Here is a 121,896-nt window from a genome sequence, read left to right on the forward strand (position 1 = left end):
TTAAAGGGGGCCTCTAGGACCCAGCTACCCTGCCAGCTTCCAGCTGTAAATATTTTTGAGGTTGCTTTCGCTTAGATGCTTAGACTTTAGATTCTCACCTGCCCCGGTCCCTAAAAATGTTGAATCTGCAATAGGCAGGGTACACATAGCTATAGTCCTAGGTACTCTTCCCCATGCAGATAAGAAATAGTTACTATTTCTTCACCGCCTATCGTGTGAACTCACAACAGCCCTGGGCAATGGGTATTTTTCCCGTCTAGTAGTTGCTGTTGGGGCCCCAACCAGGTCTCCATAACCAGGTCTGCAGGCCAGTGTGCCCACACTCTCCAGCTGTGTAAGTGTTGGCTGCTAAGAGCTCTCTGCTGCCCCCTTCTCCAGAGAATTGGCCTCTGTTGACAGGAGCCTTGCCAGTTGGTTACACCCCTCCAAGAGCAGCCCACAATCAATGCTGGCATGGGGGTGCAAAAGGCTGCCCCCCATCCCGTCTGGCATTGGTAACAACTTTGTGGTGAGGTCAATCCCACAGACCCTAGTGGGTCAGGCTAAGGCTGGAACTTACCTGCGGCCACTTCCCTCCTCGCCTCCACCCGCTTCTCTAGCCTCTTTCCTTGGGGTTTTCCTAAGTGCATTTCTTCAATAAATAGCCCTGAGACACTCCCACTCCATTTTACAGAACAGGAAACTGAGGCTTAAATAGGATGCCCCCCCAGCTGGGTCTGTTCCCAAAGTTCAAGCCCTTTCTGCTCCTTCATCCTGCCTGGACAGAATGGACAGCAACAGGTCGGGAACGGAAACCCCAAGTCCCTGCAGGGGTGGGCTGCTTTTCCTCCCCCCGCTGCAGTGCTGGCCTCCTTGGGCAGAGCGGGCGGCTGACATTTGACAGGAGTTTTCTCTGAAGCCTCAGTCCTGCTCTGCTCAGGATCCGTGGTCCCCCCAGGGCAAGAGGAGGAGGTCCAGGAGCTGCTCTGCCCCCAGCTGAGCCTCTCCTAAGGGAGAAACTCTCCAAGGTGTTTCAGGAAGGTGGGGGCAGATGGCGGAGCCCAGATACTAGGAGCTAAGCTGACTCAGCCACTGAAGCTGCAGGGCAGTGACGGGAGACAGACAAGGTCCTAGAACACGAGGCAAAGGCTGAGCCAGACACCCCTTCTCAAACACGTCTCAGGCCCCCAGGGCCCCAGGACATCAGAAGCAAACTCTTTAGCCCCAAATTCCTGCCTTGTCTGTTTTAGCTCCAGACACCTTCCCTCTAGTCACCACTTCTGCTTCTCACCTTTTTAATTTCTTTTAATTGAAGTAAAGTTTGTATACACTGAGAGGCATGGGTTTTGAGTGTACCAATAAATGGATTTTGGTAAATGTATACACCTAGGTAATAGCACAGTTCTCTGCATATAGAACATTTCCGTCATCCCAGGAGGTTTCCACGTGTTCCCTTCCACTTAGCCCCCGTAGGCAATCGCTGTTCTGATCTCTATCACCATGAATTAGATGTGCCTGCTCTTGAACATCATATAAATGGATTCACACAGTATGTACTTTTGGGGTCTGGCTTCTTGCACTCAACATCATGTCTGAAATGTGTCCACGTTGGGCAGGTAGCAGCAGAGACTTCTTTTCCATTACTGAGCGGTATTCCACCTTAGGAGTATGCCGCAGTTTGTTCATCCATTCTTCTGTTGATGGACTTGGGTTGTTTCCACTTTTTGTCTATTATGAATAAGGCTGCTATGAACATGCTTGAATAAGTTTTTCTGTGGACATATGTTTTCATTTCTTGTGGATTAATTCCACTAGGAGTGAAATTGGTGGGTTACAGGGTAGGTGTTGTTTAGCTTTATCAGAAACTAACAAACTGTTCTCCAAAGCGAGTTCACCAATTTATACTTCCGCTGGCAGTGTCTGACATGTTGAGTTGCTTTATAACCTTTGGCTTTTCACTGCTTTTAATTTTAGAAATGGCATTTCCCTGATGATTTATGAAGTTGAGCAATTTTTCAGGCGCTCATTGGTGTATATTATCCTATGAAATATCTGTTCCAGTCTTTTGCCCATTTTAAAAATGCTTTTATTATTTATTTTCATATTTTGTTAACTATTTTTCCATTTACAAATAGGAGAGAAGTACTCTATAAATCATCCTATAAATGCAGTGATTGCCTTATGATGGGCATGTCTTAGAGAGGAATAATTAGAAGTTAATTCATTGATGCTGCTGAGATACACATAATGCAGTTCCGAGTTGGATCCTCCTTGTTCTGTAGCTAAGGTCTCTTCCTAGGGGATGTCCAGTGATTGAAAGATGGAACCTCTCAGGAGAATCTCTGGCAGTGGGGATGGAGGTCATGACGCATCCTTGGTTGGCACTATTACATCTTAAATCTCCTTGGAGAACACCAGATTTCACATCGTCCGTGCACTTCTTTCTAGCCCATTGATTGGATATTAATAATAGGTAATCAAATGTGCGAAAATTGAATCAATCATAGTCTATTGAGATAATTAAGCGATTGGCTTCCTATCCAGCATCCATTTCCCCTTCCTTTCTAATTCGTACTATGTTCAGTATGCACTCCTTCCCCACCCAGCCAATTGCTGCAGGGAAAGTTGACAGCACCCCAAGATCCAGGCTGGGCCTCGGTGATCTGGAAGTAATCCTATTCCTGTTTGCAGTGAGTGCCTTAGGATGGGCACGTGAGCCAGCTCTGGCCACAAGATGTGAGGGCATGTCTGCTGGAGGCTTTTGGGGAAAGTCTCCTCTTTCCTAAGAGAAACCCTTAAGAAGATGAGCTCTCTTTTCTGCCTGAGACATTGTTTTGTCTAGATGTAATGCTTGGAGTCACGTGAGATGTCTTATTACCAGCCTGAAAAACATCTGACACGGAAGACTACAGAGCAGAGAGAGTTTAAAAATCTGGGTCCTTGACACCAACATGCAGCTATTGAATCAACTGATCCTGAAGGCCTCTTCTGCCTCTGCACTGCAAGTTTCGTGAGCCAATAAACTCTTATTGATTAACTAGTGGAAGTTGTATTTCTGTTATCTGCAGCTCAGAGCCTCCTAATACAAATGCTGTGCATGCATGCTATTCTTTTAACTATTTTATTAAACTAAAAAACATTTAAAGTGTACAATTCAATGTTTTTAGTATATTCACAAGGTTGTGCAACCACCTCCACTATTTAATTCCAGAACATTTTCATCATCCAGAGGGAAACCTATACCCATTAGCAGTCACTCCCAATTCAGTCTCCCACAGCTCCCGGCAATCTTTAACTTACTTTCCGACTCTATGGATTTGCTTATTCTGGACGTTTTATATGTATGCAGTCATACAACATGTGGCCTTTTGTGTCTGGCTTCTTTTACTTGGCATAATGTTTTCAAGGTTCATTCATGTTAAGGATGCATCAGGACTTCACTCTTTTTAAGGCTGAATAACATTCCAGTGTATGGATATATCACATTTTGTTTATCCATTCATCAGTTGGTGGACATTTGGGTTGTTCTACTCTTTGGAACAAATATTCATATTCATAACAATATTCATGCTATGAATATTCACATACAAGTTTTTTGCGACCATATGTTTTCAATTCTCTTGGGCATATACCTAGGGGCGGGACTGTTGGGTCATGTGGTAATTCTATGTTTAACTTTTGGAGGAAGTGCCAACCTGTTTTCTACAGCAGCTGCACCATCCTACATTCCCACTAGCAATGTATAAGGGTTCCAGATTCTCCACCAACTTGCCAACACTTCTTATTGCTGCTTTTTCTCTTTTATTATAGTCATCATAGTCGATGGGAAGTGGCATCCCATCCCATTGTGATTTTTATTTTTTTTAAAGAGTTTTTTCCAAGGAGGCTCAAAGCGTCTCTTAGAGAATTTTAATTTTATTTATTTATTTTTCCCCCAAAGCCCCAGTAGATAGTTGTATGTCATAGTTGCACATCCTTCTAGTTGCTGTATGTGGGACGCAGCCTCAGCATGGCCGGAGAAGTGGTGCATCAGTGCGCGCCCGGGGTTCTGAACCCGGGCTGCCAGCAGTAGAGCACGCGCACTTAACCGCTAAGCCACGGGGCCGGCCCCCCATTGTGATTTTGATTTGCATTTCCCTAAGGACAAATAATGCTGAGAATTGTTTCATGTGCTTATTGGCCATTTGTATATCTTCTCTGGAGAAATGTCTATTCAAATCCTTTGTCCATTTTTTTTTTTTTTTGGTGAGGAAGATTAGCCTCGAACTAACATCTGTTGCCAATCTTCCTCTTTTTTTGCTGAGGAAGATTGGCCCTGGGCTAACATCTGTGCCAATCCTCCTCTTTTTGCTGAGGAAGATTGGCCCTGGGCTAACATCCGTGCCCATCTTCCTCTACTTTATATGTGGGATGCCTGCCACACCATGGCTTGTTAAGTGGTGCATAGCTCCATGTCTAGGATCTGAACCTGTGAACCCCGGGCCACTGAAGCAGAGTGTGTGAACCCAACCACTATGCCAGCCTGCCTTTGTCCATTTTTAATTTGGGTTATTTGTCTTCTTATTGTTGAGTTGTGAGGGTTCTTTATGTATTCTGCATATTAGACCCTTATCAGATATATGATTTGCAAATATTTCTCCCCTTTTCACTTCCTTGATGGTATCCTTTGAAGCAAAAAGTGTTTAATTTTGATGAAATCCGATTTTTAAATTTTTTCTTTTGTTGCTTGTGCTATTTGTGTCATTTTTAAGAAACTGTTGTCTAATCTAAGGTCACTAAAATTAACACCTATGTTTCCACAAGAGTTTTATATTTTTAGCTTTTACATTTAGGTCTATGATTCATTTTGACTTAATGTTTACATAGGTATGAGGTAGGATCATTCTTATGCATGTGGATATCCAGTTCTCCTAGTACCTTTTGTTGAAAAGACTATTCTGTTCCTGTTGAATTGTCTTGGCCCCCGTCAGAAATCAGTTGATCATAAATGCAGGGCTTTATTGCTGGACTGTCAATTCCATTCCAGATGCACAGTATACATCTATCCTTACGCCAGCATCACAGTCTTGATTACTGTAGGTTTGAGGTAAGTTTTGAAATTGGGAAGTATGATTCCTCCAACTTTGTCATTCTTGTTCAAGATCATTTTGGCTATTCTGGATCTCTTGCATTTCCATATGAATTTTAGGATCAGCCTGTCAATTTCTGAAAAGAAAAAAAAAGGCAACTATAATTTTGATAGGGAATGCATTGAATCTGTAGATAAATTTGGGCAGTATTGCCATCATAACTATATTAAGTCTTTCAATCCATGAACACAAATGTCCTTCCATTTAGTTAGGTCTTTAGTTGCTTTCAAAGATGCTTTGTAGTTTTTAGTGGAAAAGTCACCTTTTTTGTTGAATTTATTCCTAAGTATCTTAATCTTTTGAGTGTAAGTAGAATTGTTTTCTTAGTTTCATTTTTGGATTGTTCGTTGCTAGTACATAGAAATACAGTTGATTTTTGTGTATTGATCTTGTATCCTGCAACCTTCCTGAACTCAATTATTAGCTCTAATTCTTCCGCTCTGTGTATTCCTTAGGATTTTCATATACATGATTATGTCTTTCTTTCCAATCTGGAGGCTTTTTATTTCTTTTTCTTGCCCAATTTTCCCTGCTAGTACCCACAGTACAATATTGAACAGAAGTGATGAGAGCAGATACCCTTGTCTTGTTCGTGATCTTAGAGGGAAAGCTTTCAGTCTTTTACCAATAAGAATGCTATTAGCTGTGGCTTTTTCATAGGTGCCCTTTATCAGGTTGAGGATGATCATCTCTATTCCTAGCGTGTTGAGTATTTTTTGTCATGAAAGTATGTTGGATCTTGTCAAATGCTTTTTCTGCATCTATTGAGATAATCATGTGATTTTTGTTTTTTGTTCTATTGATGTGATTAATTAATTTTTGGATGTTGAACTAAGCTTGCATTCCTGGGATAAATCCCACTTTGTTGTAGTGTATGATCCTTTTCACAGGTTGCTGGATTTGGTTTACCAATATTTTGTTGAGGATTTTACATTTATATTCACAAGGGATGTTAGTCTGTAGTTTTCTTTTCTTATGATATCTTTTTCTGGTTTTAGGTATTAAGGTAATACTGGTCCTTTATAATAATTTTTATTTCTTTAAGGTCGGTAATAATGCCCCCTCTTTCATTCCTGATTTTAGTAATTTGAGTCTTCTCTCTTTTGCTGGTCATCTAGCCAAAAGTTTGTCAATTTTGTTTATCCTTTCAAAGAAACAACTTTTGGTTGTATTAACTTTATCAATTCTTTAAATACTCTATTTCATTGATTTCCACTGTAATCTTTATTATTTATTTGCTTCTGATTGCTTTTGGTCCAATTTTCTAGTTTCTTAAGATGTAAAGTTAGATTATTGATTTGAGGACTTTCTCCTTTTTTATAGGTATTTCTAGTTATGAGTTCTAATTTTATTTCATTGTGGTGAGAGGATATACTTCATATGATTTCAGTCTTTTAACATTTATCAGGGCTTGTTTTAAGGCCTAATATGATCCAACTATATGCTGTCTTTTGAGATTCAAAGAAAAAAATAGGTTGGGAGTTAAAGGATGGAAAAACATATCATGCAAACAGAGCCTGAGTGGCTACACTAATGTCAGAAAAAATAGACTTTAAGAAAAAAACTGTTAAGAGAGACCAAAAAGGACATTTTATAATGATAAAAGGGTCAATGCATCAAGAAAATATAACAATTATAAACATATATGTACCTAACAATGAAGCCCCAAAATACAAGAAACAAAAACTGATGGAAGGGAAAGGAGAAACAGACAATGCAACAGCAACAGAGACTTCAATACCACAATTTCAATCACTTACATGTACCTAATAACTAATGATATTGAGTATCTTTATTTGCTTATTTACCATTCACATGTCCTTTTAGGTGAAGTGTTTATTCAAATTTTTTCCCATTTTTAAATTGGGTTGTTTCTTTCCCTGCTTTTTTATTGTTAAGTTTTAAGAGTTCTTTATATGTTCTATTTACAAGTCCTTTGCCAGATTTGTGATTTGCAAATATTTTACCCCAGTCTACGGCTTGTCTTTTCATTCTCTTAATAGTGTCTTTCATGGAGCAAAAGATTTTAATTTTGATGCAGTCCAGTTAATTTCTTTCCTTGATTGATCATACTTTTGGTGTCATATCTAAGAACTCTTTACCTTATTCAAGGCCAAATCCATTTTTCTCCTATGTTTTCTTCTAGAAATTTCATGGTTTTATGTTTTCCATTTAGATCTATTTTCTATTTTGATTTAATTTTTGTATAAGGCATGATGTACAGATTGAGGTTCACTTTTTTGCACATGGATGTCCAATTGTTCCTGCACCGTTTGTTGAAAAAAACTATCCTTTCTCCATTGAATTGCCTTTGCACTTTTGCCAAAAATCAGTTAACCACATTTGTGTAGGTTTCTTTCTGGACTCTTCATTATCTTCCATTTATCTATACTTCTATCCTTTTTCAAATACCACACTGTCTTGATTATTGTAGTTTTATAGTAAATCTTGAAATCACATAATATGAGTCTTCCAATTTTGTTCTTTTTCAAAATTGTTTTGGCTGTTCTAGTTTCTTTGCCTTTTAATATAAATTTTAGAACCAACTTGTCAATACCTACAATAAAAAAAGTCCTGCTGCCATTTTGATTGAGATTCCATGGAATTTATATATAAAGTCAGAGAAAATTGACATCTTGAAAATTGAGTCTTAGAATCTATGAACACAGTATACATCTCCACTTTAGACTGTTGATTTTAAACCTTTTTTCTTTCCTAGTATAAACATTTAAACCTATAAATTTCCCTCTAGTTGCTTCCTATAAATTTTGACATGTTGTGTTTTCGTTGTCATTTAGTTCAAAACATGTTCTTAGTTCTTAGTTTGACCATAGCTTACATAGAGATAATTCTGAGATATTTAGGAATTTTTCTAGTTTTTCTTATTGTTAATTATATCTAATTTAATTCCACTGGAGTCAGAGAACATACTCTGTAAGATTTTAATCTTTTGAAATTTATTGAGACTTATTTTATGGCCTGGTTTATGACCTATCCTAGAGAATGTTTCATGTAATTGGAAAAAAGAGTGTTTTGCACTTATTTGGTATAGTGCTCTTAAAATGTCAATCAGATCAAGGTGATTGATAATGTTCAAAGTTTCACTGATTTTTTTCTAGTTTTTCATCAATTACTGAGATAGTTGTTAAATTGCCTAACACAATAGTAGTTTTGTCTATTCTTCTCTTAAGCTATGGAGTTTTGCTTCATTTATCATGAAATTCTGTCATTAGGTGCCTATACATTTAGGATTGAATTGAGTCGCATCCTTTTGAAAAGTCCCTCTTTATCTCTGATAGTATTCCTCGTCTCAAAGTTGGTTTTGTCCAATATTTATACAATAACACCAGCTTTCTTTAGCTTACTGTTTGTGTGGTGTATCTTTTTCCACCTTTTGACTTTTGATCTATCTGTCTTTATATTTTAAATACACTACTTGTAACAGCATATAATTGGGTCTTGCTTTTTCTATGTAGTCTGACAATCTCAACTTTTAACTGGGTGTTTAGTCCACTTATGCATAATACAATTATTGATACAGTTGAGTTTTAGTCTACCAAGTTACTATTTATTTTACGTTTGTCTCTTCTGTTTTTTGTTTTTCTATTCCTCCTTTCGTACCTTCTTTGGAGTTAATAAAATATTTTTCAGTATTCTACTGTAGTTTATCTATTGTCTTCTTTGCTATATGTCTTTGTATTAGTTTTTAGTGTGATTACAAAATGCATCCTTAGTTTATCATGGTCTACTTGAAGAATCAACATTCTATCATTCCATGGAAAAATATAAGACCCTTGCAACAGTGTGTGTGTGTGTGCATACTACCCACTCCTCATAGGATTGGTGTTTCACATTTTACTTTTACATGTATCATAATCTCACATATTGTCTTACTATTTTTGTATTAATCAGTTGTCTTTTAAAGAAAGTAAGACAAGAAAAAGAGATTGTCTTTTATAGTTACCCAGATATTTACCATTTCGTTGGTTCTTCATTTCTTCCCGCAGATCTGAGTTCCCATCTAGTATCATTTCCCTTCAGCCTAAAGCACTTCCTACAGCAATTCCTGTAGTGAAGTTCTGTTTGCAAGAAATTCTCTCAGCTTCTGTTTATGTGAAAATGTCTTTTTTAAGTCTCATTTTTGAGATGTATTTTCACTGTATATATAAAGAGTTGACAGCTTTTCTTTCTTTCAGCACTTTAAATACATTATTCCCTTATCTTCTGGCCTCTATTGATTTTAATGAAAATTTAGCCCTCATTAATATCATTGTTTCCATTTAGACAATGTCTTCATTTCAGATTTTCTCCTATCTTGGTTTTTCAGCAGTTTGACTCTGATAAGCCTAGTGAGACGCTCTGTGCCCTATCCTGCTTAGGGTTCACTGAGCTTCTTGGATTTATAAGTTGAATTTTTCGCCAAATTTTGTTAATTCCAGCCATTACCTCTTGAAATATTTTTTTGCCACCTTCTTTCTCTCTTCTCCTTCTGAAGTTTCAGTAATGTGTATATTAAACCGGTATTTAAACCTCTTCATTTTTTCCTATCTTTCTTCCTCCTTGTTCTTCAGATTGGGTAATTGATCTATCTTCAAGTTTATTGACCCTTTCTTCTGTAGTCACCAATATACTGTTACATCCATGCAGTGAATTTCTCATTTATCACATTATACTTTTAAGTTCTAGAATTTCCATTTAGTTCTCAAATATCTTCCATTTCTCTGAACAGACGAGAAATCTGTTCACCCCAATGCCCATTTTTTCTTTTAAGTTTCTAAACATATATATAGCTATTTTAAGGTCCTTGTCTACTAATTCCAAAATCTGTCTCTGTCACACATTTTAACTTTGATTATGAATCATACTTTCCTGCTTTTTCACGTCTAGTGATTTTTTTTGTTTTATTCTGCACATTATTGATAATATCGTAGGAACTTTAGATTAGGTTTTCTTCCTTTAAAGAGTGTTGAGGAGGGCTGGCCCCATGGTGTAGTGGTTAAGTTCACACTCTCTGCTTCGGTGGCCCAGGTTCACAATTCAGATCCCGGGTGCTGACCTACACCACTCGTCAGCCATGCTGAGGTGGCAACCCGCATACAAAGTAGAGGAAGACTGGCACAGATGTTAGCTCAAGGCTAATCTTCCTCAAGCAAAAAAAAAGAGGAAGACTGGCAACAGATGTTAGCTCAAGGCGAATCTTCCTCACCAAAAAAAAAAATAGTATTGAGTTTTGCGCTGACAGGCAGTTAACAGGTTTGGTTTTGTTCTTCATAATGGCTAGTCTTTTTTGGTTTTGTCCTTAGTCTAGAACATGGCACTAATGCTTGATCCCTACTCCTAAGATGTGGCCTTTCTGAGATCTCAACTGAACGTCCAAGGTTTCAGTGAGGTCTGCCCACTTGTAACTGGGACGGAACTCCATCACGTGACCACCAGTGTCTCCATTCGGCATTTAGCGACAGCACTCACTCTCCGCTGGGATTTGCAGAGTCTTTCCCTGTCCATGTGCACTTCAGCCCTTGACCAAGGACCTACTAGAAACCCCCACACAGATTTCTCCTCCTGCCATCCTCCCCTGCATAACTCCCTCCTCTTCGGTACTCTGCCTTGCAGATGTCACTGATCAGCAAATTCAAACTCCACCCTGTCACCATCCTACACTGTGACCTGAAAGTGCCTCCAGGATGAATGTCAGGGGGAGCGTGAGGCTTCACTCATTTATTTCCCTTCTTTGAAGGATGACTCCTTCATGATGAAAGTGAAATTCCCGTCATTATTTGTTTTAATCTTGTAAATTAAAATGCACACCCTACGGGGCTGGCCCGGTGGCATAGTGGTTAAGTTTGCGCACTCCGCTTTGGTGTTCACAGGTTCAGATCCCGGGCACGGACGTACGCACTACTCATCAAGCCATGCTATGGCGGCATGCCATATACAAAGTAGAGGAAGACTGGCACAGATGTTAGCTCAGGGATCATCTTCCTCAAACAAAAAGAGGAAGATTGGCAATGGATGTTAGCTCAGGGCCAATCTTCCTCAAGAAAGAAAAAAATGCACACAGTAAAAAATGAAAAGTGTACAGAAGGTTACATGGTGAAGAGTAAGTGTCTCAACCATCTTGACTTCAAATATCCCAATTCCCTCCCCAGAGGCAACCAATGTCACCAGCATCTTATCTATCCTTTCAGAGCTATTCTATAGAAGTATATAAAGGGAAGATCCTTTTTAAAAACAGAAACGACAGTACAACATAAACACGGTCCAACAGACCCGTCAACATCCTGCCCAGGCCCCTTCCACTTGCCGTTTCCATGCACACTCACCCTGCTCCAACTCCCAGCACCCGTGTCTCTTTGCCTGCAGGTTTCTCCTGGTCATAGCATCCTCTCAGCCCGCACCACGGCAGGCTGCAGTGCCAGGACATTAACGTCCCCCTTCCTGAGAGCCGACCTCCACCAGTGATGAGCAGGAGTTGGTGTATAAATGCTCCTTTGCTCTCGCCTCTCTATTGGGATCACTGAGGCGCGTTGGACAGTTTCCCAGAGCTCCCCGGAGGGACTGCGTCTCATTTGCTGAAAAAGTAACCTGCTCAATAGCACACCCTTTGTTGGCTTCCTTCCCCTCCCCGTCTTACTTCCCTATGCCCTACCCGCGCTGCCTGGGTAAAGCATTTACATCCTCATCTTTGTCTCAGGGGCTGCTTCTGGGGCAATGTGACCCAAGACATTGTATCTTACATCGTGATTTGTTTGCCTAATAATATATGTCTGAGGTCTTTCCACATCAGTGCCAGTATCCAACCACTTCTCACCACTGCCACCTGGCTCAAGCCACCACCATCTCTCACCGGATTACTGCAGTGGCATCCAAACAGGTGTTTTTGCTTTCACTGTTGCTTCCCACTCCCAGCCTCTCCTCAACAGAGCAGCTGGCGTCCTGCTACCTCCCCCAGTGTCGCTCCTCTGCTCAAAGCCCTCCATGGCTCCCCATCACACTCAGAGTAAAGACTGAAGTCCTTGATGCCCGTTAAGGCCCTCCATGAACTGGCCTCATCCCCCTCACGCTCTCCCTTACTCAGTTCTGGCCACGCTGGCCTCCTTCTTCCCGGAACATGGCAGGCACTCTTCTGTCTTGGGCCTTTGCTCTGGCTGTTGCCTCTGCTTAGAGAACTCTCCCCCAGGTATGTCCACAGCTCGCTCCATCACTTCCTTCAGGACTTCGTTTAGATGAGCCTCCTCTGTGGGGCCTCCTCGAGAAACAATCTAATGCTCAGCACCCTCCCTCACCATTTCTACTTCCTTAAGAGATAAACTTCTGTTATCTCCTCACTAGCCAAACTTGAAAACAATCCCATTACAGTGTGTTATCACCGTCATCATCACCATCACCGTCGCTGTTCACACCTGGTTTATAACCTGGGTGCACCATGCCTGTCTCCTTCATGAGACGGGGTGCTTTTCAGGGGCTGGGTGAGCCTGGGGCTGTTTCAGATAAGTGTCCCCAATGTCCAGGACAGGGTATGACACAGCCAAGGCCCCCTTTAACTTTTCGCTTAATGAAGCCAAGAGGTCCTTTTCTGGCACCCAGTATGGACTAGGAATCAGACAGCTAAACCAAAACCAAACGAGGAGAAAGCTTTCTTTGAACATCTGGAATTGATATGGCTGCCCTCAGGGCAGGGAGAAGAAGGCTCTGACATCCCCAGGCTCACTGGTTAAGTCTGGAGCACAGATGTCAGGACAGCCGGGGAGTGCAGGACAAAGACACAGGGCCTGGGACCCAAGCAGAGCTGGGTTTAAGTCCAGCTCTGACACCATCTGTGTGACTTTGGACAAGTCCCTTCATCTCCGTGAGCCTCGTTGCCTCATCTGTAAAATGGGCACAACAATACTTACTTCAAGGGAATGAGGTACCACTATGGCACCTGACACAAAATAGATGCTGACTACATGACTATAATAATAGACAAAGTTTCCTGAGCACTTCTGGTGTGCCAGACATTACAAACAACACTTTATAAACACCATCTCATTGAATCCTCACAATATACTCCATCTGGGAGGTGCTATCTTCAACCCATTTATAGATGAGGAAACTAAAGCTTGGAGAAGTAACGTGATTTTGCTCAAAGTGACCCAGAAAATTAGTTACAGAGCAGACTTCAAACCCAAACTTGTCCAGTTCAGGATCGGTGCTCTCAGCTGATGCTACACTTCCACGTGAACAGGGTGCTCCTCGCCTTCCTCATTCTCCCCCTTTCCACAGCCTTTTTCAGGGATCCCCTCTCCCCTCCTGCCCCTCGAGGAGCAGGAGGTAAAATTACCTAGAGGTCAGGAAGCTGAGTATTGAAGATAAGCAACTCTGTGTCCACATCCCAGCTCTGTCACCTACTGGCTGTGTGGCGTTGAGCAAGTCACTTGCCCATTCTGAGCCTTGGTTTCCGTATTAGTTTTCCACAGCCGCTGTAATGCATTACCACAAACTCAGTGGCTTGAAACAACACAAAATTATTATCTCAGAGTCTCTAGCTCAGAAGTCCAGGGGGCTCCCCTGGGTGCTCTGCTTAGGGTCTCACAGGCTGAAATAGAGGTGTCAGTCAGCCCAAGCCCTTCCCTGGAGGCTCTGGGAAGGAACTCACTTCCAAGTGGAGCAGGCTGCGGCAGAATCTGATCCTATGGCTGTAGGACTGAGGTCCCTCTCTCCTTGCTCATTGTCGACTGGGAGCCAGTCTCTGCTTCTAGGAGCTGCCCACATTCCTTCTCACGTGGGTCGTTTCTCTCATGCTTCAAATCTCTCCAACTTCTCTTTCTGCTGCTTCTTTTTGACTCCAACTGGGGAAAGTTCTCTGCTTTTAATGGCTCATGTAATTAGATTGAGTCCACCAGGATAATCTCCCTATTTTAGGAACTGTAAATTTAATATCTGCAAAGTCCCTTTGCCATGTGATATAACATATTCACAGGCTCTTGGGATTAGGCCGTTGACATCTTTGGGGGCGGGGCATTCTGCCTACCATGCTTTCCTTTCCTTTGTGCATGCACTCGACAAGTATTGATTAGCTTGTAGCAGACACCATTGACACCCTCAGTACACGTCCAGCCCAGCTCCCGGCTGCCAGCATCTGCATCACCTGTCCGGAGGCTTTCTCCAGCTGCCAGAGCCCACAGAGTAGGGCAGAAGCACTGGGGGACGCACACCCGCCCAGGAGCAACCCTCAACCCACGGCTGACGGTAGCTTGTGGCTAAACACCCCATCTCCATCATCCTTCACGTGGGGTAACTCTGAGGCATGTGTCTACACTCACTCCCAGCAGGCTTCAGCTCCAGCTGTCCCCAGCGCTGACTGAATTAATAAATCACGCTTCCTGGCTGCCTTCCTATCCCTGCCTCACTCCCTCCTCCCTGCCTCAGACCTTCCCCAAACAAACTGCCTCTGCTGGTTTCCTTGTCTCAGGGTCTGCCTCTGGGGTAATGAAGACAAGCACTTGCTACACGACAGGCACTATTCTAGGCATTATTCTAACCTCCATTTTTCAGATGGGGAAACTGAGGCATGGAGAAGAGAATTAATTTGCCCACATGGCTGGCATCTGGCAGAGTCAGGATTTGAACCTAGGCAGTCTGGTTCCAGGGTCCCTGCTCTTATAAACTAGACCATACCAGCTTTTCCCTTAGCCATAAACTGAGAGCAATATTCCCTCTCACAGAGTCACCTTGAGGATTACAAGAGACAGTGCTCGTAAAGGCTTAGCTTGGATATGGCACCCGGTGAGCACTCAAGAAATGGCAGCTTAAAACAACAATAACAGCAATGCCACTACTAATAGTAATAACAATAATTGTTCAAACTCAACTCCGGGGCCAAAGGCTGGGCCAATGGCTTGCCATTTCAAGGGGGCGCGGTCACCGTGCAGGCAGATCCATTGTCTGAGAAGGAATAATAGCTGGCTCAGTGGTGGGAATTGTTATAGCAGCTGACGAGCCTTTCTTGTGTCCTCACAGCCAAGTGGGTGGTGGAACATGGAAGGAAGAAGCTCCTCAAAGGGAGCCAGCAGGAAGCTAAGGTGGGCAGACCGAGGGAAACCCCATCCTGGCCTGGCAGCCGTGACTTCCACGCCCCAGAATGAGACTGGCGGGGGGCCAGGCAGACTGCTTCTCCGCTGGGGCTGGGGCACACAGGTGCTCTGAGGCCAGGTGGAGATGGAAAGCAGGGGAAGCCATAGCCTGCAGGCCCTCAGCTCTGAATAACCACAGACTGTAAGCTTTGTGGACCAAGGAAAGCAGGTCCCTCACCCTCGGTGGAGTGAGTGCTCAGGAAGCACTATTCCAAGAACAGAATCTGGCAGTTCCGCGAAAGGACTTGTCTGACCCTCATGAACCCCTACAGAAGAGCCTGCTAATGGCTAATGGCCATCAGCCACCCAAGTGAAGAAACCGAGTCACCTCTCTCCACTCTCTCCCTCTCTCTGCCTCGTATGATACTGATTCATGTCTATGCATTGTCTTCCTCCATGAATTGTGTGATCCATCCGTCCATCCATCTTTCCATCTCTCCATTCATCCATTCACCCATCCATTCATCCATCCATCCATCCGTCCATCCATCCATCCATCCATGCATATATTGAGCTCTACCATACACCAGGGACCAAGCTAGGCATGCGGGATTCATCTGTAAACAAGAGAATCATGAACCCGACCCTCTCATAGCTCAGGGTCTTATGGGCGAGGCAGATAGACAGGCAGGCAATGACCATACAGAGAGGGAAGTACACCATGTAGGTAGTAGACCAGGGCTTTCAAACTGGGGCCCACGGGATTAATTCATCCCATAGACATATGTTGTTTGTCCTTCAGAGTATTTTAAAAGTAAGAACATTTTACATAAAATTCATAATTTTCAAGTTCTCATGAAAAATCAGATGACCTAGTGACCCCGAGCTTCCTTTCTCACATGGTGACAATCACTGAAACCTAATAGCAGGACCCTCGAGTTCTCCCCAATCCTCACTGCTCCATATTGTCCTACACCTGGCCTGGCTCCTCCAGGCATTTCAATCAGCCTGGCCAGGAGCAGAGTCAGGAGGACTCAATACAGCAAAAAACAAAAATGCCCCCTGACCCTTAGTGGTCTGTCTTCTGAATAGCTAACAAGGTTGAGCTGTGGCGGAAATCACAAGCCCTCATCTGGTGATGTCATAGAGGGGGATATGTAAGCTGGGGAGAGGTGGGAGTGAAGTATTCAGGGAGCACCATCCTAAGCACAGGCTCTGGGGACCCTCAGGCTGAAACCACCAGGTGTGGGGCCCTCAGGAACATGAATCACCCAGCCACGCCTCTAACACAGGTGTCCTGGCTGCCACACCCACTTCTCCAGCTTTGCCTGACTCAGAGCCTTCGCCCAGCTCACCGCACCCCCACGATGGTTCTGGGCTCTCATAGCACTCTGCATTGTCTTATCAGGATTTGGATTAAGTAATTACTTATGCAATTCATTGCTGAAGGTTTGTGCTTCAGTTAGGGTTTTTAGGATGCAAGCAACAGAAGTGGACTCAGGCTAAAGAAAGCCAAAGGGAATTTAGTGGATTCCTATCAGGCACTCAGAACTGAGTGAAAGCTAGGGATCGTGGCTGGGACCGAGGCAGGAACCAAAGCAACGTCAGGGGCTGGATGCAGGGACCTTAGGAGTGGGACCATAGCGAGGGCAGTCTGGTCAGTATGCCACCACCTGATGAGTCAAGTCCAACCACTTTCATCTCTTTGTCCCTCTGTTTGAGTTTCAAATTCCAAAGAGGGATGATCAATGGGCTAGTTGATGGGTCAAGGGCTCACCCTTCAGCTAGAAGAAGGAGAGTCTCTGAGTTCACTCCCTTTGGCTGTAGCCAAAGGGTGGCGGTAAATCTTGCAAGGAAATTGTCAGGGATTGAAGGTGGGCTCCTTTGATTGGGCCTTATTTTGTAGATTTAACCTGAGGAACATTCAAATACTTTACACAATTATGAAACAAAATTAAAGTGTAAAAAAATCACTAAAAATAAAAGATAAAATGAAATAAAGCTAAAAAAAAGTTGGTGATATAGCCTCACAGAAAAGAATTATTTCTTTTTTCTTTTAATTGTATTTATTTATTTACTTTTTTCCCCCAAAGCCCCAGTAGATAGCTGTATGTCATGGTTGCACATCCTCCTAGCTGCTGTATGTGGGATGCGGCCTCAGCATGGCCGGAGAAGCGGTGCGTCAGTGCGCGCCCGGGATCTGAACCCGGGTCGCCAGCAGCAGAGCGCACGTACTTAACCACTAAGCCACAGAGCCGGCCCAAGAATTATTTCTTAAAAGCAGTAATTTGACCACACATCCCTGGTGGGATATGCCCAAAGAGCCCTAAGGACAAAGATAACTGCAAAAAAGGGGGGGAAATATACTCAGTACCTACCACGTGTCATGTCTGTGTGAGATGCCACGAAACACTGATGAATGAGGGAGACATCCCTACCCTCGTGGAATCTGTCGTTCTGTGGCCACGACTATCCATATCCCTTTCCAACATCATCCCAGTTTCCTTAAAAACCAGCTTTACTGTGGAAAATGTCAAACATATACAAAAGTAGATAGAATAGTATAACAAACCCATGCATCCATCACCCAGCATGGCCCATCGCCAATCTTGTTTCATTTGTCCCCACCCCGGTTATTCTCTCCTCTCCCATATTATTCTGAAGCAAAGTCCAGACTGCATATTATTCCAGATGCCTGCATAAACATTTCAGTATGTCTCTCTAAAAGATAATGACTCTTTAAAGAAAATAACCACAAGACCATTGTTAAACCTAGAACAAATAACAACTCTTTAATAGCATCAAATATTCAGTGTTCAGATATTCAATTACTTCATAAAGACTATAAAATGTTTCAGATTGTTTCCACCAGAATCAAACAGGGTTCGGACGCTGTGATTGGTTGATATGCATGCCTTTGAAGATTCTATTAATTTGTCGATTCCCTCTCCATTATTTTTCCCCCTTACAATACATTTCTAAAAAATAAAACCAGGGGCCGGCCCGGTGGCACAAGCAGTTAAGTGTGTGCGCCCCACTGTGGCGGCCCGGGGTTCACTGGTTCGGATCCCGGGTGTGCACCGATGCACTGCTTGTCGAGCCATGCTATGGCGGCGTCCCATATAAAGTAGAGGAAGATGGGCACAGATGTTAGCTCAGGGCCAGTCTTCCTCGGGGGGGAAAAAAAATGAGGAGGCTTGGCATCAGATGTTAGCTCAGGGCTGATCTTCCTCACAAAAATAAAAAAAAAATAAATAAATAAATAAATAATAAACCCAAAGCCTGGTTGCTTTTCCTGTAGAGTTTTCCAGAAAATCAGAGTTGTTGATTGCATCAAGGAGGGGTTGTTTCACACATTCCTCTGTCCTCCGAATTTCCTGGAAACTGGTAGCTGATCTAGAGAGGGGCTATCTAGGACAGTAGCCACCAGCCACACATGGCTACTGAGCACTCAAAATGTGGGCTGTCCAGTTAAGACCTGCTGTATGTGCCAGAGTTCAACAACCAAGTAGGAAAAAAGAATGGACAATATCTCATTAACAATTTTTATATTTATTATATATTGAGATGATAATATTTTAGATATATTGGGTTAAATAGTACACCTTATTAAAATTAATTTCACCTGTTTCTTTTTACTTTTTTTAACGTGCTTTCTAGAAAATTTAAAATTACATACATGACATGTGTGACTCACTTGTGTGTGTATTTCGTTCGATAGTGCTGGGCTAGGGGCTTGATCAGCTTTAGGTTCAGTTTTCCGGCAATTTAGGGGCAATGTTGTGTTCTTCCATCAGGAGGCACTTAGTGTCTGTGGGCTTCCCTTTTTGTGACGTTTGCAGCCACTGATGCCCGAAGGCTGGATCCATTCATCTATTGGGGGTTGCAAAATTATGAGATTCTCATTCTATTATTTCATCTTTATTTATTAGCCGCCATTCTATAAAGAAAAACTCCTTGTCATCTCAGGGAAATTAAGTCAGCTCTTCAGAGAGGTCTTCCCTGATGTCCCTGTATTAGGTGACTGGTGGCAGTCCCTTTAACTGCACTATTTGTCTCCTTCCTGGACCTTTCACCATTTGCCGTTATCAATTTATTTGCTTGCTTGCATGTTGATTGGTGGTGGCAGTGTAAGCCCCAGGAGGGGAGGGGAGGGGCCGCTCTGGTTTAGTCATCCACTATGTCCCAGCGTCCCAGCCTGAGGAGGTGCCAGGGAAGTATCTGTTGAATGGATGGAGGGAATTTGCAATGGACAAAGCCCCAAACCATAGCACAGGAAACCTGAGCTCTAATCCCCGCTCTGCTGCACGCTGAGGATCAGCCCCAACCTCTACGGGCCTCTGTTTCCTCAAATGGCACGAGCAGTAGACAGTCTGGTCCCTGAAGCACGGTTTCAGCTCTGAAGGGCTCTCCCTCTGCAAGACTGGCCTCCCATCAGCTCATGCTTCTAGAGGCCTCTCTCCTGCCAGGGCCGAGCTGGGCCAGATGGCAGATGATTAAAGAGACACCCCACAGCTAAGAAATCCAAAAGCTAATTAACCCCCTAGCCCAGACTCAAGGGAAGCCAGTCTGGCTGCCGCACTGATGGCGGGTGGCATTAATACCTAATGGTTCATTCTAATCGCTGTCTTTTCCCAAGTTCCTCCTGTTTCCCAAAGCACATTCAATCAAGCAAAGAGCATCCGCAGAGCATCTCTGAGCTCCATCCCCTGGGGGAAAGAGGCCATGAAACAGAAAGCCACCCCACCAGGAGCTAACTAGTGAGCTGGCCAGACAAGATTTAACATTCAGAGAAGAGTGAAAGAAAGAGCGAGACAGGGCGGGCTCGGGGAGTTTGCTGCCCTGCCTCTCAAAGTTGTCGGAAAACGCAGGGAGCCGAGGGATGTGACGGCTCCTCGAACTCTGCCTGGTGCGTTCTGAATGCTCCTAACTAGTAGTGGCCCCTCACCGTTCTGCAGGGCTTCTCGGTGGACAGGCTCGTCCCCACCTGGCCGTTTGGGAAAGTGGGGTCGGGATCAGGACCGACTTGGCCACGGTTATGCAGCCAGTGGGTGGCAGAGCTGGGAAGCCACTCCACCCTGATTTATTCATTCACTCAAAATATTTACTGGGCGCCGGCTGTGTGCTGGACAGAATGCCAGGCACAGAGGGTACACAGGTGTCTCAGGGCAGGTTCCCAGGAAGCGGAGCCCGAGCAGGGATGCTTACGCCCAGGTTGGGTGGGAGCTAAGGGAGGATGCCATCTCTGAGGGAGGCTGGCTCCAGCCTCGCCCTGCAGGGGAGCACTGCGGAGTTGGTCCCACCTTGTGGCAAGGGGGCAGGATTTTGTACCCCACGTCAGTCATTGGCCATGGGCTGTCCCGGGTGTGGAAGGCAAGGGGGCTCCCATTTGGCTGAGGGCAATTCTCAGGAGAACTGGGAGGGGCAACTGTAGATAAAGAAAACCAGATGTGGTTCGCACGCTCAGGGCCTTCCGGTCACAGAGTAGAGTATCAGCGGACACCCTCAGAAAACTCCCTAAGACCTCCTGACCCCGCAGTATAAAGAAACTTATACTTTTCATGGGAAGTAAAAGGGATTAACGGTCACTGAAGACAATTTTGTGAGAACTACTATGTGCCAAGCACTGTTCTAAGCACTTGAGATACAGTAGCAGAAAAAAGAAAAAGGCAGAGCTTATATTCCAGTGGGAGGCAGGACTACCCTGTTGCACAACTCCAGGAGGAGATGTTGCCCTATCACATTGTAGTCTATGGAAATAGTGGCCTCTGGAACCATGCAGTGCACAGCCTATGCAACAGGACACAGCTGTCCCAGTTGGGGGAGACAGATAATAAACAACATAGGTAAATACCATATGTACCATGACAGATGGTGAGAAATGCTGAGGAACATAAAGTAGAGAATACAGAGAGGGTGTGGGCATGGGGGAGGGTGCAATTTTAGATTGGGTGGCCAGGGACGAGCTCACTGAGATCACTTCATCAGTCAGCGTCCCAGCACGGAACAGCTGGCACAGTGAAGTGGGTCACTGCAGAAGAGTCAGCAGAGGGACTATTTACAACAATGTGGGCAGGATGGAGGGAAACTGCAAGGATAGTGGGGTGGGGCTGCTATCACCCTGCGGCTGGAAGAGGAGGAGACGCGACAGAAGACAGAGAGAAGGCTGTGTGGAGAGGCCGCCTGACAGGGCCACAGCCAGCCTGCAACAGTACCTGAGAATGGAGCCCAGGAACAAACAACCGACCTTGCTCCTCTCCTACCTCAGTCAACCTTCTCACGGTGCCCTCCCTGGGCCAACCCAGTGGAAGCCAGGGGCTGAAGGAGTCTGTCGATTTAGTCCCTGCATCAGCAGCTGGGGGACAGGGTGGAAATAAGTGTTGAGTGGATCCAGGCATGCAAACAAAAGCTGCTCACACAATGACATCTGAGCAGAGACCTGAAGGAGATGAGGTCAAGTGGACATCTGGACAAGAATATTCCAGGCAGAGGGAAGAGCATGGGCAAAGGCCCTGTGGTGGGAATGTGCCTGGAATGTCTGTGCAACAGCAGACAGGCCTCTGCAGCTGTAGCAGAGGGAGAGAGGAGGGGATGAAATCAGAAGGTAACAGGAATGCCAGGCCAATGGGCTAGGCTCTTGAAGGAGATGAGAAGCCCTGGGGGGGTGCTGAGCAGAGCAGGGCCTGCTCTGGCTTATGTTTTGCCAGGATCGCTCTGGCTCAGCGCAGACACTAGGCAGTAGGGGGCAGAGGTGGAGGTGGGGGCAGAGAGGAGGCTATGCACAGCCCAGGTGAGAGACAGTGGGGCTGGGGCAAGAGTGACAGGAGAAGGTGGTGACAGCTAGTCGGTTGGATGGTGATTCCATTTTGAAGGTGGAGCAACGGTGGTTTTCTGGTGGTTTTCTGACGGATTGGCTGTGGGGTGGGGGAGAAGAACTTGTTAGTCTTGTCTATCATCTTTCAGCAGCTTACTTGCAGCTGACGCCTACCCGTTCTAAGAGGTGGCTTGCATGTCGTTGGTGGGGAAGGAGAATCCATAATATCTGCAGATTCCCTGTGTAGCCCCTTTGGGGACCATTGTTGGCGGGGGGCAGAGGATAGAGCATAATGATAGTGTTATGGTTCTGCTTGAAAGCAATGTCTTTGTCTCTTAGAGTTGACAATCTGAAATACTTGCAGGTGAGATGATAAGAAGGCGGAGATTTACTGCATGATGATACGGGAGTGGGTGAGGCCACAGAGGAAACGACAGCCATAAATTGAGAGTTGTTCAAGCTGGGTGATGGTGCATATGGCTGTTTACTGCACTACACTCTCTACTTTTGTGTAATTTTAATTTTTCCAAAGTAAAAGTTTTTTTTTTTTTTTTTAAATTCCTATCGTGGATCCTTGTGACAGAACTGTTTTGTATCTCGACTGTGGTGGTGGTCACATGAGTCTGCACGTGGGATAAATTTGCAAAAAAATACACACACACATGCACACGCACACGCACACACACGAGTGTGTGTAAAACTGGAGATATCTGCTTCAGGTCAGTGGATTGTGTCAGTGCCAACACCCTGGTTGTGATATTGTGCTGCTGTTATGAAAGATGTGACCATAGCCTCTCCATAGTATTTCTTACAACTGCATGTGAATCTACAAGTGTCTCAAATAAAATCTTTTTAAAGTCCCTGTAAAAGATTAGAGGAGAAAATAACAAGTGTTGGTGAGGATGTGGAGAAATTAGACCTCCTGGGCATTTTTGGTGGGAATGTGAAATGGTACAGACGCTTTGGAAAACGTATGACAGGTTGTCAAAAAACTAAACATAGAATTACCATATGCTCCAGCAATTCCACTTCTGGGTGTATATCCAAATGACTTGAAAGCAGGGACTCCAAGAGATATTTGTACACCCATGTTCATAGCAGCATTACTCACAGTAGCCCAAAGCTGGAAACAGTCCAAGTGTCCATCAACAAATAAATGGATAAACAAAATATGGTAAGTTCATATAATGGAATATTATTCAGCCTTAAAAAGAAAGGAGGGGCCAGCCTGGTGGTGTAGAGGTTAAGTTCGCGCACTCCGCTGTGGCGGCCCGGGGTTCGCAGGTTCGGATCCTGCCCGCAGACCTGTGCACCACTCATCAAGCCATGCTGTGGCGGCGTCCCATATAAAGTAGAGGAAGATGTGCATGGATGTTAGCCCAGGGCCAATCTTCCTCACACACACACAAAAAAAAACCAAGGAAGGAAATTCTGACACATGCTGCAACGAGGATGAACCTTGAAGACATTATGCTAAGTGAATTAAGCCAGTGCAAAAGGGCAAATACAGGGGCCGGCCTGTTGGTGTAGTGGTTAAGTTCATGCACTCTGCTTCGGCGGCCCGGGGTTTGCGCGCCTGGATCCTGGGTGCAGACATACGCACTGCTCACCAAGCCATGTTATGGCAGCGTCCCACATAGAGCAACTAGAAGGATGTGCAACTATGACATACAACTATCTACTGGGGCTTTGGGGAGAAAAAAAGGAGGAAGATTGGCAACAGATGTTAGCTCAGGGCCAATCTTCCTCAAAAAATAAAAATCCATTAAAAAAAAAAGAATGTTCCTCATTTAAAAAAAAAAAGGGGGCAAACACTATATGATTCCACTTATATGATGTTCCTAGAGTAGGCAAAGTCATAAAGACAGAAAGTGGAATGGTGGTTTCCAGGGGCTAAGGGGAAGGAGAAAAGGGGAGTTAATGTTGAATGGGGACAGAATTTCAGTTTGGGAAGATGAAAAATTCTGGAGATGGATGGTGGTGATGGTTGCACAACAATGTGAATATATTTACTGCCACTGAACTGTACACTTAAAAGTGATTAAAGGGCCGGCCCCGTGGCTTAGCGGTTAAGTGATCGTGCTCTGCTACTAGTGGCCTGGGTTCAGATCCCGGGCGCGCACCGACGCACCGCTTCTCCGGCCATGCTGAGGCCGCGTCCCACATACAGCAACTAGAACGATGTGCAACCATGACATAAAACTATCTACTGGGGCTTTGGGGAAAAAAAAAGGAGGAGGATTGGCAATAGATGTTAGCTCAGAGCCGGTCTTCCTCAGCAAAAAGAGGAGGATTGGCATGGATGTTAGCTCAGGGCTGATCTTCCTCACAAAAAAAAAAAAAAAGTGATTGAAATGGTAAATTTTATGTTACGTATATTTACAACAATAAAAAAAAAAAAACGGATTGGGGGAAAGCAGGTCCATTGATGTCTCAACAGAGGTAAAAATCCCATACAATTGGATGTCACCAGTTCCCCTATTTTCTGTCCAGGATGACACAATAAAAAGCAGAGGGAAAGCCATGGACAGACTCTCTCTAGGTGCCCTGCGTTTCTGTTTCAGGGCCATCAAAAGAATCCCAGGTGGTGCTCTTTCAGACAACGGTGACATCCCCAATGTGGGGGTCCCTAAGACAGTGGGAGATCAACCACCAAATGAGCAACCAACAGCCATGATCACAGCCATGCAGGTGGGGTCACAGGCTCTCATAACATATAATGGGGCCCGAGCAACGAGTTAACTCCTACACATCCTTCAGATCCCAGCTCCAACGGCCCTTTCTCAAGGAAGTTTTCCCTGATTCCCCAGATTCCGTCAAGTTTCTCTATTTCAGGATCACCGTCTATCCCAGTTTACCCAGGATAGTCCTGGTTTATGCCAATTGACAGGTATAATTATTAATAGCATCCACTTTCACTCTCAAAAGGGCGCAGGTTTATGGTAAATCATATGGTTACCCCCCCTATTATAGACCCTTCCAGCATCTCTTAATTATGACTAATTCATCCTCTAAGGTCTGTCTCCCCAGCTGTGGTGTAAAGCTCCTGGATGGCAGGGACATGCCTAGCACAGAGCTTTATGTTTCATATGAGCGTAATAAATATTAGTTGAATGAATGAATATTTCTATTATTTTGTAAGTGTCTATGGTAGCCATGGAGTTGCCCCTTTAAGATTCCCTCTTGGGAAGAGTATACTTGGCCCACAGCCTCCTGCTGTGGCCCCAGGCTGCTACCAGACAACACTGATCAAGGGGAGGGTACAAAAGCTGGGCCTTCCCTTCCCAATAGGGATTCTTCTAATGGCCAGTCTTTGTCTGGGGCTCCCCATCGGCCTGGCCAAGACTTTCTCAACAGCGCACTGCAGCCTGAGGTCTCTCCACGCAAGGCTCTTCCCTCCCCCTCTCCTTTCAGGGGTGTCTGACCTGCACTGTGATCTGAGGCTCTCCCCTTTATTCCTCACAAGGAGCTCTCCCAATAAATTCCCTGCACACCTATTGTCTTGGTGTCTGCTCCTTGGGGGACCTGAACTGGCATTCCATTGCGTGGAACTGTGAGGTGGGAACCTGGGTCCAATTGTCTTGTTCCCACCAAGACCCCCCCTTCTGTCTGGCAGGACGCAAGCCCCTGCCCTGCCCACTCCCCCAACACTCGCAGTGGACAGTTGGGGATACAACCTCTGGCCAGTTCTCTTGTACTTTCACAGGTTTTTCTTTGCCATTTCTTCATTTTTCTCTTGCCCAATTAGCTCAGGAAGATATCTTTCAGTCTCTCTCTCCCTCCTTCCCTCTGGGTCTCACCTTTTGAGAGTTTCTCTCCAACTCTTATTTCCTTTAACTCCCCCCTCCAAAAATTCACCTTATGAACATGAGTTTTGCCCATGACATAAGCTAAATCAAAAACAGTAAGGGTAAGATAACAAGAAACATACAGCTTGTGAAGCCCTTGGAAGTGTCCAGACATTGTCAGCAGCATCTTCACAAATGTCTCACCTCCTCTAATTAAATCTGCTTTTCTCCAGCTGCAATATTCAAGATCAATTAAATAGATAAGGGGCATTGATTAAATGGCTCTAGCTCTAGTGGTACACAAGCCAGGCTGCATATTAGAATCCTCTGGAAGCTTCTTAAAAACAGCAATGCCCAGGCCCCACCGCCAAACAATTAAAATGTGGATGCCCAGGCCCCACTCCAAGAGGTTCAGATTTAATTGTTCTGAGGGGGCACCCGGGCATCAGCTTCCCAGGGTACTAGAATGTGCTGCCAGGGTGAAAAACCACTCATACAAGACGTTTCCTCCCTGCATCTGCTAATTCTCTCAGGTGAGTGCTACTATCTCATTTTGCAGATGAGCAAACCGAGGCTCAGGGACGTGGAGGGAAGAAGAACCCAGATGTCCCAGGTCTGTGCCCAGTGGGCAAGGGCAGCCTAAAGTGGAAGCAGAGGAGGAGGGAGCCCAGCAACTTCCCTCTCTCCCTCCCCCAGCCTGCCTCCACCCAGGCAATTCACCAGCTGTCGCTTAAGGTGCCTTTCTTTACATTAAGACCTCAGGCCCTGTTTTGTTTTGTTTTCCCTCAGGAGAACATCCTGGAACAGTTACTTATTCACTTACAACTACCTCCGGGGTCAAAATCTTATCTTCGTGGATTTGACTGTAGAGCCCAGCACAGCACTTTGCCAAAAGTAAATGCTTCAACAATGTTTGTTTGAAGGATTAGCTGGATATATGTTGGATGGGACAAATGCATAGATGGATAGAAAGACAGACAGACATGAATCGATGGTGATAAGCAGATAAATGGATATAGATGAATGGATGGGCAGTCGAGTGGATGGATGGATGGATGGATAGGTGAGTGGTGAAAGCAAAAATGAATTTGTCTACATTCTGCCTTGTGTCACAAAGGATTTGAGATATTTAGGAAGATTCAAGACACTTACAGTAAAATTAAAAAATAAAATTTTAGCACCCTCCCTGTACCTGGGTCCACTCTAGGTATTAGAATACATCTGTGAACAAGAGACAAAGATTCTTACCCTGGTGAACCTTACGTTTTAGCAGCACGAGATAGACAATAAACAATAAACATAATAAATGAGTAAATTATAGAGTAGGTTAGAAGGTTAAGAGCTATTGACGAGAGAAAAGAGCAGGGAAAGGGAAGTTGGAAAAGCCAGAGAGGTGGGGTGGGGTGCAATTCTATGGAAAGATCAGGGAAGGCCTCACGGAGAAGGTAACCTCTGAGCAAAGATTTGAAGGAAGTGAAGGTGGGAGCCCTGCAGAGATCTAGCGGGAGAGCGTTCCAGGTGGGGAAAGGGCCTATGTGAAGACTTTGGGTGGGAGTGTGCCCACTGTGTTTGAGGGATAATATCAGAGGCCGAGCAGCTGGAGCAGAGTGAGTGAAGGGGAGAGAAGAAGGGGTCAGAGGTCACGGAGAGGCCAGCTCAGAGAGGGCCTTATAGGCGATGGTGAGAACTTCCACTTTTTTGCTGAGTGACATGGGAGCCATTGGAGGGTGTTGAGAAGAGGAGGGACATAATCTGGCTTAGATTTTAAAAGGATCCCTCTGGCCACTCTGCCGTAAATCAGTAGGCCATAGGAGGTTAGGGTAGAAGTAGAAAGAACAATAAGAAGTCAGACAGCTACAAGGGGGTGGTGGCTCACACCAGGGGTGAGAGTGTGAGGCTAAGAGGGTGGCAGCAGTTAAAGCGATGAGAGATGGTCAGAGTCTGGATATATTCTGAAGGGAGATCCAACAGGATTTCATGGCGTTTTGTATACGAGTATGAGAGAAAGAGAGGAATCCAGTTTGATGCTAGGGTTTTCGGCCTGAGCAACTGCAAGAAAGGAGTTGCCATCAACCTAAACGGGGAAAGCGTGGGTCAAGTCAAGGTTTTGGGAAGGGGGGCGGGATTAGGAGTTTAGTTTTGGACACAAGGGGTTTGGACATGCCCTGGATATCCAGTGGAGATGTCAATAGGCAGTTGATATTAGCTGGAATTCGGGAGAGATCCAGGCTAGAGATATAAATGTGGAGTCACTTACATATAAATGATATTTAAAGCAATGAGATCGGGTGGGATTACCAAGAGAGTGATACAGATGGATAAGAGAAGAGGATCAAGAACTGAGCCCAGGTCATGCCAACATTAAGAGGTTGGGGAGAGAAGAAAACCAGTGCAGGAGAATGAGAAGGAGAGATGAGTGAGTAGGGTGAAGGCTAAGACAGCACAGGGTCCCAGATATCAAGTGAAGAAGGGAGCAGTCGACTGCCAAGCCAAGGAACACAAGGACTGAGAACTGACCCCGGATTCTGCCTTGTGGAGGACATTGGCGACCTTGGCCAAAGGGGCATCTGTGGAGCAGCAGGCATGAATGCCTGATTGGAATGGTTTTAAGAAAAATGGGAGGGAGGAATTAGAGAGATTGAGGATGGACAGCTCTTTTGAGGAATAGGAAGTGTGGTAGATTTTTGCTCAGTGGCATCCAATGAACGTGCCTCCTGGTATTCAAGTCCTTGCATAGTCCCTTCCCTTGAATCTAGGCTTTCCCTGTGATTGGCTCTAACCAATAGAATGCAGCAGAAGCCACATTGTGCTAGGTCCAGGCTGAAGCCTTAAGAAGGTCCAGCAGCTTCTGCACTCTTGGAAACCAGGCACCATGCTGTAAGAAGCCCAAGCCACATGCAGAGGCTGCATGGAGGAGAGAATGGAGGCCCTCTGCTCAACAGCCCCAACCGAGCGTCAGCCAACAGCCAGCACCAACCACCAGCTTTGGGACATCCTAGCCCAGTGGAGCCGGCAGAAGGATACAGTCCTAACTGATGCCACACGAAGCAGAACAACCACCCAGCTGAGCCCATCAACCCACCCAATTGGAGAGAGAATACAATGGCTGTTTTTTGAAGTGGATTGTTACACAACAATAACTAACCAAAACAGGAAGACACGAACGTGTGGCTAGAGGGGGACGAGGGGTCAAGAAGAGTTTAAAGACAAAATAACGGCATGTTTGTATGCTGAAGAGAATGATCCAGAGGAGGTTAAAAATGACGCTGTGGGAAAAGAGGGAGAGCTGCTGGAGAGATGTCCTTGAGCAGATGAAGAGTGGTGGGGTCCAGTGCACAATACAGACGCGTAAGCGCATGGTCAGCTCACCTGTGGCAAGAGGTAGGAAGGCTGAGTCTGTGGGTGGAGATGCAGCAGGAGGGTCATGCGTGGCGGGGCTGTGGACTTGCTGACTGCTTCAGTCTTCTCACTGAATGGGAAACAGAGAGAGAGCACCGGGGAGGAGGCGATGAGGGTTTAGGGGAGCGGAGGAGTGAGCGAGTCTAGCGGAGCTGGAGAGGGAAGGAGTTGGGAGGTAGAGTTAATTGCCAGCAGCACTGAGGGCTCTCTTCACATCCAAGGTCATGAATTTTAAAGTGCGCACCGTGGGTGGTTGTGAGCTTTTCTCGGGGCGGGGCCCTGCTCAGCTGCAGCTGTGTGGGGGCAGGGGCGGGGCTGGCTGAGAGTGGACAGGACCAGAGTCAGGGCTTTGCCCAGCGAGTGTGGAAAACATAATAATAAATGAAGAAATAAAGACCTGAGGAAATGCAGCTCAGATTCACAGCTCAAAATCAGGCGCAAGATTAAAAAGCAGACCATGGAGGTGGTAGAGGGAGGAAGGAAAGAGAGAGAGAGAAGAAAAGAAAGAAGGAACTATGGTCATGTTTTAGATTGGTATTATTAGGCAAATTGCGCTTAAGTGTGGATGCATTTCAGAACCCCCGGACAGAGAGCAGGTCTTGATGGGAAGAGCGGGCAGGGAGACAGGAGGATGCTGGGAGCCTGCTGCACCTGCCTCCCCCGCCGCCACCACCTCGCCTCTGTTCCTGCCCCACCCAGCAGCTTGGAAATAGTGAGAATATTTCCCAGGCTGAGAAAGCAAGGTGTGCCAGCCACACACAGCCCCGACCTCAGTGACCCTCCCGCCACAGGCACACCTCGGGCTTCTGGGAAGAGAACGAGACCCACACCTTTCTGTGTGTCCTCGGAGCAGTCAGCCGCTCCCCTGGTTCTCAGCAGAATCACATGTACAAATACAGATGACAGGGTCTACCCCAAGCCGGTAGGAGGATCCAGGGATCCTTATTTTCAACCAATTCCTCTGGTGATCCTAAGACACAGTCAAGGCTGGAAACTACTGATTCCTCTTTGGGCCTCAGTTTCCCCATCTGTTAGAAAAGTTAACACCATAGTCCAGATGTGCTTCCCAAGCACAGATTTGCTTTGAGCCCCACGACAGCCTGGAGGGTGTCATCATTCCCATTTTTGAGGTGGAAAGAATGGAGGTTTTAGAGGCCAAGATTGGAGGGGTGAGCCACAGGGCCTCCAGCCCTTGGATTTGAGGACTCTAAGAGGATCCGAGTGGGCCAGCGTACCCTGCCTCCCACTGCTGGGGCTGACTCAGGCTCTCACACGCCCAGGAGACTCTCGGTGACTCAGATGAGTACCAGGCGGGCCTGCGTGTCCAAGCATGTCACCCCCCACACACGTGTGAGCGAGGTCCCCTCCCCTCACATCACCCCTCCCCTTCCCCTTCCTCTTCCCCTTCCCCACACAAACCCCCAGCTCCTCCCTGCCCAGCTGCCACCTAACCTGTGACCTGTTTTGGAAACCCTCGCTGCCATTTCTTTACCAGCCCCTATTTCAGAGTGAATGATTTCTGCACAGTGTGGAGGCGGGGTGAGCCAGGAAACTGGGAGAAGGTGCAGTCTGGCTGAGTCACTTTAAGAAAGATGGTGGAGAGAGCAGTCGAGCCAAAGGCTGCCTTGCGTGTTTTCTCTTGACAAAAGCCATTGAGAAGTTGTCCACAAGGGGAGCCCCACGATGAGATTTCCACTTAAGAAAAGTCACTCTGCTCGTGTGCTGATGGAGGGGAGAATGGACTGGAAGAAGCAAGCTGTAATGTCTGCAGACAATTATGAAGCTGTTGAAATCATTCAGGTAACCACGGCCTAAGCTGGGGGGCAGGCTGTGGGGTGCCGGGAGAGTGGAGAGGTGACGGGCTGTGGTGGCTGATTGGATGGTGGCCTGAGAGGGGAGGGGTCAAGGCCCCGCCTGAGTTTTGGGCTTGAGAGTCTGGGTGATAGTAGGTATCGTTAATGGAAATTCGGAACACGACAGGGAGGGACCACGTTATCTTCAGATTTATATCCCGAGTGCCTGGCACGTGGTGAACCCACTGTAAAGGGACTGAGATGCTACCACATCCTCTTGAGCGAGACCTCTCAGAGACTGTTTCTGTTTTCATGGTGGGAGAGTGTCCGGTGCTCTGGCTGAGGGATTAAGGTCCCTACCAGACCCAAAGAAGCTCTGGTGTGAATTAGAAAAAGGCAACCCCCGAAGAATGGGAGAAAATACTTGCAAATCGTATATCTGATATGGGTCTAGTATCTAGAATACATAAAGAATTCTTACAATCAACAATAAAAAGACAGACAACCCAACTGAAAAATGGGCAAAGGATCTGAATAGACATTTCTCCAAAGAAGATATACAGATGGCCAATAAGCTCACGAAAAGATGCTCAACATCACCAGTTATTAGGGAAATGCAAATAAAAATCACAGTGAGATACCACTTCACATCCACTAGGACAGCTGTAAAAGAAAAAACACCAGGTGTTGGAGAGGATGTGGAGACTCTGGAACCCTCAAACATTGCCGATGGGAATGAAAATTGGTGCTGCTCCTCTGCAAAGCAGTCTGGTGGTTCCTCAAAAAATTAAACATATGATTCAGCGATTCCATTCCCAGGTATATACCCAAGAGAATAAAAGACGTATATTCATACAAAAGCTTGTACAAGAATGTTCATAGCAGCATAACAGCCAAAAAGAGGTGACAACCCAAGTGTCCATCAACTAATGGATGGATAAACCAAACGTGGACTATCCATTCAATGGGATAGGATTCAGCCATAAGAAGGAACGAAGTACTGACACGTGCTACAACATGGATAAACCTTGGAAACATTACGCTAAGTGAAAGAAGCCAGTCACATTAGACAACACATTGTTGATTCCATTTATATGACAGTGTAGAATAGGGACATCTATAGAGACAAAATGTAGATTAGTGGTTGCCAGGAAATGGGGGAAGAGGGGAATTGGGAGATATGGAGTTGTGTTTTTGGAGTGACGGAAATGTTCTGGAAATGGATAGTGGTGATGGTTGTATAAAATTGTGAATATATTAAAACTACCCAAGAGGCAAAATTAGTCCTTCTTCCCCTTTAGGCACAGTGGTTGACTTTGGCTCAAGCTCCAAGATCTCTCACTCTGCACAGCCCTCCAGCTGCAATTCTGCCGAACACTCACATGCCTTAACCCAGGCCTCTTCCACACACCCGGACTTGCTCATTCTTTCCACTCCAGCTATGCTCCCTTTTTGCCCTCATACATCCCTGGGAGCCTCCTGGGGACTCACTCTGCCCCCTCAGACCCTTCCATGCCCCAGCCTCTCCACCAAGCCACCTCCCCATTTCAAGACACTGCTCCCTGCTCCCTTCTTCCCGGAGCCTCCCTCAGAGGAACTCCACTGGCCTCCCGTCATCCCTGTGCACTTGTAAAAACATATCCAATTGCCAGGTTTTAACCTGGGCTCTGACATTTAAAGGCTGCGTGACTCTGCGAGAATTATATAACTTCTCTGGGCCTCAGTGTCTCCATCTGTAAAATGTACAATGTCATGTGTCTTAGTTTGCTTGGGCTGCGATAAAATACTGTAGACTGAGTGGCTTAAACAACAGAAATTTATTTTCTTACAGGTCTGGAGGCTAGAAGTCTGAGATCAGGGTGTAGGCAGGGTTTAGCTCTGGTGAGAGCTCTCTTCCTGGCTTGTAGACAGCTGCCATGGAGTTTTCCCGACAGCCGTGGAAATGCTTGATGCCTTTTCTAGCCAACAGGAATTGACCTTTGGTTGAGTTAACCCAAACTCAACCTGGCATTCAAGGCCCTTCTGGTCTGGCCCCTAACCTTCCTTCCAGACTCATCTCCCACCATTCCCCAGCCCACTCAGGCCAACTCGACCACTCACTCTCCCCTGAATGCAAATTTTACTTGCCTCCCTCCAAGGGTTTGTTTGTACTGTTCCCTCCACCTGAAATCCTTCCCCTTCCACACCAGATCTTGTTCAGTTATCTTTCAAGCTCCATCTCAAAATGCACATCTTCCATGAAGCCATTTTATGTTTCCTTTACCTAAAGCTTGTCTCAGCATATCTATAAGAGCTTTTTTAGAAACATTTTTAAATTGTGGTAAAATATACTAACATAAAATTTACCATTTTAACCATTTTTCAAGGGTTCAATTCGCTGGCATTAAGTACATTCACAATGTTGTGCAACCATCACCACTATCTATTTCCAGAACTTTCTCATCATCCTAAACATATAAAAGCATTTTCGTGGAGCCTATATTCATGAGAACTTTTTCAGTTAGAAGTGACAAAAAGCCCACCTCAAATAGAATTACTCCAAGAAGGGAATCCGTTGGCTCACAAAGATGAAAAGTCCAGGTTAGTCTTCAGGCATGGCTAGATCTAGGGGGCCCCAAGAATTTCATCAGCCATACAGCTGTCTCATTCTTTTGGCTCTCATTCTTCCTCATTCTCAAGTGCTGGCTTCATTCTCAGGCAGCTTTCCCCCTCTTGGTGGCAATGATGGCCATCAGCAGCTCCAGGCTTACATTCCATCAGCTCAACACCCCCAGCAGAAAAGACAGGCTTCTTTTCCAAGAGTTCCAGCAGAATTTCCAGGGCTAACTCTCATTGGATCAATCTGGGTCATGTGCTGATTTCTGAACCAATCACAGTGTTCCACCAGAGAGCTGGAACATGCTGATTGGCCAGGCGAGGGTCATGTGTCCTATAGCTGAGACGCAGGGTCACCTCCACTTTTGGTACATGGCCTGAGGGTAACAAGGAGTAGTTCTCCATAGGAAAAGCAGAGTTCTATCACAAGGAAAAGGGCAGCAGGGGCTGAACAGGCAAAAACAACATCTGGCTAACCACTACCACACTTACAAATGTCACCTCTGATCTTCATCTCAGCAAATGGCTCCACCCTGGATGAAAGGCAAGAACCCAAGAATCTCCTTAACTATTTGCTCTCCCTTGTCCCCTAGTATTGCCAGTTATCAAAGCCTCCCCCCTCAGTATCCCTGGGAGCTTTTCTCCCCACCTCAATCCCCTTCTCCCCTGCCCTAGTTCAAGCCACATACCTCCACCTCCTAGATTATTGCAACACCCTCTGTGCCACCCTCCTCCCTACCTCCCTAGTGAGCTTTTCTAAAGCCCACATCTGACCTCTTCAAGCCTCCCCTCGACCTCCCCTTTGGTTTATGAGGCTCGGTCAGATCTGACTCCTGCTGCCATCTGCAGCCTCACACCCCACCTCTCTCACAAAAGTTCTCCTGGGACTCACCCAGCGCCTTTGCATGCTGTTCCTCGTGCCTGGAATGCCATTAGCCTTCTTCTTTGCTTGACTTTCAGTTCAAGTCCTTCAAAGTTCAGTCTAGCCATCGCTTCCCCTCAGTCCCTACCCAGACCCCACACACAGTGTGGGTATTGCCTCTCCTGGGCTCTCACGGACTGCTGCGTTCCTACCTCTTCATAGCACCGAGGGTAGCGTATTATTTTTGAAACGTTAGCCTCTGTGTTTTTAAAGGAAAATTAGATTTTTTTAATTGAGGTATAATTTATATATAGTAAAATGCGCAAATATTAGGATTTTTACCTATCTATATACCAGTGTTACTATCCCAAAGACCAAAGTATAGAACTTCTCCAGCACTGGCTCCCAGTGCCCCTTCCAGGTCAAGAACAGTCCCTCTCCGTCCCTCCGCCCAGAGGTAACCACACCTAAAACCACAGATTAGTTCTGCCAGCTACTGAACATCACATAAGTAGAATTATACAGTGTTTACTTTTTTTGTGTTTGGTTTCTTTTATTCAAAATAATGATTTTGGCTGTCTTCCATGTTGTTGTGGGTGGCAGTGGTTCATCCACTTGAATTGCTGTATAGTATCCCACAGTATGAATTTACCACAGTTTGTTTATTCAAACTCCTGTTGGTGGATATTTGAGTTGTTTCCAGTTTGGACTATTATCAATAAAGCTGTATGCTTTATGTACAGTCTTTTGTGGACATATGTTTTCATCTACCTTCCAGATATACCTAGGAGTGGAATTTCTGGGTCATAAAGTAGATCTGTGTGTATTAGAGTGGCCAAGCAGTGTTCTGAAGTGCCTACACCATCCTGCCTGCCCCTCAGCGTGTACGAGAGTTGCAGCAGCTCCACGTCCCGGCCCACGCTTGATGCTGTCAGTCTTCCTCATCTCAGCCATGCCAGTGGGGGCACCAAGGGAGCTCTTTGGGTTGTTTTTCCTTCTTGCTAATTTCTGTTAACCAGGAGCCTTACATCCTTCCAGTTTAGGCTATTGTCTCAAGGCTACCGTCCTTTTCTGGCCCTGCAGAAAAACTGAAACCAGAGCCTTCTCCTGGCTTTGGAGTTTCAAAAGCCTAGGTTCTCAAGGGCAACAGGAAAGGCGCTTGTGCATTGATGACATGATTGATATGGGAATGAGCTGAAGTGACTTGCTAAAGATTGTGATGGGATTTAAATCCAGGCTGTTTGACTCCAACACCCCAGTGCCCATTTCCAGCCCATTCCAACACCCATTCCCAGCCCCGTGCCCATGCTCCCTGCATGGTCCACTCTGCCTGAAAACCTCTTCCTTCTTAATCCCTGCCCATCTCACTGGTGAACTCTTCACATCCTTCACACTTACTCTGACTTCTGTGATGCTTAAGAATGGAAATAGTCATTCCTCCTTCCCTTCACTCCTTTGTTCCCCTAGCACTTCGTTTTTAGGATTTGTATAAGTTAGGATTGGGTTTATCTGCGCGTAAGAGAAAATCCAAAATAACAGTGGCATAAGCAAGAAAGAAGTTTATTTATTTCTCATACAAAAGAAGTGTGGAGAGACCGAGGCCGGCCCGGTGGCGTAGCGGTTAAGTTTGCGCATTCCACTTTGGCGACCCAGGGTTTACCGGTTCGGATCTTGGGCGCAGACCCTACTCACTGCTCATCAAGCCACGCTGAGGTGGCGTCCCGTATAAAAGAGCTACAACTTTACAACTACGATACACAACTACGTGTGGGGCTTTGGGGAGAAAAAAGAAAAAAGAGGAAGATTGGCAACAGATGTTAGTGCAGGGCCAATCTTCCTCAAAAAAAAAAAAGAAGTATGGAGATAGACAACCCAGGGCTGATATAGCAGCTCCATGTGAGTGACTGGGGCTATTTTATCTGCCCCATCATCCTAGTATGGGGGTCCCTTCCCAATGTGACATTATGGGTCAGAATGGCTCCTAAAGCTCCAGCCGTTGCATCTACATTCCAAACAGCAGAAAAAAGGAAAGGAGAGTTTGCTTATTCCCTTTAAAAAGACTTCCCAGAAATCCCCACAACATTTCCCCTTATACTTCATTGGCCAAAATTTAGTCACATGACCACAACTTGCTGCAAGGGAGGCTGGGAAATATTATCTTTTAGTTGGATTTTGGAAGAATGGTTATTAAGAGGCAAACCACAGTCTCTGCCACATCATTACTTTAGCATTTGTCACCTGGTTTCTGGGATGTTTATTTGGATATCTTCCTCCCCAGCTAGAGTATCTGGAGGGCAGATTCTTGTTCTCTTCATCTTCATATCCCAAAGTCTAGCACATGTTGGAGACATCTGAGATGGAGGAAGGAGTGACCAGGCGTTATGTTTCTTTGGATGGCCTGAGGCCCCCAGCGTGGTTCTTGGCCTACAGCAAGCATCCGATAGTTATTAAACCGAAATGAACTTAAATGTTCTTGACCTCAGTTTCCCCATTTTTAAAATGGGTGTAAATGACCTCAACAGTCAATCCCAGTTTGGACATTCTCAGTGTCCATTGTATAAAATTGAAAAATATAACTAAACGGTAAAAAATGAAAACCTAGCCAGAGATAAGAGCTGTGTATAGCTTTTGCTCTCTCTCTATTTCTTCTGCATAAGCACATACACGTTTGCATATAAATAGAATCCCATTTAATGACCAGCCACTTTCACTTAGGAACATACGAAGGGACTTCTGCTTCTCCCCATGACAAACTAGCTGGTAGAGATCAATCCTCTCAATAAACAACCAGAAAATCTGGATAAAATTGTTAAAAAGAAAATTCAGATCTGTTAGAGGGCACCAAAGAGCTATCCAGGAAGCCAGGACTTGAAGGATCAAGATCCCAGAGTGAAGAGAAACACAGGAGGTGAGCCCAGCGATCTATGTGCTTTTTCCCATGAATTTGCCGTTTCCTAGGTAGCTAGATGGAGAGACTGCGAAGCTGAGCACACAGCAGATGCTAAGAAGCAGAGACGCTAAGCAGAGCTTCCAGCAGTCTCACAGGGCTTGAGAGACAAAAACAATTTACGTTGAACACGTTTCTGGGCCATTACATGCTCTCCTGGAGCATATATGAACGTTCGTTGGAGCTCACAGAACTTATCCACACACAGAATTTCGGCCTTGGAAAGAACTCCAGAGACAATGTAACCAAACACTTCATTTTATGGATGTAGCAACCGAGGTCCAGAGATGCTGAGTGACTCGTCCAGGGTCACACAGCAAATGGGTACAGTCTCCTGGTGCAACCTTCTTGCACTGCACTGCTCTGCGGTGGTTGCTGTTGCTCGCTCCCCATTCCTCTCCACACATCCTAGCCAGAGGGAGAGGGGGAGGGGGAGGGGGAGGGGGAGGGAGAGGGAGAAATTTAATCTCACTTCTGGTTGTGATCTTTTAATAAATGAAAATGCTTTTCTAAGACGAAACTAAACACAAATCTTTTTATAAAATTATTGGGCATGTCTCCTAATTAACAAAGTAATACAAATTTACTAAAGAAATGTTAGAAAATACAGATAAGTAAAACTAAAAGCACCCACAAATTTTCCTCTCCTTCCCACCTACCCCAGATATAACTACTTAAAGTTTTTTTAATGCATAAATAAGTATATTTTTTCACAAAATGAGTTTATGCATACCTAGTCTCTTATAACTTGCTCTTTTAACTTAACATTCATACCATGATCAGTTTTCACATAATTCTATACTCTCTAATATGATCTTAACATCTGTATAGTAGTCCATTCTATGCCGATGTACCATAATTTATTTAACCAATTCCCTATGGTTAGACATTTGGATTATTTTCAGTCTTTTATGATGATACGCAATCCTGCAATGAACATTTTCATGCATATCTTGGTGATATCCATGATTATTTTCTCAGGAAAAATTCTTGGAGTATGGAATAAGAAACTGAGCATTTTTAAAGTTCTCAACATCTGGCTGCAAATTGCCCTCCGGGAAGGCCGGAGGTAAATTGACACTTCCTCCCACACCCTGCACAGCAAATCTACACGCTTTACCTTAGAGGGATGGAGGGACTGGGTCCTGTCATTCCAGCTTAATGTCTGCCTTTCTTGCTCACATTCCTTTAAACGAAGTAGCTCTAGAGCATGCCAGTCTAACTAAATTTAGACTGGAAAGTCAGACTAGCTGTCCAAGGCCATAAGCTTTGGAATTGAGTCAGGGCAAGCTGGAAGGGTCCATTTTTATAACTCTAAATAACGCGCGTGCTACATGGCCCCCTTTGGCCCTGAAGGATGCACTTCTGCTCTCACACACTGAGCAGGAATTAAGACGAAGGAAGGGCCATCTTGCCTTCTTTGGGCAGCTAAATGAAAAATGACTACTTAGGGCCGGCCCCGTGGCTTAGCGGTTAAGCGCACGCGCTCCGCTGCTGGCAGCCCGGGTTCGGATCCCGGGAGCGCACCGCTTCTCCGGCCATGCTGGGGCCGCGTCCCACGTACAGCAACTGGAAGGATGTGCAGCTATGACATACAACTATCTACTGGGGCTTTGGGGGGAAAAAATAAATAAATAAAATTAAAAAAAAAAAAGAAAAATGACTACTTGGATCTCTTGGCACCCAGAGTGCAGAGTCCCCAGAGGAAACGGCTGCGTTCATAATACCACAGGTAGGGAGCGGGGCTTGGCACTCTGCCCACATCTACCAGTCCATAGCTTGTTGACCAGTCTGGGAGCCCAACATAAGTGGCATTCATTTCCTCTGGGTTTTGCAATTTTCTAGTCCTCCCTTTGTAAATGCAAAGATAACTCCCTTGGTTAGTAGGGGATCTAAAAGTTCTCAGCTAAGACTTTAACAGGAATTTGTTTCAGGCCAGGAGATATGGGTTCTATGACTGATCAGCTGGGTTCTGTGGCTGGTTAGGTGGGTCACCTTAGGCAAGTCCCTTCCCCTCTCTGGACCTTCTTAGTTTCCCCATGTGAACAAGGAAGCAATTGGCCTGAATTTGGTGAATTCTGTTTCCCAGAGGAGAGGAAAGAAGGGAAGGGACTCAGTTCCTGAGCACCCACCAGAGCCAAACACTTTGCACACACGAGCGGATTTAATCCCAACAGCACTTCTGTGAGGAAGCAGACATCTGTGCCTGTCCAGCCCCAGTGCCCATTATTCTGCTAAAAGCACCCTGATTTCCTTTCAAAGAACCATCCTTCACCCACTCCTAGTCCCTGTGACTTAGGAGGGGCTGACCTCATCCCCTGACTCTTGGTGGGGGCATGTGACTCAGGCTTCGCCAATCAGAGCAACCAGGATGGCTTCAGGGTTGGGCATGTGACCCAGGCCAGGCAGTGGGAGCTGGGGCTGGGATTTTTGCTGGAAGTTTTGGGAAGGAAGTAATCGCTTTGACTTGAGGTCCCTTAATTGGCCATTTCTGCCTCCATGTGGAGAGACCCAGCCTGCTAACAAAACTGACAGAAAAGAAAACAGACAAGACACAAAGAGAGACAGATTTATGACAACTTCTCTTGAGATTCTGGCATGGACTGTGCCCGAATTTAGAACTACCTCCTAAATTTTTCAGTTCAAAACCCTTTTTGGCTGAAGCTGGTTATAATCAGGTTTACATTGACTGCAGTCAAAAGAATTGTCATTAAAATCCTGGACGTGACATAGGCATTATTATTCTCAGTTTACAGATGAGGAAACTGAGGCTCAGAGAAGCAAAGTAAGCACAGAGCTAACAAGTGGCAGAGCAGATATTTTTAATCTACTTATTCTTAATCTGTACCTCTAATCTCTACTCAGTGGCTCAAGTGGTTCTCCTTTTCTGACTTTCTTCCACAAATCACAGAAGTAGGAACAGGCTCATGGAGCCAGACTGACCCAATTTCCAGACTTGGTTCAGCTGCTTCCTATCTGTCTGATCTTGGAATGACACACTGCCTGTATACTCTGAACAAGGCTCTTCACCTCTCTGGGCCTCAGTTTTCTCATCTGCAAAATAGGATAACAGTTCCTGCCTCATGGAATTTTTGTGAGGAGTAGATGAATTAGATTACATAACGCTCTTAGAACAGGCCTGGCACACAAGAGGTGTGACATGACGGCTAGCTATTATTTTTCTTCTGCTGCATGTATATCGTTAGTAAGCTGGCTACCCCCTCTTCACCCCACACACTCAGGATATGGTCTGAGTTATCTCATGATACATCAGTTCCAAATGCCACAACAAAACAGCACACCCTGGTCACCAGGGCTTCAAATAATGTCTGACATACTGTTTCCAAAATGCTGATGTTTCTAAAAATGCTGATCACTATGGGCTTAGCAGGCCTAAAAACAGCCCAGAAAGTGAAACTTTGGAATTTCAAATAATCAAGCCTTTGCTGAATTGCAGAAAGGAGAGAGAGAGGGGATGGATGTGGACCTAGACATTTCTGAGGGTTGTTCCCCCTCACTCCTGTCAGCCCTACAGCTGTAGAGAGTGGAAACCCATTTCCTTCAGAGTTTATAACAGTTACTCCCCTGAGTGCTAACTCAGTACCAAGGAGTGTACGGTCTGGTAAGGTGTAGAAGATGGAGGCCCTGGAGAATCACCAAGGAATGGGAGGGAGTGGACTGTGGACTCAGAGTGAGTCCTGGTTGTGGAGTTATGCTAACATACAGGGGGCTGGTCAGGGAAACAAAGGGGGAATCCCTTGCCTCTCTGACTCATTAAGGTCAGAGCTGGCACCTAGGATAGAAACATGGCCATGTTTCTATCATGTCAGCTATCCTGAGTCCGCAGTCTCCTATCTCTGGGCATCACCATCAGCCCTTTAATCTCCACCTTGCAGACAGGCTCAGTGGTCTATGCTACCATTTATGGAGCACTTCCTAAGACCTTTACATGAATGATCTCATGGAACTTTCCAGCGGCCCCAGTGAGAAGAAGATTACAGAACACTACTATGTCTTTGGACTTTGTAGCCAGGCTGCATAGGGTGGATTCCCAGTCCTCCTGTGTGACCTTGAGTAAGTTACTTAACCTCTCTGTACCCCCATTTCCTCCTCTGTAAACTAGGGATAATAATAGTTCCTACTTATTCAGGGTGTTGTCAGGATTAAATGAGTAAGCACCTGTAGCACTTAGAAGAGTACATGGCACGATGACAGCTGTTTTTATGAACGCTCGTTTTACAGATGTGGACCCTGAGGCCAGAAAGAGGGATCACTCACCTACCACACACAGGTGGTGAAGATGGACCTCAAATTAGCTCCACAGGATCCCACAGCCACCGAGTGGAAGTGCCCTCTACTCAGAGGAGGCTAAGACACCCCCATGAAATATCCCCAAACCCACACTCCAGCCATCCTCCCCCCAAGTCCCTTCCTCTCAAACACCTTCCTCTCCCTCTGAGCTTGGGTGTCTCTTTTGAAATGCTGAGATAAGATCTGAAGCCATAATTGTTTAGAGCTTCAAGTGGAGTTTTCCTGGCACTGAGGAGAGAGAGAACACTCTGCCTCTCTCCCCCAGCTCCGGAAACTAAGGCAGCCAGTAAGAATTCTCAGGCTCCCAGAGTCAGGGGGCAGCGGCTCCCGGGGACTTGCAGAAGACCCACATCCCCACCCTCACTCTCGCAACACTGCCCAACTTTCCGCTCAGTCAGTCACAGCATGCTAACTGAAACACATCAGTTGTGAAACTTGAGCTCATCTGGAGGGCGTAGGGAGAAACTGACGAGGGGTGTGGAGTTCTTGACCTTGGGGGTCTCTCTAGTTCCCCACGAAACCTCTAGGACTAGGGTCCCTATCTGTCTGCCTGGCTTTGTCCGTCTGTCTTTGTCTATTTCCGGCTCTCTAGCAGGGATAAGGGGAGGTGGGGTATCACTACATGTCTTTGTCTCTCAGTGGGTCTGTGGTTGACATTGTCTCGTCTCTGACTATTTCTCTCTCTGCTTCTCTGTCCTGACTTGTCTATTAGTCTGTCTGCCCTCAGGTGTGTGTGTGTGTGGCGGGGAGGGGGACGTGGGGCGGTTCTCGCCAAGGTTCTGACCCTTCTTTCACCTCTCTCTCCAAACCCCCGGAGCCGCAGAGAGCCCCCGCGCAGAGCCGGAGGCTGGTTTGCCGGGCGGGAGCCGCTCCGACCCCGGCGCGGGACGCGGGAGAGGGTGTCCGCGCCAGAAGCGCCCCCTCGCGCCCCCTCCCGGCGTGGGGGCGGCCCTAGGAGCGCGAGCCCGGTGCGGGGGCGCTGCAGGCCGGCCGGCCCGGGTGCCCGCCTTCCCTCCCTTCCTCCCCGGGCTGGCCCTCTCCGGCGCGGCTCCTCCTCCGGCGCCCCGCCTCCCAGGTCCGCTCCCCCGGCGCCCCCGCCCCCGCCGCCGCCGCCGCGCACGGAGCAGCCTGGTCGCCGCGGTCGCCGCGCCGCCAAACTTTCCCGGGAGCCGGCTCGGGCGCGGGTGAGTCAGAGCAGGGCGCGGGCAGGCGCCCAGCGGGGCCGCGGCGGCGAGGCGAGGCTGCGCGCCGGCCGGGCGTGGGTGCGGGCGTCCCTGAGCAGCGGCAGAGACCCCCGGAGCCGGCTGGCTTGAGGAGGGCGCGCGGGGGGACCCAGGGACATGCGCGGCTGGGGTAGGGCCCCGTAGCGCGGCTCCCTGGCACCTCCCTGACATTCAGTCTTGGCCCCACGACGCGCAGACACCTGTGGCTTCACGTGGCTTCGCCGGGGTGCACGCCCCGAGCGGCTGCCTCCGGGCGCCGACGCCGAGAGGGCGAGGCTCCAGTTTCGCAGAGCTGGCTCAGGCTCCGAGTTTGATGCTAACCGTAGTCCCAGCCCATCTGTTGAGTGCATTCGTTGTGCCAGGCTCTGGGCATCCATTCTTTCTATTCTCCCTGGAACTCGGTGAACCAGGTGTTATACCTGTTTTACAGAGGAGGAAACTGAGACTCAGAGAGGGAAAGTTGTGCCCAGGAGCACCAGCGAGTCAAGGGGAGAGCCAGGGTTTTGAGGCTGAGTCGGCCTGACCGAAACCGCGTAACCACACGCGGGCGAGCCGCAGGCTCAGCGTCGCCAGGGGTCGGGGGGTGGGAAGCGTCAAGGCCACCGCCCGCGGTCTCCTGCAGCACGGCTGCAAGCCCAGGCGGGGCGACCCTCTCCTCCTCAGTGTACCGCGCCAGGAGCCCTTGAAAAGCTAGTGACCTTTCTGCCAGGGAGTGGATTCTAGTGGCAGAAGCGCATCGGGGCTGCTCTTTCAGGGCAAAAGTGAGAGGATACCACATTCTGGAAGTTGCTCTGGATTCTTCTGGAAGGAGCCAAGGAAGTCAGGAGCTGGAGCGCAGCAGTTCTTCACGGAAGCCACTTTCTCTCTGCGATTACCCCCTTTGCTCCCCGCCCCCTCCCCCCCCCCCCGAAGAAATCCGACCCGAATCCCTTAATCTCTCTGAGGTGTCCACTCTGGAAGCCTGTAGTGTAGAGATACGCCAGGCAGGGTCGCTGACCTCCAGCAGGGGGCTCTCACCTGAGACCCAGAACCCGACAGGAGGGGCACAGCCCTGGGAGTACTGTGTGAGCAAGATCCTAGGTGCTTGGGGAACTCATTCCGTGATGGGGGGGTAGGCCCCTGTGACAGGAGCACAGTGGAGTGTGTCTCCAGAGCTTGAAGGACAGGGGGGTGGGGGCTCTGATGCGGAGGGGCTTGAATGCCCAGTTTTGGCTCTTGGAGGCAGCCAGGAACCAGCAGAGACCGGGACAGGGAGCAAGCGTGGACCAATCAGAGTATCGTTATGCATTATCTCTTTTAGTTCTCGCAGCAGCCTTACAAGGTGGGCGCTATTATTACTAGCCTCATTGAAAGATAGTGTGTTGAGGCTCAGAGAGGTTAAGTAACTTGCCTGAGGTTGCCTGGCTGGTCTGTGGCAGAGTTGGGATTTGAACATAGGTCTTAGTTGATTCCTTCCAGATTTTCAGTTCAACTCGGGCTGCCAAGGGGACCTTGGGTCCCTCCTGCTTGTGGCTTGCAGCAGCAAAGGTGAAGAATAGAGAGATTCCAGGCAGCAGGGTTCCAGGATGCCCCTGCATGGCTCTCCTCTCTCTCTGATAAGTGTCCTGCTGGAGGCCTGTTGCTGAGTGGGTTAGCACTCACAGGAAGCCTTGACAATCCCGTGTAAATACCCTAATATGATTCGGGGCTTGCTGGACCCTCACACGCAAGCCCAAAGCTGCCTGAGGCTGTCTGGCTGTCTGGAGAGGTATTTCCCCTGGTGGAGGGAGAGTCTCTAGGGAAGCTGGGTACCGTTTTCCAGTGTGACAGAGAATCTCTCCAAGGCGAGCACTGCCTGTCCGTGATTTCAGAGCTGGGTGGAGGCTGGAGCTGCCTGCCAAGGACCCCGTAGCCCAGAGGAGTGTGGGCAGTTGTGGGCTAGGCGTGGTCTCTCCTGGCCCTCAGCTGGGTAGGAAGAACTTGCGTCTGAACTTCCTCCCCTTGGACTGGCTCAGAATTCTGGGTTTGTGTTCTCACTTTCCTTTCCAATCAAGGAGTGCCTGGTGGAATTGGTGTGGCCTTTCCATAACAAAGAGGAGGCAGAGCAAAGAGATCGAGCTGGCTCCAATCCCAGCGCTGTCGCTTAGGAGCTCTGTGGCCTTGGGCAAGTTGCTACACCTCTCTGTTCCTCAGTTTCCCCATAGCACCTTCCTCACTGGGTTGGCGAGAGAATTAATTGTGTTCATGTGCATAAAGCACTCAAATGGTGCCATGCGATACATGAAAGAGCAATTCATTTATTTTTTTATTATTTTTTTTGTGAGGAAGATCAGCCCTGAGCTAACATCCATGCCAATCCTCCTCTTTTTTGCTGAGGAAGACTGGCCCTGGGCTAACATCTGTGCCCATCTTCCTCCACTTTATGTGGGACGCCGCCACAGCATGGCCTGACAAGTGGTGCGTCGGTGCGTGCCCGGGATCCGAACCTGTGAACCCTAGGCCGCTGCCGCAGAGGGCGCGCACTTACCCGCTGCGCCACCAGGCCAGCCCCTGAAAGAGCAATTTAAACTTTAGTTGTCATTATTGTTACTATTAAAGTCACACAGGTCCAGCTTTGTATCCTGGCCCTGCTACCTGCAGGCTGCCCAGTCTCTGCGAGCCTCTCGCTTTCTCATCTGTAAAGTGGGAGTAGGTCTCGTGTTGGATATAATCTGTGTCCCAGAGGTCTTAGTGCAGTCTCAAGCTTTAAATAGCCTAAAACCTTTCAATAGTCTCAGTGCGGACCTATTTACAGTGCTGGCGCTCTCCTAGGGACTCAGCAAATGCTGGGCGTTACCACGATTATCACTGTTGTGGCTAACCCCACTCCTTCACCTGTGGCTTGAACTTCATGCTTTGCGTTGGTTCTGAGGGGCATGGATTTGGGCCAGTTTTCTGGCTTGTGGGCAGGAGAGAGGCTCTTCTTATCCTGCTCAGGTTCTCTCTTCATGGTCGTTTCTCAGGTCCCTGAGGGACAGGTGTGGGCCTCTTGGCAGTTGTGGGATGGTGGAGGGTAGGTTTAAGATTCATCTCATAAGTCCGCCCACAGCTGCCCTGTCCTCACCAAGGCAGAGGCGGCAACAGAACGCACCACCCCAGCTGCCTTTCAGATTTCTCTTGTTGGCCGGGGATATTTTGTGCACCTTCCAGGTGGAGAGGACACAGCAGAATTCTTTTTTTTTTTTAAAGATTTTATTTATTTATTTTTCCCTCCAAAGCCCCAGTAGATAGTTGTATGTCATAGCTGCACATCCTTCTAGTTGCTGTATGTGGGACGCGGCCTCAGCATGGCCGGAGAAGCGGTGCGTCGGTGCGCGCCCGGGATCCGAACCCGGGCCGCCAGCAGCGGAGTGCACGCACCCAACCGCTAAGCCACGGGGCCGGCCCGACACAGCAGAATTCTGAATTTTTTTTTCCTTAAAGATGGGATAGTGGAGTAAAAAAAGTTCAGGGTTAGAACCCCAGCCCTGACCCTTTGAGCTGAGTGACTTTGGGCATCAGTTTCCTCATCTGCAAAATGGCCATTTGTTGTACCTGCCAGTGTCTGTTTCTCAGGATTAACGCCCAGATGGAAAAACAGAGAAAAGAAGGAAAAACATCAGATGGTATAAATGGCACAGAATTACACGCAATTGTAAGTAATTCTCATTAGCGTTCAGGCTGGGCATTAGCTGTAATTGCTCCTGATCCAAGACGTTTTATCTGCAAGACGTACCTGGCAGAGGATCATTCAAGCCCCAGTCACCTGCTGCCCTCCCTTTCATAGTGACGCTGAGCATTTCTGAGTCTCGAAATGTAATTATAATAAAGCTCCGTATCTTATTTATAAGTGACTCACTTCTGCCGTTAATGGTGGCAGAGGACTCAGGCGCACACTCGTTGGGAACAATGCCGCTGATGCTCGGGGCTGGGGGCAGGATGCCTCTCTTCTGTTATGCATTCATCTTCCCCGCTGTACTTCTCCAGTGATAATACACAAGGATCACATGGGCCAGGATGGAAGCTGACAGCTCTCAATTCGTGCAGCAGCTTGGATGGCAAGGCCCGTTGAAACTTGGCGCTGCCGGCAGAATGGATGTTAGAAACCATCACATCACAACAGAGAGGATGGAGCAGAGGAGGTTGAGGAAGGCACCCTTAAGGAGTGGTTAAAAGCATGGACTCTGGCGTCCAACCGACCTGAATTTGAATCTTGGTTCTGCCAGCTTGTTAGTTGTTGTATGATTTTTTACTGTCTTCCCAACTAGACTATCAGTTCTAGTAGAGCAGGGACCATTTCTGTCTTGTTCACCAGGGTATTCACAGCTCATGGCACAGGGGAGGGGCTCATGAATGCCTAATGAATGAATGAATAAATGAATGAATGACTGTATGAATGACAAGTTGCCTGATTGAGCCTCAGCTTTCTCTTCTGTAAAATGGGGCTAATGTAGCTCCTTTTAGGTTGCTCTGAGGACTGAATGAGGAAATGCTGTGCACAGAATAAGCACCCAGTTATAAGCATCAAGCAATAAGTGCCCTTGATGACAAATTGATGAACAGAAGCAAGGACACAGCTGGCCTAATCTGGGAAGAGAATTTTTTCCCCACCCTCAGACCAACAAAGGGCAAATCTGCTAGTCATAGAATCCCTGTATTTATACAGCACTCGGCAAAGTGCTTTCATACTCATTGACTCCTGACAACCAGACAGGAGTGGCTATCCCTGTTTTACAGGTGAGGAGACCAGGGTCCAGAGGGGTTGTTGGAATGCCCAGACTCACACGTGTTAGAAGCAACAGGAGGTTGGGCCGGCCCGGTGGCTTAGCGGTTAAGTGCGTGCACTCCGCTGCTGGCGGCCCGGGTTCGGATCCCGGGCGTGCACTGACGCACTGCTTCTCTGGCCACGCTGAGGCCGCGTCCCACATACAGCAAGTAGAAAGGTGTGCAGCTATGACATACAAGTATCTACTGGGGCTTTGGGGGAAAAAATAAATAAATAAAATAAAAAAAAAACAAAAAAGAAGCAACAGGAGGTGGCATGTAAGCCCAGGTTGCTCTGATCTGCCAGTTATTATTGCTGAGTTCTCTATGGCCCCATCGGGGGTGGAGGGGGCAGTATTTAGTTTTCCATGAACATGGTATCTCTCTTTGTTACTTAGGATACAGTTTAGGTCTAGTTTCCTAATTTTGCCTTGGTGGTCTTGCACATCTTTTGTTAGATATATGGTAGTTATTTGATATTTTGTATGCTATTGTAAATGGTGTATCTTTCTATCTAACTACACGTATGTATTTTTTAAATTAACGCTACATTGGTTACTTTTTGGAGAAATATATTTGTATTTTCCATATTGATTTTGTATTCAGAAATCTTGCCAAACTCTCTTACTAATTCAAACAAATGTATTTTTAGATTCTTTTGGAGACACTAGGTACAATTATGGGCCACTTAATGACATTTTGGTCAACAATGACCACACATATGATGGTGGTCCCATAAGATTAGTACCATATAACCTAGGTTTGTAGTAGGCTATACCATCTAGGTCTGTGTAAGTCCTGTAGGGGAGGAAGAAATTTTCCTCTACCCTTCTAGGTTCTTCTGGCTGATCTAAGAATTAAATTGACATGAGACAGATTAACAGGAGAAAAACAAACAAAAGTTTAATACCATTTATATATGGGAAAAACCCAGGAAAACTGAGTAACTCAGAATGGCCAAAGCCCTCACCTTAAATACCATCCTTAGCTAGCTAAAGACAAGAGAAGGTGTTGGGGGTGGGGAGAGTCAGGGACTTCAAAGGGAAGGAAGACAATTCACAGGTAGGTGAAAAGGAGCAAATGTTTGAAAGACACGTTTGGCCACACAGAAACAGAAGACACAGAGGGGGGCCCAACAAACAGGTTCCTCCCCGCCTTAGCACCCAGTGCACGTGATGCTAAGGTGATAGCTCGCTTCCTGAGACAGCTGTTTTTATCTGAATTCTTCTAGGCGGTTAAGGGGGAGGTAACAAGAAAAACTTGCTGAGTCTTTTGTTTCTTAAAAATAATCAGCCTAAAATAATCCTCATGTTAAAGAGACACATTTTTGGGTGGCAAGTTTTGTTCCCCTTCAGTACACTCGATGATGTTTGCACAATGACGAGATCGCCTAAGGAGGCATTTCTCAGAACTCGTCCCTGTCGTTAAGCAACGCATGACTGTATACAATTGTAAGAGGTTCAGATAACAGTTGTTTCTTCCTGTCCAATCCTTTGTTGCTTTTGTTTTCCTCTTTTTTTCTCTGGCCTTACTGCCCTGGCTGAGACCTCAGTACAAGGATGAATTGAAGAAGGAATAGTGGGCATCTTGCCTTTTGCAGCTGTTACTGAGCTGTCCACAGTTGACAATTAGGTATAATGTTTACTCCAGGGTTTTGGTAGATAATCTTTATCAGATTAAAGAAGTTCAGTTTGCTGAGTGTTTTTGGTTTTGTGGGTTTTTTTAAGTGATAAATGGAAGTAGCGTTTTTAATAGATGTTTTTGCTGTATCTGCCCAGATAGTCACATGCTTTTTTTTCTTCAATCTATTAACATGGTGAACTACGTTGATTTTTATATTTCTGGAGTAAACCCAATGTGGATCGTCCTGTAGCATCTCTATTGCTAGATTATTTCTGTTAACCTTTTTGTTTAGGACTTGAACATCCTGAATTCACGAGTGAGATTTGCTGGCAATTTTCCTTTCTGGAGCTTATTTGTCAGACTTGGGTATCACGGTTATGCTGGCCTCATGAAACGGAGCTGGGCAGTGTTCCCACTTCTTTGGTTTTCTAGAAGAGATTGTGCAAACTGGGTGGTGTTCTTGTTGAGAGTTTGGTGGAACTCACCAGTGAGGCCTCAGTGGTTGGAAGCTAAAGTGGAGGGTGGGGAGGACAGCCTGTGTCAGCTCAATCCAAGGAGGCACTTTCCAACAGTGAGAGGCTCAGGCTGCCTCCAGTGGGAGTGGACAGGGACGCGACCTCATCTGTCCTGAGTGCCACGGGGAGAGCCCAGCCTTGGGTGCTGGTAGGCTTCTTACAACCAAGGACCCCGGATGGAGGGAGCTCAGCCCACGTGAAAGCCTGATGCCATGAGCTCTGCTCGAGTCTCCTGCCTGTGAAATTGCTGCGGCTGCAGACAGTGTGCTTGTGAATTATCATTTCTGGTGCCTGTGGAGGGACCTGACTCTGTGGACCATCTCTTCCAGTTGGTAGGAGAGGCTTCCCCTTTCCGTGATATGTGTTTGCCTGGTCCCTAGGACCTGGGAGCCACACCCCTGCCAGTTCCCCTCTCTCCACGCCAGGTAGCTAGATGTGTCAGCCGAAATCTTCCCTCCATCCTCTTTTACTAAAGTGCCAGGTGTGGTACTAACTCTGATCATCTCTCTTAATCCCCATAACAATGCTATGGGGTGGTTACTATTATCCCCATTATTCAGATTAGGAAAGCAAGTTTTCTAGTTGTCATTGTTTTAATAGTTTCATATTTCATACTCAATTATCACTCTCTAACCTGTTTGGGTTTGGGTGTAAGATAAAGGTCTAACTTAATTTTACACATTTACCCAGTTGTCCCCATCCTGTTTACTGCCTCTTTCTTCCTTTCCTCCCCTCTGCCACCCGTATCAGATACTAAATTACTCTGTGTCTCCGATGCAGAGCCGCAGCATTGCACAACTCCGGGGACACCATTCTGTGTTGGGCCTCAGGCGTGCAACCTGGAAACGCTGTCGTTAGCGGCAGGTCTCTGTCCAGGCTGTCTGCTCTGGTATTGAGCTTTCTGCTGATTCTAGAGGCCGACTGTCAGACAGGGCCATGGCAGGAAACAGAGGGCAGATGCCAACTGGGCACAGCATTGGTGGAGGAGAAGGGTGGGGATCTGTGCCACGCGGCTTTGATGAGCGTTTGTATGGCGTATGTTTTAGTAGCTAGCAAAGGCATCTACTTCCCCCTTCTCCTTTCTCTTCCTTTTTTTTTTCTTTCAAACTTTTCTAGGATGTTTTCACTCGGTTTATTCTTTTGGGAGAACTTCATATATTTATTAGCTGGCTTTTCTCCGTTCCTGGAGAGCATCTTCGTTAAGTGAATCCGTCCTGCTGTCCCTCTCCCTGAGCCCACGTGAAGTGCCCTTCCATCGCCAGCCCACACATGTGGTCTGGAGCATCTGCTGAAGTGACTGTTGATCCTGGGCCCACACGGAAGCCCTCATTTTCTGTCCTCTGTCCGCAGCACCTATCTGCCTGTATGGCGGGCCCACCCTGATGGGCCAAACGTAGGTCTCTAGAGCTCACTTTCAGCCTCCTAGAGAAGGACAGTCTGGCTCTACGCAGCGCCTCCCAGGGGCTTCCCAGAGCAACTTTGGGGGAAACTATGAATTCTGCATTTAAATCAGACCATCACCACCCCCTGAAAACAAATTCGTGTGAGGCAGAAAGAGACAAATAGACAAAATGTAATTGTATATGTAAATTCAGTTGTATAAATGGTGCTCATGCATCCAGTTTACGGTTAAGAGCAGAGACTCCAGGGCGCGATGACGTCGGTTTGAATTCTGCCTCTACCACTGTCCAGAGTGTGTCCTGCGTGGGGCATCCAGCCTGTCCTTGCCTGATTCCCTCAGCTGTAAAGTGGGGTTAGTGACCGTGTTAACTTGCAGGATTGTGTTGAGTATTAAATGAGTCATGAAGTTCGAAGGAATTAATACTTGAAAACCATTTACAGCAGAGTCGGCAACTTGTGTTTATTTGATAAATAAATATGTTATACGGATTTCTTTTCCCCCAAGAAATTGGGAGTCATTTTGTCATGTTCCAAAACGAATCCCATTGGGTTTCTAAAGTGTGAAGTTGTCTTAATCCTATACATCCATTTCTCACCTGCCTTGTGTTATCAGTGTTTGCTCTCAAGTTACACGGGAAGTTCCTCGAGGGCTTGCTGCCTGCCACTTTGCTGAAGCTTCCCAAGGTTAAGATTCTTTAAAAGTGCTGGAACCTAGAGGCAAGTGGGTTTGGTGGTAGTAGTTGAGATGTCAGAGTCTTGATCTGGACTCGCATCCTGTTGCCATACTTACCTCTTTGGCCTCAGGAAGCGTTTTAACCTCCCTGACCTCAATTTCCTCATCTGTAAAAGGTGAATAATAATAATAATAATACCCATCTCACAAAATTATTGAAAGCGTCTTCCCCAAAATCTTGCAATGGCTGATGCCTTTTCATCACTGAGGACTCAGATGTCCCCCGAGAGGCCTTCCCAGACCACCCTGTTTCAACACCCACCCCAATCCAGTCACTCTCCACTGACTTTCTTCATAGCCCCCACCAGACTGTCAGCTGCAGGAGTGCAGGGACCATGTGACTGGTTTACTGCTATACCCACAGGGCCTTCAGTAATTAGCACCTGGCACCTAGTAGGTGTGCAGTAAAAACTTACTGGAAGGAGGAAGTAAGGCCACAGCCAGATCCTTGAAGACAAGGGCGTGCCTTGATCATGCGAATGGTAGGGAAGACCGCCGAGGTGGTGAATGTGCCTGGCACGTTGTAGCACTCGCACACCTGAAGATGCTTTTGGCATTTCCAAAGTCGTAAGAAACACTGAGCAAAGGTGAGTGCTGTTCACTGTTGTATCAGGAGCCCCATAAATATTTGTCCGTCGTTTACTGATTGGTTCTCACCGCACCCAGCACCAGGCTTGGCCGAGGGCTAAATATTTGTCCGGCATTTACTGATTGGTTCTCACCTCACCCAGCACCAGGCTTGGCCGAGGGCCTGAGAAGCTCCATTAACAAGGCAGGAATACAGGACAGGGTTTTCTCCTGCTGCTCAATCCTGCTGGGGGGTGGCAGAGGCCAATACATAGCACTCCTTTGCCCGACCTGAGTTCTGGACCAGCTGAGAATTAAGAGAAAAAGCAAGGCAGCTGGAGAACAAAATGTCACTGTTATTACTCATCATGGGAGCGTGTGGGCTGGCTAATGCTGAAGGCCAGAATTGGACAGGTGTCCCCTGCCCGGGTGCAGGCAGTGCTGGGCCCCTGCAGAGGGGCAGCCCCTTCTCCTCCAGAGTAGAGAGCGGAGACGGACTCCTGCTCCCTGCAGGCTGGCTCCTAAGAGAAGCAGAGAAGAGCCTGAGTTATACTTGCCTATTTCATCTCTCAAACTCACTCATAAATAGGGGGCACCATGCACAGACCCCGGGGAGGAGCAAACGAGGAGGTGGAGAGAGGCCAGGGCACAAAGCTAGTGCACCTCTCATTACATGGAAGGCAGTGTGAGGAGGGAAACAGGGCAGGAAGCCCTGTAGGTGGAAGAGTGAGGTCAGGAGAGGCAGGGAGACCCAGAGGTCTCTGATGCCTGCTCATTGTGCATGCTGGCCGAGTATGAAAGCGAGTCCTGACCTTTCTGATTCCTCCTATCCAGCTGGCCGAGGAAAGGACTGTCATCTACTGAGAAAGCATTCTGGGCCAGGGCTTTCCATTCCTGTCGCCCAGTCCTCTCCGCAGCCCTGTGAGATAAGTATTAGGATGCCCATTTAATAGATAAGAACACTGAGGCTAGGGCTGGCCGGGTGGCGCAAGCAAAGTGCGCGCGCTCTGCTGCAGCAGCCCGGGGTTCGCGGGTTTGGATCCCGGGCGTGCACCAACACACCACTTGTCAGGCCATGTTGTGGCCCATATAAAGTGGAGGGAAGATGGGCACAGATGTTAGCCCAGGGCCAGTCTTCCTCAGCAAAAAGAGGAGGATTGGCAGATGTTAGCTCAGGGCTGATCTTCCTCACACATACAAAAAAGAACACTGAGGCTGACTTACACTAGAGTGGAACTGGGGAGACAGTAAGGAGGCTATTGCAGCCGTCCAGAGGAGAGGGGCTGGTGGTGATGGAGAGAGGTGGACAGACTGAGATTATTCAGAGAATGGAGAATTCCACCTGCGCCACATCTGCACATCTCAGGGAACTGAAACTGGTGATTGCCCACTCTCAATTGGAAGTCCTAGCTGAGCGTGCTCCAGAGGGTGGAAACACGCAGGGCTGAGGGAGGGGCTCAAGGGAACAGACGCGGGTCTGTGAGAGGTCTTGCAGGGAGGTCTTGGGACCCCTGCCCCACTTCTTCCCCTTTCACTGTCTCCTGAGGGGTGGCAGTAGCACTCCCCTGCCCTGTCCTGTTCCCGGATCCGGGCCCTCCACCCCTCCGCATCCTCCCTATCCCAGCCCGAGCTTAGGCCTCGTTCCCCCTCCCCAGGACAGGCAACACAGCTTCAGCCCCGAGGCAGCCCCCTGCTGTCCCTCGAGGGCTCTTTCTCTGGGAAGCATCTGATCACGTCACTTCCCGGCTCAAAATCCGGTGACATCCTCTGCAGCTGTTAAATAGAATGAAACTTGAGTTGCACCACTTGGAAAGATGTCTGTGGTAAATGTATCCTTAAGTGAAAAGAGCAAGTGCCAGAATATCACTGACAGCGTAAGACGGCATGTAGTGGTTGAAAGCATGGGCTCTGGGGCCTCACCGCGTTTGAACCCAGCTCTGCCACTTAGTAGCTGTGTGACCAGGAGCAAGTTCTTAATCTCTCTGTGCCTCAAATTCTTCATATGACAGTGGGAATGATAACAGTGCTCACTCCCATAGGGTTGTGAGGACTAAGAGGGGTCAGCATATGAAGTGCTTCGCCCCGTGCTTGGCTCCTAGTAGCACTCAATAAATGTCAGCTGTCATTATGGCTGTAATTGTATCTGTTCACATACATTTATGTGCACCTCCCTCCATTTTCACCTCATTCTTCAGAGCAAAGATTACAAGTCTCCTCCTCCCGGAAGCCTTCCCTGAACAACCCCCCCTCTGCCCAAGGCTGGGCTAGGACCCTTCCCTGGACTCACAGCACCACCTGGACTTACACCTACCACACGTGTCTTCCTCCTTACTGTAGCCATCTGTCTCCCCATGGCTGCAAGCAGCTTGAGGATGCGGGCTGTGGCTGGTTCCCCATGATGTCCCTGGTACCTATCACAGTGCCAGGGACATAGTAAGCCCTCAGAAAATATTTGTTGAATGAATGAATGAATGAGCATGAGGAGGGCTTTGAAACATAAGGTGTCAATGGGTAGAGGAAGGTGGAGGAAGGACATTCCAGGCAGAGGGAACAGCATGAGCAAAGGCACAGAGGTGGGAAGACATATGCTCCAGGAGAAGCAAGTGGCCCTGTCAGGCGATGTCTTAGAGTGTGATCAGGGAGGTTAACAGAAGGTAGTTAAGGTGGGAAGAGGGGTGGGGGCATAGAAATGTTCTGTGTACAGAAAAGGAAAGGAGACGTGATGTGGGTGGGCATGGAGAAGGAAGGGGTCTATCGAGGGGCATCACTCCCTTCTTGCATTTGTACCCTCATCCCCAGACTGGCCTGGGTGCTTCTGTGACACCATGTACTCATCATAATGTAAGACAAATATCTGGTTTACCTGTCTCTTTGCATCACCAGACTATAAACTCCTCGAGAGAGAAATTTATGGTGTTTTTTTCCTCTCTTTTTGCTAAAACTCTTCTTGCCCACAAAGATAAGCTACTTCCCTCACCTGCTTTCCTCTGCCATGTAGGGCTGCAGACACGGCTTGTGTGGTGCATTCTGATACCTGGATCCTAGTAGAAATCACTCCAGTTCTCATGGGAGCAGAGGATTTATAGCTTCTCCGCGTAATTAAACCGTTCACGTGGCTCTGCTTCCTTTATGGAGTTCTTGAGTGGAGCCAGCAACAGGGACCGCCTTGCAGTGCATTACTGGGGCGGATGTAGACGTCGGCCTTTTGACCAGTAGCCTGCAGAAGAAAATGTTCTCGCTTAGGTCTTTGAGGCTGAACAGAATCCTTGCCAAACCCAAATAGGCAGTGCCCGGGCCAGCAGCAGAGGGGAGGGAAGGTAAAGCAGGAGTTAGAGTCTGTTCTTGGGGATCGTGTCCCTACTGTGCGCTGGGGTGCTGCTGCGGGCAGACCGACACAGCCACTGCCTTTGCAGGGTGGTGGAGAAGATGATGCTGGACAAGTAACAACAAAGCGGGAGGTGATGTTCTCAGATGGGGAAACATAGTGCTAAGGGAGGCTCAGAGAGGCTAAGTGACTCACCCAAGGTCACACAGCTAGTTCAGCCAAGCTGGGGTTTGACTGAGATCCTCTGATCCCTTTCCACTGTGCTATGAAGCCCTGAGGTATGATGTTAATTGCCTGAAACATTTTTGGAAATTGCTCAGCATTTGGTAATCCTTCCAGTTCTTTGCTTGGAACCTCAGGTTGCATTCATCCATTCATTCCTTCCATCTATAAATATAAAAAGTGGCTGCGTCTAGGTGCTAGGCGCCGTACCCTTTTTCCAGAGTTCCAGGCTGGGTAGCAAGAGTGAGTCACAAAGCTAAGCCTTGGGTTTCTGATGTTGGGTTCTCACTGATGCCCAGAGATTTCGTTGTTTGCTCTCTGTTGGAAGCAGAAAAAACACGCAGGCAAGTAGGGAAGAAAACTCGGGTGAACATTTGGCTCTGCGGACCGGAGCGGAAAGCTCGTGTGTGGTACAGGGATTTGGACCCCCGAGGTCTGTCGGAGCTGCCGTCGGGCTGGGCTGCCCCGTCAGCGCCGAGTTCCGTGACGGGGAGCACACGGTGCCAGTTCTGGACGCCAAGGGCTTTCTCTGTATTCTTGGTCGCTACGGGAAACCAAGCGTTTTTCTGATGAGTGCCTTTTACTCCCTTTCATCCCGGACACAGCTGTGTGTCTACCCATGCCCTAAATGTGACTGAAAATGCACTTGGGAGTGGATCTCCACTTCTGTGCTCATTATTTGCACTGTTGCCCTCGTGCATCTTACCGGCGTCACCTAACACAGGCAGTGGTGACAAGGCACGTATTGAGCCTCTGCTAGGGGTCGGACATCGTGCTGAGTGCTTCCTGTTTGTTACTTCATCTGACCCTCTAACAGCCTTGCGAGATCGGGACTGTTGTTGTCCCCGTCCTGGAAGTAAGGAGCCCAGAGTCACACGGCTAGAAAGTGGAGGAACCAGGATTCAAAGCCAGTTCTGGCTCCCAGCCTCATGCTCCTCACCACGTTGGTTTAGGGGAGGTAGCTTTAAGAGAGGACAGAGGCAGGCCTCTCCTTCCAGGGAGGAGCATGGGGCCGACAGAGGGAGGGCAACTTGCGCAGGGTCTCCCTCCAGTGGTCCTGGAGCTGGCTCTAGAACCCAGGTCTTCTGACCTCTGCGGGCACCGCCGCTGGCTTTGGGCAGACCACATCAAAGCCAGACTCAGCCAGTTTTGTTCCTGGGCTCTTTGCACGCTGGCCTGGATGCCTTCCTCCCTGCCACACACGTACACTCCACGTGCCCCACCCTTGCTGGACACCTCGCCCTTCCCCGGACACGCCTCGTGCTCACTCATCACCACGTCTGTGCTGCCAGCATACCCTCCTGCCGCCGCTGCCCTCCCAAACCCTAAGAACCCACTGAACTGTACACTGGAAACAAGAGCGTTTTATTCTAGGGTTTTTTTATTGTGATAAAATATAGCAAAATGGGTGAATCTTATGGTATGTAAATTGTATCTCAATAAAACTGTTTACAAAAAGAAAGGAAGGAGAGAGGTCGAGGGAATGTCCATTCCGAGTTCCCCCTTCCGTGCTGCCTCTTCCAGGAAGGCTGCCCTGTTAGCAGGTTGTTTGGGGTTACAGGGACTAGAGATGTGCCCAGTTTAACCTCAGTTAATGTGGTTTATTGTCTGGATACAGAGAGATGTAAGAAAGACGAAAACAGTGTCACCACCATACTGCCAGGCCCCACAGAGAGCTAGAGGGTCGTTCGGCTCCACTGGAGACCCCTTAGGCTGTCGTCCCCCTGCAGCAGTGTCCTCTACTTCCCTCTCTAGTGCTGGGACAACGAGGGGCCTCAGCTCCTTGCTCTCCTGCTTCAGCTGTTCCTGCTTATGCCAACTAACTCATCTTTTTTCTCCCCTCTACCTCTCATTCATTCAACAAACACTGAGCACCTTCTGTGCACCAGACCCTCCTCTAGGCACTTGGGATGCTCTGCCGAACAAAGGAGACAAAGACACCTGCCCAGGTGGGGCCTGTATTCCACCTCCTGGCTTCTGCTGGCCCATGACATCTGTGTTCCCGTGGCTTCTGCTGGCCCATGACATCTGTGTTCCCGTGGCTTCTGCTGGCCCATGACATCTGTGTTCCTGTGGCTTCTGCCGGCCTGTGACATCTGTTGTCTCGTAGTTTCTGTGTACTCATGGCTTCTATAGGCTCATGGCTTTTGATTTCTGCCCCTGATTCCTACCGACTGCTGCTGCTCTGTGTGTTTCACATTCAGCCTTCCCAGAGGGGATCTTATGAGCTCAGTTAGCCGGTATCTAGTTGTCCATAGATTTTGCCCTGGGCCACCCCACAGTAGCCTATGAATGAGTGTCAAAGACTATTCTGGGCGCTGAGATACAGGGATGAACATGATGGCAGTGCCTGCCTTCCTAGAACTTATGCCCGGGGTGGGGGCAGGCGAGAAATAAATCAACAAATGAATGTAAAATGCAGTGTTGACAAGCAGGAAGTGATGGCGGAGTGGGAGAATGAGAGGGGTCCTTTTACGTGGGTTGGGAGGATTCATTTGAATCAAGTGAGGAATTGAAGCATACTCATATCTGAGGGAAAAGCACTCTGGGCAGAGGGAACAGCAAGGCCCTGGGCTGGAGGTGGTTTGGAATGTTCTAGAAAGAGTGAGGAGGCCTGAGTGGCTGGAGTAGAGTGAGCAAGGCGAGTGTAGAGGATGGGGTCATAGAGGGCACTGGGCCAGATGTATAGGGCCTTGTTGGCCATCGTGAGGACCTGGCTTTTGTTCAGAAGACATTGGGAGCCATTGAAGGGTTTCGAGCCTCCAATGACACGATCAAATGTGCAATGAAAAGCATCGCCCTGGCTGCCGTGTGGACGACACACTGAAGGAAGGGAAGAGTCGTGGCACAGTGGCGCCGCGGGAGACTCATGCTGTCATTCATGCAGGGGGCGGTGTGGCCTAGACCCGCGTATTTCGTGATGCTGTCATTCATGCAGGGGGCGGTGTGGCCTAGACCCGCGTGTTTCGTGATGCTGTCATTCATGCAGGGGGCGGTGTGGCCTAGACCCGCGTGTTTCGTGATGCTGTCATTCATGCAGGGGGCGGTGTGGCCTAGACCCGCGTGTTTCGTGATGCTGTCATTCATGCAGGGGGCGGTGTGGCCTAGACCCGCGTGTTTCGTGGACGCGATGAGAAGTGATCAGCTTGCAGGTCTCCTTTGAAGGTGGAACTGAGCATAATGGGCGTCTCTCTGATACCCTCTCCCCCAGTGGCCCAGGTGGACCAAGCGCTGCCTCCGCTCGGCCCCGAGGTGCTCACCTTCGGTGCCGCCAGTGGGTCTCCTGATTTATCACCAGAGGGTGATAACCGTGTCTCCCTCCCAGGGTCCTTGTGAGCGTGCAGGGCCCTAGCGGGGCTGCTGGCACAAGGTGGATGCCCAGCAATGAGAGCTATTATGGTTCAGAACACTGGGGGCGGGGCAGCATCAAGGAAGGCCTTGGGGTCGGACGTCTGCTGGTGGATTTGGGCAGCAGTGGCTCTGGTCTGTCCAGGAACCCTGAGATTGGAGTCTTTCCAGTTGGAAATGGAGGAGCAGACCCCTTTACCAACCTCCAGCCAGGAGCCCAGGGCTTCCTCAACTCATTTCATCCTCACAGCCCCTTGGAGCAGTGGGACTCACCAACCCCGTGGTGCAGAGTCTCAGAGAGGTGAAGGGATTCACCTGGGGCCCACAGCAAGTAGCAGAACTTGGGTCTGAACAGTTGGCCCCCAGTCAAGAGGCAGGGTGATATAGTGATTAACGACCTGGTCTCAGGGCCCGGGGAAATCTGAGTCTGAATCCCGGCTCTGCCTCTCACTGGCTGTATGACCCTGGGCGTGTCCCTTCCCCTCTCTGTGCCTCAGTCTCCTTACCTGTAAAATGAGACAGTAGTGGGTTCCTTGCCCGGCTGGAGTGAGGAGTGAGGGAGGTAATGGATGTGAAGTCTTGGACAGGACCCATACAGACTGGGCACTCAACAGACAAGAGCTCCCTTCCCTCGCCCCCAGGCCTGTGTCTCTGTGCTCCTGCCTGGCATCCCTGCCAGCATTTTGAAGTAGATGCCTCATTGCCAGACGCTGTCATGGAAACCAAGAGATGGGGGAGTAGGAGAGGCTCAGAGGAGGTGGGGTGGGGGGGCATCCTTCCCTCTCTCACCCTCTGGCCCACCTCAGCCAGCTCATTATAGCAGTGATGGCTCAGAGGAAGAGTGGGGGCGGGAAGCAAGGTCGCTGGAGGAGAAAAAGGCCGGCTGGGCGCCACTGGAGGCTTTGTTCCTGCGGGGAGCCCTTGCAGTTGCCTCCCAGGCGCCCTGAGACTGAGGCAGGCTGGAGCTGGGCTGTGACTCATTCTGGAATCCTTTGTCCATCTGCTGTTCTTTCTGCACTCTTCAAGAGGCAATTCATTGTCTTTCCTTCTGAAACAACCTCCCCACCCCATCTCCATCAAGTCAAAGCCGATGACCCTTCTGGCTCTTTCTCTGGCTCAATATCAAAATGAGTTTCTCACTGTCTTGCGGGCAAGGACAGCTCCGTCTGGGGACCTGGTCTCCCTCTCTAGGTATCCTTTAATAATTAGATCCCTTTTTGGCACCTGGTCCCTAGGAAAGGGTCTCCTTCCCCTTTCTTCACACCCCAGCCCTCTGGGACTCCCTCCCACGACTTACAGCTCCTCCTCGCCCAGCACGTGAACAAGGGCAGGCCTCCCTCCCCTATGGAGAAGGCTGACTTCAAGTTGTGCAGCTTTCGGAGCTCAACAGAAGGACCTCTGGGCTTGGAGTCAAGGAAGCTGTGTGGGAAATCCCCACTTGCTCTGCCGATTACGTGCTGTATGACAGGCCAGTGGCCCCTGTGACTCTCAGTTTTCTTCTGTTCAAGGGGGGTTGATAGCAGGAGGTGCCCTGCAGGATTTCAGTGAGTTAGCCCAGCGGAGCTCCTGCAGACCGCATCACTGTTATTAGCACTTCACGCCTTGCTTTAAACCCAGGACAAAGAAGGAAGCAGAGAAACAAACACCAGTTTGTTTATAAAATTAAATCATTTCTCTTTGAGATGGAAGGAATCTGCCGCTCGTTCCTTGGAGGAGGTGTTGCCAGCTTTGGATCAGTTCGCCAAACGTTTCTTGTCACGCCTACTATGTGCCAGGCTCTGTGCTGGGCACTGGGGAGACTAAGGGGACAAGGCATGATCTGTGCTTTTGAATGTGCAGCGTGGTGGGGAACGCAGACCCACGTACAAGCAGTCTCCATGTAATAAGATACGCATCATGGTCTAGATGAACACGAGGGCTATGGCTGCACAGAAGTCAGGGGATCACTTATCTCAGCCAAAGGGTGTGCCCTCAGGGTTTTCAAAGATGAGTAGAACTAAATTCAGCAAAATAAAGGGAGATGGGCTTTCCAGGTAGAAGGTACAGCCTGGGCAGAGCAAAACAGTGTCCAAAATAGTGTGGTGCGTGGAGGAAACTGTGAGGAGTTAGGTTTTGCCAGAGCATAAAGTAAAGCTTAAGGGCGGGGGTGGCGGGAGATGGACACATCTAGAGAGAGAAGCAGGGTCATTAGGGGTCGCTCTCCCCCTCCCCCCGCCCCCTCTTGGTCTAACCTGGAATCTTCTCATCACAATGAGTGAAAGTTTCAGGGTCACCAGGAGACCAAGGGGCGTGGAAGGGTTTTGATTGCCCGTTTATTCTCTGGAAGCATGCTGTTCGTGGCGCGGTCCTAAGACCAGCAGCACCGGCATCACTTGGGAGCTCATTAGAAATGCAGGACTTCAGGCCCCACCCCGGACCTGCAGAATCAGAGTCTGCGTTCTACCAAGGTGACACGTGTGCACCTTACAGATTGAGGTTCACGCAGTGCCAAGAATCATTCGGACATCGCCTGCTCTGCTGCCAGCCCCCCTGGCAAAAGTCGGCTTTTTGCTCCTCAAGCAGTCCAGGACCCTCGAATAGGCAAGCTCCTCAAGCAGTCCAGGACCCTCGAATAGGCATGTGTCACTGGTCTTAGAGAAGGACTAGGTGGGCAGTGCCCCAGCTCTGGGACTGCTGGAAAAGGGGAGATGTCTGAACCTTTTTATTACCTCCCTGGCGTCTCTTGCCTCATCTGAAGCAGGGTGAAATGGGACATCTACACACAACTTTCTTACTTATTAAGTAAAGGGAAAGCTTTTCTCTGTTTCTTGTTAAAAACAGTCTCCAAATAAAAGATATTCAGCCAAGAGATTTGGCAGGTGCTACGTGGCTCCTTCCACGATATGGTTTATGTTCAGGGACAGGGCACCCAGACTTTGTGTGTGTCACTTGCTTAACAGCCCCCGTTTGTTCATCTACATGTTTTCTCAAGAAAGGGGAAATGACTACAAAGTCTCCCCCATCTCCCAGGACCTTGAAAATCAGGCCGAGTGATCTGGACGTTTGCCAGGGGCGCTGGGGAGCCATTGAGGAGTTCTAAGGAAGGCAGTAACAAGTTGAATGTTGCCTGTTGAAAGACCACTCTGCTGGCAGTGAGGAGACATCAGTGCAGAGGCTGACGCGGGGGCCCGAGTGAGAAAGTCCAGGCCTCGGCCCAGCCAGTGGCCCTGTTTGGTCACAGTGCATCAGCCCTTTCTCCTGCTAAGCAGGCAGTGGCTCAAGGATTCTGAGTTCATGACCTATCTAGTCTGCTGGAGACTCATGCAGCACCTAAGTTTGAAGCACCGACTTAGAACTGGCTGACAATAAGATCTGGAGCCCTCTGGGACATCTGCGGCCACTGAGTGATCTGTTTAGATCTAGACAGTGTAGGAGCTGCTGGAAGCCCCGCCCCTCCTGGGAACCCCTCCTAATCCTCACGCCAGCCCCTGGGTGTCCACGGAAGGGTCTGCTGAGGAACCCAGGACCCCCGGCCCAGCTGAGAAGGGGCAGGAAGAAAGAGAAGCAGAGCCTCAGAAGTCCTTTTGCTGCTTTTGGTGAATCTACTAGGACACTCTAGAGCAGTGTTTCCCAAAGTCGGTCTATGGAACCTTAGGAGAAAGGAGATTCCGTGTCTAAGTTGTGAAAGGCCCTAGATCGTATCCGCTTCTTAGGGATCCATAATACCCAGTGAGGGGCGGAGACTTCGGGTCGGGCAGAACCTGGCTTTGAGTCTCAGCTCCACCATTTTCTGTGTGCTCTTGGGCAGTGAGCTTCCCTTTTTGGGTTGATTCATTCTCCTTGTCTGCAAAATGGGAATAATGGCAGTACTGATGACATAGTGTTATTGTGAGCATTTATGAGATAATACAGAACACGCCTTGCACATTAGGAAACACTAAAAAAGGGTAGCTGTTAAATTATTATTATTATTTTTTAATATTATTAAATTATTTATAAAAATTTATTTTAAATATATAAATTATATCTTATTAATTTACCTTTAAAGGCTCTGAGAAGTCCTGCAGTAAAATCTACTTGACTTTGCTTAACCCAATGTTTCTGAAATTTATTTGGAGTCTCCTTTTCCACATAACATACAGGACTTCCCTAAGGAATTTGTGCTCTGTGCGACTCTAGGAAATACTGATTTTTGTGTTTTGGGAATAGTCTGGGAAAGCCAATGTCTCTGAACCAGGAGCCACTGCAAACATGGATTCTTCTGGGTGTAAAGAGTTGTGTTTCATCCTCGGTTCCTCCTCCCATCTCCTCTTCCCCCGAGATTGTCACTCAAGAAGCAAGGCATGGGCTAACCATGCTAGAATTATAAGGCTAGAAGTGGGGGGTAAGGCTTGAGAGTCTAGCCCAGGCCTTGGAAGACTCCTACTCATCCTTCAGTACCCCATTCCAATGTTACCTTTTCTCAGAAGGCTTCCCATCTAGCCCAGGCAGAATTAGTTGGCCATACCCCCATGAGAAAGCCGTGGTCTCTAGTGCAAACGTCACACTCAACGCATACCACATTTAACTAGTTGTCTGTTACATGACTGTCTCCTCCCAGCTAGACTGTGACCCTCTTCAGGGCTGCGTCGTGTGTATCGTCTCCGTGCTCTCAGACGGCACCTGGTCAAGACCACGTTTCCATCCCTAGAAGGATTCCTAATGACTTAGCCAAAGACAGGAGGAGTGAAGAGGTAGCTCTGGGTCTTCTGAGACTGCAGACGCCATCTCGGCTCTGACGACTCTGTAGTTCCCATTCCTTCTGATTGCCAGATGCAGGGTTCAAGAGCTTTCTGGGCTCCCTGAGTGCAGAGGCCCAGGAAGCAGGAGATGAAAACTGGGATTCCTGCTGTGAAAGGGCAGAGAGAACCACGAAAGAATAGTAAGCAAGCCAGCTCCCAGGGCCCACTCCACAGGTCACATACCGTGACCTGCAAAAGTGGTGGCTTGTTTAGCGCTAGGTGGGGGCTCTGTGGATGCTTAATTGTGGAAGGAGACAGCTGTCTCCAGCGCTCTGAAGACTAGGGGTGGGCCTCGTGCAGAGGGTCCTGGCTGATTCTGGAGGGCTCAGAGGCCAGAGCTGGAGCCTGGGGGCTGCTCCTGGCTGGCCCCCACAGCCTAGGGGCTCAGCGGAGGGCATGCCAGGGCCCCAGCAGTGGTGGGGAGGCGGGGAAGGTGAGCTTGAAGCCAGCATGGAGACTGGGGGAGCTTTGGGCAATGGACTGCGCCCCCTGGGCAACAGTCAGTAGAAAATGAAGCTTGATTCAGGCCTGGATCCAGCGACGTCCCAATGGGGGAGTCTCAGTTTCGTGGTTCCTGTGGACTAGGTCCCCTCACCCTGTCAGTGTCTGGAGATCCAGGATGCTGAGCCAGACTAGAGGTGGGGGGTTGGGGTTGGGATGCTAAGGTCTGGGGCTCCCAGCAGAGGAAGATTCCTTGGAGAAATAATAGTAACAACAACAATAATGATAATAGCATCATCTGTTATTATGGAGCACTTAATCTGTGCCTTTCTACAGTTGACCTCATATAACCCTCAATACCACCCTTTGAGGTGGGTATTTTATCCCCATATTTCAGATGAGGAAGCTAAGGCTCAGCAGATTATACAAATTCCCCCAGGTCATACAGCTAGTAAGCAACAGAGCTGGGGTTCCAATTTAAGTCTTTCTAGCTCCAAAACGCTGGCTCCTGTCCTCAGTCCATACTGTCTGTTATCCCGAGGGAAATGGGGTAGAGGCCCAGTGGTATAGACCAGGCCAGTGGGTCTGAATCCTTCAAACCTATGCCCCCTTTTATAACAAATAGTTTATGACGCCCTCTTTACCATCCTGAAATGCAATTCATACATAGATCATATAATCTATCTACAAATACTAAAAATAGTAATAATAATACACTAATCCTATGGTAAAGGAGAAATAAAAGAAAAAATATTTATAATAAAACAATAATACGTATTTCACATTACATAAATGCTTGGGCATGCCCGCACTTGAAGATTTTCTGAAGCAACTTCTAGAATTAGGTAAGCACACAGGTACACATACAGATGGATACAGGTGTGTTGAATTGGCAACTCAAACACCATGAGTGATTCAACCGTGGTGAAGCTCCAAACAAAACAATGAGACACCTTCCCTGGGTGTACACAATCAGAGCAATCTTAGACAAGCCAGAGCAGGGTAAAGCTGTGCAGTGAGCTTTTATGTTTATAAGTAAACGGATTTGGGATTTCCGGATTTAGATAATTATAAACAGGTTTTCTCACCTGCATGTCGTCCAGGGAACATGTGGACAGTGGGCGGGACAAAGGACAGCGCTCTGTTGTGTTGAACTTCACTGGCCACTGCCCCCTAGATGCCGATTGTGGCCTCCAAATCAAAACCAAAAATCTCGTCACCCATTTCCAGACGCCCCATAGAAGACGAAACCCCCCCCTCCCCCCTTGAAAGCCACTCTTCTAGGTAGCATGGTGGGGTCAGGTTTAGAGAGGTGTGGGGGCACCCACAATGCCCCGCCTCCAACACACACAATGAAGCCCAGGCCTCTGGCTGCTGTTCCAGGTGCCACCTACTGGTGATGGTGCCCGGTGTCTCAGGTTGGCCCAGGGACTGGGTAGGGTGCACCTGTAGCTAAGTAAGAAAGGGGGAAAAGAAATTATGCATATTGAGTATTTACTCTCACCTGGGCCCAAGGTCATACTGTTAATGAATGGTGAAGCCAGGATTCAAACAGGACTGACTTTGAAGGGGGTGGTTTCTATCGTACTTGCTAAAATTAAGGTTGTAATTTAGGGGATTAATGGAATGGGCGTTTTAAGATAAACTGTGTTATATATTGTTCAGAGAACAACCTGGATTCAAGTAGAACTCCAGTCCTACTACCCATCGGCCAAGTAACTTTGAAATGGCACTTCCCTCATTCTTTTCTGGTGAACTCCTACTCATCCCTCAAAACCCAACTCAGACATCATCTTATTTGTGAGTTACCCACAGTTCCTCCAGCAGGAGGGAGTATTCCCTCCTCTGGGTTCGTATGCCCCTGTTTGTAACTCTTACCATGACACTTACTGTCACCCTTTGCTGTGACCCCTGCTGTGTCTGTCTCACCTACTTGATGATGAGCTCCTTCAGAGTAGAGACCTTACCTGATTCTTTTTAAGACCTCCAGCAACTTCCCTCCACCCGCAATGCCCAACACAATGCCAGCCCGGTGCACCGCAGGCATGAATAAGTGCAGAATGAATGACTGTTGGATTGAGTCAATTCACTTTGCCTGCAGAGTTGCTCACGGAGCAGACCCTTTGTGCTGGGTGACTAAGTGGAGCAGGTCACAGTCACCTGGGCTTTCCTGGCTGTTGATGGCCTCTCTTTAAACACTGCAGCTTCTCAGTTGGCACAGACAGAGACAGGAGTCAGCCTGTCCCTGCCTCGATCCAGCCTCCCTCTGAAGAGCTTTATCCAGAAGAGTTCCCTCCGTGGGGTTTCTTTCAAACTCGTCTGCATCCTGCATTCATCGCTATTACCTGCGTTCTGTTATCTGGGTCTGTCCACCCCCAGACCAGAGCTTTCAGCAGACGAGTAGAGGTGGTTGGATTGCATTTAGATCCAGGCTGCGGAGGGAGGGAGTGCTCCTGGCCTGACCTGTCATTGTCCTTCAGCACCCAGCCCTCCTCCTCAGGCATACTTTGTTCCTCTTCTGTCTCCCTCAGGATCGGGGTTCCTGTCCCTCTGCAGCCTCTGGCTGCTGGGCATCGTCCTCCCTTTCTTCAGGTTCCAGCTGGTCACCCTCACCCCTGTGGGCCATTCCCCAGCCCAGTCTGTGACGCATCCCTCTTGAAGAGGGTGGGAGGCCATGGGCTTTGGGGACGGACCTAGTTTCAAATCCCAGGTCCCTTATTTCCTGGTTAGATGCCTGGAGAGGACAATGTCAGTGTTCCTCCCAGATCCCCTTGGATCCCTTTACAGTGTCTGTGCGACCCTCCTCTAACCTCGCTGTGCTTTTGCCTCCAGAGGCGTGCACCTGCGACCCTTCTCTTGGAGGGCTGCGGTCGGGCTGTGAACCATTTTGTCCACAAGGGCAGAGACCCATAAGTGCCCGAGAATTTACACCTCCCACCTCCATCCCCTTGGCCTTTGACCAAAGACTGTTGGGTGCAGGGGTGTGAAAGCCCGTCTCCTTGGCCTTGCCTGGGCCAGCTTACACTCGGAGCTGCCCGCAGGGTCGGCAGGACTCTGTCTGAGCCGGCACACTTGCTCCCTCCTGCCCAGCCCCTGGGCTCTCTCCTCAGAGCTCTGCCTTCATATATCTCTTGCACAGGGGTCCCTGTCTCTGGGTCTGTTCGGGCAACCTGAATTAAGACAGCGACTGGGGCAGGTCACTTCACATTTCTGAGCCTCAGTGTCCTTGTCTGTAACTTGGGGTTCGTAATCTGTACTTGTTATGGTTGTTGGCAGGATTAAGTACAGTAGTATGCCAAGTGTCTCGCATCTGGCCTGTTCTAGCCTTTGAATGACCCCTCTTTTCAGAAAGTCAGCCAGAAAGGCATTGGCCTAGGAAGTGGGGGTCCTGACTTCTGTCTTAAACTTACTGATTGTCCTTCAATAAATCTCTTCGCCTCCCTAGGCCTCAGTTTCTTTCTTTTTAAGATATAACTCATATACCATGCAATTCACCCATTTAAAGTGTACAGTTCAATGGTTTTTAGTATGTTCACAGAGATGTGCAACCATCACCACAATCTAATTTTAGAAAATTTTCGTCACCCCAAAAAGAAAGCCCCTACCCGTTACAGTCACTGCCCATTTCCTTCCCACCCCACCCCCCAGCCCACGACAGCCACAATCTGCTTTCTGTCTCTATGGATTTACCTATTCCAGACATTCCATATAAGCGGAGTCATACAACATGTGGTCTTTGATGATGGCTGGCTTCTTTCACTTAGCAAATGTTTTCAAGGTTCATCCATGTTGTAGCATGTATTAGTACTTCATTCCTTTTTATGTCAGAATAATATTCCATTGTATGGATAGACCACATTTTGTTTATCCATTCATCCATTAATGGACACTTGAGTTATTTCCATTTTTTGGCTATTGTGAATAGTGCTGCTGTGAACAAGTTTTCGTGTGGACATACATTTTTATTGCTCTCAGGCATATATATATGGTCATATGGTAACAGTATGTTTAACTTTCTGAGGAACTGCCTATTTCCAAAGAGGCTGCACTTTTACCAAAATCTCATCAGCATGTATGAAGTTTCCAATTTCTCCACGTCCTCGACAGCACCTGTTATTGTTTGTCTTTTTGATTTTAGCCATCTTAGTGGGTGTGAAGTGCAATCTCATTGTGGTTTTGGTTTGCATTTTCCTGGTGACTAATTATTTTGAGCATCTTTTCATGTGCGTATTGACCATTTATAAGTCTTCTTTGGAGAAATGCTCATTCAGAGTCTTTGCTCATTTTTAAATTGGGTTATATGTCTTTTTGTTGTTGATGTGTAAGAGTTCTTTATATTTTCTGGATATTAGTTCCTGATTGGCTATACAAGGCCTCAGCTCCCTTGTCTGTAATTTGCTGAGTTCCCTAGATTAGACACAAAGTATATAAGGGGCCTGACATATACTGGGTAGCTGTTAGCTGTTATCATTAATAGAACATGCTTTTAATTCACAGGGCCAGATAAGCCTCCAGATATCATCTAATCTGACCCTCCCCTGGATCTACTCGTTTCACAGATGAAGCCACTCAGGCCAGAGAGGGAAAGTTACTTCCTGGTCTTGACTTCAGAAATGGTTTAAAGCAGATCTGGACTGGAGCCCAGATCACTGGGGCAGGTCACTTCCTCTCCTTGCTCCTCAGAGTTTCATCTGTAAAGTGGAGGTGAGGGAGGGGGTCACAGCTCGCCTGCACTGAGCATCTCATATGTGGCAAAATTTTCTGAAATGCTGTCATGAACACAAGCTCGTACAGTCCTCCCGCCTTCACTAAGTCACAGGCGTTCCTACCTGCCCATTTCACAGATGTGGAAACTGATACTCAGAGAAGTGAAGTCCCTGCCCAAGGGCTTATATCTAGGCATCAGGGTTCAGTCTCAGGATTTTCCAGCCCCAATGCCTGTCCTCTCTTTGCCACACCAAGTCTCCTGGGATACTCTCTCTCCTGGGTCACCCCAGGAAAGTACTTATCCCTATTGCTTTCTTTTCTGATGTTTATTGTGGTTATATCCAAAACCTTCTAATAACCACAGAGGAAATCCAAAGAAAAGGAAAATGCACTCCTATCCTGGTCGTATCCAATGCTTTTGTCACCTCTTAGACCTACCAACCTGATACTTGTCCGTGCAGCCCAGGCCCAGCCAAGTCCCACCTTTTATTTATTTATTTATTTATTTATTTTGTGAGGAAGATCAGCCCTGTGCTAACATCCGCCAATCCTCTCTTTTTGCTGAGGAAGACTGGCCCTGGGCTAACATCCGTGCCCATCTTCCTCTACTTTATATGGGACGCTGCCACAGCATGGCTTGACAAGCAGTGCGTCAGTGTGCGCCCAGGATCCGAACCGGCGAACCCCGGGCCGCCGCAGCGGAGTGCACGCACTTAACCACTGCACCACTGGGCTGGCCCCAAGTCCCAGCTTTTTAAAGTGATGGCTGGGGAGGCTAGAAGTTTAACCATCTCCAAGGCCAGCCCTAGCCCAGATTGTGCTGAGTTTTGAGGCAGACATCTCTTAGGCCTCTCCTTCTAGAAGTCAGGCAAATCTGCTTCCTCACTGGGGGTGGAAGGTGGGGGTCTCTTGGCAGGGGGCTCAGATTCTAAAGCAGTGCTTCTCAGCCCAGGGTGGTTTGCCCCCAGGGGCAATGAAAACACTGAGGAGCAAGCACTTTTGGTTGTTGAAAGTTAAGGGGTGGGAGGGCAGGTGCTGCTGGCATCTAGTGGGTAGAGCCAAGGATGTTGCTAAACGTCCTACAATGCCCAGGGCAGCCCCCACTACAAAAAATTATCCTGTCCCAAAGTGTCAGCAGTGCGGAGGTTGAGAGATCCTGTTTGAGGCAAACACGGCTGCAGAACTGGTCCTGCTCCCCCGTGGGCCCACCTGGAGCAGAGGCATATGTGTGCGCGTGGGGACGACTCTCGTGGCTAAAGAAGACCACCTGCTTGATAAGCGGGATCCTTCTCTTCTCCTGCTCCCCTTTCTCCCATCTCGGCTGGAAATTTCAAATGAGCTTGTGATGAAGCCAGGCAGTGGGAAAGCTTGCTTTGTTGTTTTGAAGCATCCACTCTCCCGTACCCAAGGCAGTTCCCTCCTGCTCAGAGAGACAGATGCTGAGATGGTTTGCTCCATTTCTCAGAGCCTGGAGCCTCCTGAGGGCAAGTGCGTGTCCCATTCACTGCTGTATCTCCAAGTGCCCAGCGTAGTCAACCAACGTAGCCAGTTCTCAGGCAGGACTTGCTGAATGAAGACAGGTGGTCAGAGAAGATGCCTTCTGCAGGATTAAGTCTTAGCCATGGCCAGCCCTCGACTTTCCACCTCCAACTTGCATGTTAATATAATGAAAGCAAATAGTTACATAAAACTTATTATATCTCACAGGCACTATTCTAAGTCCTTTACATGTATTAACTCAGTTAATCCTCACACAACCTATAAGATAGACATTATTGCTGTTCCCATTTTACAGATGAAGAAACGGAGACACAGAGAGGTTAAGTAACTTGTCTGAAATCGCACAGCTCAGAAGTAGCAGAGACAGGATCAGAACACAAGTGGTATGGCTTCATGCTCTTTACCACCAAATGTTTTGCTTCCTTTCTTCAAAACGGGCAGTGAGGCACAGCCTGCCCTCCCTCCCTCGTGTCCCTGAGGCCACCTTTCTCCCAGACAGGCACAAGAAGTTCCCAGAGCTCAAAGCCTCTCTTACAAGGTCAGGCATCATCAGTGGGAGTGGAGGAAGCACTCTCCTAACTTCCCAGATAATGTTTTCCAAGCACAAGGGAGAGAATCAGATTAATCGTGATGGGCTAAATGGGCATGGGGTTTACCCCTGGGGCTTATGGCTTTATTTTTCCGTTGCGTTTAGTTTTTCTTAAAATGAACAATGTTCATAAAAGGAAAAAAAGCTGCCGGTAGCTGTCCATTGGATGGTGGGCTCCAAATACACATCCTTAGATAGAAACTTGGGAGGTTGTGAAAAATTCAAGTGCCTGGTGCTGGCACTGCAATTCAGACTCACAAGGTCTGGGGGGAGGCCTAGGAATGGGTATTTCTAACAAGCTTCCCTGGAAGTTCTAGAGTCCAGCCAGAGAGGGCAGGAGCCTGCAGCATAGCAATGGGGCCAAGGAAGCTGCATTTTCAGTCACTGAGGAATAAAACTCCTGCTCATCATTGATGACGAAAGCACCATTCAAGTTCTGTCTCACAAGTTGCCTCATCTGGGAGGCCTTCCCTGATTTGAAGTAGCTCATCACTCCTTCCCTGAGCTCCCACGGCACTTCGTACACCCATCACACTTGATACCACAGAGTAGTTATTTGTTTATTTGGTCCTCTTGAGCAAGAACTGTGTCTTATCTGCCTCTGTACACCCAGCACGTGTTCCAGTGCTGACACGAAGTTGGTGCTCAGCGAATGTTTACTGAAGAAACAGATGACTAAACAGAGTCCATTCAGCTCCTGTCCAGAGGTCCTGTGCTCTGGCCTTCAGACTGCAAAGACCTGAGTTATAACTGCCACTTCTGTGGTCTTGACTTTGGGCTGCTCCTGTGCTCAGTCTGATGAGCAGACTGCTCATCTGGAAAATGGGAATAACATTAATCCTCCCTTTTGCGGAGCTCAGATGATATAGGCAAAATTGTGTTAACACGTTATGTATATAATGTGACACATACAATATATACACACACATGCATAAGCATATACACATGCAAATACATATATATAATGTTATTTATATAATTTATATAGAGAGAAAAGACTGGAAGGAAATACACCAAAATATACATCAAAATGTTAACTTTGGGGGCCGGCCCGGTGGTGCAAGCTGTTAAGTGCGTGCGCTCCACTGCGGCAGCTGGGAGTTCGCTGGGTCGGATCCCGGGCGCGCACCGACGCACTGCTTGTCGAGCCATGCTGTGGCGGCGTCCCATATAAAGTAGAGGAAGATGGGCACGATGTTAGCTCAGGGCCAGTCTTCCTCAGGAAAAAAAAAAATGTTAACTTTGGAGGATGGGATTAGGAATAGTTAAGACTATTTTAATTTTCTTATTTATACTTTTTTTCTATATTCCGTAGTAATACTTTTCTCGTTAGAGTAAAATACTGCATGCTTTTTAAAAGCCTGACCATATGAAAAAATAATCAGATTATCAGACCACGTAGATTGTATAATATTATAGTCTCATGAAGTCTTATCATGGACACCCATTAGGAGTTGCAAACAGGTGGGCCATGGGCTCAAGCCAGACGACAGATGAATTTGATTTTTGGTTGACCTGCTCAAATTTCTGTATACGTAAATACATAAAATTCTGTATTTCCTGCTTCTCTTGAAAAAATCAAGAAGTTTGCCAACCCTGAGTGCACATTTCTGCTTGGCAGACCTGGCCAGAGCTGAAAGGCAGCTGGCCCATTTGGTGCAGTGTGCACCTGCCAGGTCTCCGCAGTCCCCCTGCTCGACCTACTCCTCTGCTTGGCAGTCAGGTTCATGGCTTAGTTACCCACACATCCCCAGCCCTTCTCTCAGGGGGTACCGCATGCTTGTTGAATAACTTACAGGTGAGTAAAGGGATGCCCAGAGAAGAGCGGTGTGTTGTCCGAGGTCACCCAGTGACATGGTGGCAGAGCCAGGACCAGAACACATCTCTGGGCCCAGAGGGGAGCGTGGTGACAGGTGAGCCTTTCTGTGGGAAAGGATCTTTCCCGAGCCCCCCTTTCTCCACCCAGGGTAAGGGGGCCAGTCATCATCAGCTCTCAGAAATTTTCTTGGGTAGACATATTAGACACATCACGACCCACAATAGTTTCTATGAATCTTAGGCAAGAAGGAGGACTTTGCAGAGTACCAGAGTTTGGAAAGAAGGGAAAAGTGTGGAAGGAACATTGGTCTACCCTTGGCTTGTTTTGGGTCCTTGGGTAAGCCATACTGCCTCCCTGCATCGAATTCCACAGCCGTTAACCACCCACCTACCCCTAGGTGACTCGAGCAGGTGGGAGGGCTGGAAGTATAGTCAGAGATGCAAACATCTTGTCCTTGGCGGTCCTGTCCTCTCTTCTCTTTCTTTCTCTTCCAAGTGTGAACTCAAGGCCTAGACATGACCTGGGGTTTTCCCTTAAGTTGAAGGGCATTTGCAAACGTCCTCAAAACGAACGTAGTCTACAAAATTTCTGAAATACTTGTTTCAGTGATAAACTGCAGGATGAGAGAATAATATCTGAATAAAGTGAAAAAAAGAGAGAAAAACATTTTGGCTAGAAAATTATTACATCATGAGAGAAACTTTCTTTTTGACTTGTGTCTTAATTTCTCTAAGAAGCCTGGCATAGTACTAATCATCTCTAGTAAGCCTGGCACATTGCTAAGCCCTGTGAGAGAACCAAAGGTGAACGAAATTTGGCTCCATGTCATGTAAAGAGTAATGCTCATCTAATATTCCATATGCTCCCCTATATTTCCCAGCCCCTTGCAACTAATCACGGCCAGTAACTAGTTCAAATTGGTCAAGTCCAAAGCACTTAATTGGCCGTTTAGACCCTCCAGCACTCTCTTTCCCTCTGGTGTTCATCAACAATGTTTCAGATGATGAAGCCTTTTCATCCTGGTTCCCTGAGTGGCTACATGGAACAGAATCCCCTGCTGACCCACACTGGCCATTTAGCACGAGTGAGAAGTTAACCTTTGCTTTGTTATACCTCTGAGACTTGGGTGTTAATTTGTTCCTGCCGCATAACCTAGCCTATGCTGACTAATATAGTCCCTAACCTGAGTCATAACAGCTGCCATTTATTGAGTGCCTACCATGTGCCCAAGCACTTGACTTGCTTTATCCCACTTAATCCTCACAGCAGCCTCATGAGAGAGCTTAATATCTCCATTTCCCAGATACGGAATCAGAATTTCAGAGAGTCTTGCCCAGTGTCACGCAGCTGGTAAGTTGCAGAATCAGGGTTCAGCCTCGGGTCTGTCCGACTTCAAGGCTGGTGTTTTCTTCCTAAATGAGTTCCAAGTTCAAGGGAGCTTGGACATGAAAATGTATTCTGGGAGGTGAAGGTCGGAGGCTGAGGGGGTGGGTCGAAGGTGAAGTCCTCAGTTTAGGCTGAGAAGGAACATTCGGGCTCAAGATCCCAAATCAGAATGCTGGTGTTACGGAGAGGCACAAAGGCCGCTGTAAACATTGTTCTGGTAAGGACCACCCCTCGGCGTTGCATGTGTAGACTCCATTAATATCTGTCAGACACATCGCTGCCATCTGCTCCCACCGGCAGAAAGAATCCCTAATGTAAACTGTTTGCTGTGTCACAAATATTTTAACTCAGAAGCAAGGTCAAAGTCATAAAACATTAGAACAGGGAGGGACCTCTTCTAAAATGCTCTCACTTTAGGCTTGAGGAGGGCGAAGCCCAGAGACAGGACGTCTCCTGTTTCATGTCACACTCGGCTGGCCTCACACACTTTGCCCGAGTGTTTGCAGAAGTCTACAGAAGAAAATGCTTGTCTGGTTGCCTTTCCTCTTCTGTGAGATCCTAGATGCTTCCTGAAGGCAGGAGCACCATCAGACTTATCCACTCCTCCCTGTTCCTTCTTGCATACGTTTGCCAAAAACTAAGTATTTTCACATCACTTATGTCTCCTGACTGTCACAGAAACCCCTGGATGAGTGGGGCAGGTCTGTGCCCAGTGCACGGATGACAGGAAGGTCTCAGGTGGCGTGGTTTGTCCAAGGTTACACAGCTCCGTGTAGCTGCAACCCCAGATCTCCTTACTCTCAGACAAACTGGTTATCCTAGCCCAGCCCACTGCTTAAGGGCACGGCTCTGACTTCATAATCCAGCTATTCAATCCTTCTGTGACTCAGTTTCTTCATCTGTAAAATTGGGAGGATAATGGTCCCTGCCTTGAGAAGAATTAAGTGATCTGATACATCCAAGCTCTTAGAACAGTGCTTGGGCATAGTGCTCAGTCGATACAGACAGTACTCTAATGAGATGCTTGGCATCAGTGGATGGGTAGTTTGGCAGTTCTGAAAGGAGCACTTTGGTTCATGATGTGTAACAATTTGTTGTTTTGCTGAGACAAGTTAACTACTCACGTGGAATAATATTATGATGATACTTTTAAAAGACACATGCTCACTTGTGTGTGAAAAATGACCACTAAGGGCATGAGAATTGTGAAAATCTGGGTAACTTGGAGGAGAGGCGGGAGAAAGCACGAGCCTGTGGAACAACTGTGTGTAGGGAGAAAGTCGGAAGCCTTGCTGGTGTGGGATGGGAAGCCTTTGGGACACCCTTCTGGGTGTTGAAAAGGTAGAGGGTGTCATCCAGATAGTGTGTAGGCCCAGGAACAGCCAGTCCTGCCCTGCAGGTCCCAGGGGGGAATGTAAGTGCCAAGAGGACTCTGAGCAGAGTGTCACTCTGCAACTATGCCTCCAGAAGCCCACGTGGACCCCGAGTGGGCATGACCAGACTGCACTGGAAGGCCCCTTCCCTGGTCCTCACTCGGGCTCAACTCTCAGCACTGCAGTAGTGAGAGAAGACCCGGCCATCCCGTGCTGCCCCAAGGCCAAGCCGACCCAGGCTGCTCCCCTTGGGCCTCCTGAGGACAGGGCAGTGGGCCAGCCACGTGCAAGGAAGAGCTGGTCTTCAAGTGTGTTGCTTTGGTACTGGGTTGTCCAAGCACAGATGCAAATAAACATGCATCATAAGTGTGTGCATTGGGATCAAGTGGGCCGTGCCCCACGGCTGGGATCTTTATGAGGTTCGTACGAAGGACACTAGTTTTTTCTAGAGGCGAGAGAGAGTGATTTGTTGTTAAGGGTGGTACAGTCCACTTAGAGAATCCAGGAACTGAAGGCAAACAGACCCACGTCCGAATCCGAGCTTTGGCACCTTCTAGTTTTACCCATTTGGGCAAGTGTTGTCATTTCTCCAAGCCTCAGTTCTTCCAACTGTTAGATAGGAACAGGAATTCCTACCACCTTGTTGTAAGGGTTAGAGCTGATGCAGGCACTTGCTAAATGGTGGCCGTCACCTCGGGGCTCCTGCTCTGTACCAGGCTCTGTGCCATGAGCATACCCACCTTTCATCTCAATGTTCTGCAGATTTCACACCTTTTGCCTTATTTGTATATCAACTACAGTCTTATTTACTTAATAACCTTCTAAGTCAACTCACTTTTTAATTTAAGCCTCATCCCGAGCAATAGTAGCCGTGAAATGATGGGTTTGGTGTGCTTTTTTCCGAACGTGCCTTAAAATATATGCATAATTGTTAAAACAACAAATTTTCTTTGTGTGAGAAAAAAAAGAGAATCACTGTGCTTACCAATATTTACATGCACACCACACTTTGGGATGCCCCAAATGTCCTTATTTAATCCTCAAGACATCCTGTCAAGAGGAGAACCACCCCCCTTTGCAAGATAAAGAGATGGATTTCCCGATCAACAGCAGGCATCCAGCCAGTACTTTTGAGAAGTCAGTTTGACATTCCTTCAAGACGTTTTCTTTTTAAGAGGAATCTTTCAGATCCTGAATCCTCTTCTTGCCTTTAACCCAAAAGAGCAAACACTGTAGCAAGTGTTTCCTTGGAAGAGCAGATTTCTGCAAGGTTTTCCTTTGAAAAGGCTTATCGTCATCTCAAGTCCTTATAAATCGAACCCCAACCTCCAGTGTGAGGCAAAACCATAAATAACTCAGTGGGGCCGGCTGGACAGTGCTGGCCTTCAAAGCCAATTTGTGCTTCTAGCCAGGACTATATTTAGGCATATCTGCCATGTGGTCCCCTGACCACCCCCCCACCCCCGAAACTTCCCACCCCGGAACTTCCCACTCCCGGCTTCGCTAGAAATCCCTCCACCGCCGCACAGTGGTGGGAGTGACCCATGTGGCCCTGCGGGAGCTCAGGAATCTACATGCGTTCATCAGAACCAAGTGACCTTGCGATGGCATTGGATTAAATTATGGGGTGTCTGGAGACTCCAATCCTGGGGCTCTGCCGCTTGCCTTTGTAGTGCTTTTGCACTTTCGAAAGCCTTAGTTCAGGCGTACTGTTGAATTCTCTAGAACTCTCTGGGTTATCCTCATAAGATACAGAGGCATCCCAAGGAAATCAAGGCGGGACTGCAGAGGCGCCTCAGGAAGGGCTGAGAGATAGGAACAAGAATCCCTACTGCCTCGTTGTAAGGGCCCCCTCCCGTCCCCTGCCAGTCCTCTCTCTCCCAGTTGCTTCCTGTGTGTCTGATTCCTTCTCTGTTCTTGGCAGACTGTCTGTCCCTGCTTCCAGCATCCTTGGGGCAGAAAGTGGCCCACAGCTTTAGAGTTTTATGCCACCCAGAGAGAGACTGAAATTCTGTCTCTATCAGCCTGATCCCGTACTCCCAGGGAAGGGCCTGCACGCTCTGATTTCTCCAGTCCATTCTCCTTCCTGCAGCCAGAGTGAGCTTTTCAAAATACAAATCTGGTTATATTCTTCCTCTCCCTTAAAACTCTTCAACAGCCCCTCAAACTCTTAGGATGAAGGCAGAACTCTTCCTGAGGTCCTGAGGTCCTTCCTAACTCTCCAGCCTCGTCCCCTCCCTCACTGCCTAACCTCACCCAAGTTCCCTCGCTCCTCAGCTGCCTTTGCCCATGTGTTCTCTCCTCTTGGAGCACCCTTTCCTCCCACTACATCCTCCATGACTAGGTCACTCCCCCTATTACAGACACTCATAACGTTTGTCACAGATGCACGTTTACATTTGACTGCGTTATGATTCTTTGGTTTTTGATTCATCTGCCTCCATTCAGTAGCTCACTCCATCAGGATGGAGACATGTCTGTTTATTCTCCTGGCACATAGTAGGTGCTCCTCAGTAACAGCAATGCTTGAGTCGTCTCTCAGAGCCTTTCAGAGCACCTGTGCTTCGAACCCATATCATATGTTTGAGATGCCTCCCTTTTGAAAACTGTGTATGATGCTGTCATAGAGAATTATATCCCAAGTCGTTAAGTAGACATGTAGCTACACAAAGTGTGATGCGCGAACCAGCCGCTTCAGCATCACCCAGAAGCTTGTTAAAAATACAGAATCTCAGACCCAACCCCAGCCCTACTCAATTGGAATCTGTATTTTAACAAGTGATTCGTGTGTATGTTAAAGTTTAAGAAGCACTGGGTTAGGACACCCTTTATACCTTCCTATAACCCCCCCTTGATTTCTTTCCATTTATAACTACTTCTTTAGTGTTGGACTTCTTTTCTAGACTTTGAGCCTCCTGAGGGCTAGGACCCTGGTTGTTTTAACAACTCATTAACTGCGGTGTTACATGGCCTGGTGGTGGTGGTGGTACATGGCCTGGCATATATAGGCAAGGATGTTTTTTCCCTAAAATTATCTCCTAGAAAAGGGTCCATACCAAATCTTTCATATTATAGGATGCTTTATAAATTACTTTGTTTTGAATAAAAATTACTGTCTAGAAAAGACACGTTAATCTAAAAATGACCTCAATGCTAGTTTGGATGTTCATAGCAGTCACTCAGTGGATTCAATGAGAAATAGATAAAGAAATGTAAGGCGATTTAGTCATCATTTCTGAAAAGTATGACTTCACCATTGTAATTGCTGGATATCGCTGTAAAGGTGCCTTTTGAAAATCATCTTAAAAAGTATTACAGTATGTGGTTATGTTGTGGGGTCACGACATAACATCCACAGAGTTGATTTTGAAGAAACAGAACAGCTCATCGCAGGCTTCCCTCCTGTCCACACGCTGTTTCTGACACTGCAGCGTGAGCTCCTCGGAGTTGAGGAAGGGGGACCACATTTGGCAGGTCGTGACTGGAAAGTCCCCGCTCTGCCTTTTTCTAGCTGGTGATTGCAGGCGACTCTTTCAACTCAGTCTTATTTCCTCTCCTGGAAGGCGGGGATGCTGCCCTCCGACTCTGCTTGTCTCTCAGCATCGTTTTTCCACTGTCTAGCTGCAGCCTCGGTTATCCGGCTTTCCGCCGGGCCCTCACCTGCCGCACTATCCTCAGTCATCCGCCCCTTCTACCGTCTGTGCCCTGGGGACGTGGAGACCCGGGCCCGCCTTCTGCAAAGCTGTGAGGTCGTAGGAGCTGGGATTGGCCCTCTGCTCCCCGTACTTCCTGTCCTTGCACACCCACTGCGCTTGCTCACTGCCCTCCCCACAAAGTCCCACCCAAACCATTCCCCATCCTCACTTTCCAATTCCTCGTGCTCCAAAGATTCTCTCCCTCTGACCTAATTCCCATTTTGTGAGAGCCCTCTTGCCGGGATTTTATTTAATGAAGGAACCAGATGACGTAGCATATGAACGACTGAGGGACCTGTCCTTTACTATTACAGTAATTGCTGCTGTGCAGTGAACATCTGTTTCTCCCTGGCTTCTGGGTTGGACCTGCAGGTGGACGGGGGTGCCATTCTCTGGGGTGCAGAAGAGGAGAGTGGGGACTTCCTGTCAAGATGGCTGACTGAGCTGACGAGGGAGATTCCCATCACCCGGACCCAGCCCCAGCAGTTGTGAGACCCAAGGCAAGAAGGAGTACAGATGGTCTGGGAGGTGGCTGGAGCTTACGGGGTTTGGGGGAGAAGGTGGGAGTTGGGGTTATTTGGAGCCAAATTGTAAGGGGTCTTTAATGTCAATGACAGAACTCATCCTGTAGGACGTGGGGAGCCAGTGAAGAGTTAAATAGGATGATGGCACAATCTGACTGAGATCTTAGAAAAATCCCTCTAATAATAACATAGAGAGAAGGGATCAGAGAGGGCAAGACTGGAGGGAGGCAGAACAGTTAGAAGAGAGTCGTAGTGTTCCTGCCCAGAGACACTGGCAGTGACGTGAACTAAGGCAGTGACGTGAAAATGGAAGGAGAGGATTGAAATTTCCAAGTCAGAAGTGGGATGGTGGGGAAAGAGAATTACTGAGGATGGCTTCCTGCTTTACAGGAAGTCACTGACGTGGGTGCTCCAGGAGAAGGCTTGCAAATGCCAAGTTGGGGTACGCTTCAAGGGGAGTTGTCCAGGAGGCATTTGGATACATAGGCCTGGGCTTGGCAAATCTAGGCAGATCTGGGAGTCACCAGGATGAAAAACTGACACAGGAGAGACCAGCCCGGTGGCGCAGTGGTTAAGTGCTCACGTTCCGCTGTGGTGGCCCGGGGTCCGTAGGTTCAGATCCCAGGAGTGCACTGACACATCGCTTGTCAAGCCATGCTGTGGCAGCATCTCATATAAAGTGGAGGAGGATTGGCACAGATGTTAGCCCAGGGCCAGTCTTCCTCAGCAAAAAGAGGAGGATTGGCAACAGATGTTAGCTCAGGGCTAATCTTCCTCACAAAAAAAAAAAAAAGTTGACGCAGGGATACAGAAGGCTAGAGCTGCTGTCCAGATGAGAAATGATGGTTGCCTGGCTCAGAAATGGTGGCAAAATGTTCTGGAAAAGTGGATGGAAGTGAGAAGCATTTAGGAGATAGAATGGGCAGCACTTAGAGATGGTTGGAACATGGGAGGTGAGATGGAGGTGAAAATAAAAGTTGGCTCCCACTTTTCTAGCCACAGCATCTGAGAGGAGGGCCATGCAATCCGTGGGACAAGAAGTAGTTTTGGGGGAAGATGATGACTTAGTTTGGATTCTCCCTGACGCGGAGCTTGAAGCAAGGATTTGGGTGTAAGCAGTTTATTAGGGAGGTGATCCCAGGAAAAGGAGGAATACTGATGACAGATTACTGCTGGGAGTGACAGCATCTCAGCTCTCCTGGGGACCCACTGAGAGACCGTGGGCCATGCCGGAGATGGTCCCAGGAAGCCGGTTGAGCGTCGCTCCTAGGGCGTTAACTCTCTGGCACTTTCAGCCTGCCCCTCATGGGCAGTGGAAACAGAACGTCCTCGGGCAGAGAGACCCCCTCTGAGTATACAGCTGTCTCAGAGTAGACAAAGGAGGTTTGGGCTGGGCACCAAAGGCATTTGCTACAGGTGATGAGACAGTTCGGATGGGTTGAGTCCCAGGCATCTGAGACTTCCAGCTGGAGATGTCCCCAAACAGACAGTGGTAACACTGTAGTAGCCTCCAAGGAGTGCTGGATGCTGTGCCCTGGAAGGGCGGGTGCCTTCATGTTTCTGTAGGGCCTCCTAGGGCTGTGGTCTGCGTGGGCCTGGAGATGTGCTCATCTCCTGCCCCTGGGGCTGGCGGCCAAGCCCATACTTTAGGGCTCGGCTCACTTTCCACGGAATAGTCATCGACTGTTTCTACGCCTCTGCCCTCCTCCCTTTTATATCGAGAGCGCCACTAGTCAACAGTTCCAAGAAATGGGGCTCATTAAGCAAAGAGAAAGCTGGGGGCCTGGGAGAAGGTAGGCTCATCTGAGGACAAACTGCCCAGAGTGAAAAATAAGAGAGCTGGGGTGGGGCGGAGAGTGCCACCTCATCACTCAGCCACACTAAGTGGGTCCCCAGGTGGCCCAAGGCTTGTGCAGAGGAGCGTGAGTGTTAGGGGTAATGGGCGAGGAGGTGGTGCTGTGTCCCTGGTCCCCACTGCACCTGCTTAGCCACAGGACACAGGCAGGGCGTTGGATGGGTTTGTGTTTCCATTTCTTTGTGTTTACAGTGGGACAACATGCCTAACCCAGCAATATCCGGTAGAACTATATGCGAGCCACAGGTGTAATTGTGAAGATCCCAGTAGACACGTTTAAAAAAGTGAAAATATATCCCTCGACAGATGATTGGATCAAGAAGATGTGGTATATATATATACAATGGAATACTACTCAGCCATAAAATAAGACAAAATCGTCCCATTTTCAACAACATGGATGGACCTGGAGGGTATTATGTTAAGTGAAATAAGCCGGAAAGAGAAAGACAAACACTGTATGATCTCACTCACATGTGGAATATAAACCAACACACAGTCAGAGAAAACTGTATTGTGGTTACCAGGAGCAAAGGGGATGGGGGGCGGGCACAAGGGGTGAAGGGAGACATGTATATGGTGATTGACAAACAAAATGTACAACCAAAATTTCACAATGTTATAAACTATTAAGACATCAAAAAAAAAGTAAAAACAGGTGCAATTAATTACAATAATATATTTTAACTAACAGTATATCCAAAATATTAGCATTTCCACATGTAATCAACACAGGAAATCATGAACGAGATATTCTGCATGTGGGGAGGGACTGAGTCTACAAACTCCGGCGTGTCTTTTACACTCACAGCGTAGCTCAGTTCATACCCACCACGTTCAGGAGCTCACTGCTCACATGTGGCTGGTGCTCACACCTTGGGCAGCGCAAGTCCAGCCTGTCTGCTTTGAGGACCACGGGGAGGGGCCACTGCAGCCCCCACCTCTCTCTCCTGGTGCGTCTCTTCTTTGTAGGGTTGGATCTCCATAATAAGAGAATTATGATGATTGAGAATTTACACTGTGATGAGGGCTTTATAGACATGATCTTATTTGAGCCTCACGCCTACCCTCTGAGATATGTTTTACTATCCCTATTTTATAGATGAAACAATTCTGGCACCGAAAGGTTAAGCAGCTTGCCTATAGCCATGTTCTGTATTAGTGAGGAGTCAGGATTCCAACACAAATCTCTTTGACTCAGAGGTCTTACACTTATCCATAAAGCGTACTGGGAGACACTCACTCTCCTTCACCTCAGGGCCTTTGCACCTGCTGTTCCCTTTGCTTGCAGTGCCCCCAACCCGCATGTCCCTGCCTGGCTAATTCCCACTTCTCCTTCAGGTCGTGGTTGGACTATGCCTCCTCCAGGAAGCCTTCCTCACACACGTCCTCCCTGTCGTGGGCAGGACGAGCTGCCTCCGTGTCGTCCCCGGTATACCTCTTCCCCTGCTGTGACACTCATCATGCCATGTTGTAATTACCTGTTTACCTGTCACTTCCCCTCCTGGGCAGAGGACTGTGTCCGTCTGGCCCATCGAAGTCCTGCCAGCAGCTAGCACAGAGCCTGGCACATGGTCGGGCCCCCGACATGTTTGTCACGTGCTCTTATGGATCTCAGAGAGTGCCTGGCTGAAGAGCTGCACAACTGACACCATTGTTGGTTCTGTTTCAGATGTGCCCTAGGTGGGGAGCCTGAGAAGGAGTCATTTTGGTTGATATGTGTAATGGTCACAATTGGCAGCCATCCCCCTGTTTCCTGGCCAGTAGAACCCTCATTTTGTTTGGGTAACTACCCCTCAGGGAAGGTGACCCTGTTCTTAGCTCAGCCAGTTGCGGGAAATCTAACCCCATTGTTGGTGATTCATTCAGTAGTGGGCATGAGATATGAGGGAGATTGGTGGGGCTGGGGTCCAGGTGTTTCTGGAAAAGGTCTCCTTGATCTTAGGAAAGAAACACATAGAGTGGGATGTTGTCGTGTCTGGGTGTGGCCCCTGGGCCTCTGGCAGCCGTCTGGTGACCAGGATGTGATCTGGTTTGAGGACGTTCCTGATAGACGCTGGGGATGGCAGAGCCAAAATATGGAAGGGACCAGCGTCCTTGATGACGTCCTACAGGTGCTGAATTGACCAACCCTGGAGCTGCTCTAACTTGGGACTTCTCGTTAGAGGGAGAATATGTTTTCTAATTACTTAAGCCAAGTGAGTTGGGGTTTTCTATTACTTTTAGCCAAAATCATCCTAATGATTACACTGTGCCATGGAGAGAGAGCACAGTCTGCGAGAGGTGGAGAATAGAGCAGGGACCTGGGACATCCTTTGTGCACAGCTCACATGCCACTTCTCCACAAAACCTTCCTAGAGGCCCCACCAGGAGTCGTTCCTCCCTCCTCTGGATTCCTCTATCTGTGTGTCTTGATGATCCGTGCATGCGTCTTCTCTGCCTGCTGCTGTGAGCTCTCTGAGAGCAGGGCCTGGGTGTTGGTCATTTCTGTATCCCCACGGTTGTACCTTCCACATAGTAGGTGCTTGAAAAAGGATTGGGGAGTAAATGGAAGGATGAGTAATTTAACATTACTATTACTACATCCCAACTCATAAGAGAGGAGATATTTCCCCTAAGCATTCCACCTCGCCGACAGATCAGTCAGTCATTTTTCTGCTCTGGGGCTCAGCTTCTTTGTCTGTAAAATGGGAAGGTTGGGCTATATCCCCAGCTTGGAAAACTCCATGACTTGATAGCATTTTATATTTCGGGGTTGCCATAGGCAAGGCTATGCAATACAGGAAGGAATTAGACACATTCCCTTCCATTGACATGCTCGGGGTCTAGGACGGAGCTTCTTCACCTTCAAGGGGGATATAGACCCCTGTGATGGCTTTCCCCAGAAAGATGCTCTTGCCCTCAAAATGCTGTGGACAGTTTTCGGGGATCCATCAGTGGTTTCAGCTGGATAAAGGCATTCAGAAGCCCATTCCTGCCTTCCAGCCCTGTCCGAGCTGAGCTAGGGGAATGGAGGAAGATTCCATCTTTCTCAGAGGAGCCCTCCTGCAGAAGGGGAGGCAGGTGTGCAGAGAAACCAATTGCCTCTGGTTCGAGAGGCGCTGACGGAGGGGAGGCCTGGTGACACCAGGAGAAGGACTTGAGCTGCCTGGAACACAGGGGAAAGCCCTGCTGCTTGTGTAGGAGTTCGCCAGGTGCTCAGACGGAGGAGGGCCTCCCGTGGGCAGAGGGGACGGCCTGTGCACAGGCCCCGAGGAGTGAGAGGGCACCGGGTATTGTGGAATGGTGAGTAATTGTGTAGCGAGAGAGGAGACTGGGAGGTGGTGGAGGGTGAGTGGGAGGGCAGAGAATGGCGTGTGGGAGAGGAGCCGAGAGGAGGTGGCCAAGTACTGGCTACCTTGGGCTGTGCCATAGGAGTGGGGATCAGAGCAGGAAGTCTGTGCAGAGGTGCGTGAGGCCCTCACGTCAGACGTGGGCTTTCAAGAAACAGGCCGAAAAGTCAGCACAACCTCAGACTCTGTCAGAAAAGGGTCAGTTCAAGGTGTCGCCAAGGCCATCACTGCCTGCCTGGGCAGAAGGCTCTCCCGTCTGGGCCTTGTCGTGCACCTGCTGAGCCACCAGCAGGAAGCACGTCCAGCTTGGAAAATAAAAGCAGAGACCTTCCACTTTGTGTGGTCCCACAGCAGGCCCTGTACCAGCCTCCAGAGGCTGATGTTAAAGGAAATCGTTGACCTGCTGCCCGGGCCGCGGTGGGCTCCCTTTGCTGGAATTGCCTCGGCACGGCTCTCCGCAGGGCTCCCCTCGCGCTGCATAGGCACCGGGCTGACAGAGCAGGCTGCCTTTGAGTAATGCAAAGCTGGGAAAGTGGATTCTTCCTTCATACGTGTAGTCGAGTGGTAGATGAAATTATTTCGTGGCAGGAAAGATTAAAAGGAGCCTTTGTTTGGGAACCAATTAACTAGATCATTTCTGAGGTTCCTTCCAGCTTTTAACATCCTGCCCCTCGGGGCTCCCCACTCTCCTCCATCCCCCAGCCACGCTGCTCTTTGAGCTGGCTGCACTCCTGCTTCCAACTCTTCCTTAATCAGAAGGAATGGGGTCTGGGGAGATGGTCCATTGAGGACCTACTGCGTTCAAAAATCGTTTAATCATTTCACGACGCCCTGAGCGTGGGATTCTGATTCCCATTTCAGTGAGGCTCGCGAGATGTGCACATCCATCCATGAAACAAACATGAATTAAGGACCTACTGTGTGATAAGCCCTGCACGGGGAGCTGGAGATACCACACAGAACACAGTAGAAATGTTCCCTACACTCACGGAGCTTACTGCTAGTAGGGGAGAGAGGGACCTAAGTAAATAATCACACAGATAAATGGCATTAGGAAGGTTTAGTCTGAGCTAGGAAGGCTTTCTGGAGGAGGTGCTATTTGAGCTCAGATTGGAAGCATGAGTAGTTTTAACCAGGTAGAGAGACAGGGGCCAGGTGATCCAAGCAAAGGGAACAGCACTTGCAACTCCCTTGAGGCAGGAAGCAGCTTAGAGCTTTCCAAGGACTCAGAGGAGTGCGTGGCTAGAGCATGGGGCAGGGCAGGGGGGTGATGTAAGATGATGCTCAGTGAATCACTGAAGGGGTAGGTGGGGATCAGCTCCGCATGACCTCCTGGGCCTTGAGCGCATAAAGGGAGGGTGTGGAGAAAGAGGACAAACTACGTACCAGGCACTGTGCTGGGTGCGGTCATACGGGTGATCTCATTTGATCCCCGCAGCTGCCCAGTGGTAAATGTTTTCACCATCCCATTTTACATATGAGAAAACTGAGGCTCAGAGAAGGCAGGTAACTGCCGGTCACATCGCTGGTTGGAGGCGGAGCCAGGCTTCCCACCACGTCTGATTCCAAAGCCCAGGCCCTCCTCAGCTCCTGGCCCCTCAGCTCCGGTGCCTGGATGCCCCAGCTGCTGTCCCTGCTGCCCGGCACCCTGCCTTCCTTTCCCAGGTGCGAGATTTCCTGCAGGGAGAGCCACGCCAGGCTCTCCTCAGCCCCGTTTTTGGCTTCTGACCTGTCTCTGTGGCATTCTTGCTTGGAATCAGAGAGCAAAACTTGGGGTCTGGTAACTGTATTCCATTAAACCTAATGAAATGCAGATCTGTATAGTTAAGGAAGAAGGCAGTTTTGGCAGTGACACAGGGCTCTCATCAGCGCCTCTCTTCTCCGGAGACAGGTCTGAGGATATGGGAAGTGTGTGCACTGCCACCCACCAAGCTGCATCTGGCCAGTCTCTAGGGATCAATTCTTCCTGCTAGAGAAGGACAACCCGCCCCAGATAGAACACATCGTGCAGAAACTGCTCGGATCACGTGATCCCTGGTGTGGGGCTCACCCAGTTCTGAGCCCCTGCTGCCTTCCTCCCCTTGGGGTCCCTTGACCCCCACCTGCAGGCTCTGCCCTGCCCTGGCCCCTCGATGTGGGGCAGAGGGGCCTGACGCAGTTCTCTGGAACCAGACTGCCTGTGTTCGCATCCCAGCTCCACCACTCACCGGCTGTGTGTCTTTGGGAAAGTGTCTTAACCTCTCTGGGCCTTCATTTCCTCCTCTGTGAAATGGGACACTGATAGCATCACCTGATAAGGTTGCTGTGAAGATGAAATGAGATGATGCATGTAAAGCACTTGGCGAGCACCTGGCACATGAATGTTAGACATTTTCATTAGCTCTGCCAGTCCTCCACATTCTACATGGGCGTGAGTTCTGCCCCCACCAAACCCTAGGCTCACAAATTTCTTTTTGCTGCTTTCAGAGGCCCACTGTCTTGGAGCTGGACTTTCCCCAGGACCTAAATGCCCTGTCCCTGTGGTTGGTCTGGCTGGAAGCTGGAGTACACCCAACAGCTTACCTTTTGCATGGATTCCCACCAGCTGGTTGGCTATTTTCCGCTCTTTGGATATCAAAGTTGGCCTGCTGGCCTGGACTTCCTTCTGGCACCTGACCCCACTTGCTCCCACCCCCTCGCTCCCCCCCCACCTGTGGCCGGATTCACTTATAAATAAATTACCCAACTGACATCATTATTATAGCTAATATTTGTGGAGTGTTCACTGTGTCAAGCTGTTTGCCTATAATTATTTTATTTCATCCTCACAACAATTTACAGGTGCAGAAACTGAGGCTCAGAGAGGTAGAGTGACTTGTCCAGGGTCATACAATTGGTACGGTATGGAACTGGAACTCACACCAAGGCTGTCTGACTCCTAACCTCATTTGTGAGCCCTCTAGTTAAACTGCTGTGACTGGGGAGGGCCTTTGTCTTTCTAGGGAGGAGTCAAGAAAGGAAGGGATCACAGAGGAGGGAGCACTTGGCCTGAGAGTGGAAGGATGGGTGGAAGACTTTGGAAGCATGCAGTGGAAAGGGCATTCCTAAAGGAGGGGACAGCAGCTGCAGTGGCATGGGGATGTGAGATACTTGGGGTGTTTTGAAGTTTAGGGGTCCAGGGCTGATGGTGGGCAGGGAGCAGCAGTGGGAGGGGGAGGCAGGAAAGGTAGATACAGGCTGGATCATGCTGAGCCTCGAAGGCTAGGCTAAGTCAGAACTTACTAGAGGTTTGGGTGGTGGGTTCGAGAATCAGACAGGCCTGGACTGGAGTCTGAGCTTCTCCGCTTACTTGCTGTGTCACCTTGGACTAGAACCTTTACGTCTCTAAGCCTTGGTTTCTTCATCTATAAAATGGAGGCAGGGTAATCAAAAGGCCTCTCTCCTAGGGTGGTTGTGAGAAGATGCGCAAGCAACATAGCACAGTCTCTACAGAGTGAACCCTCAATTAGCATGAACTGCCCCCCTTTGCTGAGGGGCATAGGGAGCCACTGTAAGACCCAGGGAAGAGCAATGGTCCATGTCTTGACAGCTGTCAGGAAGGGTGGGTGTCGTGGACCACAAAAACTGGGTCAATGGATAAAGAAAAGGGGGCGGTTTTCTCGTTCGGAAGTTTATCATTTGAAGGTGACAGCAGATAGTCTTTCTACGTCATGGAGTGTACACGAGAGTAGGATGAGAAGAATTTAAAACTATGTTTCACAAACTTTCACACTCCTCTTCACGATTTTGTCACATCTCTTTGCTATCTGTTCTATTATTGCCTTGACACTTTTCTTTAAATCAGTTTTAAATTGTTGTTTAGTTTTATCCTAACACAATACTATCCATTAAATCAAAAGTTTGAAAAAAATCACCTGAAATCTTTATACCAAGATAAAACCAACTGAACACTTAGGAAACTTTCCTCCAAGCATACACACTCATACAATTTTACATAGTATGATTACATACTGTTTTGTGACCTTCTTGATTTGACAATCATGTACAATTTTCCATGTTGGTGGAAAAAGCCACATCATATTAATGGCTGCATATTATCTCAGTGTTCTTATATACCAGTGTTTAACCAATTCCATAATGACTGGTGTCTATATTGTTTCCAGTTTTCCAAATAATATAAACAACACTGTGGTGAACACTTTTTTGTACTCTGTGGATGAAGGATTCTCAGAAGTAGAATTGCTAAGCCGAAGGATGTGTATGCTTTAAAGACTTTGAATAAAAATCACTAAACTGCCCTCCTGGAAGAGAGCCCCAATTTATATCACCCCAACTGTGAGATACCAGTTTCTCTCACCCTCATCTCTCTTGTGTTGCTTATGTAGACGCTAAAATTAAAAAGCCCAATTAGGAAATATTTATTAACAGAGAGATTTGGAAATAATTGTTTTGTGCTGGTAATTTTTAATTGCCTAGAGATTCTTGACTCTTCTTGGCACGTCTGGTCTGATAATAAAACTGCTTCTGGTTCATATGATGGAATTAAATGTATTAGTGGTTCACAGTGTTTGTCTAATAACACTGACTTACAGAATCTTGACTGTCTTAGCTCAGACTATTACAACAAAATACCATAGACTGGGTGGCTTAAACAACAGACATTTATTTCTCGCAGTTCTGGAGCCTGGGAAATCTGAGATCAGGGTGTCAACGTGGTCAGGTTCTTGGTGAGGGCTCTCTTCCTGGCTTGCAGATGGCTGTCTTCTCACTGTTTCTTCACAGGGTGGAGAGAGGACGCCCTGGTGTCTCTTCCTCTTCTTTTAAGGGCACCAATCCCATCATGGAGGCTCTACCTTCATGACCTCATCTAAACCTAATGACCTCCCCAAAGCTCATCTCCAAATACCATCACATGGGGGGTTCAGGCTTCAACAAGTGAATTGGGGGGACACAAACATTCAGTCCATAACATCTACCATGAGGACAAGTCTGGGAACCAGTGGGCTGGATCATTGTGTGAGTTTGGATGTGAGTCTTGTCTCCCCAGTGGTAGCCAATAAGCCACATTGTTTTTTGAGTGTTTACTACATGTTTACTACATGCCATGCTGTGTTAGGTAATCACTCCTTATGTATTGCCTCACTAAATCATTATGACATCCCTACGAGGTAAGAATTATTAGCTTCATTTTACAGAGGAGGAACGTGAGGCTCAGCTGATAAGAGATGGAGCTCGGATTTGGAGGCTGCCTCCAATTCCCTGCTCATCGTCACTCTGCCATATGCCTCGGTAGGCCGTGAACTTCTGAAGGGGAGGGCCTTCTCTTGCTCGCCTCTGGATCCCATCCCAGTGTCAACACAAGGTAGATGGCATCAAGTCCAGCTGTTACAGGAGAGAGTAAAGCCCTTAGCATTAGATGACTTGGGTTTGAATCCCACCTCTGCCCCTTCCCAGCCGTGTGGCTCTGGCTTTGGTTTTCCTATCTCTTACATGGGTTAATAATCCCTACCTTGCAAAACTGCCTTGAGGATGAAGCGAGATAGTGTGTGCACCTGGTACACACTAAAGCACTAAATAAAAGCAGCTGTTGTTATTTTTGATATGTTCATTTAGTCCCCAAAGGCCCCTGGAGCCAAGGAGTAGACCACCATGGAGTTAGAGATGGCGCCATAGACCCTCAGAGCATCACGCCATTCATTCATTCATTCATTCACTCAGCAAATATTGATTGAGTGCCTATTATGTGCCCAACATCAAAATCCAGCAGTGAACAAGACAAGAGGCCAGCTCCCAAATAACTTACCTGCTAGGGGGATTGAGATCGAAGCTAAAGTAGCAAGCAAATAAATCTATGCCATAATTCACATAGTGCCGGGTGCTGTGAAGAAAAATAAATCAGGCTTAGAGGAAAAATAAAGCAGGTTACAAGGTTAGAAATAACAAGAGAGAGGGCTTGGGGAGGAGAATAATTTAGACTGAAGGGACAGGGAAGGTGGCATCTGAGCAGAGATCTGAACGAAGAGGAGTGCACCACCAGAAAATTTTAATTAGCAATTTTGGTGTCCAAAGCAAGCCACTAACAGGGCCCACCTTTGTAAGTCATGAGGAAGCGAGTGCAGCCAGGTGCTGTACCTGGTATCTCTCTATTCCAGGAAATTATAATCATGTACACTGAGCTCTTTGTTTTCCAACTGCTATGGGAGTTCCTGCTATTAACATATAAATTTGACAAATTGAGAAATGAAACAGTGACTATTTTATAATCACAATTAGGCCTTTTGTTACCTTTCACTATCAGAGCCTTAGACAAGGTCTGGCACCCTCTCCAGTTATGGCTGTACCCAAGGCAGCTGCAAAGTCCAGGGCGTGGGCCTTCCTGGGTGTGACCCAGAGAGCAACGCTGGGCGGGGGTGGTAGCTCAAGGGAGGATGATCACGCAGAGGATTCGGATGAACACCGGCAAGGACTGGGATTTCAAGATTCTCCTCCACTCTGATTTGCCCAGGAGAGTTCCCGCCCCTGCCAGGAGCTAAAACATGCTTCTCCTGGTCTGAGAACGGATTTGGGGCCATTTTGTCCTGTAAGCTCTGATGCAGAAAGACTGGACTCTTGGGGCTGTCCGTGTGGTTTGGGCCAGTGTTTCTCAGACCAGTGACATCTTGGACTCCTGAAGACGCAGCTTCTGGGCCTCGTCTCAGACCTCCTGAGTCCAGTTCCCAGGAGTCTGCATTTGAACAAGCTCCTGGTGCTTCTCCTGCACTCCAGAGTTGGGGAACGGCTGGTTGGTGGGGGCACCGAGCAGAAGAATATTTGCAGTCGTGATTGTCCTGGGACCACCAGGGCACACACTTGCTGTCCTGCTGTCAGACGGCACCTCCGAGTCAGGTTGGCGGGGGCTGGCCACATCCCGGGTTTGTACTTTTGCCTCTGAGAGAACTGCTGCAGGAGTGGACGCAGGAATTTGAGAAGTTGGCTTCTGTCCCACTGTGAGGCTGTGTGTGTGAGAAGGCTCTGCCATACTTCAAATGAGGAGGAGAAAGAAAAAGCTTTATATGTATATTCTGGAGGCAATGTGTCCCTTGCAAATGGATTCTTTTCCAGCCTGGACACAATCTTCATTTCTATCTAGTGAGTCGTTGCAGAAGTTGCCTTTTTCTCGCTGCCTCTTCTGAGCAAAGGACATGTTTCATGGAGGCCTGAGACCTCCCCAGGAACTAGGAAATTTACTCTTTGCCGTGTGCAGTTAGAGGACCCACGGAGGCCGTCACAGGACCCCCCAGTCCTGTGCTGTGGGGGCCACAGAGACTCCTGACAACCAAATGGATGGTCATGCCTCCCTTAATAATTAGCCATCTTGTCCTCTGGTTTTCAGACTGTCTGGCCGGCATCCTGCTGGTTTTAATGAGAAAACGTCCCCAAGTACCTTCTGGCATTTATTCACATATCAATCCGTAGTATAGCATAGTAATTAAGAGCATGGGTTCTGGGAGCCATCCTCTAGTGGCTCCCCATCTTGCTCAAAGTCAAAGCCAAAGTCCCTACCACATCTGCAAGGCCCCATGTCATCTAATCCCTGTCACCTCTCTAACCTCATCTCCCTCTCAGCAACAGCCATACTAACCTCCTTGCTGTTTATTGAACGTGTCAAGGATGTGTCCACCCAAGGACCTTTGCACAGGCTGTTCCCACCTCCTGTGATGCTGTTTTCCCCAGCACTCTGCATGACTCATTCCCTCACTTCCTTTAGGTCTGTGCTCAGATGTCACCATGTCACCCTGACCATCCTTTATAAAATAGCACCCTCACCCCAGCCATCACTAACCCCTTTTTTTCTTCTGCATTTATCACCACCTGACATAGTATTTATTTACTTGTATTTTCTTGTATGATCGGTCTCTCCTCACTAGAATGATAGCTCCTTGTGGATGGGAACTTTGTCTGACTTGGTTACTGCTATTTCCCTAACATCTAGAATATATCTAGTACATTATAGACCCTTAATAAATAATGATTGAATGAATGAATGCCTGGCTCTGTTCCTTCTAGCTCTGTCACCTTGAGCTCCTTAGCATCTCTGAGCCTCAGTTTCCAGGTCTATAAAATGGATGTGGTTATAGAGGTTTGCATGTTAAATGAGACTGCATGTAAGTCCTTTGCATGGTGACCAGCACACTCAAACTTCTCGATAAATGATGACTGACCTTAGACTGTTATTACTGAGACCAACAAAATAAGACAGATTGTGCTAAAAAAATGAAAGAGGTTTGCAAAGGGCTGTCCTGTTGGGCGATGGCACATGTTCTGCCCAGGTGATTGGAATCAGGAAAGGCTTCTCAGCAGGGGCGGCATTGGGTCTGTGGGTTGGGCAGGATCTCTCGGCAGGTGAGAACCAAGTTCGTGGAATGGTGGTAGAGAAGAGCAGAGAGGCAGGAGGGAGAGAGTTCAGGGACTGGTCAGGCGTGTTCCTGAACTCCAGGGGCTTCAAAACTGGGGGAAGGGAACGCAGAATAAGGGGTGGAAGCATTTTTTGCTTCCTGGAGGAAGAGAAACCAGCCAGTGCTTTCCAACAAGCTGTGCAACAACAATGTAACAAAAGGAAAGTCTGATTTACAACCCTCTTCTTGCGGCAGAGGGCTTTGCAGTTAGTAAAGCAGTCCCTGAGCATCATTTTGTAGTAAAGCAATCCCCTGAGCATCATTTTGTGGGCTTGGCACAACCCTTCTCGAGGTAGGCAGAATTTATTAGGTGTTTGTTATTCTAATCCTGAGGTCACCTGCAAATCCCTGAGTAGGGGATCACATTAGCAAGAAATCTATCGGCAGTGGTGGGATTTCTGGGCACTGTGGCATCCTGCTGCCTTGTAGACTGGAAGAAATTCAAAGCACAGGTATAAGGGGAAACCAAGAAGGGAGAAAGACTGAATGGTTAACTTTGGAAGGCAGGAGGACATGCATTTGTCATTCATTCATTCATTTTTTCATTTAATGAACACTAAGCACTTACTATTTTTGTACAAGACAATTTTACGGGGAGGTGGATTTTGGTTAATCAGGTGATCAGTTAAGTGGAGGTTAGTTGTACAACAATACGAATATACTTAACACTACTGAACTGTACAGTTAAAAATGGTTAAGATGGTAAATTCTGTTATGTGTATTTTACTACAATTTTTAAAAATTAATAAAAGGAAACATAGGAGTAGATATAGGCATTAAGTATCAACAGCTGCTAAGATTATCAAAAATGAGACAACTAGGCATTCTGTACCTCCTAGAGAAGCCAGACCCCACCTGTAGTCTTCTCGAAGGGATCGAACCTGAGTCTGACCCAGTCTCTGGAACCAGCTGCCAGTTTGCAGGATGGGCAGAGGACAGAACAGCTATTAAACTGAAACCTGGGTGTGCAGCTGCCCTGTGGGAGATGCTACAGTCAAATTTCCAGGTTCTTTCAGTGAACAAGTGTAAGGCAGTAAAAGGGGTGGATAAAGAAACTATAAATTAAAAGGGACTTAAAAGACATATCAAATTTTTCAAATGGGCCAGAATATAGTGTCTAGGGATGCACATTTGGGTAATTGAACAACTTTAAAAGACACAGGAAGTGATTCCTTAAAAGTCAGGAGAGTGGTTACTTGTGGGGCTGTGAGTGGGTTGGGGTTGGGGGCAAAGTTCTCTTTCTTGACCTGGGTGGTGTTTGCCTTACAATAATCCATTAATTCGTACACTAGATCTGTGTGGTTTTCTGTGTCTATGTTTTATTTTACAAAAAACAAACAAAACATAAAACCACTTTTAAAAAGGCAGTGAGGACGATTGGATTAGGAAAATGTGGTATATATATATACAATGGAATACTACTCAGCCATAAAAAAAGACAAAATCGTCCCATTTGCAACAAGATGGATGGGCCTGGAGCGTATTATGTTAAGTGAAATAAGCCAGAAAGAGAAAGACAAACACTGTATGATCTCACTCATATGTGGAATATAAACCAACACATGGACAGAGAAAACGACTGTGGTTACCAGGGGCAGTGGGGGTGGGGGGTGGGCACAAGGGGTGAAGGGAGTCATATATATGGTGATGGACAAACAAAAATGTACAACCCAAAAATTTCACAATGTTAGAAACCATTAAAACATCAATAAAAAAAAAAAAAAAGGCAGTGAGGAAGGGTGGGATACAGAGAGAGGAGGCACACAGACCAAGATAAAAATCCAAATTCTGCCTCCTGTTAGCTCTGTGACCTTTGGCAAGTTACTTAACCTCTGTAAGCCTCAGTTTCCTCAGCTGGAAAAGTGATTATAATGTACTTAGCTCCTAGCATTGTGGTGGCAATTTAATAAGACAGTGTATTCTAATGCCCTAGCACCACGCCTGGCCCCTAGTAGTGCTATAAATGTTAGTCGTTGTGGATCCTGGGAAGAAGTGGACCTGGGTGTAAGATGCCCTGAGTGCCGTCTTCACCTCTACCCCTGACTTGCTGCATGATTTGGTAAAGTCGCTTCTCCCTGCGGTCGGATGCCTCCTAGTTTTCCTGATACTCCCCGTCCCTTGCAAGAACAATAACTGAGGTTGGAAGGCTGCCTGCTGGGTCCTGAGGTGCTCAGGGCCGAGCCTGCCCGTGCTGGTGCTTCCTCCAATGACGTGCAGAGCCTCAGTCACCCCAGGAAGCAGCTGGCAAGGAGAGGCATGGAATTGCCAACGCTTCCCATGCAGGGTGGTGCAGGTGAAAATGCACCCCAGACACTCGACAGAGACGGTAAATTGCTTTCTGTTGTCTGTGCAGGGAAAGTAATGCTGTTTTTGCCCTTCTGGTCTTGGGCTGTCTCCTGTTAGCCTTGTTGGCCCTCTACTGCCTTCCCCAGGCTGTGTGAACCTAAAGAACAGACACGTGGAGGGTAATTACAGCCACCACGAGAAGAGTGACCTGCCTATCAAAGAGTTGCTTTCCATAGTTGGGTTTCATTCAGAATCCTGCTTCCCCAGGAGCCTGAAAGAGATGGCTGGCTAAGCCCCGATTCCTTAACTGAGCTTGACAGGACAAATCAAGTCACGTGGCGTGCCTGGAGTTGCCGCTTCCTGAAGTATCTGCATGTGGAATATGAGTTTGTAAGAAAATTAAATATAATGTATAACAATTCACTCAATGCACTGGCACCTACTAGAGGACAATTGCATTCAATCTACCCTGAATTCTCAGGAGGATTGCTTCTAAAGATCCCCTTCAATTGATAAATCCTTTCCTGTGAGGCCCCCCTGAACCCAGCATGCTATAAGGGGCTACTCGGTTTCTTATTTATTTAATTTATAATTCTGGTAAAGTAGGCATAACATGAAATTTACTATTTTCACCATTTTTTAAGTGTACAGTTCAGTGGCATTAAGTACATTCACATTGTTGTGCAACTATCACCATCATCCATCTCCAGAACTTTTTTATCTTGCAAAACTGAAACTCTGCCCCCATTGAACACTAACTCCCCATTCCCCCTCCCCCCAGTCCCTGGCAGCCACCATTCTTTCTGTCTCTGTGCACTTGACTACTCTAAGTTTGAGTGGAATCAAGTATTTGTCTTTTTGTGACAGGCTTATTTCACTTAACATGATGACTTCAAAGTTCAATCATGTTGTAGCATGTGTCAAGATTTCCTTCCTTTTTAAGGCTGAATAATATTCCATTATATGTATAGACCACATTTTGTTTATCCATTCATCCATTGATGGACACTTGAGTTGCTTCCACCCTTTGGCTATTGTGAATAATGCTGCTATGAACATGGGTGTATCAGTTTCTTTTCTAATTACCCGGTAATCCTTTATTCCAACTATTGTATAGTTGTTCTCATTGTATGAGGTCCTAATAGGTACTAATAGTCAGGTAACACCTCTCTTCAACACCTGCACCCTGGGCTTAGGAACTGGGGAAATAGCAAAGTAGCAGCAGACAGGGTGGGGGTGAGGGGCAGCCAGGGTTGGGCCAGGACAAGGAACCAGAATGTGCTGTATACTCACACCTGTAACTTCTCTGGATGGGAAGTTTCTCTTGGCAGCCATTTATGAAAACTATGATTATTTTCCATTTCCGAGTTTCCATAAGAAGCTAAGTGGTTCCCATGTGATTGTAAATTCCAGGTGTTGTGTGGAATTTTGACCAAAATACAGAAATCTAAAGCTATTTGGCTATCACTCATCCATTTGGTCAACTTCCTCCGAGTTTACTGTACTATTTAAATTGCTTGTAACCAGTGGAGGTTTTAGTGAGTTCTGGAAAATAGGAAGAGGGAAAAATTGATGGAGAAAAGTAGATTGAAGCACATGCCTATTTAGGAAAAAGATGGCAGACAGGAAGGAACGGTGGTCCGAGTTGCTGCCTGGTGATGTGCTGTGTGGCTAGAGCCAACTCATATACCTGTGGAGGCAGAGCAAGTGGTCCCCTGTATCCAGTGCAGTTTTAAGCCACTGGGAAGCATTCACCCTCCATCTGAAGAAAACCCAACCTCCCCTTTCCAGTCAAGGTCCTTCACATTCCACCATTCATGCACATGGGACACTCAGTAATAGTTGTCCACACGTATGTCAGAAAGAATTTTCCCTTTTCAGAGCCACTCTCTTAAAATGCAGATGTTCGTTAAAGAGCAATCTGAATTTTCGAGCTATAAGGACTTTTAGGGTTCATCTAGCTTGATTGTTATCAAACTGTGCTGCCAGGGTTTCTGGGGAGTCTGCGGCAGAGAGAGATGGGAAGAGCCAAGCAGATGGGGCTCTGGACACCCCCACTTCTCCACTCCCACCAGAGCAACCTGCTTTTATCTGTTTGATATAATTTTTTATGTGAACAAGTAGTTGCACTACCAAGAAAAGAGGGCAAAAAGTTTGAAAGCCTCTGATCTACTGCAACCCCCTTGTTTGATGGAAGAGGCCCAGAGAAACTGAGACAAAGGCTCAAAGTCACACAGCAAATTCATTCAACAGATATTTTCCAAGCACCCACCATGGGCCGGATGCACAGTAAACAAAGATGGGTGCACAAATCCCATGCCATGAGGAGTGGGGCTCTTCTCTCTAGGACAGCCCCTCTGCAGCCTTGGGGGGACACATGGGGAGCTGTCAGTGATAAAGGGGACAGCTCCCCCACCCACAATGTGTTCTAGCCAGATCATCCTCACCCCCACCTATGAGTGATGCCTTCTCTCCTGCGCATGCCAAAGGGAACAGACGTTGTTCTCTTTAGTATATTGTTCTCCCACCATCTCATTTCATCCTTGCAGCAGCCCTGCGATGTGTGTTCTGTGAAAGGAAAACATAGTCGGGGCCGGCCCAGTGGGATAGTGGTTGGGTTCGCACACTCTGGGGTTCGCCGGTTCTGATCCTGGACGCGGACCTGCTCACTGCTCGTCGGGCCATGCTGGGGTGGCGTCCCACATAGAAGAACTAGAAGGACCTACAACTAGGATATACAGTTTTCTACTGGGGCTTTGGGGAGAAAAAAGAAAAAGAGGAAGATTGGCAACAGATGTTAGCTCAGGGCCAATCTTCCTCAAAAAAAAAAAAAAGAAAAAATAGTAAACGATGTTTGTTAAAGATGGTAAGGCAGACTTTATTCAGGACATTCGCTATAGGTATAGGGACCACGGCAATGGGATTTTACGGAGGGGAGAGAGATGGGACTCCACTCTGAATACAGCACAGACAAGTGGAATTTACAGCCAAGGAGCAGGGTCGGAGTCAGTGGATGGAAAATGACTAAAAGGAAACGTCAGGGGAAAGGGAGGTTCTGGCTAAACCAACCTACCAGGATTCTTGCTGAAGACAGGCCAGGGTGGTCCCACATCCTTCTGGGGCTGCTGGAGGATGAGGAACCTGATCAGGTATCGAGGGTAGGGGTTCTGGTGAAGCTGACTTAGCACAGTTCTTACTAAAACTAGATTTTATAAGGAAGTGCACAGATGGGCCTAGGAGAAGGTTCAGGAGCCTGACTGAATGTGGTCAAGCAAAGGATCTTTGTCAGAACCCACTGCGTGCTAAGCAGTGCTAGCATGTGAGGCTACACACCTGATTAAGACATGGCTCCTGCTCCCAAGGAACCTCCAGCCTCACAGGGGAGAGCAAAGCTCTACACAAGTGACCACAATACAGAATCAGCACTGAACGCCATAAGGAGGGACTGATATGATAACTTCACCAGCCTTGGAGTCTGGGTTGGGGAGAGAAGAGATGCATCTAGCCAGGGAAGTGGCATTGAACTGGGCCTCTCCTATCTTCCCAACTTTTAGGCGAGGAATTTGGATGTTGGAGTCAGGCTGCCCTTGTTTCAAAGCCCAGCTGGGCAAGATAACAGTGTGAGCTTGAGCAAGGGATGGGGGCAGAGTCTCATCTGAAAAATGTGGGTAATAATACTTGTTCCTACCTCAGGGGGTTGCGGTGAGAATTAAATGAGATGATGCGTGTCCAACTCTTAGCCTTAGTAAATGTATCTCTCATTTCTAGACTTTAGAGATAAGGTGCTGGTGGGAGAGGAGCAGTGCAGACCAAGGCAGTGCCCAGGCACAGTGCAGAGAGGGGAGAGCGGGCAGCATCTAACAGGACGCTCATCTGCTGCTGCTAAGAGCAATGGAAGGGAAGGCATGCTGAGAAATGCCCTGGGAAAGGTGGATCCAGACGACAGAGGGGCCCCTCAGATCCCAAACTGAGGACCTGGGCCCCCTGAACTCACTTATTAACTAATAGTTTCTTGTAGATTCCTTAGGATTTTCTATACAGAAAATCACGTCATCTGCACATGGAGTTTTACTTCTTCCTTTCAAGTCTGAATGCCTTTATTTTATTTTCATGCCTAATTGCTGGGCTGCTTTTAACTCCTTTTATTTTTGACTGGGGGAGAACCACGCCTGGCTGGAGTCAGAGAGAGGGACAGACCACCCTTTGGAGGGCGTCATAAGGGAGGGTATGCAGGCACAGCCAGGTGAGGGCCAGGGCACATCTCTCAAGCTCCAATATGACACATGCTCCCAGGCATCCCCAACTGGTGAGCAGAGAGGAGAGCACAGGTAAATGCTTGTCTGCAGCACTCATAGCTGGAGCATATTTCTGGACCATTCAGTAGCTTTATTGAGCACCTCCCTGGTTCTTGGGGCTGAGGACACAGAGAGGACTCAGACTTAAAAGTTGGCGCCCACAGTGTAATAAAAAAGTTTGGTCAATAATTAAGGAATTACAACCCAGCTTGACAAAGGTTGTAATAGAGGCCCGTACAAAGTTCAGAAACCCTTCTCCAGGGTGTGGTGAAGGAAGCAAATGAACCCTGTCTGGAGGAACTGACATCAGAGCTGATTGTAAAGAATTAATTGAATGTCTTGTCAGGCTGAGAGGAAGGGAAGACAACCCTGGCAGAGAGAATAGCATTTGCAAAGGTAGGAGGGTGGGAAGGAGCCAGGCCTGTTAGGAAAGTGGAGTATCAGAAGATGAGGCTGGCCCAGATGGAAAAGGCTCTTGTGTGATGGGGTCAAAGGTATAACCAGTCACTGCCTGGCCCTCTCCCTCAGTCTCCAGAGTAGAATTTGATTTTGAATGTTGATCTCTTGGGCTTTTGTTGTACTGATTGGAGTAATGACTAAAGAAGAGAAGTCACTGGGGAAACTAGGTGGATTTCTATGAGAAATGCATGGTGCCCTTCAGTAGGTCAGGAAGATTGAAGAGTGGGTGAGAGGAAGAAAGAGGGAATAAAGCGGGAGCCAGTGCACACTGAAGTTTTTAGAGTGGGGAGGGGAAATCTGAGGGTGAGCAGCTGACACAAGGAGTGGCACTGTGGGGTGATAGGTGGGGGAGAGGTTCTTTAGGATTTTTTTTTGCCTCTTTAAGAGTCTTCAGTAAAGGTTTAAGTTATTTTCCATTTTTTTTCTTTCTGGATAATAAACTTGAATTTCTTCTGAATGTAATACCATGGTTAGACTGGACACAAGACAGCCCAGTTTTATTTGGGTTACGTTTGTATTATACACAGGGGGTTTATTCTGTGTATCCTATTATATCCTGACAGCAGTGGCAAGCCATTGAAGAGTTTCAGATGGGAGAAAGAGGTTTAGAAACCTCTTTGGATTTGTGGTTTTAGAAAGATTATCTAGCTTCTGTGTGTAGACTGGTCCTCGTCTCTGCTCTTCAGTAATCTGTGGTGCAAAATCTGAAAGCAGGCCTAAGTATGAGGGGCAGCAGGAGAAAGAAATTCCCTTTTCCTGTGGGATAATTAAGGTCTTAATCACATCCTAAGTCCTCAGATTTCTTTGTGCAGATACCCACCCAGGAGGAAGTTGATTTGAGCAGCACAGGACTCTGGTCTGCCAGCTGAGCCTCACCTTCACTGCTGCAAGGATTGGGGAGATCCAGATGGGACCACTTTCTTTTTGGTCTCTTAACTCATACATACCCTCCAGGAACTGTCTCTCTGGGAATGAACAGAATCTGTCCTTACATTTGCCCAAGGAAGCAGCCAGAAGTAAGGTTGCTGTCAGTCACTAGGGAGATGACTGCTGTTGGAACTGGCCAGTTCACCAGCAGGACAGAAAGTTCTTGGATGAACTAGGACACAGCCCAGCTTTCCCTCAGGCATACTGGAAAAGGGGGAGAAGAGCCAGTCTTACTCATGTTTCCATCTCCAGTAGCTTGGCTCAGCATAACACCTGGTACTGCATTATTGTTTAATTAATAGTTTCTGAATATATTAATGAATTAACATCACATGAAACCCTGAAAGTGGCCATGTTGGGTCAGGACTGTGATATGTTAGAGGCAGGATTTATCCATTCACTTATTCTTTGTTTATGGAGCTCCTCCAACATTCAGCCTTGCGTTAGGACAATGGTTCACAAACTTGGCTGCATCTGGAGAGTTTTCAAAAATCCTGAGACCCAGACCACACTCCAACCAATGAAATCAGAATCATGTCCAAAGGTGGGACCCAGGAGGCATTAGTATTTTTTTTTCAAGCTCCCCACGTGATTCCAGTGTGCAGCCAAGGTTGAGAACCGCTGGGCTAGGTGCTGCAATTTTAGGTGAATATCATATTGTCCTTGCCCTTGTAAGGATCAAAGTCTAAGTAGAGGATACCTGAATTCATTCATTTGTTCATTTATTCATTCAGTAGAATACAGAGCGTTAAATGCCTTAATAGAGATATGGAAAGAACACTGTGGGAGCCCAGAGGAAGAAATGCTTACATGTGACTAAAGGATACAGGAAAGCTTCAAAGAGAAAGGAACTTTTAAAATGGGTTTTGTAGGATTAATAGAAGTTCATCAATATCTTCCTCCCTCCCTCCCTCCCTCCCTTCCTTCTTTTCTCCCTTTCTCCCTCTCTGCCTCCCTCCTTCCCTCCCTCTCTTCCTTCTCACCTTTCTCCTTTCTTTCCTCTTTTCTTCCCATCTTCTTTGTCAACCCTGCTTTCTGTTTTTTATCTTTCTCACTTTTTTCCAGGCAGGCTGTGAAGTAGGCCCAGAAAGAGACAATAGTAAACAAAAATGAGGTCCCAACCCTCAAGGCGCATCCTCTTCTAGGAGTAGGGAATAACATGTGCAGAGCCCCAAAGGCTGAAAGAATTTGGGGTATTTGGGGACAGTGACTTCATTTTTACTGGACTGTAGTGGGCCAGACATGAAGGAAATGTCATGCCAGCAGCCTAAGGTGTTTGAACTTTTCCTTAAAGGCATTTAAGAGCAAAATAATTGTATGATGAGGTTTAAAATAGTGTTTATCACATGTTAGGTGGTCTCTGACGTGGCTCTAAATGGTACAGAGATGTGGCATTAATTAACATCGGCACACACTGGTTTTCACTCCTCCTGATTACCTCCAGGAGAGTCTCAGGTTGGTGCTGATAGGTCTTTACCACCTGTCTTACACTTGCTCATCTTTCTTTTTAACAAAGCAGAGCCTTCCTCAAAATGTCTGGCTAGAATTTAATCACATTCTTTTGTTGTCATCTTACTTATTCTCATGGAAAGCTTCTATGGATGACAAAAAAACAGATGACTGGTTTTTCATATGTGGTAGTGAAATAAGTGTAAGCTTAAAAAAAAAAGTGGATCCATTGAAATATATATAAAGTAAATGATAGTACAAGAGACACATAGATCCAGCAATGATTATACCGGGACAGGTAAATAAGAGAAGGAGAGGGGCTGGCCCGGTGGCACAGTGGTTAAGTGTGCGTGCTCCGCTTCGGCGGCCTGGGGTTGGCAGGTTCGGATCCCGGGCGCACACTGACGCACCACTTGTCAAGCCATGCTGTGGCAGCGTCCCATATAAAGTAGAGGAAGATGGGCATGGATGTTAGCCCAGGGCCAGTCTTCCTCAGCAAAAAGAGGAGGGTTGGCATCAGTTGTTAGCTCAGGGCTAGTCCTCCTCACAAAAAAAAAAAGGAAGGAGAGGTCCAATTCACCAGTTTCCTTTTTATGGGTCATGCTTTTGGTGTCAAGTCTAAGAACTCTCTGCCTAGCCCTGAACTCTGAAGATTTTCCCTAATGTGTTTTTCTAAAAGTTTTATCGTGTTATGTTTTACATTTAAGTCTGTGAATCGTTTTAAGTTAATTTTTTTATGACGCCTGAGGTTTCATTCGAGGTTCACGTTTTTGCATATGGATGTCTAGTTGCTCCAGCACAATTTTTTGAAAATGCTGTTTCCTCAATTAAATTTATTTTGCACCTTTGTCAAAAATCTCTTGGGCATATTCGTGTGGGTCTACTTGTTGGTTTTCTATTCTGTTCTGTTGGTCTGTGTCTACTCCTCCATCAATACCACAGTCTTGATTACTGTAGCCATATAATAAGTCTTGAAATTGGGTAGACTGATTTCTGCCATTTTATTCTTCTTTTTAAAAAATATTTTAGCTATTCTAGTTCCTTTCTCTTTGCATATAAATTTTAAAATTGTCTTGCCCATATCTACGATATATCTTGCTGAGATTTGGACAGGAATTGCATTAAATCTGTGCATCGATTTGGGGAGAATTGACATATTTATTATGCTCAATCTTCTAGCCCGCAAACAGCGGGATCTCTCCATTTATGGAGATCTTTCCTCATCAGTGTTTTGTAGTTTTCAGCATGCAAGTCCTGTATAAGTTCTTCATCTGAGAATGTGTTGATTTCCCTTCATTCCTTAAGGATATTTTCACTGAGTATAAGATTCTGGGTTGACAGTTGTTTTTTTTCAGTGTCTCAAAAATGTCACATCATTTCCTTCTCATCTCCATATTTGCTGACGAGGAATCTGCTATCCTCATTACTGTAAGGTGTTGTTTTTCTCTGACTGCTTTCAAGATTTTTTCTTTGTCTTTAGTTTTCAGAGGTTTAAATATTATGTGTCCCTGTGTGGGTTTTTGGGGGAGCTTATCCTGCTTGGGGTTCACTCAGCTTCTCGATTCTGTAGGTTTATGGCTCTTGCCAAATTTCAGAAGTTTTCAGCCATGATTTCTTCAAGTACTTTTTCATCCGCACCCTCTTTCTTGTCAACTTCCAGGATTATGATTACATGAATATGAGATCTTTTGTTAGAGTCCGTGGGACTCTGCTTATTTTCTTTTTCAGTCTGTTTTCCCTCTGATGTTCAGATTGGGTGATTTCTGTTGTTCTGTCTTCCCATTCACTGATTCTTTCCTCTGTTCCCTCCATCCTGCTATTGAGCCATACATTGAGGGTTTTTTCAGTTATTAGATTTTTCAGTTCTAAAATTTCCATTTCGTTCTTCTTTTCGTCTTCTGTTTCTTTGCTGAGACTTTCCATTTTTTCATTTGTTTCAAGTGTGTTCACATTTTCACATTGAAGCATATTTATGATGACTACTTTAAAATATTTGTCAGATAATCCTAACATCATTGTCATCTTAGCATTGGTATCTATTGATTGCTTTTTAAAAATTCCATATGAAATCTTCCCATTTTTTGATATAAGTGATTTTCCATTGAAATGTGGACATTTTAGGTATTATGTTACAATACCCTGGGTCATATTTAAGTCTTCTGTTTTATCTGGCTTTATGTGACACTGCTGCAGCAGGGGAAGCAGGAGGCAGTGGGGAGAGAGTGCATCGCCTCATTACTTCCAGGTGGGAGCAGAAGTCCAGATTCTGTGACACGTGAAGCGGGAGGGATCTTCCTTACCCATGAGCAGGGTGGGAGCTCTCACTTCCCACTAGCCTCCAGGGATAACTCCCTGGCTGAGAGGGGTAGATGTGCCTCCTTACTGCTCCCCACGTGGCCTCCACTGACACTCTTGGGGGTGGGGTGCCGGGCTTCTCTCCATCTGATGAGAATGAAAGTCTCAGCTCCCTCCTAGGGACTGTAGGGAACACCGCCCCAGCAGGGGGTTGGGTTGCCTTGTTGCAGCCTGATGAAGCTGGAAACTTGGCTCCCCACTCCGTTTGCTGGCTAGGACAGAAACAGGCTACAGTGTTTTCTGTGGTGTTTGGCTGCAGTAGGACAGCTATTATCTAGAAGTTTTCTGTTTTGCTAGACTGCCCCTTTCCTGGATAGACACAGCAGGCATTTGTTGGGGATTGTTTTGGTCTGTGCCCACTGGGGTTTCTGAGTTGCCATCTTCTTCATCTCAGAGTCTCAGATCTATGTGGCCAAAAGAAAACCCAAGGAACTCATCACTGTGTCATTCTTTGGGTCTTGGGTTTCCTAGCTGGTCTGCCTTTGCCTCTGCACCTTTCAGAGTCATCTTCTGTTTGCTTTAAATATAATGTCCAGGGTATTTGTTTGTACTTAGCCAAAGAAGAGGGAAAAGCACCTGTACTCCATCCGCCCAGAAACAGAAATCTCAGTATGTTTTAAAAGCTGTCCAGGCAGCCAGGGTTGAGAACAACTGGTATAGGCTGTCAGCTCCATGAGAGCAGGGGTTGTGTCTGTCCTTATCTACCATAACATCTGTACCTGACAAGGAACATCCCTCAATAAAGATTTTTTGGATGGATTGATGGAAGGAAGGGAGAATGAATGGATAGATAGGTGGATGAATGAATGAATGAATGAGTGAATACATGAATGTCACAATAGAACCAGCAGCCAGACTGATTCACACTCACCTAGGCCCCTGTACATACATCACACTCACCTAGGCCCCTGTACATACATCACACTCACCTAGGCCCCATACATACTTGCACACTCACCTAGGCCCCTATACCTACATCGCACTCACCTAGGCCCCTGTACATACATCACACTCACCTAGGCCCCTGTACATATATCACACTCACCTAGGCCCCTGTACATATATCACACTCACCTAGGCCCCTGTACATACTTGCACAGTCACCTAGGCCCCTCTACCTACATTGCACTCACCTAGGCCCCTCTACCTACATCACACTCACCTAGGCCCCTGTACATACATCACACTCACCTAGGCCCCTGTACATATATCACACTCACCTAGGCCCCTGTACATACTTGCACACTCACCTAGGCCCCTCTACCTACATTGCACTCACCTAGGCCCCTCTACCTACATCACACTCACCTAGGCCCCGGTACCTACATCACACTCCACTAGGCCCCTATACATACTTGCACACTCACTTAGGCCCCTATACGTACATCACACTCACCTAGGCCCCTATACGTACATCATACTCACCTAGGCCCCTAGACATACATTCACACTCTCCTAGGCCCCTGTACATACATCACACTCACCTATGCCCCTGTATGTACATCACACTCACTTAGGCCCCTATACATACATTGCACTCACCTAGGCCCCTATACGTACATTACACTCACCTATGCCCCTGTTGAGAGACATGTCTGGCCTCAGAACCAGCGGGAGGGCTTGAACAGCAGGTGGTGCTGAGGAGCCCCAGGTTGGCGCTGGGGTGCCCCGCACAGTCAGGCACTGGGTCACTTGACCTGAGGATACAGAGACATTAAAGAAACTCCTAATTCCCTAGGTGCTCCCTCTTGTAGACATCGCATCTGCCGCTCCTTTCTCTTCTGCCAGCTCTTTTATTTACTTCAATATCATAAATAATTTTTTTCTTCTCAAAAAGAGAACAGCCTGGATAACTTTAATCTTTGAAAGTGCCTTTCTTAAGGCTTAATCTCCAGGGATTTGGAACAAAAAGAAAACAATATTCATCGTGTCCTGAAATGATAGATGTGTGTGCTGGGCCTGGTGTTGTGTGCACTGTTCCTTGTCTAATGTTAGCTCGGATGTTCCTATTTCCAATTCCATGAAACCTTTATTTGAAGTCCCTTTATTGACTTCCCTCTTTCTCACCGTAGTGAAAAGGAGGTGTGGGGGGGGGGGCCCGAGGGGGAGGGGTCTGGAGCTCATTCAAATGTCTTAGACGGTGGGTGTCATTTGGGCCTGTAAGAAACTTGCTCTTCAGTCACCTTGGGATCTTAGTGCAGCGCCCCAAGCCCTATAAGCTCCAAAAACCTGTTTCCACATCTTTAAAATGAGGGCAAAAAGGATTCCTTTATTGTGAGGTCATCGCACGGCGAGGATTAAATGAGGCCACACGGGAAACCTCCCAGCTCAATGCTGGTTTGCAGAAGGTCTTTGAAATACTACTTTTCTTTTTCTTCATTGCTTTTCAAGGCCAGAGGGTAGGAGGTAATGCAACTGGGCTTTTTATACTTCTTTTCTTTGCCATTTAGTGATAATTAGCCTTCAGCATCCCTTTCCTGTGCCTAATTTTAAAAAATCCCAGCCTGTCATACCAGGGGTGGGAGATGGAAAGAGCAGACGAACACTTAAAAGAGTCCAACCTCCCAAACTCATAAGGCAAATCATAAAATGAGAGAAGATTGTAGAGGTCCAGGAGGAAAGGGTTGATGTGGCTAAGTCATTTCCATACTTCTGCTTCTGATAATTAACTAAAAAGTTATGTGTAACATCTCATTGTGCCCCTTTTACAAGAAATCATGAGATACATTTTATCTAAAACTTAGTACCAGCTAAAGTTGTCCTTCTGCTAAGCAACTAGTTTGCTTTTCATTTAAATGACACTAGACGCTTGTAATTGATCCTGTTTCCCTCTTTGCTCTGGCTCCTGGGAAACTCAGAGTCAAATTTGTGGCCCAACACTAGTGGTTCTTTAGGACCCCACCCTAGTTTCATCCTTATTTGCCTAACACTTCTTTATCTTAGCTTATTTTTTAATCCTAGTGCCTGGTAGGTATTTTGGGGAGCAACACTGGTATATGGAAGTACATTTTAAAAACAGACAGAGAGATTTGGAAACCCAAGCAGGCTCTTTCTTGGGCCACTGAATTTCTTTCAAAAAAACTTTATTGAGGTACAATTTACATACCATGAACTTCACCCCTTTTAAGTGAATCATACAATTCAATTATTGTTACCAAATTTACAGAGTTGTACAGTCATCATCAGAATCCAATTTTAAAACATTGCCATCACTCCCAAAAGACCCCTTCCCATTCCCAGCCCAAGTCCCAGACAACCACTAATCTATCTTCTGTCTGTATGGATTTGCCTGTTCTGGACATTTCATATAAATGGAATCAGACAATGTGTTGCCTTTTGTGTCTGGCTTCTTTCACTTAGCGTGATGTTTTGCAGTTCATCCATGTTATAGCATGTATCAGTCCTTTCTTATTGACAAATAATATTCCATTGCCTGGATATACCATATTTTGATTATCCACTCACCAGTTGATGAACACTGGGTTATTTCTACTCTTTGACTATTATGAATAATGCTATGAAAATTCACATACACATTTTGTGTGGACATATATATTTTTTTTAATTTTTATTTATTTATTTATTTTTTTCCCCCAAAGCCCCAGTAGATAGTTGTGTGTCATAGTTGCATATCCTTCTAGTTGCTGTATGTGGGACGTGGCCTCAGCATGGCCGGAGAAGCGGTGCGCCGGTGCGCACCTGGGATCCGAACCCAGGCCGCCAGCAGTGGAGCGCGCGCACCCAACCGCTAAGCCACGGGGCCAGCCCTGGACATATATTTTCAGTTCTCTTGGGTTTATATCTAGGTGTGAAATCTCTGGGTCATGTGGTAACTGTGTTTAATTGTTTGAGGAACTGCCAGACTTTCCATAGTGGCCGCACCATTTTACATTCCCACCAGCAGGATATGAGGGTTCTAATTTCTCCACATCCTCTTCAACACTTATTATTATCTCTTTTTTTAAATTATAGTCATCCTACTGGGTGTGAAGTCGTACCTCATTGTAGTGTGGATTGCATTTCCCTGATGACTAATGATGTTGAGCATCTTTTCATGAACTTGTGAGCTATTCTTGTATCTTCTTTAGTGAAATGTCTATTCAGATCCTTTGTCTACTTTTAAATTGGATTATTTGTCTTCTTATTATTGAGTTGGAAGAGTTCTTTATATAGTGTGGATACATCAGATATATGGTATGTCAGATATACGATATACAGACTTTTTCTCATTCCATAGCTTTTTACTTTCTTAGTGGTGCCTTTTGAAGCACAAAAGTTTTTAATTTTGAAGTCCAATTTAGCAATTTTTTCCTTTATTAATTGTGCCTTTGGTGTTGTATCTAAGAAATCTTTGCCTAACTCAAGGTCACAAAGCTTTTTTCCTATGATTTCTTCTAAGAGTTTTAAGAGGTTTAGCTCTTACATTTAGGACTATTGTCAGTTTTGAGTTAATTTTTGTGTGTGGTGTGAGAGGATGGTCTAAGTTCTTTTTTGCACGAGATATCAGTTGTTGCTGCGTGTGAATCGTTGCGTTTGTCCGCTGCCTTCTCCTCTCCCTTCCCGGGAGCATCTCTTCAGCACGCCTGGAGATGAGCAATGCTGCCCCTCCGTGCAGCCTCAGCCCCTACTGTCCCATCCCTTCAGTTCAGGAGACCAGCAGACTGTCTTGACTGCACAACCCCAACTCCAGCTTTCCAGAAGAGAGAATGGGACCGATTGGCCCGTTTGGGGTCAGATAACAACCTCTGGTCCAATTACATGTGCCCAGGAGTCAGGGTTACACTGTATAACGATGGCTGCCAGGGCCCAGCCCTAGCAGGATGCTGGGTCTCAGAGGAGGAGGCTTGTTGTGAGCTGGGCAAATACTCCAAAAGGTGTCTGCTCCATAGTCATTATCTCCTCTTCACCACTCTGGATCCCCTGTGAACTAGCTTGACATTTTCAGCTCAGGGCTCACAGGTCATGTCCCCAAAATTTGTTCTGCTGACCTGTGTGCAAGTGTTCAGGAAAACAAATGAAACAACTGAATAATTAACAACGCTTAAGAACTAAAAGATTTCATGTAAAAATCCAGCTTTTGTGCTTCATTTAAAAAACAGGCAGATCTGGGCCTGCAGCAGTTGGTGGCGTCTGAGTGGCAGCTGTCCTTTTCAGGCAGAGAATATGCTCTCCAGCTTGCCCCTGTCCCCACCACTCCTTCTTGTTCTACACGCAGCCCCCTGTTCTTAGTAATTTTTCCTCCTTGACTCCATAGACTTTTGAATGTGTACCTCCACCCCTAGAAAAATCTTTGAGGCCACTGCCGGCCCACCAGGTCATCCAGAGGCCAACTCTTAACCCAGCACTGCCCTAGATTCTGTCGCCACGTTCCTACAGCACTGGGCTCATAATGGGATTTTGCTATTTGCAGTCTGCTGTCTGCACCACACCGGTGGCACTGATAAGCCTGGGTGTTTTATGGAAATTATGCCCTGGCCAGACTGAATGAGATATGCAGTCCTGGGGCACCCTTACGCGTGGCGCCTCTTTCTTGGAACTAGAGCAGAGACATTAATGTCCAGACTTACTTGGCCAGAATAGCCGTCCAGTGCAAATTAGGCTGAGGGCAGAGCAGTTCAGAATGGGGAATAGTGGGTGAGGCAGTTCAGAATGTATCAAGAAAGGAATCCCCAAACTCATTTTTTGCTGAAGAAAATAAAAAATGTGCTAAAAATGTGAAAGACATTTCTTTAAAAAAACTTTTTTTCAATGGACTGAATCTATTTTATTTTGTTTTTAAAAATGAATGCAGTTAGTTCTTGTTTTCCCTGTTATAAAACTAAGACATTCTCATTGTTGAACGTTTGGGAAATACCAAAGATAAATCTTTTTCTTATGTTGATCATCACCCCCTCCCCAGAGGAAACCACTGTTAATACAACATAATAGAGATCCACCCTCGCTCTCAGCCTGTTAGTTAACAGAACTGACATCATCCTGTACAAACAATGTCTATTGTAAATTTAATCTCATGATAAGCATTTTCTCATATCATTACTGGCGCTCTATAAATGTGATTATCAGTGACTGCGTGATACTCTATTCTGTAGCTAAATGTATATAATACATTTAGTTCCCAAATGTTAGATTATTTCCCTTTATTTCCTATCATACATAACATTGCAGTAAGCATCTTTGTGCGTAAATCTCTATTCATGTTTTGGATTACCATGAAAGAAATTTCTAACAATAAAGTTTCCAGGAAAAAGTAGAGAACTTAGCTGAAAGGTATCACTATTCATCAATAGGATAAATCTTTTCTCAAATTTTTGTGGGTTTAAACATGCTTGTGAAAAATGTGCCCACACCTTCTGCGCTCAGGTCCTTCTTCCTGTGTCTTCTGCTGCTCTGTATCCATTTGTGTCTCATTTCCTCAGAGCTCATCCAGTAAACTTCTGTTGAGCACCTGTCGTGTGCCAGCCTGGTGCCAGCACAGGAGAATGGCAGGGAGTCAAAAGGTGTGGTCCCTGCCATCAGGGTGGTCATGGGCATCACACTTCAGAAACAGAAATAGTGGACACTCTGTGCGCTAACGCACCTCTAAAGGTGCTCGTTGTTTAGTTGGGGGGAATCAGCTAAAGAAAGAATGCTAAGATAAGTGATAGAAAGGGGAGTGTTAGAAGTGCTGTGCATACACAGAGGGAGGAGCAGCTAAGAGCTTCAAGGCAGAAGGGTGCTCCAGCAGGGGAGATAGCACAGGCAAATGCATAGAGGCGTAAAAGAGCTTCCTTACAACTTGGCCCCAGCACACCTTCCCAGACTTATCATCCTGCGCTCCAGTTACTTCCAATGATTCCCTCCTAATTCCTTGAACGGAAATTCCTCATGGCCGCCAACGAGTGGTGTGGGTCCGTGCCCAGGAACCAAACCAGGGCCGCCAAAGTGGAGTGTGCTGAACTTAACCACTAGGCCATGGGGGCCAGCCCCCGCAGAACTTTTATTCTTTCTTTTACTCATCCTTAAATTCCTCTCCCTTCCTCCCGGTCAGCTTCTACTCATCCTTCAAAGCCCAGCTCACACATCTCCACTTCTCTGATGTTCTTCTTGACATCCACACTCTACCTTGGGAGAGGCTGCTCCTCCCTCCTCTCTCCTGCCACCTGCTTTGATCTCACCTCAAGCATCACACTTGTCCCAGGTGCACAGAATTTTTAATTTAATTCTTTAATCCTGTTTGTTTATCTTTTGTTTTCTTCTCATGCTAATTGACAAACTCCTTGAAATTGGGCAGTGTATCAGTTAGGATTCAGTTTGGCTATGTGTGATAGAAAACCCAAACTAACCCAGAGGTGGAGAGTCCTGGCTGGTATGGCAGCTCCCTGATCATCAGAGACCTCAACTCCTTCCAAATTGCTGCTTTGCCGTCATTTTGTGGCTCTTCCTCATGGTGCCAAGATGCTTGCTTAAACTCTATACATCCTATCAACATTCCAGCCAGCTGGAAAGAAGAAGGGCCAAAGAAAAGAACACATCCTCCCTTTAGGGCTGCTTTCTGGAAGTTGCAAACTACGTTTTCATTTACATTTCATTGGAATTTAGTCACATGGTCATACCCAGCTACAAAGGAGCCTGGGAAACTTAGTCTCTATTCCAGGCAGCCATGTACTCAGCTAAAAAGCAGAAGTCTATTCCTAAATAGAGGAGAACTGATATTGGAAGACGATTAGCAATTTCTGCCACAGTGAAAAACAGGGAGAGGTCAAGGATGATTCCTCTGATCCAGCCTGGGCTGGCTGTGGGATGGTTGGATTGCTCACCAAGAAATGAAAGAAAACAAGAGCTGCTATTAATTGAGCACTTCCTGTATGTCAGGCACTGTACTGGGGGCTTTATTCACATTTCAGAGGTGAGGAAAACTGAGGCTTGGTGAGGTGAAAGATCTTGCCCAGCTAATTAGGGCAGAAACAGGGTTGGAGCAGAGGTTTACTGGTTTACAAAGCCTGGGTTCTTAACTGCTGTTCTATTCTACCACCCAAATGAGCTCCAAGCCTCCTGCAGACCAGCACTGCTGAAATGGGAGGGGGAGTGGTGAGGGTGAGGTCATTGGGAGCCTCATTTAATGTGTAGCATCTCTCCAAACCCTCCAGTTCCTCTTGCCTCCCCTTCCTGGCTGTCAGCAGAGATCCCTGCCCATCGGTCTCTGTTATCTAAAATCAACATCTGCAAGTTTGACTTAGGTAAATAATTGCCATTGGGAAAGCAGGAGTATTTCTAATTTGGAATCAGATCCAAGCCACCTCTTGCTGCATACCTCCCATGACAGAGCTTACTATCTCTCAAGGCAATTCATTGCATTGTTAGATAACATCTATTTTTAGAAAGTTCTTCCTTACCTTGAGCTGAAAGCTGTATTCTTTGGCAGTTCAGGGTGCATATTCTTCAGTTAGATCAGTGGTTCTCAACTAAGGATCATCTTGCCCCCCACTAGCTATCTGGCAAGTTATAGAGATATTTTTGGTTGTCACTGGGAATGGGGGGAGGGTGCTACTGACATCTAGTAAGTAGAGGCCAAGGATGCTGCAAAACATCCAACAATGCACAGGACAGCCCTTCACAATTAAGAGTTATCCAGCTCAGAATGTCCATAGAACAAAGGTTGAGAAACTCTGTTAGATAGACCCAGGTTTGAATCTCGTCTTCACCAACTGCTGCCTACCTGTGTGACCTGGGGCAAGTTGCTTCACCCCTCTGAGCCTGAGCTGAACATTTCCTCCTTTCTACCTGGGGGATCAATCGGAAGACCTCCCTTTTGGCTTGTGGTGGGCGTTTAACAATGGACACAGGTTTCCCCCAATATATGAAAGCTCTTTTTACGCCACTTCACTTTTATGAAAGACCTACATTAGTACCTGTTTTCGCTAACCGAAAGAAATCTGAAGAGGATTTTCATTTTTATGGAAAAAGGTGAAAAGCAAAAATAGTGTTCAGCATTCGTTCTGCAGAGAGCTGTTATAGAGGCAGCTCACATCCAGAGCAGCGAGTGGCGCCGCCAAGCGCCTTCCCTGGGAACTACACTCAGCCTCTCAGCATCAAGCCACCGTAGTCTTGGGCTGTGTCTGTGGGCATCTGGGCTTTACCTCCATTTATTTTGATAGGTTGTTTTTTGGGTCTGGGAAGGCTCAAAATTTTTTCCCATATAGATTAATGGTAATCACTTCTTTGCTTTACGCCATTTTGGCTTAGGAAAGTTTTCATAGGAACACTGTACTTCCGGATAGTGGGGAACCTGCCTATGAAAAGCCCCAGGCTCAGCTCATTCCTGTCGTGGCTGCTCCAGTCACGGTCCTGGGATGTGGAAGGAACGTTGACTACCTTCGTTTATTTGCTGGCACAGGGACGTGACTGGATTAGACTGCTCGTTGTCAGTCTAGTAAAAGTCCCACTGCAGCTCATGGTTTTGGGATTGGAGCCATTGCCTTAATTCAAAAATGATGGCTTGCTCGTACACATGAGCCTCTTAGAGAAAAAGAGTCCATTTCTGCTTGTCACCAAGTCATTGTCACCTGGGGGTTAGCAGAGCTTTCTCACCCCACTGTCTCAACTGACCCTCCCCACAGCCCAGGGAGGGAGGTAATCATATTTTCCCTACTTTACAGGTGAGGAAATTGGAGGCCCGGCTGTTTACCCACTCTCCACACAGCCCAGCAAGAGGCAGAGCCAGGTGAGAACTCTCCTTCCATCCCTGCTTCTCTAGAGACACGGTGCTGGAAAGAGCCCCCAGGGGCCCGCCTTTCTTCTCCAAGTGCCCTGTCTCAAGTCCTCCTCCAGCTTCCTTTCCCTCCTCCCAGAGCACACCCTCTCGCCAGCACCATCTCTGTAGGCCCCAGTGAGGTCTGAGCAGCCTGAGGGGAGCATGACCTTCTGTGTAACGTGAGGTGACATGAGGACCCGTGTCCCCAGATGCCTCCCACATTCTGCAGAGCACCTGACGTTCCTTTGGCGTGTAAAGAGGGCAAACCATTCATAGATCTGTTTTTCAAAATGCAGGTTCCTGGGGAGGGGACAGCACCTTACATTAGTCATCTCACTGAGTTAGCCAACGGAGGGATTAGGTGGGAGGAGGAGAGACCAGGAAGGGCATACTGGGCCTGTGACCCTGCAGCCACACAGGCCCTGTGCTCAGGAGGGCCCCGCGCTTGGTTTAATGTTCCACTGTCACCATCTTGAAATTCTTAATAGTTTAAAATTTTTTCATTTTGTGCGGGGCCCCACAAGTTATGCAGCCGGTCCCGAGTGGGACATGAAGTAGATGCTTTTGTGGCTGCTGCTACTGCCCTGTGTGGCCCGCGTCGTCCGGGCTCAGGGCTGGGTCGCAGCGTTCTCTCAGGCCTCCTTCTTCCCCGGGAGGCAGGCGCCAAGTGCCGTGTGTAGGCAGCACAGGTGCTGTGGTGCCTTTCCAGGAATCCTTCTTCTGAATCCTGTGGCTTCTGAGGACAAAAGTGGATTTTCTTGCTCCCGAAGCAGATCACTGAGCTGAAAAGGAACCTTTCACAGCGAATCTCTGTTGAATGAGTAAGGTCTGAGCTGAGATATTTCAGAGCACCCTCAGTTGTGTCTCTCACTCACTCATTTATTCGTTTAACAAATATCTATTGGCCTTTTGCTTTAGTCTTTACACAAAATAACATGTTCAAGCTACAAAGGAGAAAACGTGATAAAGAATTGAGCTTATGGTGATAGGTGAGGAAGATAAACAGGCTATCTTAATTTTCCCCAACATTTTCTTACAGAAATTATCAATAAAACAGAAAAGTTGGAAGCCTTGTACAGTGAATACCCATATACCCACCATCTAGGTTATCAATCAACATTTTGCTCTTTTTGCTTTACTATATATCTATTCATTTATCCATTCTTCTATCCAACTTATTTTTTGATTCATTTCAAAGTAAGTTACAGACATCAGTAGATTTCACTCCTAAACACTTAATATGCCAAACTAATTTTCAGTTCAGTGATCTCAGTTCAACCATAACAACTTTTCTTTTTTAACCAAAGAGGAAAAATATATAGATTTTTTAATAAAAACAAATAATTTTCTGTCAACTATAATTGTGGAATGATAAATTGTATATGCACAGTGAAAAAAGAAATTATTGATTCCCCTCTGTGTGCCATGAGGCAAAGAGAGAAAGGAGAAAGGAGAGGAAGGAGAAAAGAGAGAAATTTCAAGGCAATGAAGAAAAGAGAGAAAGGAGACACTTCTTTCGGAGAGGGAGGTTGAATCTGCCTTGAGAATGCCAAGCCATGGGCGTGTTTTAGGGACCTGCTTCCTCCCAACCAAAACAATAAAACATAAAAATCCCTGAGGTGATACTTCCTTAGCTTTCTTTGCTCCTTCCTGAGGTAACTGCGGACAATTTCAAGGGGTTCTGGCTTGGTCAGGGCTGAAGATGAAGCTGCAAGGTATTGGGTATTGGATGTAGGAGTGGAGAAAGATACAGGCTGAGGCTGTCGATTTGGGGGTTGTCCTCACAGAGGTGATGGCTGGGGTGGACTGGGGTGAGTGGATAAGGCCCCTGAGACTGACAGCAGAGAGTGACAGGAGCCAAGGGCAGGACTGGGTCACAGGAGGAGAAGTCAGCAGAGGCCCACTCAGAGAAGTCGGAGGGTTGCTCTGACTGGCAGTTCAGAGCTGGAGGAGAACAAGGAAAAATACCTAAAGTGAGACTCTAAAAAGGAGACCTCGGAAAGACTGTAGAGATCACCTACCCCACCTTTCACCTTTGACCCATGCGAAAACGCAGGTGGAGAGATCACTCAGAAAATTAGTGGCAGAGCTGGGGCTAAACCAGTGCTACCCAATTGGTGCTTTTCCAACAAACTGCCTCAGAGGGTTCCTTCCTCAGGGACCAAATGCCATCGGGTCTTGATTTTTATCTTAAAAAAATCATATGAATTTGACCTTCTACTCAAGAATTTATCTGGCTTTGTCTTAATGTAAAAATAATTTGTTTTTGCTAAATTATTGAGAGAGATTTACACTCTCTGTTAGTGTTTCTCAGTTTTCTTTAAATTCATACCACTTTTTGATGAGTATCAAAATCTAACAACTCCTTTTGGAAGCTTTAATACCTACTTCTATCTCCCACCCCAGTTGAGGATACAATCTCTTTTCAGTGTACCCTCACTAGCAAAGAAAGTTTTGTTACGTATTACTTTGCATAGTTTATGTAATGAAAAAAAATTTTTTTTCAAATATAAAAGTAAAATAATAAATATGCTTTCTCAAATAACACAACCCCCTTCCCATTTGAGAACCATTCATCTAAGCGATATGCTAGATTTATCTCAAGCTTTGTGTACCCTGGTAACCTCCCTTATATCAGTTAGGGGTGCTTTCAGCTGCAAGTAAAAACTCCCACAACAGTGACTTAAGCAAAGAAGATACTTCATTATTTCCCATAATAACCAGTCTGGGGGAAGAAGATTCCATGGTTGGTTCAGCATCTCAGTGATAACAGGGCTCCGGGGTGGCATCTCAGTGGTTTTCTTGGCATTTCCCTGATGGCCCCAATGTGACTGCCATAGCCCCAAGCATCACTTCCTGTCAGGAAGAAGGGGGCAAGTGGGAAACAACCCTTTTCCTTGTTTTGCTCATTTGTTATAGAGAAGGAACTTTCCAGAACCCCACCTCGGCCATGAGGTTTCTCTATCTACTTTCTTGGCCACAGTTGTGTCTCATGCCCACTCCTAGGCTAGCCAGTGGCAAAGAGGAACTAGAGCACCATATTCAGCTTAGACCAATCATGATGCAGCCCACTTTCCCAGAACACGCACAATGTGGGACTTATACAAACTTTCCCTTGTTTTTTGCCCATCTCCCTCACGAGAATGTAAGCTCTATGGCGGCAGAGATGTTTGTCTGTTTTGTTCATTGCTGTATTCCTAACACCTAGAACAATGCCAGAAATTCAATAGTCATTGAATGAATGAGGGAATGAATGACTAAGGAAGAAGGGAATATAAGTTGTAGGTAACCAGCAGTGTCTACTGCCCCTGACAGATACAACCCCAGTTTGATCAATGTGATGGTTCTAAGTGACTCTACTGATCACCAAGGCTCTGACCTTAATCCTTGTGTCTTTTCTCCCAGGGAATGAGACATAGCCATAGGCTACTCTTCTGCCAATGACCCTTCTCAATTCCTCCTACGTCTTAGAAGATAAGATGTGTGAGGGGAACAAGACCACCATGGCCAGCCCCCAACTGATGCCCCTGGTGGTGGTTCTGAGCACCATCTCCTTGGTCACAGTGGGGCTCAACCTGCTGGTCCTGTATGCTGTGCGGAGCGAGCGGAAGCTACACACTGTGGGGAACCTGTATATTGTCAGTCTCTCGGTGGCAGACCTGATTGTGGGAGCTGTTGTCATGCCCATGAACATCCTCTACCTCCTCATGTCCAAGTGGCCCTTGGGCCGGCCTCTCTGCCTCTTTTGGCTTTCCATGGACTACGTGGCCAGCACAGCATCCATTTTCAGTGTTTTCATCTTGTGCATTGATCGCTATCGCTCAGTCCAGCAGCCCCTCAGATACCTGAAGTATCGTACCAAGACCCGAGCGTCAGCCACCATCTTGGGGGCCTGGTTTCTGTCCTTCCTGTGGGTTATTCCCATTTGGGGCTGGTCTCGCTTCGTGTCGCAGACCTTGAGGCGCCAGGAGGACAAGTGCGAGACAGACTTCTATGATGTCACCTGGTTCAAGATTATGACCGCCATCATCAACTTCTACCTGCCCACCTTGCTCATGCTGTGGTTCTATGCCAAGATCTACAAGGCCGTACGGCAGCACTGTCAGCACCGAGATCTCATCAACGGATCCCTCCCTTCCTTCTCGGAAATTAAGCTGAGGCCAGAGAATCCCAAGGTGGGTGCTAAGAAATCAGGGAAGGAGTCTCCCTGGGCGGTTCTGAAAAGGAAGCCAAAAGATGCCGGTGGTGGACCTGTCTTGAAGCTGCCATCTGAAGACCCAAAGGAGATGAAGTCCCCAGGTGACTCCAGCCAAGAGGAGGACGGAGACGTGGACAACCTCCACTGCTTCCCACGTAACATTGCGCAGATGCAGACTGAGGCAGAGGGGAGTGGCAGGGGCTACGCAGCCATCAACCAGAGCCACAGCCAGCTTGAGATGGATGAGCAGGGCCTGAACATGCGTGGGGCCAATGAGATGCCAGAGGATCAGATCCTAGGTGATAGCCCATCCTTCTCCCAGACAGACTCAGACACCCCCACAGAGCCAGCATCGGGGAAAGGCAAACCAAGACGTGGGTCCAGCACAGGCCTGGATTACATCAAGTTCACTTGGAAGAGGCTCCGCTCACATTCGAGACAGTATGTGTCTGGGCTGCACATGAACCGAGAACGGAAGGCTGCCAGACAATTGGGTTTTATCATGGTGGCCTTCATCCTTTGCTGGATTCCCTACTTCATCTTCTTCATGGTCATTGCCTTCTGCAAGAGCTGTTGCAACGAGCACGTGCACATGTTCACCATCTGGCTGGGCTACATTAACTCCACATTGAACCCCCTCATCTACCCCTTGTGCAATGAGAACTTCAAGAAGACATTCAAGAAAATTCTGCACATTCGCTCCTAAGGGAGGCTACAAGGGGATGCGACAAAGTGACACTTAGGATGTCCCTGAAGGAAATAGAGGATGAAGGCCTGTGAGTTGCTAGGTACCTTGGCTTTCTGGGGTCAAAAGAATAGTCTTAGGGTCCAAGTAGTTTGGAAAGTTCTTAGGCACCATTGGAAGAAGAGCATATGGCCGTGGTCAGCAGAGTAGAAAGCAGAATATTTCCAAGAGAACTGAATCTAGATAATTTCTCCTACTCCTCAGGAAATGTGGGAGCCTCAGACTCTCATTGTAATTCAAGCTTTCAGACTAGAATTAATTGGCAACTAAAGGGACATGTGGGTAGAGTTCCATTGGAGAATTAGATGGAACTCGGGAGCCTTCCTGGAATGGAGATATATGACTGTGCAGAGACCTTACATGCAGACAAATGCTGGCCCTTCCATGGGTCACCTTGAGAGGCATGACAGCTATTCCACTGTGACTGCCACTTCTCGGAACACCTCTCTTCTGAGCCCTTTTTACAGCTTTCTCCAGAACCAGTGTCTGAAACACCCTGGACATTCTGCCTTATTATTTAACACTCACACATGTCTTAGAGTCGATAGGAAATTATGCAGCTTGTATATCCATCATTTTCAACCCCAAATTCCTTTTGGCTATTAAAAAATAATGATAAAAACTGCCCTGAAAAGAAAGAGAAAAGGAATATTTTTAATGGTTGCACATTAAAAATAAAAAAAAAGAAAATGGGGAGGAGAAAGCCATATTTCTTGAGGGCTGTGCCAGGTTTATCTCACTTAAGCCCCATGACACCCCACAACAAGAAGGTGGTGTTACTAGAGGAGCAGATTGAGGCACAGAAAGGTGAAATAAGGTGCCAAAGATCACGCAGCTAGTTATGTGAGACAGCTAGAAGGAAAACCCTGTGGGGTTCCAGGTCATTGTGACACATTTCCTCCAAAAGGCAAAAATTTGTCCTATTAAGTGTACACACACACACACACACACACACACACACACAGTGTTCCTGAGAGTGGTAGCAATTCTCAAAAGAATATGTTGGGAGCAGAAATGGCTGACATCGAATATGTCTGTGGCCACAGAAGGGGATACTTTGAAGGGAGAGCGTGTATTTTTATCTGTGAGTTCTGCTGTTTATAAAAAGTCATGTTCTTTTATAGTCACACCTCTTAAGTAAAAACTAGCAAAGGCATGAGAACATACAGTTTTACTTGGTGTTTGTGTTGCAATCTGATTGTGATTTGTATTTTAAAACTTGATACTAAACTGTAATATATGTAGCAAATGGGAGTGCCTGTACAAGCTGGTGTTTTGTGTCTTGTGTTCCTGTTTGCATGATCTCTTAAAATGAGAGATTTTTACCTACCTAAAATATGATTTGAAACTATACTGTTACGAGTTTGATTTATTTAATTCTACCTTTCTGAGTCTCTTGGACTGAGAAGATGTATTGAAGTGTACTGTCATTTGTAATGTATTGTCAAATGTCACGTTACAAGATTTGATATAGGGTTTCTCTTTGGTTTCTGGTCACATTTGTAAATGTTTTTAGAAAAGGACTTACTTTTTTAACAAGCTTTGCTCTCACTCTACTTTGCATCCCCAAAGTTCTTCCTGCTCAGAACTGGGGGATCTAAGGAGGTGTTTATCCTGGTTTTACAAGCAGCAGCTGGTGTGTTTCCTGGTCAGAAACCCTTTCCCAA

The 121,896-nt window shown here is 47.2% G+C and overlaps 1 protein-coding gene and 1 long non-coding RNA gene across 2 annotated transcripts; one reads left to right on the forward strand and one right to left on the reverse strand.

The window, feature by feature from the left end:
- Positions 1 to 35,968: 35,968 nt before the first annotated feature.
- LOC147917140 (uncharacterized) lies at positions 35,969 to 43,700 on the reverse strand. Its single transcript, XR_015552306.1, has 3 exons — positions 43,669 to 43,700; positions 43,096 to 43,314; positions 35,969 to 37,769 (listed from the first exon to the last, which is right to left on the reverse strand). It is a non-coding gene; the product is annotated as an uncharacterized LOC147917140 (long non-coding RNA).
- Positions 42,764 to 121,580, forward strand: HRH1 (histamine receptor H1). Its single transcript, XM_087431494.1, has 3 exons — positions 42,764 to 42,856; positions 115,192 to 115,256; positions 118,692 to 121,580. Exon 3 carries the CDS (start codon positions 118,727 to 118,729, stop codon positions 120,188 to 120,190), a length of 1,464 nt encoding a protein of 487 aa, XP_087287620.1. The 5' UTR covers positions 42,764 to 42,856; positions 115,192 to 115,256; positions 118,692 to 118,726; the 3' UTR covers positions 120,191 to 121,580.
- The last annotated feature ends 316 nt before the right edge of the window (positions 121,581 to 121,896 follow it).

Source organism: Ceratotherium simum, chromosome 5, assembly GCF_057802395.1.
Source record: "Ceratotherium simum simum isolate JZ-2026a chromosome 5, ASM5780239v1, whole genome shotgun sequence".
Classification (NCBI taxonomy): Eukaryota; Metazoa; Chordata; class Mammalia; order Perissodactyla; family Rhinocerotidae; genus Ceratotherium; species Ceratotherium simum.

What these genes read in the sequence shown, in the direction of transcription:
- HRH1 (XM_087431494.1), top strand. Translation starts at nt 118,727, where the DNA reads ATGACCCTTCTCAATTCCTCCTACGTCTTAGAAGATAAGATGTGTGAG.